Source organism: Camellia sinensis, chromosome 8 (assembly GCF_055761805.1).
Source record: "Camellia sinensis isolate YWXY chromosome 8, ASM5576180v1, whole genome shotgun sequence".
Classification (NCBI taxonomy): Eukaryota; Viridiplantae; Streptophyta; class Magnoliopsida; order Ericales; family Theaceae; genus Camellia; species Camellia sinensis.
Genome location: NC_138968.1, coordinates 120,486,698 through 120,630,876, shown reverse-complemented (window position 1 = coordinate 120,630,876; position 144,179 = coordinate 120,486,698). Strand labels below are relative to the sequence as shown.

The 144,179-nt window shown below is 37.0% G+C and overlaps 3 protein-coding genes, 3 long non-coding RNA genes and 1 pseudogene across 19 annotated transcripts; 6 read left to right on the top strand and 1 right to left on the bottom strand.

Annotated features, from left to right (window-relative positions):
• Positions 1-11,231: 11,231 nt before the first annotated feature.
• Positions 11,232-16,605, top strand: LOC114312548 (uncharacterized). Of its 3 annotated transcripts, XR_014338117.1 has the most exons (5): positions 11,232-11,435; positions 11,668-11,723; positions 15,589-15,682; positions 15,979-16,076; positions 16,173-16,605. It is a non-coding gene; the product is annotated as an uncharacterized LOC114312548 (long non-coding RNA). The 3 variants fall into 3 exon arrangements; XR_014338118.1 differs by lacking the exon at positions 11,668-11,723 and having other exon boundaries at positions 11,235-11,435; XR_003646873.2 differs by lacking the exon at positions 15,589-15,682 and having other exon boundaries at positions 11,240-11,435.
• A 29,564-nt stretch (positions 16,606-46,169) lies between these two features.
• On the top strand, positions 46,170-50,334 carry LOC114262250 (uncharacterized). 9 transcript variants are annotated; one of them, XM_082883258.1, is made up of 6 exons: positions 46,170-46,213; positions 46,371-46,424; positions 47,274-47,358; positions 47,521-47,877; positions 49,635-49,680; positions 50,164-50,334. In XM_082883258.1, the coding sequence occupies exons 4-6, from the start codon at positions 47,728-47,730 to the stop codon at positions 50,277-50,279; spliced, it is 312 nt and encodes a 103-aa protein (XP_082739384.1). In that variant the 5' UTR covers positions 46,170-46,213; positions 46,371-46,424; positions 47,274-47,358; positions 47,521-47,727; the 3' UTR covers positions 50,280-50,334. The 9 variants fall into 9 exon arrangements, 1 of the variants encoding a protein (XP_082739384.1); XR_014338113.1 differs by lacking the exons at positions 46,170-46,213; positions 46,371-46,424 and adding exons at positions 48,715-48,802; positions 49,935-50,022 and having other exon boundaries at positions 46,702-47,358; XR_014338115.1 differs by lacking the exons at positions 46,170-46,213; positions 46,371-46,424 and adding an exon at positions 48,715-48,784 and having other exon boundaries at positions 46,702-47,358.
• Positions 50,335-54,032: 3,698 nt separating this feature from the next.
• Positions 54,033-58,875, top strand: LOC145797070 (uncharacterized). 3 transcript variants are annotated; one of them, XM_082883238.1, is made up of 5 exons: positions 54,033-54,141; positions 54,395-54,444; positions 56,519-57,261; positions 57,921-58,055; positions 58,139-58,875. In XM_082883238.1, the coding sequence occupies exons 3-5, from the start codon at positions 57,196-57,198 to the stop codon at positions 58,502-58,504; spliced, it is 567 nt and encodes a 188-aa protein (XP_082739364.1). In that variant the 5' UTR covers positions 54,033-54,141; positions 54,395-54,444; positions 56,519-57,195; the 3' UTR covers positions 58,505-58,875. The 3 variants fall into 3 exon arrangements, with proteins under 3 accessions (XP_082739364.1, XP_082739363.1, XP_082739362.1); XM_082883237.1 differs by lacking the exon at positions 57,921-58,055 and adding an exon at positions 54,850-55,099 and having other exon boundaries at positions 58,139-58,275; XM_082883236.1 differs by lacking the exon at positions 58,139-58,875 and adding an exon at positions 54,850-55,099 and having other exon boundaries at positions 57,921-58,058.
• Positions 58,876-59,715: 840 nt separating this feature from the next.
• On the top strand, positions 59,716-60,526 carry LOC145797071 (uncharacterized). Of its 2 annotated transcripts, none has more exons than XR_014338108.1 (2): positions 59,716-59,853; positions 60,317-60,526. It is a non-coding gene; the product is annotated as an uncharacterized LOC145797071 (long non-coding RNA). The 2 variants fall into 2 exon arrangements; XR_014338107.1 differs by lacking the exon at positions 59,716-59,853 and adding an exon at positions 59,964-60,095.
• Positions 60,527-61,076: 550 nt separating this feature from the next.
• Positions 61,077-78,515, bottom strand: LOC145798013 (uncharacterized). The gene is made up of 3 exons (XM_082885455.1): positions 78,364-78,515; positions 78,109-78,218; positions 61,077-61,984 (listed from the first exon to the last, which is right to left on the bottom strand). The coding sequence occupies exons 1-3, from the start codon at positions 78,513-78,515 to the stop codon at positions 61,077-61,079; spliced, it is 1,170 nt and encodes a 389-aa protein (XP_082741581.1).
• Positions 78,516-83,702: 5,187 nt separating this feature from the next.
• On the top strand, positions 83,703-86,453 carry LOC114315292 (uncharacterized). The gene is made up of 5 exons (XR_014338106.1): positions 83,703-84,629; positions 84,764-84,854; positions 84,949-85,805; positions 85,910-86,037; positions 86,123-86,453. It is a non-coding gene; the product is annotated as an uncharacterized LOC114315292 (long non-coding RNA).
• Positions 86,454-93,543: 7,090 nt separating this feature from the next.
• On the top strand, positions 93,544-94,591 carry LOC145798012 (uncharacterized; annotated as a pseudogene).
• Positions 94,592-144,179: the final 49,588 nt, after the last annotated feature.

Genomic DNA, 144,179 nt, shown 5'->3' with positions numbered 1-144,179 from the left:
CTGTTTGAGGTCTGCAGCTGTGACTTGCTCCTTTATCTCACATTTAGGGCCATTTTTGCATGCTAGTTTTGCCCTATTTGTGTTTGCTTTTTGGCCTCGCTTAAAGCTGTAAACATGCTTTTTTTGTGGCTGCCTTGAATCTGTCTTCATACCTCATGTACAAATAATGCATGCTTGATATAGCTACAAGTCATTTTATGTGCTCAATCTTGCATTTCGGGACCATTTCATGCATCGGGTGCCATATTCCTATGATTCGGGGCTGTTTTGGGTCATGTTTTGCTGCTGAAATTTGCATGTTTGCATATCATATTTCATGCCTTGCCATGTCTTGTTAGAGTGGCATTTCGTGCCTTAGGCTCGGTCCTCAGTTTGCGTGCACGCGTGCACGCATTCCGAGCTGTCTCATTTTCATCTCATGGCCTCCTATGTGAGTGTGGCTGAGGTCCACTCATGTTGGTGTAAGCCCATATTGCATTGTGTATGCCATTTCATTTCATAGCATTGTGTATGCTAGGTTGTATGTTAGCGCATTCTGTATGCCATGTTACCTCGTGTATCGTGTATGCCATCTCATAGCATTGTGCATGCTAGGTTGTATATTAGTTGCATTCATGCATGTCATGCATATTGCATTGTGCTTGGGATAGGAGTTAGCCTGAGCACAGGAAACGAGGGACGTTTCGTACTTCGAGTGACAGAACGTGTCTCAATTCCCCAGTCACCGACACTCTAGATTATCCATGATGGAGTTAGGTCTTGTTGTGTTTATATGTGCATTCATTCTATATTGAGTTGCACAATTCGACCCTTCGGCCATCATGCATCGAGATGCGTGATTGGTGGCACGAGGATCGAGGCATGCATACATTTGTGAAAATACATTGCTATGCCCCTTTCCTGCTCTCTGTTGCAGCAAATCAAGAATCAGCAACCTCCCGGAGCTTGGCGCGCTTTCCAAGAGCAATTGTGAAATAGAGGCTAATTGGGGCATCCCAGTGGATTTTCGCGCAAGGCAGCCCAGACATGCATCATCCATCATCCGAAGAAGAGTCAAGGCAGTCCCTGGCTTGCATGCTAGTTTATCATTTTTCTTAGTTAATTTGTAAATTAATTAGGAATTTGTATATAGTTGGACTGTATTATTTGGACTGTACTATTTATTCGGACCCTCTGTGCGAGGGCATAATTGTAATAAGTGTGGGTGAGTGTGATGTATGTCTTCCAACCCCACGTCTTTCTTCCCTTTTATTTACCTGCTTATGATGGTTAGATTAGGGCGTGTTTCAATTAGCATACAATATGATAGCATGTTTGCATTCATTCATCTGTTTTGCATGCACCGGGTTCGACGCATCATACTAACTGCATTGTATTTTCAATTCCAAGTTGAATACATGTTAGCTGTAGCATTTCATATGCCATGTTTAGAATAGTCGAGCCTGCTATAGTTGCATTTTTGCATGTGTTGCATTAGGCATTTCTGTATAATTAGAGTCATGCATGGATTTCTAATTAGCTTTTGTTTTGGCTTGGAGTACTCGGTAAGTTTTATGTTTTAGCATCCTCGCATGCGTGTGAGTGACTGCCATGAATAGCATGCTTACCATGAGGCTATGTGCTTATGTGATATATCTGCCTGAATACCTGTGGGTGAAGGTTGGGTTATTTGGATTGGAACAAATCATCAACTGTGAGTTTTAAGCCCACTAGATAGTGGCAAAACCATCTTTTCTTAAGCCCACCTGAGGGTGGCAAAATCCGCATTTTAGCCTACTTGCGAGTAGCAAACCGTCTTTCACAAACAAACATGAAATGTTTTGTTCCAATTCAGGCGACCCAGTCTATACTTGTATGCTGTGCGCATCACATAGTAAATCTAGGCTAATAACCGAAATAAGAGCACACAATGTTTTCAAAACTTGATATCATGGTTAGTAGAGGCCGATCTTTGATCGGGCGAACGGGGGTGCTCACGAAGTGACCTTCCCCAATCGTACCCAAGTTCCCGAGCCGAGGCAACTTTGGTGATGACGGACACGTGGCCTTAGGAAAATGAGTCAGGGTTTCCTAAATTTCCCCAAAATAAAATATTTAGGTGGCGACTCTGTATCTAGCAAAGCAGTCCATGTTTGGCACTTCTTTTAAAAATCTGTTTTCTCAAAACAATTTGCCGGATTTGGACTCTTTGGTTCAGACTTAGAACCGTGACAATTTGAGAGTCCTGAGCTGTAGTGACCCCAAATGAACAGAACGGGGGGACTCGTTCCTCTCCCCGGGACGTTCGGGGACGTCTACAGTTAGTAAAGCGGCAGTACCAAATCAACGCCCATCGCCTGGAAGTCCTCCACAGCTTGTAATGCCTTGAGCCAACTGTGCCCAAGCCCATGACTTGCACATTGCCAAACTTCCCCTGATACCATTGATAATGTCAAGGAAAAAATCCAGGACAAGGAAAGATAAACTCAACGGTCGTTGTCCCTCCCTTCGGGGCGATCTGCTTCGACGACTTGAAGACTCATGCCATCTTTTGGATGCCCTACCTCCCATACGGGTGGGTTCTCTGCTGCGATCCGTTGCAACCCCAAGCTCGGCCGAAGTTCGAGCTTCTCTAACTAACACCCCCACTTATCTCACCCCACTTAACAAGTGATGAGGAATCAAGCGTGTTTATTTGCGCGAGGCGCCCACTCCTTTTATTTTCAATATTGGTAGCGGTCTTGAGGCCCCAATCCCGAGGTGATTTCATTAACGCTAAACTCTATGAGACGAATGTCGGTCGACATTCACCACTGCCTAGTTATCCAAACGACTTTTTGAAGCACATGCATTGGCTGGGCAAGGACAAAATTATCAATCCAACTGGCCAAACATCTAGGCCCCGAGCCGGGACGAATTTTCCACTGCCACTCCACTCACTGGTTTTCGGCTTCCTCAAGCCACAATGACCTAGTTATCTAGACGACGATCACAGATAAATGGCCTAGTTACAAATGGCCCAATTACAACGGCCTCATTCAAAACTAAACGGCTATCACGTATGGGTCAACCTTGCCTATAAACCAGCGTATCACTGGACATTTAACAGATACTCGGGCCGATCAATGCTTATGCATTCATTCAAACATTTATGCAATAAAACGAAACATGTATATGCCGAATATGAACCGCAATGAAATATTTATAAATAGAGCGTTTTTATTCAATTAAACAATAAATTACATAGTTTTGAACTTAATCTGCGTTTCAACCTTACAATGAGTATCCTTATACGGCGTCACCCTTATCCTCACTATTCTCGACTTCAAAAGCAGAAAACAAAAAATGTTTACTTTGGTAGAGTGGCAATGTCGAATCAATGCCCGACGCTCGAAGAACTTCCAGGGCCTGAGATGCCTTGATCTAACCATGCCTAAATCCACGATTTTCACATCGGCAAACCTCTTTGGCAAGCTTCTCCTTGGTCTTTTTGATTCCAACTTTTCGGCCTTCATGAAAACCTTTTTCATAAGCCCTCCCCTTTGCAGACTCCATTGCGAACATACTCGCCGTCTCACGATCGGCGAGCGCGGTACTGATGAGCCGCTGGGTAACCCTTTCTTCCACGATTGGGTTTTCCTACCCCGCGGGTTGTGCCTGAGCCGCCCTGGCCTTCCTTAACTCACGCTCAGCCGCCTCCGCACGAGCTTCCAAACTTCGAATACATTCCTCCCTCCTCTCCATTTCTCGGCAGGTAGCGCGTAATCGCATGCCAATTTCATAGGTAGTGTAAAGCCTCTTCACCACCTTGTGAATGCTTTCACAAAATACTTCATAGTCCTGTTGACCTACCATTGACTGCTGAACCTCAGGAGGAAAAATTTGTCGAGCAAACTTGACCGCTACGTTTGGGTCTCGAACGATCGAGTCCGCCTCTGTCATGGGTCTATTCCCCACAAATACCGCAAAGCTTAATAGGCACGGATTCTCGTCAGATCCCCTTTCGACTCGGGATTGCGAAGATCTGCCCTGCGACTGCTTGTCCCGCCTAGGCAACCTGCTTCGACGTCGAGGAGACTGATGCCTCTCTCGATCCCTAGAACTCCTACTTCCTATGCGCGAAGGTTCACCACCTCGATTCATATCTCCGCCCAGCTCAGCTAGCGTCCTCGCTTCCCCTCTGCTGTTAAAGAAGAGTTTGTTCGACATTCACACGATGAATCTTCCTCCAAGAGCTGGAGTCAGTTGTTCACTAAACTCATAAAAGTTGTACCTTTGTTCCTTTATCCTTTACGGAGGCAGCACCCTCGAGGCAATCTCATTAATTGTGAAAACCTCAATTGCCCGGCACCGACTGAGTCGACCCTCGTGGGGCAAGGACATAATCCATGCGCCCATCCGGCGTATTATGTCCATGAGCCAGCTACGGCAGGGGCATATTTATTAATATAATCGGCTTAAGGGCAGATTTATCAATATATTCGGCTTATGCGCCCCAGTCGGCCTATGAATAAATTCTTCAGAACCCTTAAGTTCGTCTCTTCCGGCGCCCGAATAATCATGAACCGCCTGGGGCAAGGGCAGATTCATCGAACTATTCGGCATATGAATGATAAGTCAATATGGCCATTCATCAAACTATTCGGCTTAAGTGCCCCAGCCAGCCCATGAATCGATTCACCAGCATAATACCCACGAACTATTCGGCATATGAATGATAAGTCAATATTGCCAAGATATTCAATCTTAGAAATCTCAACAGAATAATCATTTTATCTAAAGTAGCGAAAGGCAAAAATTCTTCACCAGCATAACATCACAAACTGCGCATAAGTAGTAGTGAAATGACAAGGTAATTTTCATTAATAAATTGAGCGCAGATAGTAACCAATTTATACATGAAAACTACTCGGAACAAACAAAAGTCCTTAAAACAAAAACATACATCAAAAGTGAAAGCATTTCATAAAATTCGAATGCCTTCCAGATCAATCCTCGGGGTCAGACTCAAGTGGCTCAACGTCCACCTGCTCATATGGAATTGACAAGTCCAATGTACCCCAGCGGCATCAGGGGCCTTGAGCCACCCATGTTTGAATCCCCGATTCTCAAACTCGGGGACTTCATCTATGTATTCCTCGAAGGCGGCGCCCTTTCTTGCTTCAAATACGGTAGAAGCCTCAGATTCGACCTTTTCCTTGGCCGCCTTCAACTCTGCTAACTCAGTCTACACCTTGTTAAGCGCCTCCTTGGCTAGCCTAAGCGATTCTTCGCTCGCGTTCACCCTATCTTCAGCATCAGAACGGAGCCGATCGACAGACCGAGCCCTTTCTAATTCGGCTTTGGCTCGCGCAATCTCCATTGCGGCTCTCATAACCTCAAACTCAGCCCTGCTCTTTTGACCGTCCACTTGTGACTGCAAACGGTCAATCCTCTCAAGGGCATCATGTAGGCGGCGACCCAAGTCGGTGATCCTGCCGACCGTCTGCAAAACGAGTTGGGATCGTTAGATACCATAGGCAAGCAAAATCAAAACAAGTTAAGGTCACCTACCAAAAGGGCCGACTGTACAGATAGGGCTACGGCCACCAAATCCGGCACGGCATGAAAGGATGCCTTATTAGCCGGTAGGGAGACTGAAGCCGCCAAGCTCAACGCTACCGCTGGGTCGGTAATGATGGATGCGTCAGAGGAAATCGGCGTGTCTCTCATCTTGGGCTGAACAATGAAAGGAATAACCACGTCCAAATTTTCTAAGCGAGGCCTTTTGTTAGCAGGACTATCTTCTGAACCGACCTCTCCCTCGGCGCTACACTTCTTGCCCCGCTCTTCCGGAATCAACCATTCTTCAATGACCGGTTGTTCAACTTCTTTAGCCGTTTCGACCGCAACAATCTGAACCGACTCTTCAATAATGGGTTTGAAAGACTCAATCAAGACGGGTTCAGAATGGGCGGCCTCGACCTTTGTCCGGGCGGCCATTCGCTCGGCATTTTTCTTTCGAGCCATCTGCATGAGGTTTTCCCTAGCTATACTTTCAAAAAAATCGCCGGGTAGGTCTCCCAAACTTGCAAAAATATCTCCAGAAGAAAACTCTGCTCGACCCAAAGTGGACAGTGAGGCAGGCTGATTAGGTCCGGCTACATCAAACGTCGAGTTTAGGTCCTCGTCGACCTCATCAGCCTCCTTAGCGAACTTTCTGGCTGGTTCAGCGACTACCTCTACCACCGGCGCCACGTCTTGCCCCAAATTAGAAGTTTCGAGACCAACTTGCCTAAGGCTCTTGAAGCTAGGGAAGATAAGAGCCGCAAGGTGTTGATCGCCGGTTGGAATTGGAATGTTGTCCGCGGCCGAAAAAGTAGTATAAGTAGGCTCGTATCGAAGAAGTATGTGGGCCGCTCTCCCTTGCTTCTGTATGTTTGGACGGCCAAAGTACCCGAGTGCAGTCGCAATCTGCGCAAGGATTACGTCGTCAGTAGAAGTCAGAATCTTCTTCAATTTACTGCCTGCAAAGACAAAGGGTTAGACTTGAAGATAAGGCCAGTAAAAGAAAACTTCAATAAACGCAAGGAGATACACGGCCACCTAGTTCACCCTTCCGTCTGGGAATAGGGTCTAGGCGGTCCTCGCCTTCTCCAAATTCCCAGTTCCCTCGGACATTGACCATTACGTCATCCACTCGCTTGCCAGAACTGGCAAGCATAGATACCAAATGATGGTCAGTATCCTTGGCCCTAAGAAAGTACCGCCCGAGCTGACCGGAAGATTTGGCTAAGGCATAGCAATGCCGAATAGCCGGAATGCCAAGATCGATCCTGAGGCGCCGGTTCAACTCTATGATCCCCATTACGATTCGAAAAAAATTCGCATTGGGCTGAGAAGGAATCAGACCCCAATGGCAGAGGACGACCCTAAGGAATAGATGTAGGGAAAAACGGACTCCGTCCTCCGCAATAGATAGGAGAGGCAAGACGATTGTGTTGCGATCTTCTCTCTCCATATCCTGAGTATTGTCCGTCACTAGAGATAGATGAACATCATCAGGAATGGAAAAATGTCGTCGAAATCTTGAGATACGACCTTCGGAAAGGAGGTCTTTCAGGTGCTTAGCCATTTTAGCAAAGATCCGAGGGTATACCAAAGCTAAAATAAGCACGGAAAATAGGATCGCAAAGAAAGAAAAAAAACTTACGAGAGGTGAAGAAGACAAGGATAGACGGACGAAAGTTGCAGAGAAAAGCGTCAGAAGAGCGATACCGGCTGGGAATCTAGGAAGCCCAAGTATTCGAGAAAAGCAAGCATTCGAAAGGACTGAAGTTTTAAATTGTATTAAATGCAAAAGGTGCACGAATGAGGCGGGAAAGCATAATGATGACCAAAAAGACGTGTGCGCTCTGACACATTGGGATAGGCAGAGCCGCCTAACTTATGTCTTGGCTTTTCAGAATCAAAACCAAACACGCCAGTTAACTACTGTCAATGGCGAGTTTGGGGGGCAATTGTGGGAGCCGAATTATTGGCAATGCCAGGAAGAGCGTACTCTGCAGAACAGACACTATTCGGCGTTATCTGGCACGCTCATGAGGCCGAATACAATAGATAGGATGAATAAGCGTAAATCCGTGGAACCGAATATGAGAGAGGACAATGAGTAACGAGTAAGCCCTGGCCCCGAGGCCCAGGAAACGAGTATAAATATAGGAACTACAGATAAAGAAGAGGCAGAAAAAAGAAGGGTAAGAATTTCCTTATTTAACTTAGAATACAAATAACCTAGAGCTTGAGACTGGCTTGTCCGTAGGAGTGCTAATTCCGGTACGACCGATCGGAGTGTTTATTTCCTTTTAGGTGACTATCTGAGGACTTCTAGCGTCTCCCAGGATCCGAAGAGTATTTCCAAACCACTTCCACACAATGTGATATATAAGTTTGAATTTTGGAAGAATTTAAAATGGATGTTGATTATGAATATGAGGAAATTCCATGTGCCACATGGATTTGAACCTTACTATGATTTTGAGAATTATTGAACCATGAAAGCTTTACTCGAACAAATGTGAAAATTATGGAGATATTGTACAAAGAAAAAGTTTATATGTGATCATTTCTCGTTTCATTCATTTGCATTATCTTGAACATTATTCACTTACGGTCTTGACTCGAAAATTAATTCATTGTTTTGAGAAAACAACTATTGTTATTGAAATGTTTTGGGGTAAATACATTTGGTAAGTCCGATTAGGAGGTGTAATTGGTGTTATTTAAGTTGGCCTGAGTGTCTAAGGTGAAAGACTGAAAACACGTGCGGAGAAGATACCATGTGCCTTCCAGTTAGGAGCCGGTAAAGTGAAAGAATTGGTAGTGCTTGTTATGCCTACTTACAGGCACCAGCCTAGGGATTGCCTTAATCGTATTTACCACCCCATGGTCTAACTTTTGGCTTTTATGAAAAAAATGAACTTGAATAACATATTGCTTGAACTTCAAAGGAAATGGAGAATTTTGACATTTGAACATAGCATGGCATTGCATTCATATAAATGAGATTGCTTAAAACATATATACTTTGTTAAGATATCTCTACTGAGCTTTATGATCACCTCTAATGGATGTGTGCAGGAAATGATGCAGTGATCCCGCCTAGTTGAAGGTATGGAATGTATTAAGGATAAGAGGCTCTTGCTTTTGTATGGTTTTTGTTGTAGGCCAAGGGCTTAATATGTTTGGATTTGACAACCTTTTTTGTGTAACCAGACTTAAGTTTTGGAACTTTTAGCCTCAAGACATCTACTTTGTTGTTCATCCCTTCACTTTTATATAGTTACACATGCTACGGATTCATCTCTTTAGGAGGGTGAACATGTATTACATGTGAACACTTTTGTATACTCTTCTGAAATGAAATACTAATTGAGAAAGTTGATTGATCAAGTTAGGATTGTGTGTTGCATATATATATTTATCTTATCTAATTTATTGTTTAAAATATTGGGGGCATTACAGTAATATTCGTTAAATAGATTATTTATAGACAAAACTAAATTAATTAGATATCTATAATATTAAATCAGTTCACATTTATTAAAAAATAATTTATTCTCAAAAATATATTTATCATTTATTTTTAAAACAAATGTTATATGATTGTATAATTACATATCAATATTTAATTAACTTAACTTTTTTACGTGAGTAGTCTAATCAATGAATCTTAAAATTCAAATGGTTGGATCTGCACAAATGGCAAAAAGTCTAGCCTTGAGGGAAATGTTGATAGACAGAACCCATTTCTCTCAATGGAATTCGAGAAAAGTCCAATGCTAAGAAAATGAGGCATTATTGATGGGGAGTTAAAAAAATAAAAATAAAAATAAAAATAAATTAAAAATGCACTTCTAAGATTTAATTAAAATCCTAACTATCTCTTGTAATTTTAAAAATCATCACACCCCTTAAAATAGCATAACAAATAACTTCATTTAAGAATCAATTATTAAGTCAATTAACAACTTTAATGATATCAATGACATATTTCAAATAATATTTCTGAAAATTTTATTGTTTGATAGGATGGTATTTAAGAATTTTATTTCTTTAGTCAATGCTGTTAAATGACAAATTATGATAAGGGGTATTTATAAGAATTTTTTATTTAATATAATTAATAGAAAAAATAAAAATTTTAATTCTTTTCCTATACAATGATAGAATTATTTGAATTGTTAATTGAAACATATTTTTGACATCATTAAAATATGTTTTTACGTTTAATTGAGAAAAAATAAAAAGATTTAGACTTTTAGATTCAGCTCGATGAGTAGAACCAAAAATTTAAAAAAAATTCAAAAAAAAGAGATCAGAATAAGCACAAAAAAAAATAATAGTTTTTTTTTTGACATTCAATTATTGAAATTCTTTTTACGTTTAGATTCATTTGCATTAGACGGATAAAAAAAAAATTGAAATAATTTTGAAAAATTTTTTACTAAAAATAAAAAATAAAAATAAGTGAATTCCTTTATGGTAAATGTTACATATTTTTTTGGTAAGAATTACGATAATTTATGGTTGAGAAACAAAGTTATACATTTTGTGATTAGAAAATGTTACTATTATCAAATTGTCTATTTAGTTCCTAAACTATCGATTGGGTCTACTCAGTCCGTAAAGTATATAAATCAAAATTTATTTAATCCCTAAACTATCTATTGAATATGTTAAATTCCTAAATTATTTAATTCAAATCTATTTAGTTCTTAAAAAATATTTCAAAAATAAAATATAAGCTGATAAGTATTATAAATTAGTAAAAAAGACCCTATCTAATTAATATTTTATTTCAAAAAAATCTTAAATTTTTATTCTATATTTGAAAAATGGGCGTCAATTCTTATGATGAATTTTTTTATAAGGGTAAGAATAATTATGTATAATACTTTCTTATTATCTTCTACAATGGCTATATGATTGCCTTTATCTAGTATTATATATTAAATTTCGTTTATAATTTTTAATTAATTGTTTATAATTTTTTCACTAATTAGTACTCATATACTTTTATTAGTAAGACTGTCAAAGCATATTCAAATACTAATTTAAACATGAGAAAATAAAATATTTTTTAAAGACAAAAATAAAAATTTAAGATTTTTATATAATAAAATCTTAATTAGGTAAAATCTTTTAACTTATTTATAATTACAATACTTAACATATATTTTATTTTTATAATTATTTTAAAAGTTAAATCTTTTTAAATTCAATTCAATTGGTAATTTAAGAATTAAATAAATTTTGATTTATATATTTAGGCATTGAATAGAAAGTTTAATACACCCCGATTTATAATACCAAAACGGACAAAGTAGTTAATTGATTAGGGTTTGGATTAGCTTCCTTTTAGTGTGTGATCAGATTGGAGTGTGTTGCTAGACTTGTAGAGGTTCACCATAGATCTCATTTTGATAATCTGATCGATTAACCTGTAGAACTCGTCGAGTATTTTATGTTTGTAAAATATCATATTAATCAGATATCAATAACTATGTAATCAAATTAGTTTTGTATTAAAAAAATATATGGTAAAAAAATAAACGATTGATAAAAATTTGATCCGATAAAATAGTTATTGATATCTGATCAATATAATATTTTACAAACATATAATACTCAATAACTTTTATATATTAAATAATTTCAAATTATAGAAATAAGACCAATAGTAAACCTCGACGACTCAATAGCACCCTCAAGTCCGATAACGGAGTGGAGGGCAGCCCATCCCAATTGATTAATAGGCTTGGTGCAACTCTGAATTACTGTATATTTAACACACAAATAGAATATAACACCCAAATAGATCACAACATTCATTCTCTCCAATTCACTTTGTTATTTGAAAGAGTTAGGGTTGGTTCTCTCTCTACTCTGGCGAGAAATGCTGCCTCAATTTTCAGGTAATGTTCTCACTTGATTTTCACTGCTTTGATCTGTATATCATTTTATTTTTCTTCGCTTCATCTTGATCTAGATCCTCAGGTTCAATATTTCCATTATTGTTTTGTTTATCACTTATAAACACTATTTTAATTAGCATATTTCCAGAGACCAGAGTAAATGTTTTCATATTTTTTTCTCCCTAAATCCAAAGTAAATCATTTTGTATTTCTTTCATTTGTAATAAAATAGGTTTATTTGGAAGTATTGGTGATGGCACGAGTGGTGTCGGAAAAAAATAAAATTCGGTATTCTTTACTTCCCTTCCTGCATATGTTATTTATTATTTAATTAGATACAATTTTTTTAAATATATGGTTTACTGTTTAGTTTCCATTTTAATTGTTCGGTAAATAGCTACTCTATCTCATGACGATGACGATCCATATTTAGCTTGTATGAAACATTGTTATTTGGGAAAATTTAAATTTTTTTTGATTTATTTGGTGATGTGTATTTTAGTTATTGTCTTTTTTATTATGTAATGTAGTGTGTGGTTCAATTTTTATTGTTCAATCAAATAGCTACCCTACGCATCTAGTAATGTTGCATACTTAGTAAGAAACATAATTTGGACATCTCGAAGATTGTGAGATTAGGCCAACCCATATGATTGGGTGATGATCACTGAGTTTCGGTTTGAAGATTGTCAGATCATTGTAGAGAGTTGTACTTTGGAGCAAGCCAAGAAGGTAATTTGTATTGCGGCTGCTGACGTATTTGAGAGAAGAATCTCTTTTCATAGAAATCGCACAAGCCAGAGGCAACCAAATTCTTGTTAGTGATTATGTATAATTAAAAATAAAAAAAATGAGATTCTGAAAAAGACTTTACATGTTTATATTCTTTTTCTGCAAGATGCCAGGAATTCCTTGAACCGCACACATTCCCGGTCATAGTATGTATAAAAATAAAAAATAATATATAAGTAGGGAGTTCCACCACTAGGAATTCGTGGTCATAGTATGGGTAAAAATAAAAAATAAAAAATAATATATAAGTAGGGAGTTCCACCACTTAGCATTTCTTTTTCAAGTTTTTTGAGGTAGGATTCACCATCTCTAGTCTTCCTTAATGTGTACATACTTGATTTATAGGTTTTAGATTAGTTCATCTATTAATAATATGAAGATAGTGGGCAGAAGTTAAAGAACCCATTGCATGTTCATCCTCTTGGCTTGAATGAGACTTGCATGGCATCTTTGAGCTCTATCTCTTCTTGCATGCATCCATATGATGGTTATAGCTTCTGATTGGCTTTATTACAAGTTTTATTTCATCCATATGATGCTATATATCTTTGAATAATCTTGTATGTGAGCGGAAATGAGTTTTGATGGTCTTCCTTACTAAAAGATTGGATTTTCAGCATTGTTTAGATTTTTGCTAACTTGTAAAGGCTTGAATAAATTCTATGAAACCCATTTTTAAGATTTGAAGGTATTGGAGCTTTGTTATCATGTATTTTATATGTATTTTTTTATAAAATCATCGGATGACATTTTATACCCGAAATAAATATTTTCCTCAGTTGTCTGCAACACAGCAGCGACAACCACTTTAAATGAATGTCATTTTCTCCACAAAATGTAATTTTGAACAGGGCCTCTTGGAATAGTTAGGTATATGTGTTAGCTTTCATTTGCCACAGTTTTTGCTCAAAACCAGTAAGTATTGAAGGAGATATGGCTGTTTTACTAAACGTCTACAGATCTGGTCCTATTAACTTAGAAACAATTATTTCTCATAATTATTGAGTTTTATAGCCTTTGAGTTCATCTAGAAAAGTCTTCCTAACTCACTACAAGAAACTACACTTTCAGTGACAAATTTTGGCAACAATCTTAAAAATTGGTTGTTGAAAGGTAACATTTTGCAACAAATATCTTTAAATCGCCAAAAGTAGTAAAAAAAAAAAAGGGGGGGGGGGGGGGGAATTACTTCCCAGTGGGGACATAATTTGTTTGTTACATATCAGTGGGAAAAGAATGGGAATTATAACATAGTGGATGGTAGAAAGTATATTACCAACTCATGGGTTTTGATGTTAAATGACCCTTTTACCCTTGCACCCCAAAATAACATTGTTTTGTCCCTCTTTTCCCCCTTCCCAGCCTCTCTTACTCTCCTTGCTTTCGCGCACATTTCTCCCTCCCTCCCTCCCTCCCTCTACTCTCTCCCTCCATTCACGCCTCGTCTTCACTTATCTTTTCCCTTCTCTATTTCCATGCCCTAACCCACACCAATTGCCTCTCTCCTCACTCTATATGTGTCGTTATCGTTCCAATCCGACTCATCACAAAACCAAATTGAAGGCAACTCTCTCAAATTTCAAGGTAATGCATCACACTCTCTCTCTCTCTCTCTCACCATAATTAATTGATCAAACCCAATTTCTTTACATTGATAATTTTTGTGTTATTAGTATCATTTTTATAGGCTAATTAGTTGTTTGATTGATGAAATGCCGGAACGAATTAGTTGTTTGATGAAATGCTAATTAGTTGTTTTATATGCTAATTTCTCTACGGATCTGGTCCTATTGACTTAGAAACAATTATTTCTTATAATTACAGAGCTCTCATAATTTTTTCGCTCGATTTCTTTCAATCAATGTTTGTTGTTTTTTTTTAAATTTTGTGTTCAGTCATTAAATTGATGTTGTGTTTCAGGTATAGTTGACTATGCAGAAAATAGTACAACAAGAAAAGCTAAAAAACCAAGACCAACTAAAACGACAGAAATAATACTACATCATCTATTGAAACGATAGCAACAACTAATCCAAAAAGGTTTTATCGTTTTACTCATAAATACCTTATTTTGGTTTTTGATTTTTGTTTTTACCTTAAATCGATATGTTGATTGAGATTTTTGCAAGGAACTGATCAAAATCTCTTTCGATTTGTTTATTTGTTATTGATTTGTCGATTATCTGGATATTATTTTTAGGTTTTTATTTTTGATATTATTTTGAAGTTTGTGTCTCAACCATTCATAAGAATTGATAGGTATTTTCTGGATATGATTTGTTTTTTTCATGAATTTCGATGCTCCAAGGGGAGACCACCATTTTAGCTTTTCCTTATTTTGAAGTTGTCCCTTAAATTTAACTTGATCAAGAAAGAAACCTCAAGTTATAGCTTATTTATTTTTATGGAATCTAGTCATTATTTGATAATATTGTAGTTATAGCACATGCCCACCATTTTATTTTTTTTATTTTTTTTCACCAAAGAACCATGACTAACTAAATACACTACAATGTTATTTGGTAATTAATTTGTCATTATTTGGTAATTGTTATTAGTTTTGCATTGCAAGCATTCTAGTAGTGATTGATAAATAAATGTTAATAAATCTTGCTGAAACTGGTGATTATAGACTTTTTTTTTGAACTACATTGATTTTCCACTTCCACTTTTTACTTTGCAAGGTTAAATGGCACTGAAGTGTTGCCGCTGCCTTGGACGTGCACTTGCATGTGTTGGGCATGTGCTGGGCACCTTGGTCAATTTTGCCTTGCTGCCTAGCATTCTAGGCTTGGCTGCCATGCCTTTGGGGCACGAAGTGCTGACCTTGGCTGCCATGTGCCATGCCTTAGTGATGGTTTTTATTTTATTTGTCAAAATAGAGCAACAATGCGATTAAGCAATGCCTCCTTTGGACCCAATTTAATCAAATACATAGCAAAATTATATTCATGTTTGCTCACACTCTGGCTTGACAATGTGTGAAACTTAAAAGAGCAAAAGAACAGTAACTATCACAAAAAACACAAGGAAAAAAAAAAAGAAAAAAAAAAAGAACAGATTGACAACATGGTCAATAATTTATTACCCATATTTCTCCATCTTTTCCTTTTTTCATAAATAGATTTTTTTACAAGTAGTATTCAAGTTTTTTCCCCTATATATGCCATTGTTGCTCTTCTAACGTGGTTCAACAGGATAGTATTTGCTTCCTCATTGAAGTAATTAGATACATATGTATTGTATGTGAACTATTAAATGAATCTGTTTAAATCCAAATAGATAAATTTCAAACATGTAATTGAAATTCCCCATGGTGAAATTCAGACATGTAATTAGATATATGTTTTTAAGTAAACAGATTCAAAGGGGTGACAAATGCTGTGAGGTCTCATTGTGGGTGAAGAATGCTGCGGAGATGGATTAGATCAGAAGGGGATGAAGCCCTTGGTGAAGTCAGTTGTCCCCCTTTTTGGCTGTTCTTTTGTTTTGGTTTTTTTTGTGCTTGTTTTGTTGCTCTTTTTTTTTTCCTGTTCTTTTCCTTTTCTTTTTGCTGCCCTTCTCATTGTTTTAAATTTAGTTTCAAGTCCTATTGATGCTCCTTTCTTTACTATATATAAAATTTCTATTTTACTCCGGAACATTTGGTGGTTGTCTTATCCCCTATCCTATATGTTGGCTTCTAACAAAATTTTGTTATGCTTTAGTTATTTACCGCTAAGTTATTGCGTTTTATTATGTCATATTACAGATATGGTCCTAGGACGTCCTTCCAAACATCATCCATCAATGTCTAAATCAGGGTGCCTTTATCATCCGAAGGTACTTCTCATACAGAGTGAAATATAGGTTAGTTTCAATAATGAAGTATAAAATTTTATGTAGTCATCGTACGTCAATGTGTTTCATATGTTGCCTTCTAACAAAATTTTGTGGTCTTATCAGGTGATAATAGATGGGTTCGTAGTCAGACTCGAGGAAAGAATACATCGAAAATTATGATCAACAATGGTGGCGAAAAGCTACTTGTTAAGGTGCCTACAAATAAAGGATGTCCAGTAGTACGCAATTCCACTATGTTGGCAAATGAGCTTGGTGTAGAGATTCGATTGAGGGCACTGTTGCAGCAAGTGACATGTTGGGGCGAGATTCCTGAACCAATTTAGAGAGGCGATCATACCAATTTAGAGAGGCGATCATACAGCTCGCGTTTTTGCATATGATTCCTTCATATAAGTAGGTTAATAAATAGAGGTTGTCTTCTTTACAGCTGTCCCGTAATTCAGAAATTTATGGGCAGCCATTCACTATGTGCCACATAAGTCGTTGGTGAGTGGCTGTGTAACGAGTCGAGTCTAATTCGATGTGTATTTTCTTTCTCGGTGATGCTACAGAGCCCGAATGCGCGCGGCTCGAATGGCTCAAAAAAAAATTTTCTAATTTTTTTTTTTTTTTTTTCTTTTCAGCAGGGGAAAGGAGGAGGAAGACGAAGAAGGGAAGGAGGGGGAGGGGGAGGGGAGGGGGAGGATGGAATGGAGGGGGCCTAACAAATGGAGGAGGAGGGGCTGAGGCGAGGCAGACGCGATCGGCGGTGGCCGACGCGATCGGAGCAGGCGACGCGATCGGCGGAGGCGACGTGATCGGCGGAGGCGACGCGATCGGCGGCGATCGGCGCACGGCGCAGGCGACGCGACCTCTCTCTCTCTTTCTCTCCCTCTCCCTCTTCCTCTGCACCAGAGGTTGAAAATGGCGGAAAAAAGAAAAAAAAAAAAAAAAAAAACGGAATGCCCAAAACGACGTCGTTTTGGGCATTCGGGCCATTCGGGGCAAGCGGATTCGGGCCCCCAAACATTATCCTTTCTTTTTCGGTACCTGTTTGCGGGTTTGTGTCTTGGTTAGAGTTGGATTGGTATGAGTTTTCAAATTGTTTAATTGTGTAATTATTATTATAGTTGTAGGGTCGTTGTTCATTCTATTTAAATTGGTGAAATTACATTTTGATTTAGACTTTTTGGAATCTCCTTAGTAATTTTTTTGGTTTTAGTTATTAAATCTGTTTATGAATTGGAGTGGTGTTATATACACCAATTAGTGTATTAACTAGTGTATCAACACTAGTTATGATATTATTATTAACCTCATTCATTATACAAGTTATAAATATCAAAAATATCTTAAATTGTGTTACATTATCAATTAGTATATTAATTAATGTATTAATTGGTGCATATAATATTAGTCTATGAATTGAATCTTTGGGTTTTATATGATTAGTCCATGTGGCTCATCTATCTATCTATGAATTGAATCTTTGGATTTTATATGATTTTATATGAGTAGCTCACGTGGCTCATCTATCTATCTATCTATTTTTATATTATATAAGAAAGATGAAATTTTAGTGAGATGAGCTAAGAGAGCCATAAGGCTCAATCCAAATTTTTTCTTTTTTTAATTTAAAAAAATAATTAATAAATTACACGCTAATATTTTTTTTTTAAACCAATAATGTATTTTTTATTCCTAAAATCATTCTTTTTTTACCATCAAATAAGAAGTTTTTAATTAAAAAATTAATAAATATCACTCAAAAATATTTCATCGTAACATATTTTCTATTAAAAAATTTTAAATTCTTCACCATAAAGTATAAAATAATTTATATAATTAAAATTTCGTAACAAATGTTTTTTTTTTTCCATGATGACCATTACTACTCAACGTGTATATCAAATTTTATTATTTTCTTTTTTAAATAGTAAACGTTAATAGGGTTTCTTTAAGGTTCAAACTCTCAACTCAATTTTTTTTTAATTTTAATTTTTTAATAATTAAAATACGAAAATGTCATTATGTGTTGCATTTTAATTAGTTCGTAATTAAATTCATGAAGTTTTATAGTAAACCCTAAAATTATGCCACCATAATTACCATTTCAAATTACTTTCTTAATTTATGTTTACCATACAGATTGAATTTTCAAAATTACTTCCTAAGATTGCATTAATGCATGATTTTGATACATTCATACATATGCATTTGGGAAATAATTAATTCTTTTAACTCAAAATTTAAACATTATTGATTCTTTAACATGGTATGGACCTCACACTAGTCCTCCATCGGATTGGAGAGCTGTTGTTGAGCCTTGTGGGTTCACTTTTGAGCCCTATTTTGATAATATGAACCATTCATATTTTTAGTATTTATCGAGTACATCATCCTTGTAAATAATCAAGTCGATTAGATAACGGTAACCATGTGTTTGTATCAATTTTGTATGAAAAAAATGAATGGTGACAAAATAAACAATTTATACATAATTGATCAAACACGTGATTTCCATATCTAATAGACTTGATTTTTTGCGAGGATGATGTATTCAACAAACCCTAAATTGTGAACAGTTCAGATCATTAAAACGGGACTAAAAAATTGGCCTATTGAATGTTTAATTCAATATTAGAACCCCCAAACTAGCTCATACCGGTCACAAATCGATAAATTATGATATAATTTATACATAATGTTTAAATTCATTATTATCAAAATTTTTACTAAGATTAAAATTAAAATATGACATAATTTAGGGTGGCTCTATCTTAGATAAATTTTTAATATGTGAATATATGTAACTATTTATTTCAATGGTGTTAACATAAATATATAATTTTTTTACCTAAGTTCAAATTTTTTTAATAAATATGCATAAAATATGTTCATAGTTCTTATTTAAAAAATAATAATACTTATAAATATTTATTTACTAATTTAATAAATAAATAAATAGGTCAAATGATTCTTGGGCATAGATCAAGACAATTTTTAATGATTATATGATGGTCACGTTGGCAAAAATATACAAGTCATTTATGTGTTAACTCTGATAAAAATAAATAAAATTTAATTGATTATAAATCATTTTTACTACATATTTTAGACAAATTTTATATTATTATTTAATTTTAAAACTAAATTTTGATTATTTATTAATACTCGTACATAACACTACTAAGGCCACTTTGCCAGCTCTTAACACATAAAACTAAGATTTTAAAAAGAAAAGTGATGCTTGTTTTTTATTAAGTAGTTTCAGAATACAAAAGTTGATAAATTTTATAGGTTAATGACGCAAAACAAAATTAAAATGAAACTAACTTTGCTATTTTTTTTATTTAGTAGTTTCAGAATACAAAAGTTGTTGAAATTTATAAGTTAATGACACAAAAAATAAATAAATAAATAAAAAGGTGATCACTTAAATTTTTTTTTTTTTTTATTTTTTAATTAAGTAGCTTTAGAATACAAAAATTGTTAAAAACTATGTGTACTATGTTTGTATAATAAGATATCATAAATGTTTATTTATTAACCACACAAAATTTAAATTTTAAAACATTATAGTTGTCATTTAACTCTTATCTAATTTTTAACTTACTACAACTCAATTCTTATTTTTGAGGTTTTTTTAAAAATTTTTTTTTATACAAATTTTAAAAAATTATAGGTGACATTTCACTCTTATCCAATACTACCTTCTTCTATTCTTCTATTATTATATTCTTATAGTTCATCCTGAAATTTAAACTTAATTTTTTTATATTTATCTTATATTTACAAAATCCACTCTTGCTCTAGATTTTCAGTTGAGTTTATTATTTTTCAAAAATTTATCTAATTTTCTCTTTCTATATTCATCTTCAAATTTAAACTTAATTTTTTTAATTTTTATCTTATAATTATAGAATTTCAATCTTGCTCTTCCTTTTGAATTGACTTTATTCGATTGAGTGTATTTCAAAAAACTTAATTAGTCTTGCATATTTATATAAACATATATTATTTAAATACACATCTAAATTAATATCATAGTATTTAATTAATTTTTAATATGTTTAGTATTATTTATCACATTTTATTACTTGTCCGCGCATAGCACGGGTTTTACACTAATATTTAATTATGTAAATGGTGGAAACTACCTTGACTCCATTTTAAATTATTTCATACTCTGGTCTCACTTTCTGAATTATTTTAGATTATTAAATTTCATTCGTTTTGGATCTAATCGTTCGAATCACGACTCATTTGTACTTACTAGTTATTATTATTATTTATTTTATTACCATGAGAGAGTTATGAATATTTATGATGTGTACCGTTAAAGGAAATATATATCATTTTTGTCATTTATGTTACAAAATATTAAAGTGTTGTTAAAATATATTTTAAATTGATTTATATATAACTGTATGCATAAATAAATAAATATATATATATATATATATACATACATATATATATAATAAAATATATAACTTTTTTATAAAAGGAGAGGCATGCTCACCTGGGGCTGCCCTTTACCCCCGACTTCTCTTTTCTTTTATGGAAAATGTTTGGGACTCCCACAAAAGAGGACCCTCATGACCCCCATTGATATATTGACCATTGATGTGTTTGAATTTTTTTGGGAGTTGTGTCTAACAGTGACATGAATGGTTCAGATCATTTCAGGAATTGTGGGGATTGTGTTTTGTGGGGGTCTCTATCATTACTGTTCTTTTATTTCCTCTTCCTTAACAAAGAGCTTCTCTCTCTCTCTCTCTCTCTCACACACACATTTTTACTTTCATCACATAAAACCTTAGATCTAAGCTACTTAGAGTTAGATTTTGAGAAAAATAAGAGTATTAATGTTATAGAGCACGTTAAGAGCTTCATTTTCATCGGAGCTAATCGCCACTTGTAACATTTTGAAATTTCAAATTTCATTTTTCTCATCTTCTAGTTTGAGATAGGGATTTTATTATCTTTGTATATTTGTTTTACCATGATTATGTGGTATTTTGTTAGTTATGAATTTTGAAGAAATTAGAATTTTTGTATATGTATATTGTTAGGTCTCTTATGTTGTCAATTTCGCGAGCAAACACATTTGAGTTGTACTATTGGTTTGTTGGTTTTGTTAATATACACGGACGGCTCGAGCGAAGGTTCCTGCGCTCAAGCTAAGAAATTGGTCATTCAATAGCTTAGTCTTTGCTTTGAGATATTGGGAAGTTTCATTGACCGCTTGAGCGACAACTTTAGCGCTCGAGCGAAGTGATAGGTGTACTATTTGTTTCACCGCCTCTTAGACACACCGCTCGAGCGGTCTTTCCTTCGCTCGAGCGGTCTTTGCAACTTTGTTTTATTTAAAGCTGCCTAAGTTGCATATTTTAGGATTACGACTTCCAGATCTAAGTTTTGAGACTTGAGAACTTCTGCGTATTTTTCTGGAGACTTTGCTATTGTTTCCCTTGATGATTTTGTGAGTTTGTCCCCTTATATGGATTGAATTTCACACATCAAGGGGCTTGTTCTGATTCAAGTTTTCTAGAGCGTTCATCGGTGGATTCCGAAGGTTGAGCTTGAAGGCTTTGAAGGAGTTCAAAACGGCTCGTTGTCATGGATTTGACTTGGGTGTTCTGGATTCAACACTGGAGATGTAGATGGAGATGGAGATAGAGACGTTGATGGAAGAGGCACAAGGAGTGGAAATCTATTCTTGAGTGAGCGTTGGGTAATTGCTTGTACTCTTGTGTAATTTCATTATCTTCATAGTAGATTGTTTAGTGGCTTTTAGCCCGTGGTGTTTTTTTCTTTTTCTTTTTTAATCACAATTGGAGGTACTCCAATTGTGATTTTTTTTCTACGTTAAATCTTTTCTGTTGATTTGTCAATTGTGAAACAACGAGCTAAATCACTTTCATACGTGCTAGATGATTTCGATTGTTTGTTTTGAGTGTTTTTGGGATTTGTAGTAATTGAATCTGTTTCGAATCACAAATCACATAACTTAGGGTTTTTTCATATATTGTATAAAAATTAGGGTTTTGCTCAGATTTTATCAAATGTTCAAATTTGTCTTCTCAAAATGATTTATGGTATATAAATTTCAAAGTATTGTATTTAAATTGAGAGAGCCTTAGATTTTCTTGAAACCCTAGAAATTTTAGAAATGGAAAATGTGATAGGATTAAATTGTTGGAATAATGTAGAAATTGGTGATTTGTTATGGAAATTGTGAATTTCCTTGGAGATATTGGATATCTTGAATTTATTAAATTCATTGGCAATATTAGAGTTTATTAGAAGTTATGGAATTATTGGAATTATTGTTTAGTTATGCTCTTATATTGCCTTGATGGAATACTTTTGATAGAGATAACTGTCATTGGCAATCGGTAGAGGATTGCATTGTTGTGATTTGGAAATTAGAAAAATTAAAACCATTTGCAAATCATGCATTGCATTGACTTATTCATATTTGACATGGGATTTATTGTACGTTTTTGAAGAAAATGTGATTGGAAATACTTTTGAGATTTTGGAAATGATTTGAATTATTAAAGTAAATAATGTGGTAATATCCGCGATGTGTAGAAAATGTTTGCAAAGAAAATTAAATTGGCTTGAGGTCCATGGTGAAAGTCCGAAAACCCGCGCGGAGTACATACCAATTTCCTTCTTGTTAGTAGCCAGTAAAGTGGGGGTGATTTTGGTAGTTCTTTGATAGACTAGCAAACACATGCCTAGGGATTTCTAGTGTTTTATTTATGGCTTAATAATTGTTGAAATGAAATTTTTGGATGCTTGGAAACTTGAAAACTTGCATTTGTTTTGTCTCATGAAAGAAAACTATTTTGATATGAATTGGCATGCACATTACATTCATGATCATAATCATGTTAATCTCATATACATGATTAATATTATCCTTACTGGGCATTAGTGCTGATCTCTTTGTTAAAAACTATTTTTAGGTACTGGTGATATGTCTCCGTCTCATTGAAGGCTTGTGATGTGATGTTTGGAGCACAAATGCTCTTTTATTTTGTTTGCTTATTTTTGTAAAGCTATGGCTTATATGTTTGGAGTAGAGACCCATCATTTTTGTAATAGGGTTCCAACCATGGTAATTTGTAAGTCTTTAGGGCATTTAAATTTTGATATTAATGTAGTATTGTATCACATGCTATAGATTCATGCTTTGGAAGTTGTGAATGCGTAATCACACGTAATCTCTTTTGTAAATCTCAAACTATAATGAAATGAAATATAACAGCAAAAGAGAATTATTTTGTTTATGATTGTTGTTGAATCTTGATAAAATTATTGGCTTCTGAATGTTAATTCAATTCAATTTGGAAATAAATAACAAATGCGCGTTTGATTTATTTAATCGGTTTTGTGAAAATTGGAGTGTTACAGGCTGCTCGTAAACATCTTGGGTTACGGGACAGCCGTAAAAAAGCTAACCCCTAATAAATATATTATTGATTATTTATGAACTAATTACATTAATTTTGCTTGCAGGAGAAATTTCATATTGTAAGATATGAAGTGGATTCAAAAGTTCGGCGATCCATTCAAAGAAAGTGCAAAGATTGTACAAAAATTGGAAGAGCAAGATGAAAGCACATTATGATTCATTGCTTGAAAATGGTGTTGATCCCGACACCAAGCCATGCAGAGCGGTTAAGTATGAGGATTGGGTCTACATGATTGACTATGTTTGGATAGATACGGATTGGCAGGTAACATAGATCCCTTATAATCATATGATGGGATCAAGATCTTTTTCTGCTTTCGATGCCTGTTGAGGTGACGTTAAGATTTCTAAAATTTAAGTCACAAACATTTTATCGACAATGACGTGATACGGTATCTGTATTTTTTAATTTGTCACAAACTCAATCATTTGAAACTGATGTAAATAGGCAAGTGAGAAGGGTGGCAAGATGCCTCACATTGTAGACTTCTACAAGACATTACACGGGAGCAAGAGAAAGAGCGATTGGATAGATCCCAAACGTGGGACATTACACGTAAGTAGTTAACACATTTCATTGTTATTGACACACCGTACCTAGTTATTAACTTTTAAATGGATTTAATTGTTTAAATGAAAGTAAAATTTAAATAGATACGCGAAGAGGCATCACAGTCAGAAGGAGTGCAAATGACTGAGGAAGAGGTGTCCATTGAGGTTCTTGGTAAAAGACCAAGGTATCTTCGGTGGTTTGGGTTGGCCCAAAGCCACATCTACTTCTATGACACAAGCATATGCTAAGGAGGTTAAAGAGCTGAAAGAAGAAATAGAGTCACTAAGAGGATTGACCACAGACAAGATGAGAAAATGGAAGCGCAAAGCAAAAGGATCGAAGAGCTGGAACACTTCATGAGAAAACAAACAGAGTTTATGAAGTTCATGCTTGGGTTTTTGGGTGGCTCTCTAGTTCATCCTGTGGCAATTATTAATTCTTGGTGAGTACATTTTTTTTTACACATTGCCATTGGTCAGTGCATGAAGTGTTGTCTTTTTTTTTCTTTTTTTTTTTAGAGAGGATAAGCAAGTACACAGAAGAGGAGGCCTCAGACACCACCAACGCCATTAAAGAGGGAGGAACCTCCTCCATCCAAACACGTGGTGAATCAAAATCAAAAGCTAGCCTACTTAAACAATGAGCCACCGAATTGCCATCTCGACAAACATGCGAAACCGATGAAGAAAGAAAACGAAGAAGAAGCGCTTGAGCCACACCCACTAAATGACCATAGCAAGATAAATTATCCGCCTTGCCTTGGATAGCGGCCACTACATTTTGAGAATCACCTTCAAGATGAATATGCCCCAAGCCCAAATCACATAAAATGTTGCGTTGTTCTTCTTCTGTCATATTTTATGCATTTTATTCTCTGTTGTGCTACTGCAACTAGTACTGTTCACAAAGTCGTCATTCACAAAACATTAAATCAACCCTGAAACAGCCCTTAAACTTACGTTTATAGTCTTATGAAGAATAGAGTAAAATGAGTAACCCTTCCCCCAGATTTTGTATTTATTTGCATTTCAATTGTTCTTGTTAGTTGAATGCAGTTTTATTGTCCTCAAGTGTTTGCATTTGTGGCCCACATACACCATAGAGGATAGAAATTAGGAGGCCAAAGAAGACATTATCCTAAATGAAGAATTTACCTAGGTCTTTTGTGGTGATTGTTAGGTTGAATTAAATGGTTTCTTTATATAGGCTGTCGGACTTAGAGATATAGGATTGCCTAGTTTGATGTAATCACTTATGTAATTAATCTTTTATCTCTTTTCTTTCCTTTCTTTTTTTAAATATTTTTACACTACAAAATATGTAATTTCATTTTTGAGACACAACTCTATTAAAAAATTACGTATCATGTATTATAAAAATAGGACGAATTACATTAACAGTCTCTATAGTTTGGGACTGATGTCACTTTGGTCCATGACTTTTTAATTGTGACACATTTGACCCTGAATTTTTAATCTTGTTCCAAATAAGGACAATTGAAGATACCATTGATTAATTTCAAAAGCAAAGTCGTCAATTTAATAAAATATAAATTAATTTGACAAAAATAAATGTCAAAAAGATATTTTTAAATTTTTAAAAATTATTTCTACTCACCAAAGATAAAATTATGTAAAATTGATAAATCTTTTACACCTTAATTTATTTATTTATTTTACCAAATTAATTTTTATTATATGTTTAGATGATGATTATATAATGGATAGTTGTTTTTATTTTCGTTAAATTAGTTTTTATTTTTTTAAAAGTCAGGTATGGCGACAATTTCGATATCATTATTAAGTTAATCCATTAAGTCTTCGTTTGGCATTGGCTATTTTAGCTAACTTTTTTGTGTTGAGACTTTTTTAGCCTCGTTTGGTTTGATTTTTTTGACTTTTGTAAGAGAAAAAGTGTAATGATTATGATTTGGATGTGACATTTTGTCTTATTGGCTAATGTAGCCAATTTTATTTTTTTGTGTTTTTTAGCTAAAAATCTAAAAAAATCCAAAACTAAAAACATTTTATATATTAAATATATCGATTACACATTAAAACATAATAACCACCCATTACATACTTATCATCCAAACATATAATAAAAATTAATATGATAAAATTAATTAATTAATTTATTAACATGTAAAAGATTTATTAATTTTACATAATTTTATCTTTGGTTGGTAGAAATAATTTTTAAAAATTCAAAAATATGTTTTTGACATTTATTTTTGTCAAATTTGTTTATATTTTATCAAATTGATGATTTTGCCCTTGAAATTGGATAATGATATCTTTAATTGTCTTTATTTGAAACAAGATTCAAAATTTATGGTTAAATGTGCCACAATTGAAAAGTCAAGGATCAAAGTGACACAAACCGTAAACTATAGGGACCATTAATGTAATTTACCCATAAAAATATATAACATATATCAATAAATAGGGAAATACTATGCAAGTTGTTAATCATGTTGTTTAATTTTGATGATGTCTATAATATTAATTGAAAATTTGTAAATAATATACATATTTTATATTATTTGACACAAAATATCATCTGTTTAAAATATGTATTGTATGATACGTTTGTTAAATATTATTTAAATAAAAAATATTTTAAAAAACTTTATTATTCACTTTTTGAAAATTTAGGCTGATCACTATTCATCTTTTGACAAATTTGATATTAATTAGTTGTATTATTTTGATAAATTTGATATTAATGAGTTGTCTTCTTTTAACAAAAGTGATATATCCAGATGGAGTGGTAGGTTAAATTTATTTTAAAATCTGTACAACATATATAGAAATTTAAAAAATGGTATATATGTTCAGATTTATCATAAATATTACTTAAAAAGATTTTACTGTTTATACAAATATTTTATTAAAATATAATGCATATAATATAAATAAGATACATTACGTGAGCAATTAGATTTTTTACACTATATTGAGTATATCATACTATTACAATAAAACAAGAAAGAGATGAAGCAAATCATTTGCTTGTTTGAATTCAAAGTTGTAAATATTATATTATATTATTATAATAAAAGAAGAAGAAAAAGATGAAGCAAATCATTTGCATGTTTGAATTCAAAGTTATGAATATTGTATTATATTATTTTGGTCAAATTGCCTACAAGAAAAAAATGATGGCACCATTAGTTTTACTTTTATCATCTTTTTATATCATTATCTTGTGCTGTCTATTTGAAATCAAAGAGTATCAGGAGCATCGGTTGTGTCAAGAGGAGCGTCTCATCTCTCAACGGATAGATTTTTGGATATAAATAGAAGTGTTTTGTGTAGAGAAAAATCAAGAATTTGAAAAGAAAAAAATCTGTGTACTCCAAAAATTTTAAGTATATTGTGTTCTACTCTTTCACTTTCAGATCTAAGTATACATTTTGTTCTTACACTTTCATATCTATTCTTTGTGAGAGAATTATTATAAAAGATGATTTAAATACCTCTTATTTTTATTCATTATTTTTTGAGAAATTTTTGTAAAGGTAAGGTATTTACTGTTGAGTGAGGCTCAATAGATAAAAGTAAGACATGTGCAAAATCCATAAGCTTGGTAAAGACTTTGTGGTGTATTGATTTATTTTGATGGTAAAGAAACTCTCAAGGAGGTTCCTTGGAGAGTGGATGTAGGCCCGGCATGCTGAACCACTATAAATCTCGGTATTTGATTTTCTCTCCTTATCTCTCTCTTACTTTTATATTAATAATTATTATTCTGTTTTTTATTTGTTAAAATTTTGAATATTGTGTTTATTAATTTTAATATTGTAAATTTTTTTTAAACCCAATTCGCCCCCCTCTTAGGTTGCCTACCTGGATAACACAAGTTATGTCATTTGTGAGTTTGATCATCACAAATGACATAACTCAATACTATAAGAGTCATAATTAAAAAAAATTTAGCTATAATCAAATATCACATGAGATATAACTAAGCAATTCTTAAATTATAATCAAAATAACATCATAACTAATAGGAAAAATTACACTAACGGTCCTTATCGTTTGAGACTTGTATCATTTTAGTTCTTGACTTTTTAATTATGACACATTTGACCTTTAATTTTGAATTTTGTTCTGAATAAGGACAATTGAAGATATCATTGCTTAATTTTAAAGGAAAAATCCTCAATTTGATAAAATATAAACTAATTTGACAAAAATAATTGTCAAAAAATATTCTTGAATTTTTAAAAATTAGTTCTACACACTAAAGATAAAATTATGTAAAATTGATATATCTTTTAGACATTTATTTATTTGTTTGTTTATTTTGTCAAATTAATTTTTATTATGTGTTTGGATAATGATCATGTAATGGGTGGTTGTTTTTTATTTTCATTAAATTAGTTTTTATTTTTCCAAAAGTCAAGTATGGTGACAACTTTTATATCATTATTAAATTAATCCATTAAATCAAAAAATCTAAAACTAAAAATATTTCATATATGAAATATATCAATTACACATTAACATTCTAACAACCACCCATTACATAATCGTTATCCAAACACATAATAAAAATTAATTTGGTAAACAAATAAAATAAATAAATAGTTAAAAGGTTTATCAATTTTACATAATTTTATCTTTTGTGAGTAGACATAATTTTTAAAATTTTTAAAATATTTTTTTGACATTTATTTTTATTAAATTAGTTTATATTTTATTAAATTGACGATTTTACTCTTAAAATTAAGCAATAATATTTTCAATTGTCTTTATTTAAAACAAGATTCAAAATTTAAAATTAAATATATCACAATTAAAAAATTAATAATTAAAGTGACACAATACACAAACTATAAAAACCATTAATATAAGTCGTCCTAACTAATAATACAATAAATTATAATAAAAAACACAATGGTGCATATTCCCAAATAAATTATACATAAAAAGTAAATACTGTACCCATTGCACGTAGAAGAATATTTTTATGGATATATTTCATTCTTGCTTTTATGGCGCAACAAGTCTGGTTTTTAGTTGCTCACCCGAGTTTGACTTTCATAAATGGAAAAGTTTATTTTGTAATACTTGTTGAATAGATAATTTAATTAATAATTAAATTGAATGAATATTTGTAATGTTATATAATTATATCATATTTATTCTTTTTTAAAAAGTAAGTTCTTCTCAAAAATATATTAGAAAATTTACTCATAAATTTCATATGCGGGAATGCTAATCCATTAATTTTAAGAGTTTTCTTATAAACCAATTAGTCCTTTTTATTTTGGAAAGTTATATTTATTTGGTTTGGTACCATATAAGTTTAAGTGAATGTCCTTCTGTAATTTATTTTTTTAATTTTTTGATTCGTTTTAGAGATGAGAATGGGTATGTCAGGCGTGGAAGATTCTTTTTTGGGAGAATTGGTGGCTGAAGTGTTGGTTGTCGAGTATGGAAAAAGTACATTTCTATTACTGTGATTTTTTTGTGTTACATTGGAATATTACATGAGTGCAATGTTTGAAAAAAATACACTAAATAGTTTTTGTATGTTACTGTAGACGTCCCCGAACGCCCCGGGAGGGTGAGCTCCCGTTCTGTTCATTTGGGGTCACTACAGCTCAAGACTCTTAAATTGTCACGGTTCTAAGTCAGAACCAAAGAATCCAAATCGGGCAAATCGTTTTGAGAAAAAAACAGATTTTTAAGAAAGAAGTGCCAAACATGGACTGCTTTGCCAGATACAGAGTCGCCACCTAAATATTTTATTTTGGGAAAATTTAGGAAACCCTGACTCGTTTGCCTAAGGCCACGTGTCCGTCATCACCAAAGTTGCCTCGGCTCGGGAACTTGGGTACGATTGGGGAAGGTCACTTCGTGAGCACCCCCGCTCGCCCGATCAAAGATCAGCCTCTACTAACCATGATATCAAATTTTGAAAGCATTGTGTGTTCTTATTCCGGTTATTAGCCTAGATTACTATATGATGCGCTCAGCATACAAGTATAGACTGGGTCGCCTGAATTGGAACGAAACATTTCATGTTTGTTTTTTGAAAGATGGTTTGCTACTCGCAAGTAGGCTTAAAGATGCAGATTTTGCCACCCTCAGGTGGCCTTAGGAAAAGATGGTTTTGCCACTATCTAGTGGGCTTAAAACACACATTTGATGAATTGTTCCAATCCAAATAACCCAACCTTCACCCACAGGCATTCAGGCAGTTATATCACATAAGCAAATAGCCTCATGGTAAGCATGCTATTCATGGCAGTCACTCGCACGCATGCAAGGATGCTAAAGCATAAAACTTACCGAATACTCCAAGCCAAAACAGAAACTTATTAGAAATCCATGCATGATCCTAATTATGCAGAAATGCCTAATGCAACACATGCAAAATGCAACTATAGCAGGCTCGGCTATTCTAAACATGGCATATGAGATGCAATAGCTAACAAGTATTCAACTTTGAAATTGAAATACAATGCAGTTAGTATGATGCGCCGAGCCCGGTGCATGCAAAACAGATGAATGAATGCAAACATGCTATCATACTGTATGCTAATTGAAATATGCCCTAATCTAACCATCATAAGCGGATAAATAAAAGGGAGAAAGACGTGGGGTTGGAAGACATACAACACACACACGCACACTTATTACAGTTGTGCCCTCGCGCAGAGAGTCCGAATAAATAGTACAGTCCAAATAATACAGTCCAAATAGTATAGTCCAAATATATACAAATTCCTAATTAATTTACAAATTAACTAAGAAAAATAATAAACTGGCATGCAAGCCAGGGACTGCCTTGACTCTTCTTCAGATGATGGATGATGCATGTCTGGGCTGCCTTGCGCGGAAATCCACTGGGATGCCCCGATTAGCCTCTGTTTTACAATTATTCTCGGAAAGCGCGCCAAGCTTCGGAAGGTTGCTAGTTCTTGATTTACTGCAACAGAGAGCAGGAAAGAGGCATAGCAATGTATTTTCACAAATGTATGCATGCCTCGATCCTCGTGCCACTAATCACGCATATCGATGCATGATGGCCGAAGAGTCGAATTGTGCAACTCAATATAGAATGAATCCACATATAAACACAACAAGACCTAACTCCATCATAGATAATCCGGAGTGTCGGTGACTGGGGAATTGAGACACGTTCCGTCACTCGGAGTACGAAACGTACCTCGTTTCTCGTGCCCGGGCTAACTCCTATCCCAAGCACAATGCAACATGCATGATATGCATGAATGCAACTAATATACAACCTAGCATGCACAATGCTATGAAATGGCATACACGATGCACGAGATAACATGGCATACACAATGTGCTAACATACAACCTAGCATACGCAATGCTATGAAACAAAATGGCATACACAATGCACAATGGACTTACACTAACATGAGTGGACCTCAGCCACACTCACATAAGAGGCCATTAGATGAAAATGAGACAACTCGAGATGCGTGCACGCATGCACGCAAACCGAGGACCGACCCTAAGGCACAAAATGCCACTCTAACAAGACATGGCAAGGCATGGAAAATGGCATATAAACATGCAAGTTCCAGCAGCAAACACATGACCCAAAACAGCCCCGAATCAAGACAATATAACACCCGATGCATGAAATGGTCCCGAAATGCAAGATTAAGCACATGAAATGACTTGTAGCTACATCAAGCATGCATTATTTGCTCATGACATGTGAAGACAGATTCAAGGCAGCCCCAAAACAAGCATGTTTTCAGTTCTAACCAAGGCCAAACAACAAACACAAATAGGGAAAAACTAGCATGCAAAAATGGCCCTAAATGTGAGATAAATAAGTGAGTCACAGCTGCAGACCTCAAACAGATTAGGGCCCTTCAACAACATTGAAGAGGGGCCTGAAATATGACCTTTTACAGTTTATGATCGGGCCAAAAACAGTACGCAAGAATGCTCAAAATGACATGCAAAATAAGGCCAAAAAGAGAGATATAAAGGCAAGTAGAAGATAGAAGCCTCAAACAGCAATGAGCCCTTCAACAATGTTGAATAAGGGCTCGAAATAAGCTACTTTTAAGTTCATGACAGAGCTCAAAACAGTTTATACATAGGCCAAAAATACTACACAAGTAAATGGCATACAAGAGGAGTAATGAAGCAAGTGCAACAAGGAGGCCTCAAACAGGTAAACACCCTTAAACAAACATGAAAAATAGCTCAAAATAAGCCTAGTTCCAGTTAGGGTCGGAGCCCAAAACAGCAAGCAAAAATGACTTAGAAAGCATGCAAAATATGGACAAAAAAGAGGGGAATGGAGCTTACCCTTGTAGACCAATTCTTTGACAACTCTTGGCTTGAGTTTTGTAGTTCCTTGGCTCTGGAAATCAGCTTTTGGCTGCTGGAATGGAAGATGGGGATGTGGTGCTATGAGGTGTAGTGCAAAGTGGTGTAGGGTTTGAAGGATTGGAGCTTGGAAGAGAAGGAGAGGAAGGTGTATGTATGCCAAGCTCTTAGGTAATTTTTTTCAACCCCTAAAACCAGAGCTGGAGGCTGGTTATATAGGCAAAAAGAGGGGGAAAAAATGGAGGGAAAACAATCAAGTTTCCCCCCAAAAAGGCACCCCCCCGGATATACAATCTGGGGGGAGAACAGATACACAGCTGTAAGGAACAGGGTGCCAGGAGCATGGCCGGCACACTATCTCAGTTGCAGGTGGTCGGCCGGCTACTTCCCATGGCCGGCCGACCAAGGGTCAAAAGGTTCAAGTATAATTAGTGGCCGGCCACCACAAAAACAGAGCCTCTGATGTGTGCACAACACAACCCTGTGGTTAAACACTGGAAAAAGTGAACCAGGAGAGAGAACAACCCACTTTTAGGAGGGGTTCAAAAAGGTCAGAAAGGATTAATGGCCGGCCACCAAATATTGGTGGCCTCCCAGATGTGTACATCACAAATATGGGGTTTTGGGTGCAAGAAAATGGCCCAAGGGTGTTCAACATTGGCTATGAAGTGAAGAAAATCGGGCGACGGTGGGCGATGAAGGGATAAAGTTGGCTGACAGAACAATTACTGGCCTCCCACCCTTCTACGGCCTTCTTACCAATGAAACAGAGGTCCCTGCCAAAAATGAACCAAAACCGATGCAGAATAAAGGTTCGGGGGCCGAAACGCGCAGCTCGGGGCCCCAAAAATGGGCTGTTAAGCACCGGGAGTGGTGTTCGACCACGAAGTCGGCTTCTCAGACCACAGTGTCCCTCAAAAGGGAGCAAATGAGACGTACGCCAAAAACCGGAGCAAACGGAGGTGGTTAAGCGGTCCCGAACCGAGGCACACGGCCAACGGCTCCGAAAAACCGGAAACTGGACTCCAAACGGGCAAAATGGCCTACGACCACAAAACGTAGCCTACGGCCACTGAGAGATGATCTACGAGACCTCTCCCTCCCTTCGCGCAGAGAAAACAGAGAAAACAGAGCCTGATTCACAAACCGAGGCAAAGCACAAAAGAGTCCGGAAGTCCGGAGGCAAGGCTCGCAGCCGAGACTCTGAAACTTCTGAGCAAGCACAATATGCAATATCACCGAGTGCTCAACTGGTGACATCTGAGTCTCAAGGTCGGTCAGAAATGGGGTGTCTTCAGTTGCATTAATTGGAATGTTACGTTTAAGAAAAAATACACTACGGAGTTTTTTTGAAATTTTATGTTATTACATTTGAAAAAAGTATACTAAAGAGTTTTTTAGTATGTTATATCAGAGTGTTACATTTGAGAAAAAATACACTAATAAACTTTTTAGTGTTACATTGATTAGAGTGTTACGTTTGGAAAAAGTACACTAGAAATGTTACGTTATTACTAGGGGTGAGCAGCGGATATACCGATCCGCCAAAACCGACCAAACTGAATCAATCCAACGCATTTTGGATGGATGCGTGATGGCGAGCGGACGGATGCGGATTGATTTTCTCCAATCCACCAATCTAGCGGACGGATGGTGGATTTGAGATTCCTTTGGCTACAACCGAACCGCCAAACCGCGAGCATCTCCTTAGTAATTTATAAGACTTTGTATTTTCAGTTTGTTTAAATATTTTGTTTGTGTTTTCAATTAAAAAAAGAGTTTAAATATTCTGCTGAAAAAAAGTTTTCAACTTGAATATCTTTTTTGAATTGAAAAAAATAAACGTACTATTTATCTATATTTTTTTGTTTTTAAATCTATCTCTAAAAATAATAAATGGAAAATATGATATATGCTGGTTGGTTTTTGTTTTCAAAAACAGATATAGATGTAACAATACAGAGACATACAATCTCTACTATTGCTCTGTTCATGGTTTTAGTGGTTTGAATTGTTTTTATATTTTAAGAACTATAGATTGTAATACTTTATATGGATGAGGCATACTATGATTGTAGTATGTGGATGAGGCATGCAGTGATTGTGATATTATAAAGCTTCAAACTTTTTTGCTTTAAATGAGGTATGCAGTAATTGTAATATTTTTTTAAGTCATTAACTATAATATTTTCTTTTTCTTTTTTTGAGAATGTACACAAGTTGAATTATGTTGAAAATTTTTAAAATTTTAAACCAGAAAACTGATTCACATCCATCCGCCAAACCGCCAATCTGCTCAATCCACATCCGCCGAATTGGCGGACGGATGGCGGATTGGAGGTTCCGTGGCCGCAACCGACCCGCGCCCACCCCTAGTTATTACGTTTGAGAAAAGTTAGAGTTTTTTAGGTGCCGTTTGGTAACACTTACATTTTCAGTTTTCTGTTTATATTTACAAAAATTAAAAAAACTCAAATAAAAACTTGTTTGGTAAAATTTTTTATTTATAAATCAGTGGTCTCAGTTTATAAATTTGGCCAAAAAATGAAAACACAAAAAATGTGTTTCCGTTCTGAGTTTTGAGTTTTTTTTTTTTCCACCCAACACTAGCCACCACCCGCCACCATTTTCCACCATTGTCTTCAGCCCCCACCACCCACCCCCCACCACCACTCATCACCCACCTACCACCACCCTCCACCACCAGCCACCACCCACTCTCCACCATCACCCACCCCTCGCTGCCACCACCACCGTCGCCGCCGCCACCACCACCACCACCCACCAGCCATCCACCCGCCACCACCCACCAGCCATCCACCCGCCACCACCCACCACTCGCCACTACCATCCATCGCCCGCCACCTACTTGTTGCCACCACTCACCACCCACCTGCCACCACCATCCACCACCAGCCACCCACCACCACCAGCCACCTGCCACCCACCCGCCACCACCACCACCACCACCACCATCACCCACTACCCACCCGCGCTGCCACCTGCCACCATCACCCACCACCCACCACCACCCACTCGCTACCACCTACCACCTGCCACCGTCACCCACCACCCACCACCCACCACCCACCACCCGTCATCCGCCACCCACCTGCCACCACCACCCACCACCCGCCGCCGCCGCCGCCACCACCACCAACTCGCTACCACCCACCACCCGCCATACGCCACCCACTCCCCACCACCACCACCACCACCCACTCCCCGCCACCACCACCCACTCGCTACCACCCACCACCCGCCACTGTCACCCACCCACCCACCACCACCACCCACCCGCCACCACCAGCTACCCACCACCCACCGTCACCACTTTTCACCACCGTCTTCCTCCGCCACTTGCCACCACTCGCTATTTCTCACTTTTTTTTATATTTTTAAATTTTTTTAAACACTTTGTCAATTACCAAACGCGTTTGTAGTTTATGTTTTTCTAAAAATAAACAAAAACCAGTTTATAAAATTTTTGTAAATATAAACTGAAAACGTAAATGTTACCAAACACACCCTTAGTGTGTGTTACATTAGAGTGTTATGCTTGGGAAAGTACACTAAGAAATTTTTATGTGTTACATTGATTGGAGTGTTACATTTAAAAAGTACACCAATGAGGTTTTTTTAGAATGTTACATTAGCCTATTTTGGCAATTCGGTTAAAAGTCAAAAAGCTAATTTTTTAGTTTTTTTAGGTCACATCACCTCTCTACTTTTTTATACATTTTTCAAAAAAAAATATCGAAAAGTTGGCTAATAACATACTAAGGAATTTTCTAGTATATTACATTTATTGAAATGTTACGTTTAGAAAAAATACACTAAAGAATTTTTTTTAGAATGTTACATTGTTACGTTTGAAAAAAATATATTAAGGAATTTTTTTATGTATTACATTGATTGGAGTATTACGTTTGAAAAAAGTACACGAAAGAATTTTTAGTGTGTACATTGATTAGAATGCTACGTTTGATAAAAATACAATAAGGAGTTTTTGTTAAATGTTATGTTGTTACATGGGAAAAGTACACTAACGTTATGTTTGGTTGAGGAATTTGAGAAGGGATTTAGAAAGGGAAACAGAAAAGATAAGTGAAATGAAAATAAAATATACCTACATTTCACCTAGTTTCACATACCTTTTCCTTTTCCATTTCCAAATCCTTCTCCAAATCTTCCCAACCAAATACAACATAAAGAATTTTTTAGGGTATTACATTAGAGTCTTATGTTTTTGAAATGTTACATTGTAATTTTACGTTTAAGAAAAATACATTAAATTATTATTATTATTTTTTTGGAAGTGTTACGTTTAGTAATTTCAACATTTTGAGAAAATTCACATTTGTTCCTTAACAAATAACACACGTGTTTATACTTGGTTCGTCGTATAATTCACACTAGAATGGAATTTTTAGATTCATAAAAAAAAAAAAAAAAGAACAGAGAATGAAACTGTTCATAAGATCACTATTTAAGATTTATTGGTGTTTCATCCAAATATATTTATCTTTTATTTTCTTAGAACAAATAATATGATTATATAATTACATATTAATATTCAATAAACTGGACTTTTTATATAAGTGTATGAGAGAGGGTTCAGGAATATTGTCTAAAAATTCGAAGATCTTTAAAGAAAACTCGAATTCTGTAGAAATAATGAAAGACTTAGATTCTTCAACGGTCACAACTAGAAACACAATAGCATAGAGATAATGGAAATAAGAGATTGGGTAAAGAAGAAAGCAAAATAATTAGAGAGAGAATCATGGCAAGGCTCTCCTATAACCTCCCATTTTCACTCTTAAGGTAGATAATGGAGAAGAGAAATTAGTTCTTCCCAAAAAATGTCTCTCCAAAATCCAACCCTTGTGAAGCTATGGGTGGGTGCTATTTATAGGCACCTCATGATGTAAGATGGAACCCATGTGCAAGGCACATGGGGAATATTCCCCCTAACTATCTTGTTCGAGGAGGTAACCTCTCCAAGGATAAGGAAAATCCCGAAGAGGAGATCAACCTCTCAGTGAATCCTTCTTCTTAGCCACACCTAATCAATGATCCCAAACATCCCAAAGGGTCAAGGATAGTCCTAGAGGACACCCTGCCACAGAAGGGTCAGGGGTAGTTCAAGAGAACGTCTTGCCACAAATATTGTCGAGTCTCAGGGACCCCCTAGTTCATGTCACCTCGACCCAGGTATAGGCTAGTTTAACTAAAGAGTGAATTTATCTCCACTCACCGTCCTCGAGATTGAGTCCTTTGTTCGAACTCCACTACGCCCATGGTTCTGGTGCGTAGATCCCAGAAAGCTCTAAGCCCGCAAGTTTTCTAAGACTCATAAACGGAATGACTTCTAAATTGCGTCTGAATCCGTTCGAAGCCAAGTGCTTTGGATCTCTAGGTTCGTAGATCCGAACCCTTTCAAGTCCAAGCTCAAATAGGTCTCTAGGTTCATGGTTCTGAACCTTTTCAAGACCAAGCAAATACCTCAGAAAATGGATATCCTCTAAGGGTTTCATCTCTTCTGAAAGCAATGGTTAACCTCCTCGGACACCCGTATGATCTGGACTTCCTCAAATGGGCTTGTTGGGCTTTCTTTAGAGATATATATTTAAAATGTATCCTCCTCGGCCCAATTTGTTGACTTTCTTATGGGTCCGTTTAATAGAATTCACTTGGCCCATTTGGTAATAATTTTTCCAAGCTCACCAATTTTTAGACATTTCGATTGGACTTCGATTGAACCCAATTAATTAGTGGGTTCAAGTTAATCCCTCTTACAATAGGTAATCTAACCAATGGATCTTAAAATTGAAATGGTTGGATTTGCACAAATGGTAAAAAGTATAGTTGTAAATCAAAGTATAAAACATGCAGCGGATAAAATGTTTAGATCATACCTTTTTGATGATAGAACCTCGTGGATAAATCACGTGCTTCCAGAGTCTGATAAACCAACCCAGCAGTGAAGTGATATCACAGATTGAATATCACCCACACAAATCACAGTGCAAATGACTTGATCGTTGTTTTTAGGAGAGAGTCAGTATATGGGTAGAAACAGATCATACGTTGTTTCTTTCTTAATCACCCATAACCCATATTCCAGATATATAATATGTTATTATTATCTATCCATATCAGTTAATGGAGATAATATCTGTATCCTGAGTGGTTATCCTAAATAGGTTTGAATTCAATTTCAAAACCTATTTGGATAAGGTTCAAATTCAAATTCAAATGGTCATGCCACATGGGCGCCCATTACTAACATCTCCCACTCGCACATGAGTTGGCATGACGCTGCCACATCTCTATCTCAATCTTCCAAAAAATGAACAATCTCATACTAGCCAATGCACCGTGCGACCGCTGAGAACACCTGCATGTGGGAGCTCTATACTAGAAACTCAATATGAGTCAGCATAGAGACATCAACCCAAAAAGAACAGAAATAGTGTCTCATGTACCCAGACCCATCTAGCTACATCAGCCCAAAAACATCTCTAATCCCTCAAAGAGCATGTTTGACTCTCCTAGGTCCCACATTATATTCACACCCAATCAGCATCCTATAAAGAGCGATGTGAGTTGTCGACAGTGAATATAGAGCAGAGATGTAGAACTAGATGATCTTCCCTTCACCCTCATATCATTCAATTTAAAATTGACCGCTTTCCTAGTAATGTCCCTTAAAGCCGAATCATACATGACCGCAGGCAACATACCAAAGTAGCTGAACATCAACTCCTCATCTTATGACATAGTCAAAGGTCACAAAAGGCACAAAGTGAAGTCATTTAGGGAAAAATGACTTTTAGGACTCACACGGTGAAGAAGCAGGGATCCATTCTTTCACCTCGCTAACGGGTCGATAAGCACATGCAGTATGAATGCATGTTATAGTGGAGTTACCTTTCCAAAGAGTGATGTTAAACTCACACACCATACAGATCTTAGTCTAGTCGCTCTTAAGCGCACAAGTCGTTTCCTAGCGCCTAACTCGAATTCTCTATTTGCCCGTCTCTCAGGCATCAAATGAGATCTCGCATCTGGCTATCCATAACAGACATATCATGGAAAAGTGGGTACTCTCATATCCATGGTCGGTCTCTAACAAGACCTCATCTTGGCTCCAACCAAGGCGACATAGCTAGTGGATAATTTTAGCTTCTAGTCTTATCCTTACTCGCTACCTAGCGCTAAGGGCGATTACTCGTGTGAGTGAGCCAATCTTGCCTGCTAACATCAATTTAATTATTTTGTGTATACTAATTCACAGACCATTACTAAAAGTAGTAAACATAAATGTGTAATAGAAACAAGTATGAATACTAATGGCATAAATATCCCCAAAAAATGAGTTCAACTGAATACACATAAAAAATATCACCACCTACGTAGTCCTAAAACCCTAACATGAGTAAGATAAACATCTCTAGCAATGGGCTTAATCAAAGGGTCCGCAACCATGCGACTCGTAGGGATTTGCTCCAGGATCACTTCTTTCTACGCCAAAATGTCTCTGATAAAGTTGAACCTCACATCAATGTGTTTGGTTCTGCCATGGTATTTAGGATCCTTAGCGTAAGCGAGTGCAGCCATGCTGTCACAAGGGATAGTCACGGGGTCTGAAGTGTGTGTGACAACATCCAAATGCTAAAGGAATCTCCTCAACCACACGGCTTCCTGAACGGCAGATGAACAAGCCACAAACTCAGCCTCCATAGTCGATAAGGCGATACAGGATTGCTTCTTACTGCTCCAAGAAATAGCACCATCGCTAAGCATGAAAGCATATCCTGAAGTAGACTTACGCTCATCTAGGTCTCCTCCCCAGTCAGCATCACAATAGCCAACTAGATGTAGATCTGAACTCTGGTAGCAAAGTGTGTAATCTGCAGTCCCTTTAAGATATTGTAATATCCTCTTAATTGCTTTCCTATGAGCTGGTCCTGGGTTGGATTGGTAACGACTCACCAATCCAACTGCATAACAAATGTCAGGACGTGTACACATCATAGCATACATCAAGCTTCCAACAGCATTTACATAGGGAACACGGGCCATCTTTTCATTTTCTTCTTGAGTCTTAGGACCCATATCAAGGCTTAGGCTCTCGCCTTTTGCAACAGGAGTGTCAATGGGTTTGCAGCTCTGCATCTGGAACCGCTCTAGAATAGTCTTAATGTAAGTCTCTTGAGACAAACCAAGAAGTCTCCTAGAGCAATCCCTAAGGATCTTAACACCAAGCACATAGCTCGCCTCACCCATGTCCTTTATTTCAAATGTAGAGAACAACCACATTTTAGTGGCGACAATCATCTCCTTGTCATTTCTAGCTAATAATATGTCATCTACATATAATGACAATATCAGAAAAATGTCCTTGGACCGCTTAACGTACACATAGTGGTCTTCATCAATCATCGTAAACCCATTCGAAACAATGGCTTGATAAAATCTCAGATTCCACTGTCTAGATGATTGCTTTAAGCCATAAATAGATCGTTGAAGCTTGCAAACTTTGTGCTCCTGACCTACTGCCACAAAGCCTTCTGGTTGATCCATATAGATCTCTTCATCCAATTCTCCATTGAGAAATGCAGTTTTAACGTCCATCTGATATAGCTCTAAGTCCAACTGAGCTACTATGGCCAGGATTAGGCGAATAGAGGCAAACCTTACAACTGGTGAAAAAGTTTCCTCATAGTCCACACCCTCTCGTTGGGTGTAACCTTTCGCCACTAGGCGAGCCTTATACCTTTCTATGGAACCATCCGCCTTGCGCTTGATTTTGAGAACCCATTTGTTCCCAATAGTCTTGCGCCCTTGCGGCAAATCAACCAAGTCCTAGACATGATTTTTCTTCATAGACTCTATTTCTTCATCCATTGCAGTACTCCATTCTTTACTAGCAGGGGATGAGAGAGCCTCTTTGAGATTCTTAGGCTTCATCTCATCACTCGGAGCAATCATGAATGCTTCCCCTTCAATCTCAAAACGACGACGGGGTATAGCTCCACGTTTGCTTCTACGTAGTTGAGAATCCTGAGAATCCTCATCCATTGGATCTAATCCATGGGTAGGTAGATCGCTCCCACTGTCCCTAGGAGCTTGAGGAATTATTTCCTCATTCTCTACTAAGCTACTAGGTGCGCCTTCAAGTAGATCCTCCATCTCGTAGAATTCTACTTCTCTAGTTACCTCACCTCTGCTAGGGAAATCCTCCTCTAGGAAATCCACATCTCGCGACTCAATTTCAGTCACACTTCCATCCGGATGCTCCCCAACAAACACATAGCCCTTAGAATGCTCACTATAGCGAATGAAGATACACTTCTTTCCTCTAGGGCCCAACTTCCCAAACTTATGAGAAGCGTTGTGTATGTAAGCTGCCGAACCCCAAGGCCGCAAATTGCCCAAATCAGGCTTTTTTCCAGTCCACATCTCATATGTGGTGGAAGGAACTGATTTGGAGGGCACACGGTTAAGGACGTAGGCAACAGTCAACAAAGCATCTCCCCAATAAGAAATTGGAAGATTAGCTTGCGCCATCATTGATCTAACCATGTCAAGCAATGTGCGATTCTTTCTCTCCGCTACACCATTTTGTTGCAGAGTCCTAGGAATTGTCAATTTCCTAATAACTCCTTTTTCCTCACAGAGCACTTTAAATTGCTCAAATAGATACTCACGTCCTCGGTCAGTCCTTAGAGCTTTAATGCTCTTGTCTAATTGATTCTCAACCTCATTAACATACCGTCTAAAGCAATCCAATGCTTCTGACTTGTGAGAAATCAGATAGACATGACCAAAACGCGTGCAATCATCTATAAATGTAATGAAATAAGGGGCTCCATGCCTTGCCCTCACATTCATTGGTCCACATATATCAGAATGAATAAGTTGCAATGGGATAGATGCCCTTATGGCTTTCCCAAATGGTTTCCTTGTTGCCTTTCCATCAAGACAGTGCTCACAAGTAGGCAAAGTGACTCTAGCGAGTGGGCCTAAAAGACCTTCTCTAGCCAATCTAGTCATCCTGTCTTGCCCTATGTGGCCTAATCTAGCATGCCATCTCATAGAATCATTATCACAAAAAGATGCAATATTAGAGATAGAGCCATTGGCATTTTTATTAAGACTAGAATCATCCACATCCAAAACTAAAAAAACCATCTGAAAGATTACCAAAACCATAAAAAATTGTTCCCAAATAAATGCTAACACCATTATTCTCAAAACAAAAACTAAAACCAAGGCTCATTATGCTAATAACTGAAACTAAGTTTCGCCGAATATCCGGAGCATAAAGAACATCATGAAGATACAAGGTGCGCCCTCGTCGCATTTCCAGCTTGAATGTGCTAATGCCAAGCACCTCCACACTGGACTCGTTCCCCATGTAAACTTTTCTACTCCCAGCAGGTACTCGGCGATACTCAACGAACCCTACTCTGTCCCTCGCGATGTGGTCTGTTGCTCCGGAGTCTACAACCCAAAAATGAGGAGAATGAGCAATTAATGCTTGACTAGACACAAAGCATTGAATGCGAGAAATTAAGTAAGAGAGTACCTTCTTCTGCTCAGGGCAATCCCGAGCAAAGTGTCCTTCTTTGTTACAGTTAAAGCATGTCAATTTAGCCTTTGCCTTCTTACCACCTCTCTTGCCCCTACGCTTGAAATTTCTAGCGCCATTGGGCTTAAGCGCAGCCGCTGCTTGCTTCTTAGGGGCACCTTTTGCTTTTCCACGTTTGAACTGAGAAATCCTACGTGAGCTTGACTCAATCACCATAGCAGAACCATCAGACTTAGCCGACTCAACGCGCTCAGCCTCTAGCTCCAAATAACGCGATATGTCTTCGAATGTTTTCACACTCTCATTATGCATCATGTTCTGCTTCATCTGCTCCCAAGAATTTGGCAGAGAGTGTATCACAACCTGTACTTGCTGCTGTTGAGTCAAATTATGCCCAGCAGCCGCAAGCTCACGTATCATGGCTGACATGACTCTCAAATGCTGCTTCATCGAGTGATGCGCCCTTTTCTGATATGAGTCAAACTTCATAGTCAGCCCACGTAGCTTTGCCAAAGAGGTAATACCAAACTTTTACTTGAGAGCTTCCTACATCTCAAATGCAGTCGGGCAATGCTCAAATTCACTAATCAAGTCGTTGTGCATGCTGCTCAACATAGTAAAGCGCGCACACCGATCTCTGTTACGCCAAGTCTGAAAGGCTTCAAGATCACGACGATGTTGCGCTGTATTGCCCTGCTCTGGCTCAACCATCACTTGTTCAAGTGTGGTCAACACTTCTTGCTCATTGAGGAGGTATTGGATCTTATGGCGCCATATATCATAATTGTCGCCATCCAATTTCTCTCCCTTAGTTAAGTCTGCCACCACTGTCTTAGCAGCCATTTCTACATACAGAGTAAATAAATGCGCAGGGGATATTAATGATAACAATACAAAACAAAATATTTTGCAGCAAAAAGAATCTAAATTAAATAATGATAATTTTACACATGTCTCAAGATCGAAAATTTGCTATGCTCGTAATCATCTCTTGCGCCTCTAGTGATAATTATCAAAATTTAATTTCATTCCATGCTCAAAAAACAATCAAACAATCTCCCACTACTTATGGCATATACAAAGCATGATAAATTCTATACAATAGCATCTCAATGTAAATTTACAAACAACGCATGCTATATTTATTTAATGATGGAATTCAAATAAATAAATAAATAAATAATCATGCTTCTTTAATTGCAACATATTAAAAACCCAAAAAATATGTTGTATTCAACATTCAGATTATGCCATAATTAAAGTGTACATCATTTTTGAAATTTTCTAGAATTTTCTGAAATTTTCTGGAATTTTAAATAACTAATAAACACACATAAAATTAGAAATAAAAAATCCAGAAACTGATAAACAGAAACAATATTCAGATTATGCCATAATTAAAATGTACATCATTCTGAAATATTCTGAAATTTTTCTGAAATATTCTAGAATTTTAAATGACTAATAAATACACATAAAATTAGAAATAAAAAATCCAGAAACTGATAAAATGAGACAATATTACCAGTAAATAATAAAACCTTTCAGAAGTCTACAATAAATATTTCAACCCCAGAAAATTATTTATGCAATACCAGAAGCATTTTAAAGCATAAAACATGAATTATTAACACAGAAAAAATATTTTATATTTTCTGAAAATTTTCAAAATTTTACAGAATGTAGAAAAATTAATTCTGAGTCTAACAGTATAAGCCACGCATAAAACAAATATATAATGAATTAATTATGACCATTTAACGCGATTCAGAATTAAAAACAAAACAAACAGTGCCTAATACATCAGTAGCCAAGCCAGCCGAGCCGGCGGAGGAAAACGGCGCGGCACAGCACGCGGCTCGGCGCGCGGCTCAGATCGCGGCTCGGCGCGCGGCTCAGAGCGCGGCTCAGCCCGCGGCTCAGAGCACGGCGCGCGTGCGTGGCGCGGAGGGCGCGCGCGTGGACAGCGCCGCTGACGCGCGCGTGAGGGCGCGTGCAGGCGCGTCGATAGAGCATCTGGCGTGTGGGAGCGCGTGGCTGCGCGTGGAAGCGCGTGGAAACGGCTCACGGCGTCAGGTAGCGCGTGCAAACCACGCGCCGCCTTCCAGGGTGTTTTCTGGTCCGATTTTTGTACTGTCGGACTCCTTTTTTCAAAATAAAACTATTTATGGTATGAAAAAAGACATTAACACTACTAGAAAAGTGACTTTTTGCGTCTAATTTTTTGCGACTGACTATTTAACGGTCGCAAAAAATCAATATTTGCAACCACAAAAAAAATAAATGAATTAAAATATATTTATTTCAAAACAACATGATTTTCCTTCCTCATTTTATTATTCCTATTTCTTTTATTTATTTTATATGCCAATGCCCTAGCCCCTTTCACTCTCACGACATTCACAAACTCTCTCTCCCTTGCTCTCTTGCTCACCATTGTCGCAGCTTCCGTGGTTTGAATCTCTGTCTCTCGGTCTCTCACTTTCTTCATCATGCTTTGTTTCTCTGATCTTCAATTTCATTTTCCGACTCGAAATTCTATTTTCCAAGTTGAATTTTCTCGAAGAAAGTTGCAGCCTCTGCAAGATTTGATCGACGATGAAGCAGAAAATTGTTGAATGAAATTAGGTTAATTTTTTGATCGAGCAAAGAGGGAAAAAAAAAAACAGAGATGAGAAGCGTGAACAACAACGCTCTAGATACGATAAGCGTTGCTGCGACTGCGATTGCTTCAGCTAGGACACAAGCTTCGGTTCAGGTAAACAATTTGATTCGAATTTTGACTATAATTTACGTTGCTTGTTGTGGTTGATGATTTGATTATCTCAATTAGATACATGAATCTCTCGAGTTTTGATTTCTAATTCTAAGCTCTGTATTATCTCAACATTTAGGTTCAAGATCTGTTGATTATCTATGTTACGTTGATCATTTCAGTTTGTTTGATGTAGTTTTTGGAAATTATATTTGTTTAATGCTTTTTAATTTTTTTAATTTTTATTTTTATTTTTTATTTTTTATTTTTTTTGCAAGTCATCCTGATCATCTTTAAATTGAGAAGGCAAAGAAGATGCTGAGGGTAAAAACCTAAGATGTATCCTACCATATATATATATATATATATATCACTTTGTTAAGGTCAATCTTGAAGTAGGCAGCGTCATACACATTTCCCAGGTTATAATCAATGCATCTACTATCGTTGAAATTGATTAACTTTCTTCCATTTTTTTTTTGTTCTATAAATTTATAGGATCACTAAAATGTCTACCATTTTTATTTTTGTCTATTTATTTTTGGTTTGAGAAATGTTGGGATGTTGCTATTTTTTTAGGCAGCACTGGGTGAAGGAAAGAAGGGAAAAGGAAATGACATTGTCCCTCTTCAGGTGAATATTAATGGCAAGAAATTAGTTCTAGGATCACTTTCTGCAGGGAAGTTCCCTCAAGTTTCATTTGATTTGGTGTTTGAGAAAGAATTTGAGCTGTCACATGACTGGAAAGATGGGAGTGTCTACTTTTGTGGATATTCGGCAGATAATCAGTTTGAATATCCTTTACATTTGTTCCTAGTTTCCTGTGCTGTTGATTTCTCTTTTGCTGTTATCAATGTCTTTATATCAATCTTTAGTGAGATATGCCGACCTGAGCTTCAAGATGAGTCTTAATTTGAATTTGTGATTTGTTTTCTTTAGAGTCTCACACATTACTGTACACTTTCATGTTGGTCCTTGAATTTGAAGTATGAAGTGTCCTAGGGCTTTGCTTGCTGCATTAACGATATACTGGAAATTCGTTTTACAAACCAATTCATGTTAAACTTCTTGTCTTCCCTTTCCATTATTTTCCACTGGCTTGCAAGTTAAATTTAAATGCAAATGTTTGCTTTTCCATCTGGCTGTTCCTTGTTTTATCATTAATATGTAGTGTGTAAATCTTATTGATAGATTGTGTTATTTCAATATCGATTCTTTGTTTTTGAATTTTTGTTTTGATTTTGACCTGGAGGAGATTGAAAACTGGTTAGATTTCAATTTTATTTTTTGTTTCCTTGACGGTTGTTTTTTCTCTTCACCGAAGATGTTGCTTAGATGATGGTCCTGCTTAAGTGTTTTTTCTCTTCACCAATAATATGTGTTTGGTTCCTATATGTGTTTGGTTCCTATATGTGTTTGCGGATGTTGGTCATTTCTCTGTTAGTTCAATACAAATAAGTATGTGCGCTGTGACTTATCCAGCACTCGTACTAGCTAACACCGGACAAGCCTCTTTCCTTAGGAAGCACAATTAGTACGACTACTGCCAAGATCGGACATGCATACGGTAACTAATATACATATTAACTAATATTTCTGTTCTATCATCCCTTTTTTCAATTGGGATGATTTTTATTTATTTATTTATTTTTTATACATATGAACATTTCTCTGGATTGTTTGCTAAATTTCGTGTAGTTTTTGACCATGGCTGTGTTTGCAAATATAGGAGGATGGATTGCTGACACACTTGTGAGCAAAGGTCTTTCCGTAACAACAGTTTGTAAGGCAAGAACAATGTACAATACTGCTCTCTTTTGTGAACATACATGTAATGTGAAAATATTTTCTAAATGGAGAAATCATCTGCATCTTTTTCTAAAATAAAAGTTTATAAACAGCAAAGTAACCTTCATGTTCGACTGTTTCAAGGTCAATGGGAAGTATTGGTAGTAATTCTTCTCTAAACCTTTTAACACTGCAGATAATGCAATCAATTGGATTTTTGGGGCCTGCCTTCTTCCTTACACACCTGAGCCATGTCAAGACACCTGCTTTAGCAGTGCTATGCATGGCATGCAGTCAGGTTTGTTCAATGGATTTCAATTCAATCTCTCAAACGTTAGGAATAGTTGACCTTTCAGCATTTGTATTACAGAGATCTTACATATAGTCAACTTAATGATGTCATCAAAACTAATATGTGTTAAATTTGATTCTGAGCCACACAGATTTGGTTAAAAAAAATCTCTGGAGAGGCTTATCCATCACCTAAATTTTCCAGTCAGTCTAATCAAATTGCATCAGAGAGTTTGAAATTGAGGCACACATACAAGTAGATAACAGTAGATAGATAGTAGATTTATGGTTAGGCAGGACTTGCTTTTCTTGCTTACCTGCCAGCTAAGGTGAGGTGTTATGGAACCATCTTGGTTGGAACAAGGCAGCAGTTATGAATTGCCTGATTTCTTGCTCCTAATTTGAGAAATGTTAGAAATATTAACAAACGTATCAATAAAAATTTTAATTAGACAAGGTAGGTTTGGGTGAGAAAAGGTCTCCTATTATTATTAAGTTTAATGTTAGATGGATTTCACGCAAAGCAATGAAATTAATGTGCAAATTGTCACGGTAGTTTATATTTGTTAGTATTCTTAGCACAATTACTCTGGCTAGACTTAAAATCCTTGACAAAATTAAAACTTGTAAACATTTGTTCAAAAAATCATCACCCTAAATATGTCACTGCCAAATTTGAGGGTTAAAATTTGATACAGCTCTTCCTTCTGTACCGCTCTTATGATTGGACTATTGCACTTTGATAATGTAAAATTATTTTATTTTATACACTGACAGAATGTGAATAATAAATTTACTTAATAAATGGTAGTAGAGCATGGATGATATAATAGATGTTTTCCAGGCTTGGAGTAACCAGCAAAGTTTAGGAGGATGATGTCAAAAGAATTCTACAGAACATCAACAGATTCAAGGTTGTAATTAATTATCAGGTGCATGATTTAGTTTATTTTCCAATTCTGTTTTCTTTATCAACTCTGTATTCTCATTGTCCGACAGATTCAATGAGCAAGCATATTTGGACAGGGTATTGCTTAGCTATGTTGAGGGGCTTTGTGTTAGTTTCAATTGATGCAAGAGCATGTGCCAAGATTCTTGCTGATTGCATTCATGTAGCTAGTGGTATCATTCAAAATTTTACAGCAGGAAAATTGGCAAAACTTTGTGAGCTGTTGTGTGCAATCACTTCACCAAAAGTCCTCAACATGCATTTTCTCTGTTAGTCCGTTACTTTCTACACATAATTTTTTGGTCTGTACTACTTCCTGTTTTGCTAGCAAGCGTTTTGATTTGCATCTTTAAAATAAAGACTAAATGGTTCGTGCTTGGTCCAGTAGCGCTAAGACAGCTGCCTAACAATCAGGTAGGTGGCTAAGCCTTTAACTTTCTGGTTTTATGGTTAAAAGTTAAGATTGAGGTTCAATAGTGGATTTGAAATTGAGGAGGTTTGAGGTTTGAAGCTGGTTTTAGTATAATAAACGTAATAGGGCTTTCTGTATAATAAAAGTTTTTTTTTCCAGAGTTAGCTATTGGCTTTGAGGATCCTCGTGTGCAACTACATATTGCTGATGGTATGTGGAAAAGATGTTCTAATTATTTTTTACATGTAGTTTAGTGAACATTTGCATCTGAAATCTTATTACCCATTTTATATGGATCCATTAATCTAGGTTATTAATAATTTTACGTAATTAATGCCTCTAATTGTACTACTGATTATATAACTAGACTTTCCTGTTGATCTTCTTTTCATTATTGTGGCAGCTGTTGAATTATGATGCAATTATTGTTGATTCATCAGACCCTGTTGGTATGTTTATAATTCGAACTTTCTACTTGTTTTCCTTTTTCCTATTTATTTGCCTGTGTTACAGTGCTTTTCAAAATGTTACTTAACAAATGCTTCATGATCTCAAACTATGCAAAAAAATAAAATAAAATTGATTGACAGTTGTCTTTGTTTTTCTTTTATATTTCTAGTCCTTGAAATTTAGGACCCTATGTATTCACAATATGGAAGGTTATTTTAGTTTTCTCTTGATTTTTCTGCTATTTGGAATATAGGCACAGATTATGCATATGGGTAGAAGTTATATAATTCTGAATGCCATGATTAAGTGATCCCATAGTTAAGCCTAAAGTTGCTTTCAAGGTAATTGAAACTCTAGTTGCAAATCACTGATCTGCCATAAAGAGAAGCCACTGACATAGTTTTATTTTGATTATTTCAAGCTAAACTAACACATTGAAGTGCATTAAATTATCAAGTCGAGTTTGATATATGTTTTTGCAGATTTTGTTGAGGGAATGGTTGATATAATCGAGCGGTTGATGTTGGGAGCCAAAGATTATGTTGCTCTTTTTTTTTTTTTTTTCGAGGACTTGAATTTTTTAGTGCAGTGTATTTAAGGATGGTTAATGAATAATGTCTATTATAAATTTAATTAATTTGTTAATTTTGTTATTTTTCATTTACAAAAAATTGTTTGGTGCTTGTAATTGATTTTTTGTTGTAGCAAACCCATATATGATTTTTTTTTTAATAAATAATTATTTGCGACAGTAAAACAATGGTCGCTAAAAGTGTTTTTTATTTTTTTATTTTTTTTGCGACGGCAAAATAGCTGTCGCAAAAAGTAGTTTAGGCGGTCGCAAATAATTTGCGACCGTTGCTTTGCCGTCGCAAAAAGTATTTGCCACCCCCACATTTGCGTCCCCCATGTGCGGTCGCATAGGCCGTCGCAAAAAGTCTTTTGCGACTGTATTTTTATTATTTGCGACGGCATGTGGCGGTCGCAAAAAGTGTTTTTTTTAGTAGTGTAATGAACATAAAAAATATATTTATGCTCCTAATCTGATAAAAGTAAATTTTTTTCTCCTCTACAAATATTCATGTGTATAATGTATACATATACATATAAAAGTATACACATGATTAAAGGAAACACGAAAATATCCATTAACTACGCTCTGATACTAATGTAAATCAAAGTATAAAACATGCAGCGGATAAAATGTTTAGATCGTACCTTTTTGATGATAGAACCTCGTGGATAAATCACGTGCTTCCAGAGTCTAATAAACCAACCCAGCAATGAAGTGATATCACAGATTGAATATCACCCACACAAATCACAGTGCAAATGACTTGATCGTTGTTTTTGGGAGAGAGTCAGTATATGGGTAGAAACAGATCATACGTTGTTTCTCTCTTAATCACCTATAACCCATATTCCAGATATATAATATGTTATTATTATCTATCCATATCAGTTAATGGAGATAATATCTGTATCCTGAGTGGTTATCCTAAATAGGTTTGAATTCAATTTCAAAACCTATTTGGATAAGGTTCAAATTCAAATTCAAATGGTCATGCCACATGGACGCCCATTACTAACAATAGCCTTTGAGGGAGTGGTGATAGACAGAACCGATTTCTCTCTCACTTACCTTTATTCTAAACAATTTCTTTAGCATAAGATGAAATCAAATGTCAAAATCTCAATTGTATTATGATTTTGATCTAATCATTTTTTTATTATTTAATTTTTAAATATGTGTATTTATATAAACAATTTGACTACTCACTCCTCAAATGTCTCATCTAATTTATGTTAGGTTAGAAGATACAGTATTTTAAAAATTTTAATTTTCTTTAATGATTTTAAAAATATTTAACATACATAATTATTAACGATAATTTTTTTATTTATTTTAGATTGAAAGTAGAATTTTATGATTCTTGATTTAATCCACAAGTCTTTCCAACACTCCTACATAAGATTCCAATTTTAACAAATCAATTTCAATTTTTAATGTGATGACCAATTTTGTAGTTGCCTTGATGGTTTACAATCTCAAATAAAAAAATTATTACAGGGATTTTTTTAGCAAGTGCCCTAAATCATCTTAACCAACCCCACTATCATATAAAATTGGAAGGTTATAAATATTATATTTTTACAGACCAAATTATCCTCTCTCTTTTTTAATTCTTTCTATTTTAATATTTTTTTATATATACTTTTCGTAATGGAATATTTTTTAATTTTGTTTTATTATAAAAGTGAATGCCCTTTATTTTTAAATGTCATTTTTTGAATTTTTAATATTATATTTTTTTTGTAATTTTTAAATTCATTTTCCTTACACCATATAATCTAATTATGATTGAAATTTACAAAAAAAAATTTAAAAAAAAGTCACGAAATGTCATTAACAAAAATAAAAGACATTCACTTATATGATTAAAAAATGTTTAAAATAAAATTCATTATGAAAAGTACATAAAATATTAAAATAGAGAGAATTAAAGAAAATTGTAGTTTGATCTCTAACAACATAATTTTTTCAACTTTCTATAATAGTAGGTTTGTTAAAATGATTTAATACATTCTTAACAAATACCCTAATAAAATCCATTAATAAATAATGTCGACATACCATATGATATTTTCAGGGGTGCAACTCCGTCCTCTCTTTGTGGTGCAAATTGTTTTTTGGGAGTCATAGTTGTATTAAAAAGAATTCACATGTATTATAATTATTTTAGAACTTCTATTTCTCATCATGAGTTCCATTTTAGTGAATCAAAGATTTCACAAATATCCTTATTGCATTACTATCAAATTTGGTTTTATACCAACTAATAAATGCATTACATATTTCCATATTAAAAATATATTTTATAAATATTAAATAATATTTCATAAATATATACTTTTTTGGTAATATTTTATTTTTTAATATAATTTTTTTTGGTATAAATATTATACACTTATATTAAGAATGGCGGAGTAAAAAATGATTATTGAATCAATCTTCTTTTTTTTTTTTTCCTATAGACGATATACACGAAAGCTTTTACAAAATAAGTGGTTTAGATTATCGAAATAAGATTCAGGATGAATCCCATGAGCCCCTCAAATTCTCTCAAATGAATTTGATTGAATCACAACCCTAACTAAAAAAAGATTTTATTGATAGAGCGTTAAGAAAGGAAAAAAAAAAAATTATAAATGATTTATAATAGCATACAAATAACTGTTTTTATGAATCAATTATTAAATAAATTAATAGTTTTTAATGATATCAGTAATATATTTTAATTAATATTTATGAGATAAAAATTATTGTATAGAAAGATATTTAATTTTTTTTATCAAATATATTAAATGACAAGATATTTATAATTTTTATAATTCTTCATTTTTAGGAAGTAAGTTAAAAGCTGGCTTCTAACCCATTTTGAATTATATCATCTCTTATATTTTTTACATTTTTTCAAAAAAAAGTTAAGAAAAATAAAGATAAATAATTTTTAACCATCATTCTAAAACACCACAATTTAAGCAATAAACCAATCCACTGTCAAGTGGCGTATTGATTGCCATTTTTTTAAATTTAAATTATTAATTATTTTAATTGATTTTTTGTGAATTTTTAATAAAAAGATGTGTATAAAGGTTTATTTTGGTAATTAAAAAAAATTCAATTTATTTACTTATTAGTTTATTTGGGTTATATCACCTTTATATTTTTTGTGAAAAAAAATCAAAAAAAGTTAACAAACTAACATTTTTTCTTAATTCCCAAAACAAGCCAAACTAGAGAGCAGTGCGACAATTTACCATAATTTTTTACTTTTTGACTACAAACTTAACAAAAAAATGTTTAAGACCCTTAATAAAAATCTCTACAATTTTATTTCCAATAATTTAAAATGATATGTATCAGTTTTTAATTGGTCACATAATCAATTATGTAAGGCTCTAATTCTTTGTCATATTATAGTAATTGCACTAAATTGTTTGAGATGATCTAAATAAGTGCACTTTTTGAATTTTTACGAAATGATATGCAGAAAAGTATAGAAGTGATGTGACCCAAAAAATATAAAAAGATAAAAAGTGTGCTTATATAACACACCCCAAAAATGAATGAAAAACTCTATATATATAAATTCATATAATTATTTTTTAAATAATATATTAATATTATTTTTGTAAATAAATTCATATTTAATCAAATTTAAAGTCATGTTTAATAAAATTTTATTTTTAAATGAAAATTTTACGTTATTATATATAAAAATGACGTATGCTTTATTTTTTATTTTTTATTTTTAAATAGCATTAATCTTGCTGTATATATAACACATACATACCTAGACCACAATAATTGATTCTCTACAATTCACTTTATAATTTTAAAGAGTTAGGGTTTGTTCTCTCTCTACTCCGGCGAGAAATGCCGCCTCAATCTTCAGGTAATGTTCTTACTTGATTTTCACTGCTTTGATCTGTATTGCATTTTATTTTCCTTCACTTCATCTTGATCTAGATCCTCAGGTTCAATATTTCCATTATCGTTTTGTTTGTTAGTTATAAACATTATTTTAATTAGTATATATTAATTAATCCCTCGATCTAGACCAGAGACCAGAGTAAATTCTTTCATATTTTTTTCCTCCCTAATCCAAAGTAAATATTTTTGTATTTCTTTCATTGGTAATAAAATAGGTTTATTTGGAAGTATTGCTTATGGCTTGAGTGAAGTCGGAAAAATTAAAGTAAGGTATTCTTTACTTCCCTTGCTGAATATGTTATTTATCATCCAATTAGATACATTTTTTTAAATGTGTAGTTTACTGTTTAATTTCCATTTAATTGTTCGGTAAATAGCTACTCTATCTCATGATGATGCATATTTAGCTTGTATGAAACTTTGTTCTTTTGGGAAAATTTAAAAGTTCTTTGATTTATTTGGTAATGTGTATTTTATTTATGGTTTTTTTTTGATAAATCCTATTTGTAATTGTTTTATTCCATAAAACCCAAACCATTTTTTAATATTCCATTAGGTCCATTAATTGTAAAAGGACGAAATAACCCTCCCCCATTTCTCCCACGTCTAATCGATTCTAAAAACAAACCCATTCTGATTCCTTCTATTCAATCTACAAAATTTTCCAAAGAAAATCTCATCGTCGACCCCAGATTCACATCGCCTCACCGCAACCCTAGATTCACATCGCCTCACCATCATCATCGTCCACCATCCACTGTCGTTGGCCACTGTTATTCCTCTTCATCTCACCACTGCGAAGGTTTACATCGGAAGGAGGGTGGTTCGTTGTTCCAAAGTTCTCGTCGGTCGACGGAGTGTATTCCATCGACAGAGTGTGGTCCATAAATTTCCGTACCCACCCACCATGAGGAACAAAAGTAAGCAATTTCATTCTACCTTCTGTTTTTCAATCATAATGTGATCACCGATGTATATATTTACATTGTCATATTACTGTTGTTGTTTTTGGATTTGATTTTGTAAATATTAGTAATGTGGACATTCACATTCATGCTCATTAATAAACAAAATCACAGTAGTAGACACTGGTGTGAACATTTACATCAGTATATAATAATGTGAATGTTCACATTACTGTCATTGTTCATATTGTTGATTGTTGATGTCCATAGAACTCCCAATCTTCACCCAAAAATGTGATGGAATGTGATGTAAATATTTATATTGTGACATCAATGTCTGGCTTGTTGGTGTTGTTGGTTCCACCCTCTGTTTTTCAGCCAATTATAACATAATGTGATCACCAATGTATATATTTACATTGTCGTATTACTGTTGTTGTTTTTAGAATTGATTTTGTAAACATCAATGATGTGAACATTCACAATATTGTTTATTAATGGATAAACTCACATTAGTAGACACCAGTGTGAACATTCACATCAGTATATAATAATGTGAATGTTTACATTACTGTCATTGTTAATATTGTTTATTGTTGATGTCCATAGAACCCCCAATCTTCAATAAAAAATGTGATGGAATATGATGTAAATATTCACATTGTGACATCAATGTCAGACTTGTTGGTGATCTTGGGTGTTGTTGGTTCCACCTTCTGTTTTTCAGCCAATTATAATATAATGTGATCACCAATGTATATATTTACATTGCCGTATTACTGTTGTTGTTTTTGGAATTGATTTTATAAACATCGATGATGTGAATATTCACATTACTGTTCATTACTGGATAAACTGACATTAGTAGACACTAATGTGAACATTCACATCAGTGTATAATAATGTGAATGTTCACATTACTGTTAATTTCTCAATCAGTCATATTATGTTGTTGTTCACATTACATTATGAACATAATGTTAATATTCACATTATAACATTCTAAACATAATTTTAATATTTACGTTCTGAACATAATGTTATTATTCACATTGTAACATTCTAAACATAATTTTAATATTTACGTTCTGAACATAATGTTAATATTCACATTTTCACATTCATATTGAATATTCATACCATATATTTGGCTGTGAACATTCACATTCAAACATATAAGTGTAATGATGTAAAGATTAACATCGTGTATACATCATGTTAGTTAAATAGTTGTAATGTGTGACTGTTGTCACCTCTTCATGTGAATTTTGGTTTGTCATGTTGTATCACCTCTTCATCTGAATATTTGCACCAGCTATTCACATATTATTTCACCATCACAATCCCATTATTCATATGGCATACTATTTACACTTATTATCACTATTCATTTGTGAACAGTAATATTACATATGTTCTTATTTGAACAAACAGGTCTTCCCCGTAGATTTGATGGCAAAAGAAAGAGAGAGGAATCGCGTACCAAAGGCAAACCCGATCAAACAGCTAGTTCCGAACAAGTGAACATGAAAAAGGTCAACTACCGGTCAAATATCACTGGATTGGTGAAACTATTGAAGGCTACAAAATTTACAAATGGTCAATCGAAATGCCTTAGAAAAACATCATTTTGGCCCTTATTTGATTGCTTGATCAATAATGAAGTCGACCTCAACCATTGCATGAAATTCGATGATGTCATTGTACGTATAGTGCAGACATTCAAGCCATCCAGTGGGAGGTTTTACATCGAGGACAAGAGCATTCAGATTATTAGAAGTGATGTATCACTTATTTTTGGAGTGGACTGCGGCACCAAGCCAATGGACCTCTCTTATAGTGCAAAACCAACGACCGGCATCATACACCGAATGTGCAAGGATGTTAGTCGGTTAAGCGCCGGAAAAATATGTGAAATTCTAAACGAAGCATTAAAGGGCACAAAGAAACAAGACAATAAAGAGGTTGCAAGATTAGTTTGCATGTATGCATGCGTCAAACTGTTCTTTTCCACGTCTGGAGAAACAATTGGATGGGCATTCTACTCATACATAGACCCATTAAACAACATGATCGAGTATGACTAGGCTGAGAGCATTCGGGCAACCCTGATGGGGTCAGTGGGCCAAAACTGGGGAAAACTAGGACGAGTCATCGGATGTGCTATGTTGTTAATGGTAAATCTCATAAATCTTATTCTATATCTAATATGAACATTTACGGAGTCTATCCACTCATATTGTCAGCAAAACAAATGTGACATACACATCAGTACACACTGGTGGCAAGGTTGGCATAAGTACACACTAATGTGAATGTTCACGATAGTGTGGAATGTTAGGAACATTTGCATCAATGTGCATTCATATAAACACTGACACCAGTGTTCTGCTCATGTTAGCACCTAAACAAATGTGGAACATACATTACTAGGAAATAGTGTGGAAGTCCACATCAGTGATGTGAACATTCACATTACTGTTCAGTAATGGATAAACACACATTAGTAGACACTGGTGTAAACATTCACATCAGTGTTTATTGATGTGAATGGTCACATTATTGTTAATTTCTCTATCAGTCATATTATGTTGTTGTTCACATCAATGTGTATTGATGTAAACATTGACACTAGTGTTTTCCTCATGTTACCACCAAAACAAATGTGGAACACACATTACTAGGCAATGGTGTGAAAGTTGACATCAATGATGTGAATATTCACATTACTATTCAGTAATAGATAAACACACATTACTAGCCACTACTGTAAACATTCACATCAGTGTTAATTGATGTGAACATTCACATTACTAATGTTTGTTATTTGTTTCAGTACTGGTTGTGTGAGCATACAACAATCTTACAACCCCGCAACCCTAATGCCATTTCGTGGTGTGTGAAGTGGGACGTCACAGCCTTACATACCAACATGAAGTCCATATCTTTGGCGAAGCTTGGTTTAAATGAGGTAGAAGTACAACAAAAAATGTTGTGCCCATTCACATAGTAAGGCAATGAACTATGTAACTAACATAATGTCTCTAACTGCAGGTATATGGCGACGAGTTGATGGCATCCCTAACTGAAGCAAAGATGTACCATCATACCAAATTGAATGTGGAGCCCAAACTTGAGGTTTTGTCGAGTGCACTAGCAAAGCAAGATGAAAGCAATGACGATGAAAGCAAAGACAATCAAGGCAATGACGACAGCAATGGAATTTCTGGCGATGCAATGGACCTAAATGATGTTGAACATGACATCAACACCAGCTTTAGCGACCCCAATGCTGAGAAAGGTATCATTGTAGCACAACCAAGTGAGCGGGACATTGTGGATGTACTTATAAAAGAAAACCAAAAAGCTTGGGGTCTCGTACGACAATGGGAAACAAAATACAAACAATTGAAAGAATAGTGGGAGTTAAGGGCAAGGGTGATTGCTGCCCTTGAAGCCAAATTATTTGATCAATCAGGCCCATCCAATATGGACATGGACATCAAGAATTGCATGGAGTGGAAAGACACAGAAATTTAGCGTTGACAAAATTGGTCATCAATTTGGAATGTGAAAAAACAATTCTTGAAGACCTTTATAATAATCAGTCTGTCCACATTATCACTCAAGTCGAAGCACCAAAGGCTCGTAACAGCCTTAAGAAGCATCCCATTGTAGCATTGGAACACATTCTCAACCCACCATCTAGGGTAAAGCGCATCAAGCAGAAGGTAACGAAAGAGCACTGGTTGAATGAGTTTCAATACCCCAGCTTGCCTGGTCAAAAGAAAGGAAAAGAGGGAGCTGAAGAGCAATCACATGCAGTCCAAATTGTACAAGATTTAGACAAACATCCACAAAAAAAAAAAACACCCAACAAAGTACAAGAAGTTAACCTTGAACAACAAACTGAAGGTTTGGACCAACATGAGCAAACTCAACAAGCAGAAGGTCTAAAATTTGCACAAGAACGGCGGTGATGAGTAAGTGATCATACATATTCAGACTGAATTTATTTTTATGCTGATGTTAAGCTTCACATATGTACTTAATAGATTAGATCATTTCATAAATGTGCAATGTTGACATTAATGTTTTTTGTAATCACAATGCAGACTAGATGAGAGGAAGGGAGAAGAGAGCCATCTTGTTCAAAGCTTAGCAAGTAAGCCACAACACAACCTTCTCTTCATTTTCCTTTTCAATACATGTTCTTCAGGGTTCTAAATAATGTTTTTCAGATCTGTTATTTATGAGTTACTTGTGTTAAAAATGCTAAGAGTTGAGTATTGATTCTATCTCTCTTGTATTTTTCCCATTTCAGTACAAAACCATTTTTTTCCATATCAATCTCTCAACTTTCCAAGGGCACACCTTCAAGCAAAATTTCTGAGTTAGACATATGTTGGGCAAAAACTACGGCCGCTAATTCCAAGTCATGTGTTGGGTAGTTACGCTCATGAGGTTTAAACTGCCTGGATCCATACGCGACTACCTTTCCATTTTGCATGAGCACGCACCCTAACCCTTCTTTAGACGCATTGCAATACACAGTATACCCCACTTCTCGTTCTGGGATGGTCAAAATTGGCACACTAGTTAACCTCTTTAAAGTTAGATTAAGAATGTTTGAAGTGAGAGTAAGCATTTTCATAAAGGATGAGAGTTGTAGATTTTGTGAAACCTTGCGTACCTTATGGCTTAGAATTTGGAGATTCATGGCGAAGGATCGAGATTCGAGTGTTGGAGACGGATGAGATTGATTTAAGGTAATTTGGGTGGTATACAATATGCTTCCTCTAAATCTCTTTACAAAGAGTTTATGTTAATTACTTTCAATTTGTAATCCTCTTGATTATTGTGATCATTTGATAAATTCTATGAAGTTGTTTTGTGTAGTTAATGTTGATTTGTCTGGCTAAATGACATGGAAATGCTTCGTACATGGATCGAGTAGCCCTTGCCAATAGCTTGGACTAATAGCCCAGATAAGCGTTTGTGCTTGGGTAAGGTGCGTGAGGTTGGTCATTGGTCATGTACAGAGTAGGACCGGGTATTTGGTTCTGGATAAATTATCATATGTTGAGTCGACTTGTTTGTGCCATTTGGTAAATTGTTTGATTATCGAATCTAATCGGTTGTGTAATTGCTGGATCTCTGCTAATTTATTTTTTGTCTGAGCCTTGTTATTCCTATTGTGTTGTATACTTCTCGAATTAATTTATTTTTCAGGCGTGGAGCAAATTTAGTGGCGGTTGAAGTTGAAGCATCTAAAAAGATTGTTTGAGTTGGAGATTCTTTTAGTCCACAACTATATATTATTTTTGGAGATTTGTATAATTTATGTTTCAGAGACATTTGAGTTAACTATTTGTGGAGATAATTTGTATATTTGGGATTATGAGTTATCTGCGATTATAAATTTGAGGTTGATTTGATTTATTAACGAGGTTGATTTGATATATTAATGACCCGGAAGTCGGGGCGTTACAAATATATTGTGACTGTGCATTGGACTGGGAAAAAGGGACGGGGTGTGTGTGTGTTTACTAGGCATTCAAAGCTCACGGCGTGTTATGCCAGGTGCCGAAGAGGAACATATAGCTGGAGACGATGAGCCTGAAACTTTCGAAGACCTTTGACTATCTTAGAAAAGTTAAAAAGTTTTTTTAAATATTTTTGTAGGACTCGTACAAAGATTTAAATTTCCTTTTTGGGATGTAATGTAATGTTGTCGAATCAAGTTGACCTTCTTAGTAGTTTCTAGAACAAGTTCGGGTCCTATCAGATTTGCATCACCCACTTCCGCCCAACAAATCGGCGATCTACAAGGTCGTCCTTATAATGCTTCAAAGGGCGCCATACCGATGCTAGCTTGGAAACTATTGTTATAGGCGAACTCAATTAGGGGTAGGTGTCATTCCCAACTTCCTTGAAAATCCGTTGTGCAAGCTCTCAGCATATCCTCGAGTGTCTGGATGGTGCGTTCAGATTATCCATCCATTTGCGGGTGAAAGGCGGTGCCAAAACATAACTCAGTAGCAAGAGCTTCCTGCAGGCTTCCCCAAAATCGAGAGGTGAACCGAAGATCACGATCCGACACAATAGATACCGGAATTCCATGTAGTCGAATGATCTCTCCAATGTAGAGCCTGCACATGGATTCTAAAGTGTCGGTCATCCTATAGGGTAAGAAATGTGCTGACTTGGTGAGGCGATCTACTATTACCCATATAGCATTGCACCCTCTAAACGACTTAGGCAACCCTGTCACAAAGTCCATTGTCACGTACTCCCACTTCCATTCGGCTATTAGTAGAGGTTGCAACATTTCCCCTGGTTTTTGATGTTCCGCCTTCACTTGTTGGCATGTTAGACATTTTGCCACGAATTTAGCCACCTCCTTCTTAATTCCATTCCACCAATACTGCCTCTTTAAATCTTGGTACATTTTAGTCCCTCCTGGATGTACCGCAAATGCAGAATGCAGACATTCCTTAAGTACCTTTTCTCTAAGCAGCTTCTCACTTGGTACAAACAATCTACCTTGGTATCTTAAACTCCCATTGGGGTGAATTTCCCAGTTGAACATGGGTTCTCCTGATTCCAGATGTCCCTTGATATAGGCTACCTCATGATCATGCTTCTGGGCCTCCATGACCTCATTTATCAACTTAGGCATCACCTTCTGTGCACTAACATATGCATTTGTATCTTGAGATTCCATTTGGATCCTGAATTCATTGAGTGTCTTAACCATATCCCATTCTTTGATGGAGATCCTAGCCATCATCCCTATGCTCTTATGACTGAGAGCATCTGCTACTACATTGACTTTAGGACCCAACCTTGTTCTAGAAACTACTGAGAAGGTCAACTTGATCCGACAACGGTTAAAGACTGCTCAAGACCGTCAGAAGAATTTTGCAGATAGGAGGAGAAGGCCGTTGATGTTTGAAGTAGGCAGCCACGTGTTCCTAAAGGTGCAACCTAGGCGTGGAGTCGTACATTTCGAAAAAAAAAGAAAACTGTCACCACGATATATTAGGCCTTTTGAGGTATTGGAAAGAGTGGGCGAAGTAGCATATAGACTAGCTCTACCTACGTAGTTAGCAGGGATACACCACGTTTTCCATGTATCTATGTTAAGAAAATACATCACCGACTCACCACACGTCCTCAAATGGGAAGAAATCGGTCTTGACAAAGATGCTACATTTAAAGAAGGATCGGTAGCAATACAGGATAGCCGAGAGAAGAACCTTAGAGGCAAAACGGTTCACTTGGTAAAAGTGCTATGGCGTCATCGGGGGATTGAGGAATCTACTTGGGAACGCCAGGATTGGGTGAACGCAAACTACCTCGAACTTTTCGAAGGCAGTATGTAGTTGAATTTCGGGGACGAAATTGTTTTAAGGGGGATAGGTTGTAAAGCCCCTGAAAAATGTTTTCTCTGAAAAAAATAATAAACAAAAAAAAAAATGTTTAAATTATTTGCTTAAAGCCCCTCAGTTACTAGACTTATTTCGAACTAGTGTATATAATGTTTAAATTATTGTCCAACTAGTGTTCATTTAATCCAACTAGTGTCCATTTAATGCCAACTAGTGTCTTTTCATAATCTAACAAGTGTTTATTAGTGGGCTTTAATGAACCAATAAATTCTAACTTGCCCTTTCAATTCCTTGTTACACCAGGTTGCCTATAAATATCACCAAGCAACACTCTTACACACCCACATTCGACTAAAGGAAAGGAAGGAGAACAAGAGAGAAATTTTGAGAGGAAGAGGAAGGGAGAAGAGAGCCATCTTGTTCAAAGCTTAGCAAGTAAGCCACAACACAACTTTCTCTTCGTTTTCATTTTCAATACATGTTCTTCAGGGTTCTAAATAATGTTTTTTCAGATCTGTTATTTATGAGTTACTTGTGTTAAAAATGCTAAGAGTTGAGTATTGATTCTATCTCTCTTGTATTTTTCCCCATTTCGGTACAAAACCATTTTTTTTTCCATATCAATCTCTCAACTTTCCAAGGGCACACCTTCAAGCAAACTTTCTGAGTTAGATATATGTTGGTTAGCATGTTTTCTTCACAAAAGAAACGAAAACTTACCCTTGGTGGAACCCTTTTTCTCATAAATCTTCTTGTTTTGGACATTCTACCTTAGAATCTGTTTATGCAGGCCACTTTCGAAAATTCCAAAAAAATGTATAAAATTATTCTGGACCTCTATTTTAGGTCAAAATTCCTTAAGGAGTTATCTTTCAACTAAAATTGGTTTCATTGAAAAAAGTTTGGTGGTTTGCAAGAAAATCAAATTTTCGTAACGATCGACGGGCCTGGACAGAATCTGGACAGCGCTGGAATGTTTTCTAAATAACTTTAAATCTGGAAAAGTAAACCCATTTCCGAAAAATGTTTTAGAAACTAGATCAAATTCTCTACGAACCATAGGAAGACCGAGTCCGGTGAAGGATCTAAAATAGTCCTTTCATTTTAATCTTTAGGTGATGTTAAATCTGGAAATTTTGTTATGTATAGATGTTTTATGCCCTTGTATTCATGGAAATGTTTAATAGCTTATGATCATATCTTGGCATAATATTGTATGTGTTATGTTATGTTATTTATCTTTCTCATCTTAAGGATACGTGCTTATGTGGTTATTATTATCTTGTAAGTTGGACTAACCTTGATTAAAACTTTTAACTCAATGGGGAACCTAATTGGGAGGGTATAGCACTTGAGAAATGAAAAATGAGAATTTGTGATATATGGTTTGTTGGGATGCGTTCTCTATTCGGAAGTTAAAGTCTTCCGCAACTGGTTTTCGGAACCCTTGAACGGAGCGGTTGTATTCGGACCCTAAGTGGTTTGGTGTGAGGAGGGTTTTGGGCAAGGCCCTATTTGACCGTCTCTTTTGAGGCCCTGCGGTTGGCGCTACGCGGTATATAACCGATTTAACTTTTCTAAGATAGCCAAAGGTCTTCGAAAGTTTCAGGCTCGTCGTCTCCAGCTATATGTTCCTCTTCGGCACCTGGCATAACACGCCATGAGTTTTGAATGCCCAGTAAACACACACACCCTGTCCTTTTTTCCCAGTCCAATACACAATCACAATATATAACAACAAGTAGTAAAGCATGATACTCAAAATAGATAAACAAAGGGTTACAGGTTAGATGTTAGTAAACTAGAAATCCCCCAAAGAGATTTCGTCCTCCCAACCACAAGAATCGGATTCGGTTTATTCGGTATGCCCCCTCTTTTGCTACTTTGTTGCAGAACTAACCTCGGATGCCTACCATCGGTTATATACCGCGTAGCATCAACCGCAGGGCCTCAAAAGAGACAATGAAATAGGGCCTTGCCCAAAATCCTCCTCACACCAAACCACCTAGGGTCCGAATACAACCGCTCCGTTCAAGGGTTCCGAAAACCACTTGCGCAAGACTTTAACTTTCGAATAGGGAATGCATCCCAACAAACCATATATCACAAATTCTCATATTTTCAATACTCAAGTGCTCAAAACCCAATACCCTCCCAATTAGGTTTCCCGTTGAGTTAAATGTTTTAATTAAGGTTAGTCCAACTTACAAGATAATAATAACCACATAAGCACGCATCCTTAAGATGAGAAAGATAAATAACATAACATAACACATACAATATCATGCCAAGATATGATCATAAGCTATTAAACATTTCCATGAATACAAGGGGCATAAAACATCCATACATAACAAAATTTCCAGATTTAACATCACCTAAAGATTAAAATGAAAGGACTATTTTAGATCCTTCACCGGACTCGGTCTTCCTATGGTTCGTAGAGAATTTGATCTAGTTTCTAGAACATTTTTCGGAAATGGGTTTGCTTTTCCATATTTTAAGTTATTTAGAAAACATTCCAGCACTGTCCAGATTCTGTCCAAACCCGTCGATCGTTACAAAAATTTGATTTTCTTGCAAACTACTAAACGTTTTTCGATGAAACCAATTTTAGTTGAAAGATAACTCCTTAAGGAAGATTTGGAGCTGAGATAGAGGTCTAGAATAATTTTATACATTTTTCTGGAATTTTTGAAAGTGGCCTGCATAAACAAATTTTAAGGTAGAATGTCCAAAACAAGAAGATTTATGAGAAAAGGGTTCTACCAAGGGAAAGTTTTCGTTTCTTTTGTAAAGAAAACATGCTAACCAACATATATCTAACTCAGAAAGTTTGCTTGAAGGTGTGCCCTTGGAAAGTTGAGAGATTGATATGGAAAAAAAATGGTTTGTACCGAAATGGGGAAAATACAAGAGAGATAGAATCAATACTCAACTCTTACCATTTTTAACACAAGTAACTCATACATAACGGATCTGAAAAACATTATTTAGAACCCTGAAGAACATTTATTGAAAAGGAAAATGAAGAGAAGGTTGTGTTGTGGCTTACTTGTTAAGCTTTGAACAAGATGGCTCTCTTCTCCCTTCCTCTTCCTCTCAAAATTTCTCTCTTGTTCTCCTTCCTCTCCTTTAGTCGAATGTGGGTGTGTGAGAGTGTTGCTTAGGGATATTTATAGGCAACTTGGTGTAAAAGTAATTGAAAGGGCAAGTTAGGATTTATTGGTTCATCAAAGCCCACTAATAAACACTTAGTTGGATTATGAAAAGACACCAGTTGGATTATTTAAAGACACTAGTTGGCATTAAATGGACACTAGTTGGATTAAATGAACACAAGTTGGACAATAATTTAAACATTATATACACTAGTTCGAAATAAGTCTAGTAACTGAGGGACTTTAAGCAAACATTTTACACATTTTTTTTAAAAATTTTTTAGAGAAAACATTTTTCAGGGGCTTCACAACCTATCCCCCTTAAAACAATTTCATCCCCGAAATTCAACTACATACAGCCTTCGAAAAGTTCGGGGTAGTTTGCCTTCACCCAATCCTGGCGTTCCCAAGTAGCTTCCTCAATTCCCCGATGACGCCATAACACTTTTATCAAATGAACCGTTTTGCCTCTAAGGTTCTTCTCTCGCCTATCTTGTATTGCTACCGGTCCTTCTTTAAATGTAGCAGCTTTGTCAAGACTAATTTCTTTCCATTTGAGGACGTGTGATGGGTCGGCGATGTATTTTCTCAACATAGATACATGGAAGACGTCGTGTATCCCTTCGAACTGCGGATGTAGAGCTAGTCTATATGCTATTTCGCCTACTCTTTCCAATACCTCAAAAGGCCCAACATATCGTGGTGACAGTTTCCCTTTTTTTCCAAAATGTACGACTCCACGCCTAGGTTGCACCTTTAGGAACACGTGGCTACCTACTTCAAACATCAACGGCCTTCTCCTCCTATCTGCATAGTTCTTCTGACGGTCTTGAGCAGTCATTAACCGTTGTCAGATCAAGTTGACCTTTTCAGTAGTTTCTAGAACAAGTTCGGGTCCTATCAGATTTGCATCACTCACTTCCGCCCAACAAATCGGCGATCTACAAGGTCGTCCTTATAATGCTTCAAAGGGTGCCATACTGATGCTAGCTTGGAAACTATTGTTATAGGCGAACTCAATTAGGGGTAAGTGTCATTCCCAACTTCCTTGAAAATCCATTGCACAAGCTCTCAACATATCTTCGAGTGTCTGGATGGTGCGTTTAGATTGTCCATCTGTTTGCGGGTGAAAGGCGGTGCTAAAACATAACTCAGTACCAAGAGCTTCCTGCAGGCTTCCCCAGAATCGAGAGGTGAACCGAGGATCATGATCTGACACAATAGATACCGGAATTCCATGTAGTCGAATGATCTCTCCAATGTAGAGCCTGCACATGGACTCTAAAGTGTCGGTCATCCTATAGGGTAAGAAATGTGCTAACTTGTTGAGGCAATTATAGACACCCATTTTTGACCGACTTTAAGACTCAGACGTCATCGATTGAGCACTCGATGATAGTGCATGTTGTGCTTGTTCTGAGGTTTCGGAGTTTCGGCTGAGAGCCTTACCCCCGGACCTCGGGACCCTTTTGTACTTTGCTTTGGTTTGCGAACCAGGTCTTGTTTTCGCTTCCCGAAGGGAGGGAGAGGTCTCCTAGACCATCTCTCAGTGGCCGTAGGCTACTTTTCGCGGTCATAGGTCACTGTTCCTGTTTGGAGACCAATTTTCGATTTTCGGAGCTAATGGTTGCGCGCTTCGGTTCGGGACCGCTTAACATTCTCCGTTTGGCACGGTTTTTGGCACACACCTTGTTTCCTCTGTCTAGAGGGACATTGTGGCCCGGGAGACCACCTTTGTGGTCGCACGCCACTTTCGATGCTTAACAGCCTGTTTTCGGGGCACCCGGCTGCGCGTTTTGACCCCCGAACCCTCGTTTTACATCCGTCTTGTTTCATTTTTGGCATGGACCTTGTTTTCATTGTTTGGAAAGTGGTACAAGGGTGGGAGACCACCTTTTCTTCATGGAGATCACTTTTCTCCCGCCAGCCGATTTTCTTGTCAGAAAGCTGGTCTCCTTGGTTTTTGAGCCACATTTGCTGGTCTCCCACCATACCACTAGCTTGCATTCAGTTGGGAGACTATCAAATGGGTTGGCCGACCCCCTTTTTTTGAGTTGAACCTTTTGAACTGTTCGGCCGACTAGGGGAAGTGGTCAGCCGACCACCTGAACCAGTCGGCCTGCCTCTCCCAGTCTTGTCTCTATGAATGTGTGCCAACTGTGCCAGCTGGAAAGCACAGACTGTATCCTCCATATATGAAGGATTTTGAGTCTTGGTTTTTAGCTTCTTGAGGAAGCTTTGGCCTTGTATCTCTATAAGAAAGAGCCTTCCTCTCCTTATACCAGGTTCAGAAATTGGTTTAAGTCCCCAATACATATCTCTCTCTTTATCTCTATATTTTGGGTTCAAAAGGGTCTTGTTCTTGACCTATTACACCACACCTCATAGCCACACACCTCCACCATCATTCTAAGGTTATTGGAAGGTCTTGAGAGGTTTCAAAGAGTTGGTTTTGGGCTGGAGAAGTTGCTGGTTTTGCTGAGCTACAAGGGTAACACTTTTTCCCTCTTTTGAGCTTTATTTGGATCCATCTCTTAGCCTTATTTGCATGCATATTTGAGCTTTGTTGTCAACTGAAAAAAGTCTTTTTTTTGAGGTCCTTTTGATATTTGTTTAAGGTCATTTTGTTGTTGGAGGTCATCTACCCCCTTGCATGCTTCATTTTGCCCTATTTTGAGCCATGCCCTAAGGCCTTTGTGTTGATCTTTGCTTGTCCTTCCTACCACTGAAATCCAATGGATTTTTAGTGGTGAGAATGTGGTTTTGAGGGCCAAAATCAGAGAGGGGTGACTCTCTCTCTTGTTGTCTTGTTTACTAACATATTTGGCCTATCAAAGGAGCCTTCATTTGCACAGCTCCAAGCCTTGTTTCAGGCCCTTTTCAGTGAATTTTAGGGCCTGCCTAGGCTCTGTCCAAAGTTGGTTTTGTCACCTTGGGTGTGTCTCTTGCATGTGTAGAATAACACCTCTTATAGCCTATCAAAGGAGCATGACATTCTTGCATGCATTGATCATGTTTCAGTGAGTTTTTGGGCTTTATTTGGCATGTCATGTCTCTGACTTTTGCTGGTTTAGTGGCCTCTCGAATGCTTCATAGGCTTGTAGTGTAATCCATGCTCACTAGCTCACATGCTCACATTGCATGTTGTTTTGGCCCTTGATTCTAGCACATTTTGGCCATGTTCTAAACTGATTTTATTCATGATTTGGGCTTCCTTAGCTCTTTTTTGAGGTCCCATGGTCGAATGATGCTTGCCATGCATGCTTGTAGTGTAATACCCTTGCCTAGCTTCGAGTTTTGAAGCCTCTTGCATGCTTAACTTGAGTTGTTTTCATGTCTTGGCATCATTAAGCATGATATTTCAGAGCATATAAGGTTTTCATATTCCCATGTTTATCACTCTTTAAATGCGTTTGAGAGTTGTGCTTGTATGCCTCATTTTTGGGCTATTGCATGAGCTTCATTTTTGTGCATTGCTAGCCATCATTTTAGTCCAGTTTGCCACTATTTTGGGTCTGCATAGGGACTGTTTGGGGTTAGTTTGGTCATTTGGGTATCGCTTTGCATACCTCTAGTGTAATGCACTTCACTAGTTTCGATAATTGAGTCATTCAACATGCATTGGGTGAGTTGTTTGCATGATTCGGGACCATCTAGTATGTCATTTCAGAGCTGGAACATGTGTCATTGTATGCCATATTTCGTCCTTGTCATGCTTTGGTAGAGTTGCACTTTGTTCCTTAGGTTTGGTCCCTTGCATTTGTGCATGTTTGCATATACCTTGTTGCCTCATTTTCATCATATTGACCACGGATTTAGGTGTGGCCGAGGTCCATCCATCTTGGTTTAAGTCCATCTTGCATTGTGCATACTATATAATCCATGTTATCGCATGTTTGATCATTGCATTGCGTATGCCTCGTTCATAACATTGCGTATGTTAGTGCATTGTGTATGCATGCCATATAATCCATGTGCATTGAGTATGCCATTGATTAGTTCATAGCATTGTGTATGCCATTTTCATGCTTGCATGACATTCTGTGCATCTTCGCATCATTTAGTTGCATTGCATTTAGATCGCATGCTAGAGTTGCATTTGTCCATACATCGTTTGTTGCATTGTGTTTGGAATAGGAGTTAGTTCAAACACGGGAAACGAAGAACGTTTCATACTCCAGGTGATGAAATGTGCCTCGATTCCCGGTCACCGACACTCTTGACCATCCATGATGGAGTTGTTAGTTTTAGTTGCTTATATGTGCATTCATGTCCCACTGAATCGTGCAATTCGACTCCTCGGCCATCATGCATCGGGATGCGTGATTGGTGGCTCAAGGATCGAGGACTACACTCTCTAGAGCTTATGCAATGATGAGGAGAATGGTTGGGCACACATATGTTGAAAAATACCTTGCCTTCTCTCTCTCTTGCCTTTGTTGCAGAAAAACTAGAAACCAGGGGCAGAAACTGATCGGCCGACCAATTTTTATGGCAGGCCGACCACCCTTTTGGGTTTCTCTCACAAAAGGTGGTCGGTAGGTGGTCTCCAAAACATAGTTTGCATGCTAATTTAGTTAATTTGGTAATTAGCTAGCATTGTGTAATAATTAGTTAATTCGATTCTGTATTATTTATTTGGACCCTCCAAGGGAGGGCAATGTTGTAATAAGTGTGCGTGTGTGTGATGTATGTCTTCCAACCCCACGTCTTTCTCCCTTTTATTTACCAGCTTATGATGGTTAGTTTTAGGGCACGTTTCAATTAGCATCCTTATGCTCGTATGATTGCATCCATTTATCTGTTTTGCATGCACCGAGCTCAGCGCATCATACTAACTGCATCGTATTTCAATTTCAAGTTGAATACATGTTAGCTGTAGCATCTCATATGCCATCTTAAAATAGCCGGGCCTATCTTAATTGCATTCTTGCATGTGTTGCATTAGGCATCTCAGCATAGTTAGGATCCATGCATGTTTTCTAATTGGCTTCTTTCTTTGGCTCGGAGTACTCGGTAAGTGTTTGTACTTTAGCATCCTTGCATGCGTGTGAGTGACTGCCATGATAGCATGCTTACCATGAGGCTATGTGCTTACGTGATATAACTGCCTGAATGCCTGTGGGTGAAGGTTGGAGTATTTAAATTGGAACAATTCATCGATTGCGAGTTTTAAGCCCACTTGAGTGTGGCAAATCACCATGTTTTCTAAGCCCACTTGAGGGTGGCAAAATCCGCATTTTAGCTTACTTGCGAGTAGCAAACCGCTTTCAAAAACAAACATGAGATATTTTGTTCCAACTTAGACGATCCAGTCTATACTTGTATGTTGTGTGCATCACGTAGCAATTCTAGACTAATAAACCGAAATAAGAGCACATATGTTTTCAAAAACAAGATATCATGTTTAGTAGTGGCCGATCTTTGATCGGGCGAGCGGGGGTGCTCATTGCATGACCTTCCCCAATTATACCCAAGTTCTCGAGCCGAGGCAACTTTGGTGGTGACGGATACGAGGTCTTAGGCACGAGTCAGGATTTCCTAAATTCCCCCAAAATAAAATATTCAGGTGGCGATTCTGTATCTGGTAAAGCAGTCCATGTTTGACACTTCTTTCTAAAAATCAGTTTTTCAAAACAATTTGCCAAATTTGGACTCTTTAGCGATTTATCAATCTCGTATTGCATTTTGCGATATCAGATTAAGAACCATGACATTTGAGTCCGAACTGTAGTGAGCCCAATGGACAAAACGAGATTTTTTCCCGGGACGTTCGGGGATGTCTACAGTGATCTACTATTACCCATATAGCATTGCGCCCTCTAGGCGACTTAGGCAACCCTGTCACAAAGTCCATTGTCACGTACGCCCACTTCCATTCGGCTATTGGTAGAGGTTGCAACATTCTCCCTGGTTTTTCATGTTCCGCCTTCACTTGTTGGCATGTTAGACATTTTGCCACGAATTTAGCCACCTCCTTCTTAATTCCATTCCACCAATATTGCCTCTTTAAATCTTGGTACATTTTAGTCCGTCCTGGATGTACCGCAAATGCAGAATGTGACATTCCTTAAGTACCTTTTCTCTAAGCAGCTCGTCACTTGGTACAAACTATCTATCTTGGTATCTTAAACTCCCATCGGGGTGAATTTCCCAGTTGAGCATGGGTTCTCCTTGATTCCAGACGTCCCTTGATATAGACTACCTCTTGATCATGCTTCTAGGCCTCCATGACCTCATTCATCAACTTAGGCATCACCTTCCGTGCACTAAGATATGCGTTTGTATCTTGAGATTCCATTTGGATCCTGAATTCATTGAGTGTCATAACCATATCTCGTTCTTTGATGGAGATCCTAGCCATCATCCCTCTGCTCTTACGACTGAGAGCATCTGCTACTACATTGGCTTTGCCGGAATGATATGAGAGAGTGAACTGGAAATCCTCAAGATACTCTATCCACCGTCTCTATCTCAAGTTGAGGTCCTTCTGTGTAAACAGATACTTCAAACTCTTCCTAAAAAATGTTTTCTCTAAAAAAATAAAAATAAAAATGTGTAAAGTATTTGCTTAAAGCCCCTCAGTTACTAGACTTATTTCGAATTAGTATATATAATGTTTAAATTATTGTCCAACTAGTGTTCATTTAATCTAACTAGTGTCCATTTAATGCCAACTAGTGTCTTTTCATAATCCAACTAGTGTTTATTAGTGAGCTTTAATGAACCAATAAATCCTAACTTGCCCTTTCAATTCCTTGTTACACCAAGTTGCCTATAAATATCACCAAGTAACACTCTCACACACCCACATTCGACTAGAGGAGAGGAAGGGAGAAGAGAGCCATCTTGTTCAAAGCTTAGCAAGTAAGCCACAACACAACCTTCTCTTCATTTTCCTTTTCAATACATGTTCTTCAGGGTTCTAAATAATGTTTTTCAGATCTGTTATTTATGAGTTACTTGTGTTGAAAATGTTAAGAGTTGAGTATTGATTCTATCTCTCTTGTATTTTCCCCATTTCGGTACAAACCATTTTTTTTCCATATCAATCTCTCAACTTTCCGAGGGCACACCTTCAAGCAAACTTTCTGAGTTAGATATATGTTGGTTATCATGTTTTCTTCACAAAAGAAACGAAAACTTTCCCTTGATGGAACCCTTTTCTCATAAATCTTCTTATTTTGGACATTCTACCATAGAATCTGTTTATGCAGGCCACTTTCAAAAATTTCAAAAAAATGTATAAAATTATTCTGGACAGTCTTAGGTCAAAATCTTCATTAAGGAGTTACGTTTCAACTAAAATTGGTTTCATTGAAAAACGTTTAGTAGTTTGCAAGAAAAACAAATTTTTGTAACGATCGACGGGTCTGGACAGAATCTGGACAGCGCTGGAATGTTTTCTAAATAAATTAAAATCTGGAAAAGCAAACCCATTTTCGAAAAATGTTCTAGAAACTAGATCAAATTCTCTACGAACCATAGGAAGACCGAGTCCGGTGAAGGATCTAAAATAGTCCTTTCATTTTAATCTTTAGGTGATGTTAAATCTGGAAATTTTGTTATGTATGGATGTTTTATGCCCTTGTATTCATGGAAATGTTTAATAGCTTATGATCATATCTTGGCATGATATTGTATGTGTTATGTTATGTTATTTATCTTTCTCATCTTAAGGATGCGTGCTTATGTGGTTATTATTATCTTGTAAGTTGGACTAACCTTGATTAAAACATTTAACTCAATGGGATACCTAATTGGGAGGGTATTGGGTTTCGAGCACTTCAGTAATGAAAAGATGAGAATTTGTGATATATGGTTTGTTGGGATGCGTTCCCTATTCGGAAGTTAAAGTCTTGCGCAAGTGGTTTTCGGAACCCTTGAACGAAACGGTTGTATTCGGACCCTAGGTGGTTTGGTGTGAGAATGGTTTTGGGCAAGGCGCTATTTCACCGTCTCTTTTGAGGCCCTGCGGTTGGCGCTACGCAGTATATAACCGATGGTAGGCATCCGAGGTTAGTTCTGCAACAAAGCAGCAAAAGAGGGGCCATACCGAATAAACCAAATCCGATTCTTGTGGATGGGAGGACGAAATCTCTTTGGGATTTCTAGTTTACTAACATCTAACATCTAACATCTAACCTGTAACCCTTTGTTTATCTATTTTGAGTATCATGCTTTACTACTTGTTGTTATATATTGTGACTGTATATTGGACTGGGAAAAAGGGACGGGGTGTGTGCGTGTTTACTGGGCATTCAAAGGTCACGGCGTGTTATGCCAGGTGACGAAGAGGAACATATTGTTACACCAAGTTGCCTATAAATATCACCAAGCAACACTCTCACACACCCACATTCGACTAAAGGAGAGGAAGGAGAACAAGAGAGAAATTTTGAGAGGAAGAGGAAGGGAGAAGAGAGCCATCTTGTTCAAAGCTTAGCAAGTAAGCCACAACACAACCTTCTCTTCATTTTCCTTTTCAATACATGTTCTTCAGGGTTCTAAATAATGTTTTTTCTGATATGTTATTTATGAGTTACTTGTGTTAAAAATGCTAAGAATTGAGTATTGATTCTATCTCTCTTGTATTTTTCCCCATTTCGGTACAAAACCATTTTTTTTCCATATCAATCTCTCAACTTCCCAAGGGCACACCTTCAAGCAAACTTTCTGAGTTAGATATATGTTGGTTAGCATGTTTTTTTTCACGAAATAAATGAAAACTTTCCCTTGGTGGAACCCTTTTCTCATAAATCTTCTTGTTTTGGACATTCTACCTTAGAATCTGTTTATGTAGCCCACTTTCAAAAATTCTATAAAAATGTATAAAATTATTCTGGACCTTTATTTTAGGTCAAAATATTTCTTAAGGAGTTATCTTTCAACTAAAATTGGTTTCATCGAAAAACGTTAAGCGGTTTGCAAGAAAATCAAATTTTCGTAACGATCGACGGGTCTGGACAGAATCTGGACAGCGCTGGAATGTTTTCTAAATAATTTAAAATCTGGAAAAGCAAACCCATTTCTGAAAAATGTTCTAGAAACTAGATCAAATTCTCTACGAACCATAGGAAGACCGAGTCCCGTGAAGGATCTAAAATAGTCATTTCATTTTAATCTTTAGGTGATGTTAAATCTGAAAATTTTGTTATGTATGGATGTTTTATGCTCTTGTATTCATGAAAATGTTAATAGCTTGTGATCATACATTGGCATGATATTGTATGTGTTATGTTATTTATCTTTCTCATCTTAAGGATGCGTGCTTACATGGTTATTATTATCTTGTAAGTTGGACTAACCTTGATTAAAATATTTAACTCAATGGGAAACCTAATTGGGAGGGTATTGGGTTTCGAGCACTTGAGTAATGAAAAGATGAGAATTTGTGATATATGGTTTGCTGGGATGCGTTCCCTATTCAGAAGTTAAAGTCTTACGCAAGTGGTTTTCGGAACTCTTGAACGGAGCGGTTGTATTCGGACCCAAGGTAGTTTGGTGTGAGGAGGGTTTTGGGCAAGGCCCTATTTCACCGTCTCTTTTGAGGCCCTGCGGTTGGCGCTACGCGGTATATAACCGATGGTAGGAATCCGAGGTTAGTTCTGCAACAAAGCAGCAAAAGAGGGAGCATACCGAATAAACCGAATCTGATTCTTGTAGTTAGGAGGACGAAATGTCTTTGGGGGATTTCTAGGTTACTAACATTTAACTTGTAACCATTTATTTATTTATTCGTGTATCATGCTTTACTACTTGATGTTATATTGTGATTGTGTATTGGACCCCAAAAAAAAGTGGGGTGTGTGTGTGTGTTTCCTGGGCATTCAAAGCTCACGACGTGTTATACCAAGTGAGGAAGAGGAACATATAGCTAGAGACGATGAGCCTGAAACTTTTGAAGACCTTTGGCTATCTTAGAAAAGTTAAAAAGTTCTCTTTAAATATTTTTGTAGGACTCGTACAAAGATTTAAATTTCCTTTTTGGGATGTAATGTAATGGAACAAGCTTTTGCAATTAAGGTTATTTGTGGTTGTTATGTATTTATATTCAATATAATCAGAGGTATACACTTTATCGATGCTTATGAGACCTTGTGTCAATACTTGTTAGAATCTGTCAAAATTGACCATAGGATTCAGCAGTAACTCTCCCTTGCCTACAATCAATAGTGTAGAATCGGGGCGTTACAAAATATTATTTAGAACCCTTAAGAACATGTATTTGAAAAGGGGAAAATGAAAGAGAAGGTTGTGTTGTGGCTTACATGCTAAGCTTTGAACAAGATGGCTCTCTTCTCCCTTCCTCGTCCTCTCAAGATTTCTCTCTTGTTCTCCTTCCTCTCCTTTAGTCGAATGTGGATGTGTGAGAGTGTTGCTTGGTGATATTTATAGGCAACTTGGTGTAACAAGGAATTGAAAGGGCAAGTTAGGATTTATTGGTTCATTAAAGCCCACTAATAACAACTAGTTGGATTATGAAAAGACACTAGTTAACATAACACATACAACCTCATGCCAGGATATGATCATAAGCTATTAAACATTTCCATGAATACAAGGGCATAAAACATCTATACATAACAAAATTTCCAGATTTAACATCACCGAAAGATTAAAATGAAAGGACTATTTTAGATCCTTCACCGGACTCGGTCTTCCTATGGTTCATAGAGAATTTGATCTAGTTTCTAGAACATTTTTCGGAAATGGGTTTGCTTTTCCAGATTTTAAGTTATTTAGAAAACATTCCAGCGCTGTCCAGATTCTGTCCAGACCCGTCAATCGTTACAAAAATTTGATTTTCTTGCAAACCACTGAACGTTTTTCGATGAAACCAATTTTAGTTGAAGGATAACTCCTTAAGGAAGATTTTGACCTAAGATAGAGGTCCAGAATAATTTTATACATTTTTCTGGAATTTTTGAAAGTGGCCTGCATAAACAAATTTTAAGGTAGAATGTCCAAAACAAGAAGATTTATGAGAAAAGGGTTCCACCAAGGGAAAGTTTTCGTTTCTTTTGTGAAGAAAACATGCTAACCAACATATATCTAACTCAGAAAGTTTGCTTGAAGGTGTGCCCTTGGAAAGTTGAGAGATTGATATGGAAAAAAAAATGGTTTGTACCGAAATGGGGAAAATACAAGAGAGATAGAATCAATACTCAACTCTTACCATTTTTAACACAAGTAACTCATACATAACGGATCTGAAAAACATTATTTAGAACCCTGAAGAACATTTATTGAAAAGGAAAATGAAGAGAAGGTTGTGTTGTGGCTTACTTGTTAAGCTTTGAACAAGATGGCTCTCTTCTCCCTTACTCTGCTCTAGTCGAATGTGGGTGTGTGAGAGTGTTATATTTATAGGCAACTTGGTGTAACAAGGAATTGAAAGGGCAAGTTAGGATTTATTGGTTCATTAAAGCCTACTAATAAACACTAGTTGGATTATGAAAAGACACTAGTTGGCATTATATAAACACTAGTTGGACAATAATTTAAACATTATATACACTAGTTCGAAATAAGTCTAGTAACTGAGGGGCTTTAAGCAAATACTTTACACATTTTTTTTTAAATTTTTTTAGAGAAAACATTTTCCAGGGGCTTCACAACCTATCCCCCTTAAAACAATTTCGTCCCCGAAATTCAACTACATACTGCCTTTGAAAAGTTCGGGGTAGTTTGCCTTCACCCAATCCTGGCGTTCCCAAGTAGATTCCTCAATTCCCCGATGACGCCATAGCACTTTTACCAAGTAAACCATTTTGCCTCTAAGGTTCTTCTCTCAGCTATCCTGTATTGCTACCGGTCCTTCTTTAAATGTAGCATCTTTGTCAAGACCGATTTCTTCCCATTTGAGGACGTGTGATGAGTTGGCGATGTATTTTCTTAACATAGATACATGGAAGACGTCGTGTATCCCTGCTAACTACAGAGGTAGAGCTAGTCTATATGCTACTTCGCCCACTCTTTCCAACACCTCAAAAGGCCCAATATATCGTGGTGACAGTTTCCCTTTTTTTTCCGAAACGTACGACTCCACGCCTAGGTTGCACCTTTAGGAACACGTGGCTGCCTACTTCAAACATCAATGGCCTTCTCCTCCTATCTGTATAATTCTTCTGACGGTCTTGAGCTGTCTTTAACCGTTGTCAGATCAAGTTGACCTTCTCAATAGTTTCTAGAACAAGTTCGGGTCCTATCTGATTTGCATCACCCACTTCCGCCCAACAAATCGGCGATCTACAATGTCGTCCATATAATGCTTCAAATGGTGCAGTACCGATGCTAGCTTGGAATCTATTGTTATAGGCGAACTCAATTAGGGGTAGGTGTCGTTCCCAACTTCCTTGAAAATCCATTGTGCAAGCTCTCAACATATCTTCGAGTGTCTAGATGGTGCGTTCAGATTGTCAATCCGTTTGCGGGTGAAAGGCGGTGCTAAAACATAACTCAGTACCAAGACCTTCCTGTAGGCTTCCCCAGAATCGAGAGGTGAACCGAGGATCACGATCTGACACAATAGATACCGGAATTCCATGTAGTCGAATGATCTCTCCAATGTAGAGCCTGTACATGGATTATAAAGTGTCGGTCATCCTATAGGGTAAGAAATGTGCTGACTTGGTGAGGCGATCTACTATTACCCATCTAGCATTGCGCCCTCTAGGCGACTTAGGCAACCCTGTCACAAAGTCCATTGTCACGTGCTCACTTCCATTCGGCTATTGGTAGAGGTTGCAACATTCCCTCTGGTTTTTGATGTTCCGCCTTCACTTGTTGGCATGTGAGACATTTTGCCACGAATTTAGCCACCTTCTTCTTAATTCCATTCCACCAGTACTGCCTCTTTAAATCTTGGTACATTTTAGTCCCTCTTGGATGTACTGCGAATGCAGAATGATGACATTCCTTAAGTACCTTTTCTCGAAGTAACTCGTCGCTTGGTACAAACAATCTACGTCAGTATCTTAAACTCCCATCGGGGTGAATTTCCCAGTTGAGCATGGGTTTTCTCAATGAATTCAGGATCCAAATGGAATCTCAAGATACGAACGCATATCTTAGTACACAGAAGGTGATGCCTAAGTTGATGAATGAGGTCATGGAGGCCCAGAAGCATGATCAAGAGGTAGCCTATATCAAGGGACGTCTGGAATCAGGAGAACCTATGCTCAACTGGGAAATTCACCCCGATGGGAGTTTAAGATACCAAGGTAGATTGTTTGTACCAAGTGACGAGCTGCTTAGAGAAAAGGTACTTAAGGAATGTCATCATTCTACATTTGTGGTACATCCAGGAGGGACTAAAATGTACCAAGATTTAAAGAGGCGACTGAGTGTATTCCATCGACTGAGTGTGGTCCATAGATTTCCGTACCTACCCACCATGAGGAACAAAAGTAAGCAATATCATTCCACCTTCTGTTTTTCAATCATAATGTGATCACCGATGTATATATTTACATTGCCGTATTACTGTTATTGTTTTTGGATTTGATTTTGTAAACATCAGTGATGTGGACATTCACATTAATGCTCATTAATGAATAAAATCACAGTAGTAGACACTGGTGTGAACATTCACATCAGTATATAATAATGTATATAATAATGTGAATGTTCACATTACTGTCATTGTTCATATTGTTGATTGTTAATGTCCATAGAACCCCCAATCTTCACCAAAAAATGTGATGGAATATGATGTAAATATTCACATTGTGACATCAATGTCACACTTGTTGGTGTTGTTGGGTATTGTTTGTTCCACCCTCTGTTTTTCAGCCAATTATAACATAATGTGATCACCAATGTATATATTTACATTGTCGTATTACTGTTGTTGTTTTTAGAATTGATTTTGTAAACATCGATGATGTGAACATTCATAATATTGTTTATTAATGGATAAACTCACATTAGTAGACATTGGTGTGAACATTCACATCAGTATATAATAATGCGAATGTTCACATTACTTTCATTGTTGATATTGTTGATTGTTGATGTCCACAGAACCCCCAATCTTCACTCAAAAATGTGATGGAATATGATGTAAATATTCACATTGTGACATCAATGTCAGACTTGTTGGTGATCTTGGGTGTTGTTGGGTGTTATTGGTTCCACCCTCTTCTTTTCAGCCAATTATAACATAATGTGATCACCAATGTATATATTTACATTGCCGTATTACTGTTGTTATTTTTGGAATTGATTTTGTAAACATCGATGATGTGAATATTCACATTACTATTCATTACTGGATAAACTGACATTATTAGACACTAATGTGAACATTCACATCAGTGTATAATAATGTGAATGTTCACATTACTGTTAATTTCTCAATCAGTCATATTATGTTGTTGTTCACATTACATTATGAACATAATGTTAATATTCACATTGTAACATTCTAAACATAATTTTAATATTTACATTCTGAACATAATGTTAATATTCACATTGTAACATTCTAAACATAATTTTAATATTTACGTTCTGAACATAATGTTAATATTCACATTTTCACATTCATATTGAATATTCATACCATATATTTGGCTGTGAACATTCACATTCAAACATATAAGTGTAATGATGCGAAGATTAACATCGTGTATACATCGTGTTAGTTTAATAGTTGTAATGGGTGACTGTTGTCACCTCTTCATGTGAATTTTGGTTTGTCATGTGGTATCACCTCTTCCTCTGAATATTTGCACCAGCTATTCACATATTATTTCACCATCACAATCCCATTAATCACATGGCACACTATTTACACTTATTATCACTATTCATTTGTGAACAGTAATATTACATATGTTCTTATTTGAACAAACAGGTCTTCCCCATAGATTTGATGGCAAAAGAAAGAGAGAGGAATCGCGTACCAAAGGCAAACCCGATCAAACAGCTAGTCCTGAACAAGTGAACATGAAAAAGGTCAACTGCCGGTCAAATATCACTGGATTGGTGAAACTATTGAAGGCTACAAAATTTACAAATGGTCAATTGAAATGCCTTAGGAAAACACCATTTTAGCCCTTATTTGATTGTTTGATCAGTAATGAAGTCGACCTTAACCATTGCATGAAATACGATGATGTTATTGTACGTATAGTGCAGACATTCAAGCCATCCAGTGGGAGGTTTTACATCAGGGACAAGAGCATTCAGATTATTAGAAGTGATGTATCACTTATTTTTTGGGTGGACTGCGGCACCAAGCCAATGGACCTCTCTTATGGTGCAAAACCAACGACTGGCATCATACACGGAATGTGCAAGGATGTTAGTCGGTTAAGCACCGGAAAAATACATGAAATTCTAAACGAAGCATTAAAGGGCACAAAGAAACAAGACAATAAAGAGGTTGCAAGATTAGTTTGCATGTATGCATGCGTCAAACTGTTCTTTTCCACATCCGGAGAAACAATTGGATGGGCATTTTACTCATACATGGACCCATTAAGCAGCATGATCAAGTATGACTGGGGTGAGAGCATTCGGGCAGCCCTGATGGGGTCAGTGGGCCAAAACTGGAGAAAACTAGGACGAGTCATCGGATGTGTTATGTTGTTAATGGTAAATCTCATAAATCTTATTTTATATCTAATATGAACATTTACGGGGTCTGTCCACTCATATTGTCAGCAAAACAAATGTGACATACACATCAGTACGCACTGGTGGCAAGGTTGGCATAAGTGCACACCAATGTGAATGTTCACAACAGTGTGGAATGTTAGGAACATTCGCATCAATGTGTATTCATATAAACATTGACACTAGTGTTTTGCTCATGTTTGCACCAAAACAAATGTGGAACATACATAACTAGGCAATAGTGTGGAAGTTCACATCAGTGATGTGAACATTCACATTATTGTTCAATAATGGATAAACACATATTAGTAGACACTGGTGTAAACATTCACATCGGTGTTTATTGATATGAATGTTCACATTACTGTTAATTTCTCAATCAGTCATATTATGTTGTTGTTCACATTACATTATGAACATAATGTTAATATTCACGTTGTAACATTCTAAACATAATTTTAATATTTACGTTCTGAACATAATGTTAATATTCACATTTTCACATTCATATTAAATATTCATACCATATATTTGGCTGTGAACATTCATATTCAAATATATAAGTGTAATGATGTGAAGATTAACATTGTGTATACATCGTGTTAGTTTAATAGTTGTAATGTCTGACTGTTGTCACCTCTTCATGTGAATTTTGGTTTGTCATGTGGTATCACCTCTTTATCTGAATATTTGCACCAGCTATTCACATATTATTTCACCATCACAATCCCATTATTCACATGGCATACTATTTACACTTATTATCACTATTCATTTGTGAACAGTAATATTACATATGTTCTTATTTGAACAAACAAGTCCTCTCTGTAGATTTGATGGCAAAAGAAAGAGAGAGGAATCGCGTACCAAAGGCAAACCTGATCAAACAGCCAGTCCCGAACAAGTGAACATGAAAAAGGTCAACTACCGGTCAAATATCACTGGATTGGTGAAACTATTGAAGGCTACAAAATTTACAAATAGTCAATTGAAATGCCTTAGGAAAACACACCATTTTGGCCCTTATTTGATTGTTTGATTAGTAATGAAGTCGACCTCAACCATTGCATGAAATACGATGATGTCATTGTACATATAGTGCAGACATTCAAGCCATCCAGTGAGAGGTTTTACATCGAGGACAAGAGCATTCAGATTATTAGAAGTGATGTATCACTTATTTTTGGGGTGGACTGCGGCACCAAGCCAATGGACCTCTCTTATGGTGCAAAACCAACGACCGGCATCATACACCGAATGTGCAAGGATGTTAGTCGGTTAAGCGCCGAAAAAATAAGTGAAATTCTAAACGAAGCATTAAAGGGCACAAAGAAACAAGACAATGAAGAGGTTGCAAGATTAGTTTGCATGTATGCATGCGTCAAATTGTTCTTTTCCACGTCCGGAGAAACAATTGGATGGGTATTCTACTCATACATGGACCCATTAAACAACATGATCGAGTATGACTAGGCTGAGAGCATTCGGGCAATCCTGATGGGGTCAGTGGGCCAAAACTGGGGAAAACTATGACGAGTCATCGGATGTGTTATGTTGTTAATGGTAAATCTCATAAATCTTATTCTATATCTAATATGAACATTTACGCGGTCTGTCCACTCATATTGTCAGCAAAACAAATGTGACATACACATCAGTACGCACTGGTGGCAAGGTTGGCATAAGTACACACTAATGTGAATGTTCACGACAGTGTGGAATGTTAGCAACATTCACATCAATGTGTATTCATATAAACATTAACACCAGTGTTTTGCTCATGTTAGCACCAAAACAAATGTGGAACATACATTACTAGGCAATGGTGTGGAAGTTCACATCAGTGATGTGAACATTCACATTACTGTTCAGTAATGGATAAACACACATTAGTAGACACTGGTGTAAACATTCACATCAATGTTTATTGGTATGAATGTTCACATTACTGTTAATTTCTTAATCAGTCATATTATGTTGTTCACATCAATGTGTATTGATGTAAACATTGACACTAGTGTTTTCCTCATGTAAGCACCAAAACAAATGTGGAACACACATTACTAGGCAATGGTGTGGAAGTTGACATCAATGATGTGAACATTCACATTACTGTTCAGTAATGGATAAACACACATTACTAGTCACTGCTGTAAACATTCACATCAGTGTTAATTGATGTGAACATTCACATTACTGATATTTGTATTTGTTTCAGTACTGGTTGTGTGAGCATACAACAATCTTGCAACCCCGCAACCCTAATGCCATTTCGCGGTATGTGAAGTGGGACCTCACAGCCTTACATACCAACATGAAGTCCATATCTTGGGCGAAGCTTGGTTTAAATGAGGTAGAAGTACAACAAAAAATGTTGTGCCCATTCACATATTAAGACAATGAACTATGTAACTAACATAATGTCTCAAACTGCAGGTATATAGTGGCGAGCTGATGGCATCCCTAACTGAAGCAAAGATGTACCATTATACCAAATTGAATGTGGAGCCCAAACCTGAGGTTTTGTCGAGTGCACCAGCAAAGCAAGATGAAAGCAATGACGATGAAAGCAAAGACAATCAAGGCAGTGACGACGGCGATGGAATTTCTGGTGATGCAATGGACCTAAATGATGTTGAACATGACATCAACACCAGCTTTAGCGACCCCAATGCTGAGAGAGGTATCATTATAGCACAACCAAGTGAGCCGGACATTGTGGATGTACTTATAAAAAAAAAACCAAAAAGCTTGGGGTCTCGTACGACAATGGGAAACAAAATACAAATAGTTGGAAGAATCGTGAGAGTTAAGGGCAAGGGTGATTGCTGCCCTTGAAGCCAAATTATTTGATCAATCGGGCCCATCCAATATGGACATGGACATCAAGAATTGCATGGAGTGGAAAGATACAGAAATTTAGCGGTTGACAAAATTGATCATCAACTTGGAATGTGAAAAAACAATTCTTGAAGACCTTTATGATGATTAGTCCGTCCACATTATCACTCAAGTCGAAGCACAAAAGGCTCATAATAGCCTTAAGAAGCATCCCATTGCAGCATTGGAACACATTCTCAACCCACCATCTAGAGTAAAGTGCATCAAGCAGAAGGTAAGGAAATAGCACTGGTTGAATGAGTTTCAATACCCCAACTTGCCTGGTCAAAAGAAAGGAAAAGAGGGAGCTGAAGAGCAATCACATGTAGTCTAAATTGTACAAGATTTAGACAAACATCCACAAAAAAAGCACCCAACAAAGTACAATAAGTTAACCTTGAACAACAAACTGAAGGTTTGGACCAACATGAGCAAACTTAATAAGCAGAAGGTCCAAAATTTGCACAAGAACGGCGGTGATGAGTAAGTGATCATACATATTCAGACTGAATTTATTTTTATGCTGATGTTAAGCTTCACATATGTACTTAATAGATTAGATCATTTCATAAATGTGCAATGTTGACATTAACGTTTTTTGTAATCACAATGCACAGGTTGCTTGTGTGGCGAGGGGACTCAAAGACTAGAGATGTGTATTTTGATGACATCATACACATCATCAAGGAAGAATCAATACACAACTACGTATGGTAATCGTAAATGTGTACAAAACGCGCGCGCACACACACACGCGCATACACACTACAAATAATGTACTGCCACCCCTCTGTTTGTGCAGGTGATAGATGCATATGGTGAAATTCTACTCGAACTACAAGGGCTAGTCAACCCAAGTTTGGAGGATTCGGCATTCATCTTTACAAGCACATGTTTGGTAACCACTACACTTTTGGTTTATTTATGTTTGATGTTGATGAGAATGTTTACATGAATAGTATTGATTTGTATGTTCAATAAATGTGAATGTTCATCTCAACATTATATGCTTATATTGTTAACTTAAATGATAGACACTTATGAATGTTAACAACAACATAATATGACAAGTCTGAACATTCACATTGACAGATGTGAACATTCATATCATTTACAGTGAACATCTTATGCTTATATTGTTAACTTAAATGATAGACAGATGTGAATGTTAACAACAACATAATATGACAAGTCTGAACATTCACATTGACATATGTGAACATTAACATCATTCGCAGTGAACATTATGTGCTTATTATATTATTAATTAAATGATAGACAGATGTGAATGTTAACAACATAATATAACAAGTGTGAACATTCACATCTGTAATACATTGCATGACTGTTTGACAAATTAACAAATGTGAACATTCACATCATTCACATTGAACATTGTTATAAATACTTGGTACATCATTGTATGCCCTTTGTGTGTAGAAAGCATGCAAGAGTACCCCCTTCCACAAGAGAAATAAACTGATTGATATACATATCAAGGACTATCAAGGCTAGAGATACTTCATCTTCCCAATACACGACAATTTCCACTGGACGATTGTTGTGTACGATGTGAAAGACAATCTATGGAGGCATTATAACTCGCTACGACCAAGACCCAACATACATGACCCATATATTGACAAAGCACAAATAGTGGTAAGTGGCTGACACATATAATACTTGTCATGATGTGTAATATTTGAACTTGGACGTATGCACTATGTTGCTTGGTGCCTAATATGAAATTTCATTATTGGCAGAGGGACTACATCGAGGCTTTGGTGCGCAACATCGGACCATCATCACCATTATGGACCAAATTATCAGGCCAAAATACTTCGCAACCAATCATATTAGTAGACAACTGTCCTCAGCAAGCATCAGATTCGTAAGCCTAAAATCAATTTGTACACATCTTCCACAACCATTACATACCTAAATTTCAAAATCTAATATGAAGTTTGCATTTTCAGGATAGATTGCGGGCCTACAGTTTGTTACATCATGTGGGCGCATGTATACCGTGAAGAAATTGTTAACAACCTAAATCGCTTTGAATGGTGTCAAATAAAAGACTCATTACTACACCTTTTTCTGAATCACAGAAAGACAGTGCAATGTGAAAACCCATAGATTGGGGGTGTCCACCTATCACTGTTATCCAAAACTGTTATCCATATTTAAGACAATTTAGTGTCAATAGATTTGACATATTGGAGCAGACTAGCTTAATTGTAAATCAATTCTATATCACTACTTGTACTGCTATTTTTCAGTCAATATATGTATATTCATTTTGAGGCCTATTTTGTGTTGGGCATGCACATTGAGATTGTATTTTTTTTTTTTTTTTGACACACGACATGATGTGAATTTCCATATCACAGAATGATCATATACATTCTTATGTTTTAAAGCCCTACTTCATGGATGCGAATATTGCTTAAAGTGTTATTGTAACACAATATGACAGGTGTGAGTATGATATTTCTTAACACATAAGTCAATAGTTATAGCTAATAATTTAATGATGTGAATATTCACATCATAACTTTTGATGATGTGAATGGCAGTAACAATATCAATATTCACACAACACCCATGCATGCATCATAATATACACAATAACATCTAATTTTTGCTAGTAACAAACACTGACAATTACATTTCGTAATACATATATGAATATTCACATCTTTTGAGTTGATGATGTGAATGGTTACATTGATGTAAACGTTCATGTCATCTACTTTGATGCTGTCAACGGTAATAAGAATGTGAATTTTCACACCACAGTAATGTCTAAAGTTTAACCCATGTGCAATTATTCACAAAATGTGATTATCTTACACAAGTGTGAATGTTAACATCATGTATTCATCCTTAACACAACAACAAAAATGTCAGATTGGTACCTTAAAAAATTAAAAATAAAACACAAATCAAATACTAATGCATTATTATGTTTGCTAACGCAACGTAATCTTATTGCAACACGATGTTTGCTAACATAACACAATCTTATTTCAAAAATCAATATAAGAATCTCATGTAAAACACAACGTTGAAATGAAAAAATGTACACCCTATATCGGCTCCTTGCATGATTTTCGATTGTAGTTTCCCAACTTATCACATCTCCCACACCTTATTTGTTTCCGTTTCTCACCCCTTGATGGGATTCTATTCTTTTTCGGCCTTCCGGGTGGTCTTTTCATAGTTGGTGGGTATATAGTGAAGTCTGTGGGATCGAAGGCGGCTTTTCCACCGATGGTATAGGGAATATAGTACCCGAATAGGCTGCACGATATGTCTATACATGAAAGTAATGTTCCATACAATCATTGAGATTGTAGTGGCTCTTCTAAATAGCAATAACAGCATGGTCACATGGGAATCCATTGAATTGCCATTTGAAACAAGAACATGTACGCCTTGCAATATCAACTGTAACAGATGGTATCGAATGAACTTCAAACACATTCTCATTGGCTTTGCTAACTTGCCAAGACCTACTGTCATTGAACGAATCCATAAGTATTGTTTCGAATGTATGACAAATAAACTCATTCCATTTGTTTGCTTGGTCACGCTGTGCAGACATTTGCCGCATCAACTGAGTACGAATTGTGTCTACTATTTGAGTGATATGAAGATTACGTGCTTCTTTAATTCAATTATTAAATGGCTCCGCCACATTGGATGTCATCTCCCCATAACACATGCCCCTGTACAACATCACAAACATTGTACAATACGGAATTTAATTTCTTCGAAACTCAATATGAAATTTCACATTGTCACAAAACATAATTGAAAATTCACATCACTACCATTCTAAACTTGACAAATGGAATACTTTAAGAAACTACTATTACCTGAAGTATGAATTTGCCCAGTGCTCAGGTGCCAAGTCCTTGAAAAAATTATGTGCTCGTTGCTTACCCTTCTCTTTTAATTTTACAAGCTTTTCATGAAACCCTACCACAGTTGGCTCGTAAGCACAATCACCCAAACTACTTACTAGGTGATCGCTAAATCTATCATCAATTCCTTCCATTTGGTCTCTTAAATTGCTCTTCAAGTGTTGTAAGCAATAACCGTGGTGAGCCGATGGGAATACCTTTGGCATAACTTCTAACAGACTAAGATTACGATCCGAAATAAAAGTAATCTGGTGCTTACCATCAACAACCTTCCCAAGTTCATGCAAGAACCACGACCAATTAGCCGTGGTCTCTGAATCAACAATCGCAAATGCAACAAGAAATAGACCTACAACACAACACCATTACACAATTATTCACAATATTCCAAAGTGAATAGAAAACAACATAAAGGAAACATGTCATGTGAATGTTTATATCTACATTGCCCTATTACTATTGTTATTTTTGGATTTGGGTTCGTAAACATCAATGATGTGAACATTCACATTAACGTCCAGTAATGGATAAACTCACATTAGCAGACACAGGTGTGAACATTCACATTACTAATAATTTCTCAATCAGTCATATTTTGTTGTTGTTCACATCAATGTGTATTGATATAAACATTGACACCAGTGTAAATGTGGAACACACTGTGTAATCGTCTATCATATGTCCAGACTATGTTGCTCAAGGTGAATATTTATATGAATAGACAGCTAAAAAAAATACTAACCATTCTTTCCATCTTTCGTCGTTGCCGCAAGTAGCTGACCTTTGTACTTTCCTTTGAAAAATGTTACATCCAGGAATAATAAAGGCCGACAAGAATTGAAACCAGAAATATGCGTAGCGAATGACACAAAGAAACGACAAAACTGCTGACTACTCGCATCATAGTCAATATTGACATAACTCCCGGATTGTAATGCATCACAGCATCCGAATACCACCGCAACTGGTCAAATGATAATGACTGATCTCCATGAATAACAGCCTTTACTTTCTTTACGCCCAACCATACCACGTGGTAACTCACATCTAACCCATAATCCCTCTTCAAAATAGTCACCACCTCACACGGCCAAGTCAAGGGCTTGTCCCTCACAATTTCAGATATGGTACTCGACACCAAATCCGAACTAACTCGCGAATTCTTCAATGTTCAGACATCCATACCACAACTATGCACATCACTAAACCTCTTGATCTAGAAAAAACCATTTGCTTGTTAGGCTCTACAATGTATAGCCCACAAGTAGCCTCTCTCCTCACGCATCGCACACACAGCGGTAACTCTTGTTGTCTTGTTCTTGACATACGTAAACTGAAACCCACATTGGATGGCATACTTACATAAAACATCACAAAATTCTTGTGCACCTCTAACAAACCGTTGTCCCATATGCGTAATACCATTTGCCCAAGGGGCTGACAACAACACCTTCTCCTTATGGTGGAAAAATCTCCGTAGTGCATCAATTTCTTCCTCAACCCCCACACGCAGCAACCCAGATCTACTTGACTGACCAATATCACTTTTCAACTCAACAACAACTTTTACATGTTGTACCCCCATTGATTTAGCAAGCAATAACATGTTCTGAAATTCTTCCTCATTGTCCAAATCACACCTATTAATCCCAGGTAGCCAACAAAATAATCAAATAGAACCAGCAGACAACTCACCTCATTTTTCACCCAAACACTCCACCAAACGCGAATAACACAATACGCGGGCAACATTTATTACAGTTGTATTGCAACCATATGTACACACCAACATCATAAAGGTATCCATCTCCTGTAAAAACACAACAATACAACAATCAACAATAATCCAAAATGATATGAAAATTCACATTGTACAAAAATTAGATGACTATGTGTACAGTTCAAGTGTTAAATCCATAATTCACATAACAAGATGTGAACATTCACATTAATACATATACTTTGAATTATATCACCCACACAGAGCCTCATTAAGCAAACAACAAAGTAAAATGAGAACATCCACATTCTTCACATAATCTGAATGACCTCCCCTCCACAAGACTACATAAAATGCATATAATTGAACAAACAGAGCATCCGATCCATATCAATCCAAAAATAAAGCATTTGATCCATCATACAAATAAAAACATAAACTAAACATGTATTCATAACCAAAATGATACTAACCTTAATCATGCAATCCTACAATCATCCTGTAACTCGAAAACAACTGATTTGAACTAGTTATACTCTAGAAAATGTGACAACCGAACACCGTCCAATTCGTCGTCTTCACTCGAAAATCACCGAACCATACTACAACAGCAACAACGAAACCCTAGCACATCATAACCTTGGAACGAGCATGCAAAATACAAACGTATCCCTCTGAATTAGAATGATGATGAAAAGCGTAAAGATAGAAACTACCAAAACTAAATCAACGAAAAAAAGGCAACGCGTTATGTGTATTAACACAATATATATATATATATATATATATATAAGGGCATAATAGTCCAGGTAAAAATATAAAATTAGTAAAATGGACCTTATGGAATAAAAAGAAAAGTATTTAGGACTAATCAGGTTATAATATTCCTTTATGGACTTGATGGGTTATAACAACTCTAAAATGGATTTATCAATAAAAATTCCTTTATTTATTGTCTTTTTTATTATGTAATTTAGTGTGTAGTTCAATTTTAATTGTTTAATCAAATAGCTACTCGACTGTTGTAGTGATGTTGCATAGTTATTTCTGTGATTATTGATACTTTCCATACAATGGTTTTGTTTTCTTTCATATTCAAGGTATGCGATGAGTCATACTACGAGGGACGAGTCGTTTTGCTACCCTAGTTTAGAGCGAACGACTTGTACTACTTGAGATGGTTCATGCCTAACATTGAACATGATAACTCTCTTGATAAATGCTTCGAACTTGTAGATGTGAAGTATTATTTAGTTCGAACCATAGCATAATTGATTTCAAATTGAAACATTATTTACGTAACTAGGGGTGAACTCATTGCCCTAGGTTTTTCTCTAAATCAGTAAATTCATCTTTATTTATAATTGCTAATTTATTTGCTTTGTTTAATTTAATTATTATTAGGTTATGAACAATCAATCTTTTTATCAAAATTAATTTAGGAATTTAACAGTTGAATTTGTTTAATTTCCCGTTTGTCCCTGTGAATTGATACCTGGACTTGCTATTATTCTAAAAGAATTTGGTATATTTTTTAGTGTTTATTTTTGGTGTGTGAAACAACCCATCAAATTTTGGCACTGTTGCTGGGGACTTTTGGCAAAATTGAGTAATTTAAAGTTACATTCCTATTTTAATTTTTAGCTTAGGATTTTATATTTTAGTATTGCTAAGTATGCAGAGTGTTTGCAATTGGAGCCATCAATGAAGTGCAAGCGAAGCGCAGCCAAGTTTTAAACAAAAATTGCAGCACCAAAGTACTTCAAAATAAATAAAAAAAAATAAAACAGAAGCAAATATTCGCAAATAGAGCACCAAAGTGCTAAAAAGATAGATGTAGCTTAAGTGGATTGGAGACAACAGTCTACACGTCAAGCACCCGCAAGATAAGTAAAGTGTTAGCGTTTAACCGCTATGAGTATTTTCTCCTTTGGTATTCTGTTTTCATAACTTAGTGTACAGAGTCGAAACTTAATATGTGTGTGTGTGTGTGTGTGTAGTGTATGCACGGGCACCGTTCTTGTCGCCTTGAATTATGGAATTTGGACCTTGAACTAGAAAGGACTCTTAGGAAGCTTAAATCCTCTTCCCGTGTTCCTAGGCTTGAATATCCATACCCATATCTTGAACCAATTGAGATGGCGAACCCGAATGGCCTAAATGGACCCAACCGGACCCTTAAGGATTACTTCACACCCACTACATATACATCACCATCATGCATCTAGTTACTCGACACCACCGCTGCTCATTATGAGATTAAGTCCAGCACCTTACAAATGCTCCCATCATTCCATGGACTAGCTCATGATGACCCTTACAAACGTCTGCATGAATTTTTGAAAATTTGCTCTACAATGAGGATCTAGAATTTCACCAACGAGACCCTAATGTTGCGATTATTCCCCTTTTCACTGAAGGAAAAAGCCAAACACTGGCTGAACTCCTTACCTGTTAATTCTATCACAACTTGGGACCAATTGCAACTGAAGTTTTTGGAGAAGTAGTTTCCCATTGGTAAGACAAACCAACTCAGGCGAGCCATCACCAATTTTGCTCAAATTGATGGCGAGCAATTTCATGAGACATAGGAAAGACTTCGTGACCTTCTCCAACAGTGTCCCCACCACCAAGTGCCTGATTGGCAACTTGTTCAAACCTTTTACTATGGCTTAATTGAGCCTCACCGCCAAATGGTAGATTCTTCTTGTGATGGGACATTCATGTCAAAAAATGACGCCGAGGCATGGCAACTATTTGAGAACTTAAAGTGATAATTCCCTTCACCATGCCTTTGCAACCAGGGAAGTCTGGTAGCCAGTAGTTGGAGTCCCGAAAAGATGGGGCATTTATGAGGTAGGGCAAAACCTAGAGTTAGCCCAACAAGTAGAGGCATTGTCCTACAAAATGGACCAATTATTAGCTACGGGACATGCCCCTACAGAGCAAGATCAACCTCAATTTCATGAGGCATGTGCTATTTGTGCGAGCCCTGCTCATGACTTGAGTGAGTGCCCTTCAGCATCACAATTTTCAGAATTAGTCCAAGAGCATGTGAATGCGGCTCAAGGATTCTCCAACCCGGGTAATAACCCATATTTCAATACATATAATCTGAGATAGAGAAATCACCATTATTTTTCATGGAGACCTCCTTCACAAGGCACTTCTTACAATTCTCCACCACCAAGGCAGAATTTTAATAATTTTGCCAACCAATCTTCTTACCCACCACCACAACCTTACCGACAACCGTAACCCTCACCTATTTCTCAAGGCAAATTGGCCTTTGAAGCTCAGGTGTTAGAAGTTCTCTCAGAACTTAAGGGGCTAGCACCAGTAGTTCACTCCCATACTCACTCCATTGCCAAGTTAGAGGCCAAATTGGGTCAAATGGCTAATAACATGGATAAAAGAGAGAGAAGGGAAAATTACCGAGTCAGACTGTGGCCAACCCTAATGGTCAATATACGACAGAGGGTTCAGGTGGGAATGGAAAGCACCATTAGCAGGTGCAAGCGGTGATTACCTTGAGAAGTGGGAGGCAGTTAGAGCCTCGACCAGTTGCGTCTGATGCAACTAAGGCTAGGAAAGGTGATCACGGTGGTCAACCCAAAGAGAGCAAGGGTGAGGGAGAGACACCTTAGTCCTTAGCACTTCACACGAGCCTAAGGCATCATATGTGCCTAAGGCACCCTTTTCCCAATGCCTTGATTCACCATCCCCTTTTAATAAAAAGGCAGCATCCATGGAAACAATGATGGAGGTGTTTAAACAAGTTAAAATCAACCTCCCCCTGTTGGAGGCGATTAAGCAAGTACCTTCTTATGCTAAATTACTGAAGGACCCTTGTACGCAAAAGCTCAAATCTAGGACACACGTGTCCCAAAATGTCGAACTCACGGAACAAGTAAGTTACATTTTATTGAGTGACACACCCCCTAAGCTTAAAGACTCGGGTGCCCAATCATTGCATGCATTATAGGAGATCATTTCATTGATAGAGCCTTGTTAGATTTAGAGGCTAGTGTCAATTTGTTGACGTAATTTGTGTATGAGGAATTCGGGCTTGGCGAGTTGAAGCCCACTACTATTACTCTCTAGTTGGTTGACTGGTCCCTCAAAGTGCCACGTGACATGATTGAGGATGTGCTAGTAAAGGTCGATAGGTTTTATTTTCCTGTTTACTTTTTGGTTTTAGATATAGAACCGGTAGCCAGCTCTAGGAAACAAATCCCGATGATCTTAGGTCAACCTTTCTTGGCTACGGCCAATGCATGTATTAATTGTCGTACCGGAGTTATGGAAGTTTCATTTGGGAATATGCAAATAAACTCAATGTTTTCCAAGCATCCCAACAACCCCATGATAGAGAGAAGTGCTTATTTGTGGTAGGTATGGATGGGATTGTGAAGGAGGTTTTACCCTCTATTCTTGTAGAGGACCCTCTAGAGGCTTGTCTAGTTCATTTTGGGTTCAAGGATTTTGATATTGACGGATCGGTTGAGGAGGTGAATGCCTTACTTAATTCTTCTTCTACACCAGATTTTCCTCCATGGAAAGCCCGGTTTGAATCCCTTCATCCTCTGTCTAGAGAGCCTGTCATACCATCCCTAGTCATAACACCTACACTTGAGTTGAAGCCACTCCCGGCTACCCTCAAGTATGCATTTTTAGGGCCTCAGGATACTTTACCAATCATAATTGCATCTGACTTGACTACAGAACAGGAGAGTCAATTAATGAGTGTTCTTGTGACACATCGGAGTGCTATAGGGTGGTCGGTGGTTGATTAGAGAGGGATAGATGCCTCCGTGTGCATGCATTATATACATCTAGAGGACACCAAACCTTCTCATAAAATGTAACGGACGCTTAATCCCAATATGAAAGAGGTGGTGAAAAATTAGGTGTTGAAATTGTTAGATGTGGGTATTATATACCCCATTTCGAATAGCAAATAGGTGAGTCCCACACAAGTGGTGCCCAAGAATCGAGCATCATTATTGTTGAGAATGAGCAAGGAGAGTTGGTCCCCACACAAATAACTACTGGGTGGTGAGTGTGCATTGATTATAGGAGATTAAATTCCATGACTAGAAAAGACCATTTTCCATTGCCATTTATTGATCAAATTCTTGAAAGGTTGGCAGGGCAGGGTTTTTATTGTTTTCTTGATGGATACTCGGGGTATAATCAAGTCCCAGAGTACCCCACTGACCAAGAAAAGACCACCTTCACATATCCTTTTGGCACTTTTGCTTATAGGAGCATGCCTTTGGGGTTATGTAATGCATCGGCGACTTTTCAACGGTATATGGTGGAGAAATTTTTAGAGGTTTTCATGGATGACTTCTCCATGTTTGGACCGTCTTTTGAGGAATGCCTAGGAAAGTTGACTAGAGTGTTGGCACGATGTACTGAGGCAAACTTGATTTTGAGTTGGGAGAAGAGCCATTTTATGGTACCAAATTCTATGCGTCAAGTTAGGTCTTTCCTAGGGCACGCAGGTTTTTACCGTCGTGTAGACACCCCATTTTTGACCGTTCTCAAAACTTGGACGTCACCTTTTGAACACTCGGTAATCATCCATGTTTGTGTTCGTCTTAAGTTCCCGGAGGTCTCGGCCACGCGCATTGCCTCAGGATCTCTCGACTCGACTGTTTTGTGTTTGGTTTTGCACCAAACATTAGTTTTTTTGCTTTGGAGGGCAGGGAATGGCTTATTGGCCATCCCCACACCTCACCGGCCATGGCTTGAGGCCACTGGCCACTGTTTTGTTACCATCAGCCAAATGTTTGGCCGGTCGGCACTATTGATGGTCGGCCGACCATTGTTTTGGCCAATTTGGCATCTTTGGCTGGCCGACCACTGTGCATCTGCTTTTGACAGATATTTTGTGCCAGCTGTGATAGCTGGCACCCACTTTGTATGGAGGGATTTCACTCTTGCTTAGCTTGTTTTGTAAGCTTTGCAAGAGTGATCCTCTATAAAGGGAGGCCTTCTTCTCCCTTCTCAAGGGTTAGAAGGTTGAGTTCCAAAGGTCTGGATTATGGTTAGGGTTTGTGTATCACCTATCTCTATATATCTCTCTCTTTTTGCCTTTGTGTGTGTATAAGTGTGTTTGTGTCTTACTTTTGTGCATAAACACCTAGTGCTACACCTTACCTTGGTTTCTAAGGTGCCAAAGGTTTGTTTCCAAAGTTTTGAGCTGGTTTCGAGCTAAGGAAGGCTACTGGAGCTCCATCCTTGAAGGGGTCTACAAGGATAAGATTCTTGCTCTTTATTCTCCATTTTTGCATAGTCTTTTAACCTACCTTGCATCTGTTTTTAGACTTTGTGTATAACTAATAAAAGTCTTTTTTTTGAGTGCTCTAAATAATTGTTTAAGGTCACTTTGTTGTTTGGGGTTGTTTGACCCCTCTTAAGCCTTGTTTGGTCCCCATTTTGTGCATTTTTGGTGAGCTCTGGGACCACCTTGTTTGGGCCTCCTCACCACTGAAATCCAGAGGGATTTTAGTGGTGGGGATGGTGCTTTAAGGTCCTAAGAAGGAGAGGGCCATCCCTTCTCCTTGTTGCCTTCAATGTTTGCCATTTTAGCCTCATGTGTGAGCATCTTGTTTAAGTGCATGTTGGCCATGTCTTAAGTGTTATTTGTGCTTATTTTGCCATGATATAGCGCTGTTTTTAATTGGTTTAGACACACCATGCATACTTAGCATACTTGTCTTGTAATGCCATGAATTGCCTTAATATGTGCCTAGCATTTAGACCACTATGCTTACTTGTTTTGACCTAGCTTTGTGAAGCTTTTATGCATGTTTTAGTGTGCCCAAGGTCTCGAGCCATCCATGCTTTGCTTTGTATAGCTATCATGTAATCCCCCTTGTGAGCCTTGAGTGTTGACCCCTCTAGCATGCTTTACTTGCTTGTTTTAGTGGTTTGGCATCACTTATAGCATCATTTCAGTCCTTGTGGTATGCTTGTATGCTTACATTTGATGCCCCTTTAATGCTTTAAAAGGCTTGTGTCTTATGCTCCATGTTTGGACCTTTATGTATGCTTCCATGTTTAGACCATTTAGATGCCATCTAGGTGCGTCTTTGGTCTTGTTTAGACCTGCATTGGACCTATTTTAGGTCCTCCTGGCCCTTTGGGGCTTGCTTCATATAGCTTTGGTTTAAGTCCCCTTGAGTCTTGGACATTGTTGCATGCTTGGCTTGTCTTGTTTACTTGGTTTGGCACCTTTATAACATGATTTTCAGAGCTTAGTATGCATGCCATATGTCCATGTTTGTCCCTTTTAAGTGTGCTTAAAAGTTGCTCTTTGATGCTTAAGTTTTGAACCATGTGTTCATGCATGTTTGTGTGTATTTTGGCTTTCATTTCCTTAGCATTCAGCCACTGTTTTGGGCTTATTTGAGAGCTACCCAAACTAGTCTAAGACCTTCATTCACGTGTTATTGCATGCTAGCCTTGCATGTTGTTACATACTTGGCCTATCGCATGTGTTGCATGTTTGAATCACATTGCATTTGGCGTGCATTTCCTCTTGTTTTGATTGCTTAACATGTTATATGTCTTGCATGTTTGCATGTTCACATTGCATCTTTGCATACTTGTTAACTTGCATACTTGTTACATATTTGCATCTTAGCATGCTTGTTTGCATCCTCATGTTGCATGTTTAGCTGCATGCCTAGGTTGCATTTCACTAAGCATGCATGCCTTGCCTCTTGAATTGATTATGATAGAGGTTGGGCCTCCATTGTTTGTTTATGTGCATTTCATTCCACACCAAAATGCACAACTTGGTTTCTTGGGCCATCACGCATTGAAATGCACGATTGGTGGTTCGAGAATCGAGTACCATACCCCTTTGAGTCATAAACATGATAAGGGGTGTGGTGGTACAAACATTGCTTTGAAATGCATTGCCATGCCTTGTTTTGCCCTCTGCTGTTGTCAAAACAGGTTCCTGCAGGAAGATATGGCCGGTCGACCATCTCCAGTGTCGGCCGGCTATCCATTTTTGGCCAATGGCTTCATAGATGGTCGATGACCACTTACCTTTGGCCGATGACCATTCCTCATGGTCGGTGGCATTTCCCAGTGTTCAGAGGGTGTACCTTAGGACTTGTGCAGTCTTCAGAGGAGGAAAATAGTGAAAATAGAGGCAACTTGTGCATGGCGGTGGGTTTTTGAGCGGAGCCGAGCATACGTGCATTGGGCCCTCTTCCCAAAGCGGTTTTATCGCTTTATTAGCTTAGTTAATTTGCTTAACTAGTTAATTGGTCTGTAATTAATTAATTAGCTTGTAGGTTAATTAATTTGTATTATTCTTTCAAATCCTCCGAGCGAGGGCAATTGTGTAATAAGCGTGTGCGAGTGTGTGTATGTCATCCAACCCCACATCTTTCTCCCTTTTATTTACCAGCTTTTGATGGTTAGCATTAAGGCATATTCAATTTAGCATACCTTATGCTATGTATGCGTGCATCATTCATCAGTATTGCATGCACCGGGCTCGGCGCATCATTCTAATTGCATAGTATTTCAAATCTAACTTGAATATATGCTATCTGTCGCATTTCACATGCCATCTATAGATTAGTCGAGCCTATTCTAGTAACATTTTGTATGCGATGCATTAGCCACTTTAACATGAACTAGGATCATGCATGATTACTAACTAGTTTCTTGTTTTGGCTTAGAGTACACTGTAAGTGTTTTTATGCTTTAGCATCTCGCATGAGTGTGAAAGTTAAACATGACAGCATGCTTACCATGTGGCTATATGCTTATGTGATATAAGCTGCCTGAATGCCTGTGGGTGAAGGTTGGATTGTTTGAGCTGGAACAACTCATTGAAATCCGTGTTTTAGCCTACTTGCGAGTAGCAAATTTCAAATTGCTTTTTAACCAAACGGATATGCGATGCTTTGTTCCAAATTAGGCGATCTAGTCTATACTTTTGTGTTGTGCGCATCACATAGTAAGATTAGGCTAATAACCGGATTAAGAACACATAACGTTTTCAAAACTAGATATCATAGTTAGTGGAGGCCGATCTTCGGATCGGGCGAGCGGGGGTGCTCATAGCTGACCTTCCCCAATCGTACCCAGGTTCCCGAGCTGAGGCAACTTTGGTAATGACAAACACATGGTCTTAGGCAACGAGTCAGGGTTTCCTAAATTCCCCCAAAATAAAATATTTAGGTGGTGACTCTGTATCTGGCAAAGCAGTCAATGTTTGGCACTTCTTTCAAAAAAAAATTTGTTTTTCAAAGCGATTTGTCGAATTTGGACTCTTTGGTGATTTATCAATCTTACATTGCACATTGTGAGATCAGATTAAGAACCAACACATAATCAAGTCCGAACTGTAGCGTGGGGCCCAAGGGCGCGTCTACACGTCGATTCATCAAAGATTTTAGTAAAATATCCCATCCTTTGTGTACTTTACTTGCTAAGAACGCACCTTTTTTTTTTTATGAGGCATGTCTTAAAGCCTTTGAAACACTATGAGCGGCCCTTACTACCGCCTTAATCATGAAATCACCAGATCGGTCGCTCATATTTGAGATCATGTGCGATGCATCTGATTATGCCATCGGCGCCGTCTTCGGCCAAAGGGTGAATAAAGTGCCCCATGTTATATCCTATGCTAGCTGTACTCTTTTTGATGTTCAATTAAACTACACTACCACTGACAAAGAGTTACTAGCTGTCGTCTTTGCACTTGATAAGTTCCAGTCCTACCTCCTAAAGTGCCCCATGTTATATCCTATGCTGGTCATACTCTTTTTGATGTTCAATTAAACTACACTACCACTGATAAAGAGTTACTAGTTGTTGTCTTTGCACTTGATAAGTTCCAGTCCTACCTCCTAGGGTCTAAAGTCATTGGGTTCACGGACCATGCTGCTTTGCGGTACTTATTGTCCAAAAAAGAGACTAAACCTAGGTTAATTAGGTGGATTCTACTCCTTCAGAAGTTTGACCTAGAAATCTAGGACAAGAAGGGATCCGAGAATGTTGTTGCGGATCATCTATCTCGCATCTTTATTGAGCACACGAGCGATCCCTTAGCCTTGCACAACTCGTTTCCAGGTGAGCAACTTCTTACGGTTTCACACGTGACCCTCCTGTGGTTTGCTCATATAGTGAATTACTTGGCAGTTGGTCAAATTTCTCAAACTTGGTTTAAGCAAGACAAAGACCGATTTTTCTCACCAGTCAAGCATTATTTTTGAAAAGACCCGAAATTGTTCAAGTATTGTCCGGATCAAGTGATTCGGCATTGTGTGCCTGAGAGTGAAACCCATAGCATTCTCACCTTTTGTCACTCATGCATGTGGCGGCCAGTTCAGTGGGCAGAAAACAACTGCCAAGGTTTTACAATGTGGGTTTTACTGGCCCTCTATCTTCAAAGATGCCCATAACTTCTGTAAAGCTTATGAGCATCGTCAACGCATAGGCCCTATGTCACGGCGAGATATGATGTCGATGACCCCCATTCTAATTGTTGATATTTTTGATGTTTGGGGCATCGACTTTATGGGTCCATTTCCACCATCTTTTGGATTTGAATACACTTTGGTGGCTGTGGACTATGTCTCCAAGTGGGTGGAGGCAATGGCCACCAAAACGAATGATCACAAAGTTGTGGTTAAATTCCTCCATGAGACCATTTTTTGTTATTTTGGGTTCCCACGTGCCATAATTACTGATGGTGGCAAACATTTTTACAATCGAATCTTCGAGGCATTGGTGCACAAATGCATGATCACTCACAAAGTTGGCACTTCCTACCATCCCCAGACTAGTGGTCAGGTAGAGGTTTCTAATAAGGAGGTTAAACACATCCTCGAGAAAACTGTGAGGCCCGATAGGAAAAATTGGTCCAATAGGAAAAATTAGTCCAATAGGTTGGTTGATGCACTTTGGGCCTATCGCACTGCATCTAAGACACCCATCGAGATGTCTCCATATAGGATTGTGTTTGGAAAACTGTGTCATCTTCCTGTTGAGTTAGAACACCGGGCTTTGTGGGCCATTAGGAAGTTCAATTTTAATATGGCCAAAGCCGGTGACCACCGGAAACTCCAACTTAATGATTTAGAGGAGCTCCGCAATAATGCATATGAGAGCTCCAAAATTTACAAGGTTAGGACTAAGGCATTTCATGATAAACGCATTTCTCGTAAGTCCTTCGAGCCTCACCAAAAAGTGTGACTGTTCAATGCTAAATTGTGTTTGTTCCCGGGTAAACTCCGGTCTCGATGGGATGGCCCATATGAGGTTATTAAAGTCTTTCTGCATGGGGCGGTTGACATTAAAAATCCACAAAATTGTACAACCTTCAAGTTCAATGGCCAACGATTGAAACATTATGTGGATGGTATTGAGAAAGGGGAGATGATTGAGATTGCCCACTTGACAGACCCAATATATCTTCTATAGTGATTATTTAGAGTCTAGGAGACTTTAATTCCTCTAAAGGTGTAATTCCTTTGGTGTTAACCGTGCCCCAATGGCGTCTGACGGTCTGGTATAGCCACCTAACTATGTTTGCAGTGAGTTCCTAGGAGACCAACTGAGACGGTGAAAACTAGAGTTCGAATAGCAAAGCGTAGAACGGAAAGGTTTGGAATTTTCGAGACTATAGTCTGATTTAAATACCCAAAGGTGTGGAGTTTGCTTCAAAACCCACCCAGCTTGAACCCTGTATGGCAGTCCTATAGGTCGAGTTAGCTTTATGCGCCTCAATTCTGGATACCGAATCAACCTAGTCTGTCACCCTGTTAAAGAATAGGGAAAGTTATAAATATTGTTAGGGAGAAAAGTAATACCTGTGGTTTTTGCGTAAAGATTATACCTTTGTTGAACATTTAATTATTTTTGAAATTCTATATTTATTTCAGATGTAAAATAATAGTAGAAATGGTTTGCAATGTTTTGGGTGGTTCTCGGTTAAGAAATGGTTTAATCTCTAAAACACGAAAAAAAGAAGAAAAAAAATAATAATCATCTGCACGTGTGGCAAAATCCCCCGCATTTGTAGCAAAAGTTTCATTCTGCAAGTTGGTGACTACTTTAAAATCAAGTACGCGGGAGTGGTGCGACACAATCTCCGCACGTGCAGGAAATTTTTTGAAACTTTTTCGCTGCCTGCTTTATATGCAGGTGTGTGATTTGGTGCGGGGGCACATCCGCCCGTGCGGCGTGAATTAACGCACATGCGACACGACGTTAAAAAAAAATGCTACTATTTTATTTTATTAATTTATTTCTTTTTATTTGTTTATTTATTTTTAATGTTTTTATTTTTATTTTTATTTTCGTCTTTCTTAAAAATAAAATAAAATAAATTTGATTTCATCAAAAACCTTGCCCACTCCCATCACTCTCACAGATACACTCTCTCTACCTCTCATTCTCTTTCTCTCTCTCTCTCTCTCTCTCTCTCTCTCTCTACCTTATCATCTTCTTCCTCCCTTTCTCTTTCACTCAAACCCTACCACCACTACCAACTTTCTTCATTTTTCTTCCCATCATCACCAACCTTAACCCAGCCTCTTCTCACCATCACTCTACCACCGAAGCCTCACCGCCGACGCCCTATTTCCTCTCTGTCCGTCGAATCTCTGGCGACCACCATTTTTTTCGGCGAATCTCTCTTCTCTCTCCCTTTCTTCACTATTTAAAGGTAAATCCTTCCTTTTTGTTTAAACTTTATATTTCTTCTTTCAATCTTCCCTTGTAATGAGGTTTAGGAATAGTTTAATAGAGATCTATTGTTTATCCTTAAAAAAAATAAAAATAGATAAACAAATAATCTGGGCAGCTAAGAAGATGACCACTGCACGTGCGGCCATCTCCGACGCACGTGTGTCAAACCCAAAAAAAAAGCAAAAAAAAAACAAAAAAAAATGCTAATGTGTTGTTTATTTATTTTCTAATTCATTTTATTTCCTAGGTTGTCTATTTATTTATTTAGTTGTTTAGTTTATTTTTTTATTATCTCACTATTCTTTATTAGTTTAGTTCATTACTTGTTAGTGTAGTTCATTTTTATTTGTTTAATCATTCAATATTTACATAAAATGTTAATGTGTCTATATAATTTTATTTTAGGTTTCATTTATTACACACACACAACATATATATATATATATATTATTTATTCAGTTGTTTATTATTATTATTATTATTTTATTATTATTATTATTTATTTTATTATCCCATTATTACTTGTTAGTTTAATTCATTACTTGCTAGTGTAGTTCGTTTTTATTTGTTTAGTCATTAGTTTTTAAATAATATGTTAATGTGTCTAGTTTATTTTATTTAATTTTATTTTAAGTTTCATTTATTACAAAATAAATAAATAAAATAAAATAAAATAAGAAAAAGAAAAATTATGAGAATTGCATGTGGTACATCAGTTGGTGGACTTGTACTTTAATATCTTACTTTATTCTCATGCTAGTTCCATGGGTATATGTGTATGTTTTTGATGTGTACAAAACATGAGTTGACAGATATCCACTCGGGCCTTCAAAAATGCCAAAGGTTCGTCCTCCTCAGCACCACCATCCTCGCTACTACCACCAATTGAGTTGCCACGACTAGAGTGAGCTTCCCGGCCGCTTCACAAGCTTACACAGTTCAAACTCAACTATTTTCACAATGATTCAGTCACCTCTTGGGCCGTTGAGCAGCTCCGCCTCCGGCAACAGTCAGGCCTTTGCACTGTTACGGCGCCCACTTACCCTTGTCTAGTATGACTCTTCTACCAGAACATGTACGAGTCACTCATTGAGGTAGAACTGCTATCCACTATTGATGGTCACCTTGTCAGCATCACAGAATCCATGATTGCACAAGTGTTAGGGTTCTTTTCCAGGGCGGACCACTAGCCCTTCCTGAAAGTTGAGGGCCGACAACCCATACACAGCCTCATCCAAGAGTGCTTCCCGAGGGCCCACGGTGATGCAAGTTACACGTGCTTGCGCCGGAGCAAGCTGCCAGGCCGTTTGTTATTCATTGACTTAGTGATACATAAGAATGCCCTTCCACTTAGGCATAAAGTTGAGCGCTGCATAGAGTTTGTTCAGGTCCTACATGGTTATCAACATGGCTATCAGGTCCCGCTTGCGTACGTAATCTGGATGCATATGTAAAAATTTCTACAGGAGGTCGTTCAGCCTCAACCTATGCAGAACCTGACTTGGCCCCTACCATGTCAACTTGCACACACTTATCTTCAAGCTGAATGGCCTCCCAATTGATCCGACTGAGGAGATTGACACTGCTTATCCGACTTTCGGCAGTAGGAATGGCAACTAGCTTATCCCGCCTCCCGCAACAAGTTGGTGCCCCGGTTAATGAGTCTTATGACCCCATGCCCGACCAACCACCTCCATCTGCCTCATCTGTGCCACCCCAAGGGGACCCATTATACATGACTCGCGAGGAGTATTTACAGCTTTAGCACTCTATGGATCGGGTCCATGGTACTCTTCACGATCACCACCAGATCCTCATGAGGTTGCTCACGGATTTTTAGGCACATCAGGACTATGCTCAGGCGACTTTTGACCAGCTTAACGCCCGCCAACTCGACATTCAACAATCAGTTGCACCACTACAAACTGACTTTTATACATATCGAGAGTCCAGCCAATAGCGTTTTGATCAGCTCGACGCTCAGGTTCAAGACAAAACATTCGAAACGCTGTCATTGATGAACACCTTGTTTGCACAACATTTCCCCCCATCGCTACCACCGGATTCTCCATTGTACCAAACTATCTTTCTCTTTGTCTCTTTTATTTCTGTATTTTTCTTTTAGTTGTTTCTCTTTCAAAAAACAAAAAAAGTATGTGTGTTACTATTTGCCTACCTGGATGTACACCTACAATCTCTAGTAATATTCTTCCTTGCCTATTTACTTTGCATTTGCTTCCATTGAAGACAATGTCATATTCAAGTTGGGGGATGTGCATTTCTATTTGGCTCATAATTCATGCTTATACCTACTTCACTTGATTGCACTACTTCACTTGATGTTGACTTGTTGCTAATAGGGTGATGATATTTGCATATGTTAATTGGAGAGAATAGTAGACTTATATGAAAAGGGTTTATTAGGTAAACACTTGCATGTGATGTTTGCACTAGGATAGTTGTTTGTGGTTGTGGTATTAGTACACATATCATAAGTATGCCTTGATTCACATGAACATACTATCATAGTAGTGACCTCTCTATTATAATCCCTGGTGTATATTATTGATAATTGATAATTGCTAATGTTACAAAAAAGAATAAATGACTAGTCTTGATTCTCAAAAACAAAAAATTAAAAAAAAAAAAAAAACTTAACTTGTTTGTATTCGCAGCCTCTTTAAGTCGAGTTATTAAGCTCGTAGGGGTGTCTTCACACCTAGTGCCCTAAAACCATCTAGTTTGGGAGTCATTGGCCCAATACTTAATACATGGGTTAATTAGAAAGTTTAAGAGGCCTAGACGTTGCACAGTCAAGGAAAAATAAGGAAAATGACTTATTCGAATTCGTAGCCTTTTAAGCTCGAGTTATTAAGCCCGTAGGGATATCTTCATACTTAGTGCCCTAAAACCATTTGGTTTGGGAATCATTGGCCCAATGCTTGTTACATGGGTTGATTAGAAAGCTTAATGGATCAGGACATTGCACAGTCTTAAAAAAATAAAAAAAAATAATTGAGAATCCTAGTTACAAAAGTTTAATCTTGTTTGTATATGTTGAGGGTTATTAGGAGTTACACTGGGCTATTATAGTGGTGTAGACACCCCATTTTTGACCGACCTTAAGACTCAGACGTCACTGATTGAGCGCTCGGTGATATTACATATTGTGCTCGTTCAGAAGTTTCAGAGTCCCGGCTGCAAGCCTTGCCTCCGGACTTCCGAACTCTTTCGTGCCTTGCCTCGATTTGCGAACCAGGCTCTGTTTTCTCTGTTTTCTCTTCCCGAAGGGAGGGAGAGGTCTCGTAGATCATCTCTCAGTGGCCGTAGGCTACGTTTCGTGGTAGTAGGCCATTTTTTCCGTTTGGAGCCCGGTTTCTGATTTTTCAGAGTCGACGGTCGTGTGCCTCAGTTCGGGACCGCCTAACCACCTCCGTTTGCTCCGGTTTTCGGCACACATCTTATTTACTCCCTTTTGGGGGACACTGTGGCTCGAGAGACCAACTTCGTGGTCAAATGCCACCTCCGGTGTTTAACAGCCCATTTTCAGGGCCCCAGGCCGCGCGTTTTGGTCCCCAAACCCCCGTTTTGCATCCATTTTGGTTCATTTTTGGTGGAGACCTTATTTTCATTGTTAGAAAGCTTGTAGGAGGGTGGGAGGCCAGTAATTTTTCTGAAAAGCCAGTTTTATTTTTTCATCGCTCTCCGTCGCCCGTTTTCCTCACTAGAAAGCTAATGTTGACCACTCCCAGGCCACTTTCTTTAGCCCTAAACCCCATATTTGTGTTGTACACACCTGGGAGGCCACCAATATGAATAGGTCGGCTAGTAATTGTCTCTGACCCTTTTGAACCCCTCTAAAAAATTGGCTTTTCTTTCTCCTGGTTTACATTTTCTGAGTTTTGACCACATATTTGTGTTGTGCACACATGGGAGGCCACCTTTTTGGGGTGGCCAGCCAGCAATTCTAATTGACCCTTTTGACCCCTAGCCGGCCGGCCAGAGGGGGTGGCCGGCCGGCCACCTGAACCTTTTGAACCTGGCCGGCCAGAATCCTCTCTCCAAGTGCCTTCCAGCTGTACCCTCTGTTTTTCCTCAGATTTTGTATCCGGGGGGCTGCCTTTTGGGGGGGGGGGAAATTTGAATTTGATTTCCCCCCCCCCATTCGTCCACTCTCCTCCTCTATATAACCAGCACCCCTCCTTCATGTTTGAGGGTTACAAAAAATTGTTTAGGGCCATTGCATACAATCCTCCCTCTCCCTCTCTTCCAAGCCTCAAAACACCCTTGGTTCTTGGTCATTTACACACCAACCCATAGCACAAGGCCTCCATCCTCCATTCCAGAATTTTGGGACTATTTTGAAGAGGTTGAGAGCTCAGAAATTTGGTCCAAAAGCTACTGAAGTTTGGTCTTCAAGGGTAAGTCTTCTTCTCCTCTTTTCTTGCCTTAGTTTGCTCTATATCTAAGCCATATTTGATAGCATTTTTGGGCTCCAACCCAAACTGGAAATGGTATTATTTTGAGCTTATCTTCATGTTTGATCAAGGGCTTTTCTCTGTTTGAAGCCACCTGCTACCCCTTTCCCTTTATCCCTCTTTTATTGCTATTTCTTGCATGATATGTTAGCCCTATTTGTAAGCATTTCTGGGCTTCAAGCCAAACTGTAAAGTGATTCATTTTGAGCCCCTCTTCAACTTTGTTAAAGGGCTCTTCACTGTTTGAGGCCAGCTACTGCCTCTTGCTTTCTATCTTTCTTTTAGGGCCTTTTTTTACATCATATTGTAGCCCTACTTGTGAGCTGTTTTGGACTTGGTCATAAACTTTAAAGTGCCTTGTTTTGAGCCCCTCTTCAACTTTGTTGAAGGGCTCTTCACTGTTTGAGGCCAGATTCTGTCCCTTGTCTCTATTCTCTCTTTTAGGGCCATCTTTGCATGATAGTTTAGCCTTATTTGTGTTTATTTTCGAGATTTGTTATAAACTGGAAAAAGTTTTTTTTCTGAGGCCCTCTTGATGTTTGATTAAGGGAATTTTCTTGTTTGAGGTCATCTCCTTCCTTGCATGCCTTATTTCTTCATGTTTTGAGCCATACATGTGAGCATTTGCATTGGCCTTGAAAATCCACTAGATTTCAGTGGCTAAGACACTGTTTTGAGAGCCAAAATTAGAGGGGGGTGACCCCCTCTCTCCTTCTCTTGTTTGGTGGCCTTTTTGGCCTTCCAAAGAGACCCTACCTTGCATGCTTCGAAGTCACTTTCCAGGGTCAATTTGGTGAGTTTTAGGACTACCATATTTGATTTTCATAGTTTTTTATGCCATGCTAAATGTCTACCTTGCATGTGCTTAATAACTCCTTGCATGGCCCTCCAAAGTAACTCATTATTTTTGCATACCATGGTTGCATATCAGTGGTTATTTGGGCCTATTTTCACATGATTTATTCACTGATTTTTTCTGGTTTGGTGAGATTACATTTGCTTCATATACTTGCCATGTAAACCATGATTGCTAGTCAAGATTGCATGTTATTTTGTCCACCATGCTAGCATCTTTTGGCCATGCTTTGAACTAGAAATGTTCATGTTTTGGGACTGCCTTGGCTCTGTCTTCATGCTTCATGATCAAATAATGCATGCTTTGTATAGCTATAAGTCATTCCATGTGCCGAGTTTCGAGTTTCGGGTTTCATCTCATGCATCGGGTGCCATTTTTCCATGTTTCGGGGCTGTTTAGCATCATATTTCAGTGCTGGAATTTGTGAGTTTGCATGTCATCTTGCATCCCTTGCCATGCCTTGTTAGAGTTACATGTTATGCCTTAGGTTCGGTCCTCGGTTTGCGTGCATGCGTGCACGCATTTTGAGAGTCTCACTTTCACCTAATGGCTACTGATGTGAGTGTGGCTGAGGTCCACTCATGTTGGTATAAGTCCATCGTGCATTGTGTATGCCATTTCATTTCGCAGCATTGTGTATGCTAGGTTGTATGTTAGAGCATTGTGTATGCCTCGTTACATCGTGCATTGTGTATGCCATTTCATAGCATTGTGTATGCTAGGATGCATGTTAGGATCGCATTCATGCATGTCATGCATATTGCATAGTGCTTAGGATAGGAGTTAGCCCAAGTACGGGAAACGAGGGACGTTTCGTACTCCAAGTGACGGAACGTGTCTCAATTCCCTGTCGCCGACATTCCGGATTACCCATGATGGAGTTTGGGCCTTGTTGTGTCCATATGTGCATTCATTTCATATTGAGTCATGCAATTCGACTTCTCGGCCATCATGCATCGAGATGCGTGATTGGTGGCACGAGGATCAAGAACTACACTCCCTGAAGAGTAGTCATGCATACATATGTGAAAATACTTTGCCATGCCCCTTTGTTGCTCTCTGTTGCAGCAAATCAGAAATCAGCAACCTTCCGGAGCCTGGCACGCATCCCAAGAATAATTGCAAACAGAGGCAAACTGGGGCATCGCAAGGGATTCTCCGCACAAGGCAACCCGAGCATGCATCATTCATCATTTGGAACAGAGCTAAGGCAGTCCATGAATTTACATGCCAATTTACTGCTTTCCTAGATTAATTTGTTAATTAATTAGGATTCTGTATTTATTCGGGACTGTATTATTTATTCATTTGGGACTGTATTATTTATTCAGACCCTCCGAGTGAGGGCACAACTGTAATAAGTGTGCGTGTGTGTGATGTATGTCTTCCAACCCCACGTCTTTCTCCCTTTTATTTACCCGCTTATGATGGTTAGATTAGGGCATGTTTCAATTAACATATAGTATGATAGCATGTTTGCATTCATTCATCTGTTTTGCATGCACCAGGCGCGGCGCATCATACTAACTACATTGCATTTTAATTCCGAGTTGAATACTTGTTAGTTGTAGCATTTCGCATGCCATCTTTAGAATAGCTGAACCTATCTTAGTTGCATCTTGCATGTGTTGCATTAGGCATTTCTGTATAGTTAGGATCATGTATGGATTTCTAATTAGCTTCTGTTTTGGCTTGGAGTACTCAGTAAGTTTTATGCTTTAGCATCCTTGCATGTGTGTGAGTGACTGCCATGGTAGCATGCTTACCATGAGGCTATATGCTTATGTGATATAACTGCCTGAATGCCTGTGGGTGAAGGTTGGATTATTTGAATTGGAATAAATGCATTGACTGTGAGTTTTAAGCCCACTAGATAAGTGGTAAAATCATGTTTTTCTAAGCCCACCCGGGGGTGGCAAATCCACGTCTTAGCCTACTTGCGAGTAGCACCTTCAAACCGTTTTTCAAAATGAACATGAGATGTTTTGTTCCAATTCAGGCGACCCAATCTATACTTGTATGCTGTGCACATCACATAGTAATTCTATGCTAATAACCGAAACAAGAGCACATAATGTTTCCAAAAATAGATATCATGGTTAGTAGAGGCCGATCTTTGATCGGGCGAGCGGGGGTGCTCAAGAAGTGACCTTCCCCAATTGTACCCAAGTTCTCGAGCCGAGGCAACTTTGGTGATGATGGACACGTGGCCTTAGGCAAATGAGTTAGGGTTTCCTAAATTTTCCCAAAATAAAACATTTAGGTGGCGACATTGTATCTGGCAAAGCAATCCATGTTTGGCACTTCTTTCAAAATCTGTTTTCTCAAAACGATTTCCCGGATTTGGACTCTTTGGTTCAGATTTAGAACCGTGACAATTTGAGAGTCCGAACTTGTAGTGAGCCCAAATGAATAGAACGGGACTCATCCTCCCGGGGCGTTCGGGGACGTCTACAAGTGGTCAGTTAACTAATATGGAGATCGTACGTTACGCCGAGGTTATTGATGATGTGTTCTACTAGCATTCACAAGTACATAGAACTTGATTTGTGTAATACTGAATTACGGTTTCTACTCAATAGATTCCTTCATGCTTGTCTACTGTGCCTTCAATGACTCATTATGTCTTAATATTGCACTGTAATGGCACATAAGTTAATTCTTGAGTGGTGTAATGTGATTGATTGTTGAATATGTTAATGTTTGTGGGTATCATTTCTAAAAAACCCTCATGAGACTTTACTCATCCACTTGGGGTAAATTTGTGATTTAAAGGCTTGTTGTATATGCTAAATGCAGCCGTTCTTCCCATGAAAAAAAAAAAAGATAGTTAGATTTTGTTTAAATTTTTTTTTTCTTTTTTTTGGGTCTTGCTTGAAGACTAGCAAGTTGTAAGTTGGGGAATGTGATTAAGGCCGAAATGTGGAACACTAAGGTTCTTAATTAGGATCTCGTAACTTTACTTGCTTGACAAACTACACATTTTATGCTTGTTTAATGTCAATCAGGTTTGTACACAGTGGGAGCATAAAATGAGCAAAAAATTGCTTCTCGCACATGCGGAGGCCTATTCCCACACGTGCGGCCTTTACCTCGTAGCCAAACAGAGCCTTAGCTTCCCGCACGTGCGGAGGGTTTTTCCCGCACGTGCGGTGGCCACTCCCACACGTGCAGCCATGCCTCAGAAATTATGCTATTATTTTAAACCTATTTGGAAGACAGCAGAGGTATAAAAAGACACAAAATAGGCTGGAATAGGATTTTGAGAAATTCCAAGAGAGAGAGGAGGCTAGGGTTTGGAAAAAGGTGATTCTCAATCTTCAAAGCTAATTCCCATGGAGGGTTCCATCTCTTCTACCTCTTCCCACTCCTCCATGAATGGCTAGGCTCTTCTTTTCTGGGGTTTTGATGAAACCCTAGCTGTATAATTAGGTTTTCTTTTTTGTTTTTGATTATGTAAAGGTTTGCACAATTGTATGGTGTTTTAGAAGTTAAAAATATTTATTTTTCACTATTTCTTTGAGTATTCAGCTTTCTGTGATTGTTGAATGCTTTCCATACAATGGTTTTCTTTTCTTTCATATTCAAGGTATGCGACGAGCTATACTACGAGGGACGAGTGATTTTGCTGCCCTAGTTTAGAGCGAACGACTCGTACTACTTAAGATGGTTCGTGCCTATACATTGAACGTAATAACTCTCTTGATAAATGCTTTGAACCTGTAGTTGCGAAGCATTATTTAGTTTGAACCATAGCATAATTGATTTCAAATTGAAACCTTATTTACGTAACTAGTGGTGAATTCATTGCCCTAGGTTTTTCCCCAAATCAGTAAATTCATCTTTATTTATAATTGCTAATTTATTCGTTTTGTTTAATTTATTTATTATTAGGTTATGAACAATCAATCTTTTTATCAAAATTAATTTAGGAATTTAACAATTAAATTAGTTTAATTTTCCGTTTGTCCCTGTGGATCAATACCTGCGCTTATTATTATTCTAAAAAATTTGGTATAGTTTAGTGTTTATTTTTGGTGTGTGAAAGGACCCATCAACGGACATACACTTTTGACTTCTTGTTTGGGTGTTTTAGCTCGAGATGGGAACCTTACGCCCCTTACCTATAGAACTTGAAGCCATGTACGGAAGGAAAATAAAGAGAGAATTTGGAGAGACGTAAAGGTAAAAGAATACTTTTTGCTGTTGTTTTGTGAGAAGTGGGTTATGCTTCCTATTAACTATAATGCATATTTGATTGTTCTTTCTCAAATGTATTTAGCCTTTTTTTGTTTCTCCGTAGTTTGAGTTGGTTCTAAAAATTTATTATTTGATGGTTTATGGGTATTTCATTTGAATTAATTTTGGATGGAAACCAATTGAGAGAATATGCTCTTAATTCCAGATTTCTTTAATTGGTGATATCAGAGATTCAGTCTGCTAAGTGTTTGAAAAAGAGACACAGATAGCTAATTTGATATGTTTTAACTATGTTTTGGATCAACAATTTGAGGTGTGATTTGTGTATGGAAAGGAGAAAAGAAGGGGAAAATGAATGAAATGGAAGTGCTCTTAAGTTTAGATTTTATGATGATTGAGAGTTAGAGTTAGCTAAGTACAAGAGATTCAGTTTGCCAAGTGTTTGAGAGAGAGAGAGAGAGAGAGAGAGCGCGCTTATTTGACAAGAGATAAATTTAGTATACTGTATTTGTTTTGGCATCTATTGCAGGTTAATACAAATGCTGACGAATCGATAAAGAAACTTGTTCTGACATTTGTCGGAAAAAAATGGTGAGAGTGGAAGGCTAGATTTAAAAAATGGGGTATATGCTATTCGACAGTGAGTGATGCTGATAGGTTAACTCATCGACCCAAAAGAGTACATGAGCATCAATGGAGGAACTTATCCTATTATTGGGGCACTCGGAAGGCACAGGTATCTTTTAATGTTGCTAGTTTAATTGCTGGCTGCTGCTATTAGAGATACTTTTACATGGGTTTGTTGAACTCTATTGTAATCTCATAAGATGAGTTTGTTAATTAATAACTTATCTTGTGTTTGTGTTCATATTTAATAGAAAAAAAGTACAAAAAACAAAGAAATTCGGAAAAAGAAGACATTAAATCACATAACCAGTAGAAAACCATTCTCGATTGTTCGAGCAGAGGTATATAGTTTCTTTATATTTCAAATTGAAATTGTATATTTTGATTTTGTTAATTAATTTTAATTGTAATTATAGGAAACAAATAAGAAGAATGGAGTTCCTGCAACTTGTTTAGAGGTGTGGATGGCTAGGTACTAAAAGGATAACAAACCAAGTACTGATAAAGTTGTTGAGGTCATGGTATGTAGCTTGGTTGCTTCTCTCTCTCTCTCTCTCTCTCTCTCTCTCTCTCTCTCTCACAGTTATGGCTCATCATCATATACTTTGCAGCACCATTATTATATACTTTGCAGCTATGATTGTTTTCATGATACTCTTATCAATTTTGTTAATATAAATTTTATTGGTTGCTAATTAACTAATTAACAATTGCAAACACAAATGAAGGTGCTTGGGGCACAATCCAATACTACAAATAAAGATATTATCACACAAGTTCTAGGGCCTGAGTGACCTGGTCGTGTTCGAACATATGGATTGGGTCCTAAAAATGGGGTATATGCTATTCGACAGTGAATGATGCTGATAGGTTAACTCATCGACCCGAAAGAGTACATGAGCATCAATGGAGGAGCTTAGTCTATTATTGGGGCACTCGGAAGGCACAGGTATCTTTTAATGTTGCTAGTTTAATTGGTGGTTGTTGCTGTTAGAAATACTTTTACATGGGTTTATTGAACTCTATTGTAATCTCATAAGATGAGTTTGTTAATTAATAAATTATCTTGTGTTTGTGTTCATATTTAATAGAAAAAAAAAAGTACAAAAAATAAAGAAATTCGGAAGAAGAAGACATTAAATCACATAACCAGCAGAAAACTATTCTCGGTTGTTCGTGTAGAGGTATATAGTTTCTTTATATTTCAAATTGAAATTGTATATTTTGATTTTTTTAATTAATTTTAATTGTAATTATAGGAAACAAATAAGAAGAATGGAGTTCCTACAACTCGTTTAGAGGTGTGGATGGCTGGGTACTAAAAGGATAACAAACCAAGTACTAATAAAGTTGTTGTGGTCATAGTATGTAGCTTGGTTGCTTCTCTCTCTCTCTCTCTCTCTCTCTCTCTCTCTCTCTCTCTCTCACAGTTACGGCTTATCATCATATACTTTGCAGCACCATTATTATATACTTTGCAGCTATGATTGTTTTCATGATACTCTTATCAATTCTGTTAATATAAATTTTATTGGTTGCTAATTAACTAATTAACAATTGTAGACACAAATAAAGGAGTTTGGGGCACAATCCAATGCTACAAATAAAGATATTATCACACAAGTTCTAGGGCCTGAGCAACCTAGTCGTGTTTGAACATATGGATTGGGTCCTTCTCCGAGAGCTGTCTTTGGAGGTGGATATAGGCAATCACAAGAACAAACTCATATCATCCAAACATAAGTCCAAGAGCAACTTGACCATTATAAAGCACAAATGGAGATGCAAATAAAGGAGACGATGGATGCTATGCTTACTCAACAGAAAGTACAAATGGAGATGCAAATCCAAGCTCAACAAGCACGAATAGTGCAATTGGAGTCTCAACATGCCATGGGTGGGCCTGTTGCACCAGTTGCTACACATGTGCATTCACAACAACAATCCCATGCATACACCTCAGCGTTTAATTCCCATCATTCGTCCGAGGAAGTGAGTAAATAGTTAATTATGAAATTTTCAATATAACATTTTATTCATGTGATTGTTCTTATCAAATGCAGGTTCACATATCAAAGAAAGGAAATAATAAGAAGTAGATATGACAAATTCAATGAAAGAAGGCCGCTGGAGTCTATTGAATTCAAGGTTAGAACTCTCGTGGATTAAATTTATTTTACTTGGATTTTTATGTTAAAACAGATCTGAAATAATAAGAAAATGTGTTTGAGACTTTTCATTATTGCAAAAATGAAGGTAATGTCCCATGTGCAGAGCTGAATTCGTACACCCAATTAAGAGGTTGATTTAGGCAGAGGCTAATTAGAATGTACCCTTATTCAAGTATATTCCATCCAGCTTACTTTTTGATCCCACTCTGTATTTGATAAATTTTGCATTTTGGTTTAATATAGTTCGTGACTTGAATTTGCCTGAATTACAAGTTTAGCTTTAATGAGTGCTTAAAAAGTACGTTCAAATGGGTAGAATGAATATAAGTTGCCAAAAGGCTTAGGTTGCTTTTGGTAGAGTTTTGTAAATATGATTTGATAATAGAGTTGTATTTTAAGTTTGTGAGTTTTGGAATTATGATTTGAGTGTAGAAAATTTGTTTGGTGAATAAATTTTGAAAAGAGTTTTGAATTGAGTAGGAAATTTTTGATGTGATATATGATATTTGATATAAAAATTTACGACTCATAAATAGACACACAACTCAAAATTCTATTAAAGCTCATAAATTTTTTTTTTAAATTCGGAAAATATTTTTTATTGAATATATAAAAAATTAAAATGTGTCAATTGCAAAAAATAAAATAAAATAAAATTTGCACTGTTCCAGTCAACCGGCTGGACATCCGGTGGGACGACCGATTAGGCAAAACTTTCCCGCCTTCGACCGCGTTTTCAAAAGTGATTGTGGAATTAGTTTTTGAAAATCATAAACAAACGCTAAGTTCAAATCATGCTCTAGAACTAACGTTCTAGAGCTCCACCAAACAGAAAATGTTCTTGCACAAAAGTGCAAGGCGTATGATTTATTATATATGTTTTTAAATTATATATTTTATTATTTTTTTTACATTGATCTATACAAGGGCTTACTACATTCTGTGATTTACAACTTGCATGAAATCGCCTATGTTAGTTGACGTTTCCACTTTGGAACCTATTTTTCATGGTCTCTCAGATTAGATCAAGGCAAATTTATGTTTCTCAAGAACTTGAATTTTTTGTATACAAAAATAGTTTTATCTGTTGGAAAAGGGACAACAGAAAGAAACATTACGAGAGATAAAATTACCTTGAAATTCTTGAAATGGAAATAGTTATAGCTTGCTGCAGTTCTAGAAAATGAAATATAGAAGGAAGATCTACATTCCTTGTACTGTAGTTTCCTAATCCCTTTGTATTACTCTTTAATATTTTAGAATAATACATTAAAATTTAGGCAGAGGCTATTTTTTGTTGTCTTCACATTTCAGGGACAGGCTGGTGCAGAAAGCTATCCTCAGTATGGGTCTGGACCTGGTTCTTAGGGTGCTTATGACATGCAGCGAGCTCAGAGTATTATGGTTATCATGCTATGCTGTGGACTGTTATTTTGCTTTTCTATGCTGCTACTTAGGTCGGCACTTGGTAGATGCTTAATTTTGGTTATGAAATTTTGTCTTATGATAGACATTGTGGAAGATATGCTCACTTAGTCTAGTGGAGGATTTGTTCACTGAATTGTGAATTTATTTGTTGATGGAATCTCTTAAGTAATCAAAAGTAGTTTAGAATCTTTAGATCCATACTTTTCAAATATTATTGTGTGAATTTGTGCCATTTGTATTCGTAATTAAATTTTCAAGTTGCCTTCTTTAGTTAAATTCTTTGGCTTGTGCTATATTTCAGAATCTTGGCAAACGAGGCCTTGTAACTATGTTGAATCTTTCGGTGCATATCTTCTGAAATGCTATGCTTTTGACAAAATATTAATTGTAATTCTTCTCATATTTCAAAATCAGGAAGGGGGGAAAGGGGAGAGAGAGAGAGAGAAACAAAACAAAAAACAAAAGTGGAGTTTTCAAAAAAAATGTCACTAAATGATGTCATGATGATGTCATATGTTAGTTTGTGTTAGAAATAGTAGCGGACGTCTAAGGTTTTGTGGCGTTTTAAAAAACGCTGTCTAATAGTTTAAGCGACGGTTTTCAAACGTTATAAAGTTGCGGTAGCCGTATCAATGATGAAAATTTTAAATGTCATTGTAATGTTATACGATGTTTTTCAAGCTTTTAGCGGCGTTTTTAAATGTTTTTCAGGCTTTTAGCGGCGTTTTAAAAACGCCGCTAAAACTCGAAATTCCTGTAGTGATTAATGCATGTGATGTCATCTTTGTGCTATATTAAAGGAGTTAATGAAAAAGAGAATGTTATGGTAATATTGTCTTTAATAAATGATTGAATCTTATGAGTATCCGTATATCTGTTGAATATTACAAGGGTATCTGTTGAAGGTTGTGAGAATATATATTGTTATAATTTGGGGGCGTTACAAGATTAGCTTTGATGTATAGCAGAAAATAAACTAATAGAGACACAAATCATGGGTAATTTTATTTCCACACACTAATTTCACTTCACACACTTAATAAAAATTTTCATTAATACAATTTTGTTCTAGAATAAAAATATCATAATACCCTCACTTTCTTCTACTCAAGCCCTCTTTCTAAAATACCATAAAATTAGATTCTGTTTGGTATAGTTTTAGAATATATTTTCAAAAATAAAGTAAAAAAACTTCTTATTTCAATATGGTTTCATCTTTTTATGGGCAAAAAAATTTAAAAATTAAAATAAAATAAAAAAATTGATATTTATTTTTGTCAAATTAATTTATATTTTTCTCATAAAAATTTCAAAAAAGTGATTCAAAAATCGAAACCAAACGGGTTTAAAATTGAAAATGTGGGTAATATTGAAATATAGAGACGTGCACCAAGAATTTATATTTTTATAATGTGTGTACTGAAAAAGTATTTGTTAAATATGTGTACTGAAAAGAATTAGTGTGTGAAAATAGAATTATCCACAAATCATTTCATAAAAAATTCGTCATTCATTCATTCACAATATTAAGGGTGGTGGCACAACATTTTGGAAGTGGTGTTCTTACTGTGAAACTAGATTAAAAACCCTAATAAGACGAGCAATATGATCATCTTGAAACCAAGCCAATTTTGGAGCAACTTTCAAAGCTACATTTGTTTTGGTCGATTCTTCCATCTTCAGGATAAGCTCTTCATTTATTTTATTTGGTTCCATGTTCTTCCTCCCAATCATTTTTCTGAATTATTTCCCTCTCGGACACGTTGAGGGATCCAACCAAAGTAAAAAATCACATGAATTTTCTGTCTGCAACAATCATATGAATCACATGAATTCCTTGTGATTAACTAAAATAAAATCATTAAAATCAATAATTCTTCTCTTTCTTTTTATTTTAAAATCAATATTTCTTCTCTCTCTTTTTTACTTATTTTTATCAGTCAAATACCTTATAATTTAAACAACCAACCTCTTCCTACGTTGCTCTCGGTTTCGGAGGTCCTAAGCGTAGCTCTCACACCACAATGGCAAAACACAATTATACATTTTTTTAATAATGTTACGCATTTTTGTTTTTAAACATTTTTAAACCACAAAATATGTAATTTTATTTTTGAGCCACAACTCTATTAGAAAATTACATAACATCTACTATAAAAATATATAACATAGATCAATAAATAGGGAAATACAAATGGCATAACTTAATACTATGAGAGTTATAACTAAAAAAAAAAAATTGAGTTATAATCAAATATCACATGAGATATAATTAAACAACTTTTAAATCATAATCAAAATAATAACTAAGAACACAATGGTGTGCATATTCCCAAATAAATTATACATAAAAAGTAAGCACTATACCCATTGCACACGGAAGAGTTTTTCTGTGGATATATTTCATTCTTGCTTTTATGGACCATTGGGTTCTATAAACATTTATGACGATAAGCTCGTTTGGGAATTTATTTTTTTAATAATTTTTAATTTTTTATGAAAAGATATATAGAGAATAGAAAGAATCGATTCACTTATTATGATAATTTTGTAATTTTTTTGGATAAAATCTCATTTTCCCAAAAGAGGCCTTGTGATAAAATGACCTACTAGGCACAACAAGTCTGGTCTTTAATGGCTCACCTGAGTTTGAGTTTCATGAATGGTAATGTTTATTTTGTAATATTTGTTGAATAGATAATTTAATTACATAATTAAATTGATTAGATATTTGTAATATTATATAATTAGATCATATTTATTCTTTTTTAAAAAGTAAGTTATTCTCAAAAATATATTGAAAAATTTACTCATAAATTTCATGTGTGGGAATGTTAATCCATTTAATTCTAAGAGTTTTCTTATAAATCAATTAGTCCTTTTTATTTTGGAAAGTTGTATTTATTTGATTTGGTACCATTTAAGTTTAAGTGAATATCTTTTTATGATTCATTTTTTTTAATTTTCTGATTCGTTTTAGGGATGAAAATGGAAAGGTGAGGTGTGGAAGATTCTTTTTTGAGAGGATTGGTGGCTGAAGTGTTGATTGTCGAGCGTGAAAAAAGAACATTTATGTTAATGTGATTTTTTTGTGTTACATATGAGTGTTACGTTTAAAAAAAATACATTGAAGAGTTTTTGTGTGTTACATTGATTGGAGTGTTAGTACTAAGGAGTTTTTTTTAAATGTTACGTTGTTACATTTAAAAAAAATACACTAAAGAGTTTTTTAGTATGTTATATCGAAGTGTTATATTTGAGAAAAATACAATAATGAATTTTTTAGTATTATATTGATTGAAGTATTACGTTTAGGAAACGTACACTAGAAATGTTATGTTGTTACGTTTGAGTAAAGTTAGAGTTTTTAAGTGTGTTACATTAGAGTGTTACGTTTGGAAAAAATACACTAAAATTTTTTTATGTGTTACATTGATTGGAGTGTTACATTTGGAAAAAAGTACACTAAGAAGATTTTTTTAGAATGTTACATTGGCCTATTTTGGCAATTGGGTTAAAAGTCAAAAAATTAGTTTTTTTGTTTTTTTAGGTCACATCATTTCTCTATTTCTTTACACGTTTTTTAAAATAAAAAAAAAAACAAACAAACAAACAAGTTGGCTTTTAACATACTATAAGTGCTCGTTTGGGATACCCCATTGGGGTTAAAATAGTCATATAAGACAAAATAGATTATTTTAGTTAAATATGACAAAATATCGCATCCAACCCATAATCATTTCATTTTTTCTTTAACAAAAGTAAAAAAAGCCAAAAAAAATATCTCAAACAAGATTTTTTAGTCACAGGTTAAAAAAGTTAAAAAGTCAACTCACATTCCAAATAAGCTCTAAGGAATTTTTTAGTGTGTCACATTTATTGGAGTGTTACGTTAGGAAAAAGTACACTAAAAAGTTTTTTTTTAATATTATATTGTTACGTTTCAAAAAAGTATATTAAGGAATTTTTTAGTGTATTACATTGATTGGAGTATTACGTTTGAGAAAAATATACTAAAAAGTTTTTTAGTATTACATTGATTGGAATGTCATATTTAAGAAAAATACACTAAGGAGTTTTTGAAAAATGTGATGTTGTTACGTTTGACAAAAATACATTAAGGAGTTTTTTAGTGTATTACATTGGAGTGTTACATTTTCAAAATGTTACATTGTAATGTTACGTTTTTTGAAGTGTTATGTTTAATAATTTTAAAATTCTAAGAAAATTCACATTTGACCATCAACAGATAATACACGCGTGTTTATACTTGGTCTTTCATATAATTCACACTAGCATGAGACATTTGGATCTATAAGAAAAATGGGAGGACGAAACAGTTCATAAAATTACTATTTGAGATTTATTAGTGTTTCATCCCAATATATTTATCTTTTAATTTTTTAGGACAAATAATAAGATTATATAATTACATATTAATATTCAATCAACTGACTTTTTATATAGGTGATCTAATCAACGGATCTTAAAATTGAAATGGTTGGATTTGCACAAATGGTAAAAAGTATAGCCTTTGAGGGAGTGGTGATAGACAAAACCGATTTGTCTATCTCACTCACCTTTATTCTAAACTATTTCTTTAACATAAGATGAAAACCAAATGTTAAAATCTCAATTGTATTATGATTTTGATCTAATCAATTTTTTATTATTTAATTTTTAAATATGTGTATATATATAAACAATTTGACTACTCACCCTTCAAATGTTTCATCTAATTTATGTTAGGTTAGAAGATACATTATTTTAAAAATTTTAATTTTCTTTAATGATTCTTAAAATATTTAACATACATAATTATTAATGATAATTTTTTTATTTATTGGGGGATTTGGTGATAGACCCCTCAGTATCTAATTTGTCCTTCAAAAAGATAAGAATTATATGGATCCTTTCAAAACTCTCTAATATTTTAAAATTGGTTTCTTTTACTATAATACCGTTATATATGTGTGTGTGTGTGTGTATGTGTGTGTCTGTGTCTGTGTCTGTGTATCAACTTGTAATCACTCTCTTTCATCTCAATCTCTCTTCTCTCTGTCTCGCACTTATCACTATTCTCTTCATCGGTGCCATCGCTGCTCTTCATCGACACCATCGTCCTCACCTTGGAACTCTTTCTTTACTGTCTTCATCACCACCATCATTTGTTGGATCCACAACTTCAAACCTGAGATCATTCACAATTCTCGTCACCAGAAAATGATGATTTGTGACGGTTCACAAACCTCAAATCTGAGATCCTTCGCTCTCTCTCTCTCTCTCTCTCTCTCTCTCTCTCTCTCTCTCTCTCTTTGGTTTTAATGGTTCGTGCTCTCTCTCTCTCTTCTTCTTCTTCTTATTCTTATTCTTCTTCTTCTTCTTCTCTTGATCCCCTGTTTTCGAACTCTGTCTCTCTTGCTCTCTTTCTTCTTCTCATGATGCTATGTTCTTTAAACAGTAAAATTTTACTCTGGTTCATGACACAAAATTCTTCTGTAAAGACATCATCGCAGCTTGTTTCAGAGTAAAATTTTACTCTGTAATTAAAAAAAAAAAGAAAAGAGAGAGAGTAAAATTTTACTCAGAATCAGAGTAAAATTTACTATGATTCAAAGTAAAATTTTACTGTCATTAAGTAGATCAGCATATTGTTAACCAGAGTAAGGTTTTACTGTTACGAAAACAGAATACATATTAAATGAACAAACCATAGTTAAATTTTACTTTTAGATCTATGAACAAACAAACAAAAAACTCTTAATTTTTCATTGCAGTATCTCGATTTCTCATTTTTTTTGTCAAATCTAAGTTTTTTTTTTATCTCTGATTTGAAGTTATTGATCTCAAATATGAGTTCGTAGGTATCAAATCTAAGATGGTGGTGGTTTAACGGTAAAAATGGTGGTTGCCGGTCGACGGTGTGGATAAGCGACGCTGATAGACAATGAAGATGGTGGAGACGATGAACAACTATCGAGTTGGTGAAGAGAGAGAGAGTGCTGTAAAAGAAATGGAAGAAAGAGAGGGTATAATGGTCAAATAAAATATTCAAATAATAAAATTTGTCTTTTATACAGAATTTTATAATTATAAGGGAATTTTGAAAGTACTAAATTTTTTTCTGTCATTTTAACGAGAAAATGAAACTAAAAGGGATTTATGGTTAAATTTCCCTTATTTATTTTGCATTAAAACTAGAATCTTACGATTCTTGATCTAATCCACAAGTCCTTCCAACAATCCTACATAAGATTTCAATTTTAACAAATCAATTTCAATTTTTAATGAGATGATCAATTTTGTAGTTGCATTGATGGTTTACAATCCCAACAAGAAAAATTATTATAGGGTTTTTTTTAACAAGTGCCCTAAATCATCTTAACCAACCCCATTATCATATAAAATTGAAAGGTTATACATGTTATATTGTTTCGGACCAAATTACCTCTCTTTTTTTAATTCTTTCAATTTTAATATTTTTTATATATACTTTTCGTAATGGAATATTTTTTAATTATAAAAGTGAATGCCCTTTATTTTTAAATGACAATCTTTTGAATTTTTAATATTACATTTTTTTTTTGTTGTAATTTTTAGATTCATTTTCCTTACACCGTATAATCTAATTATGATTGAAATTTAAAAAAAAAAATTAAAAAAAAAATACACGAAATGTCATTCACAAAAATAAAAAATGTTTGATCTCTAACAAAATTCATTATGATCTCTAACAAAATTCATTCACAAAAATAATCTAATTATGATTGAAATTTTTGTTTGATCTCTAACAAAAATGTTTAAAATAAAATTCATTATGAAAAGTATACAAAAATATAAAAATAGAGAGAATTAAAGAAAATTGTTGTTTGATCTCTAACAATATAACATTTTCAATTTTCTATAATAATAGGATTTGTTAAAATGATTTAATACATCCTTAACAAATGTCCCTAATAAAATCCATTAATAAATAATTTCGACATACATATGATATTTTCAAGGGTGCAACTCCCTCCTCTCTTTTTGGTGCAAATTGTTTTTTGGGAGTCATAGTTGTATTAAAAAGATTTCACATGTATTATAATTATTTTAGAACTTTTGGGTTTCATTATGAATTTCATTTCAATGAATCAAATTGTTTATTTTGTACGATATCATTCATAAAAAAATTAGATCAATTCAATAATCGTAACATTTTCATTTATTGCTTTTGTCTTCAAAAAAAATGAACAAGAATATTTTTTTGAAAATAGACTATCAATTTTTCAGAGAAAAACGCAATAAAATAAAAAGATTATGGGCCCGTTTGTTTTTAGATGTAGGTTGGAGGATTGTTGGCGAGTGGATTATTAGTGAGAAGACTGTTAGTGAGAGTACTATTAGACAGTGAGGGGACTACTAGTGAGGGAACTAAGAAAAATTGTGTTTGTTTGATAACCAGTGGACTAGCCATATTTCTTATTTGTTTTGAGATATAAGAGTGAGAGTAACTATGTAAAATTTCACAAATACCCTTGCTACATTACTATCAAATTTGGCCTTATGCCAACTAATAAAGGCATTACATATTTTAATATTAAAAATTATATTTCATAAATATATATTTTTTTGGTACTATTTTATTTTTTTAATATAGTTTTTTTTTGTATCAATATTATACTATTATATTTTCATATTAAAAAAAATATTTTTATATTAAATTATTTTGATATAAAGAATGGTCGAGTAAAAAATATTATCGAATCAATCTCTTTTTTTTTTCCCCATAGATAATATGCATGGAAACTTTTACAAAATAAGTAGTTTAAACTATCGGAATGAGATCATCCCAGGAGCCCCTCAAATTCTCTCAATTGAATTTGATTGAATCCCAATCCTAATTAAAAAAAGGTTTTATTGATAGAGAGTTAAGAAGAAAAAAAAAAAAAAAGATAAATTACAAATGATTTATAATAGCATACAAATAACTCTTTTTATGAATCAATTATTAAATAAATTAATAGTTTTTAACGATATCAGTAATATATTTTAATTAATATTTATGAGATAAAAATTATCGTATAGAAAGATATTTAATTTTTTTATCAAATATATTAAATGACAAATTACAACAAAGATATTTATAATTTTTATCATTCTTCCTTTATATCATTACTATTTCAGCAATAAAGCCAATCCACTGTCAAGTGGCGTATGATTGCTATTTTTTAAATTTAGATTATTGATTATTTTATTTTTATTTTTATTTTACTTTTTTATAAGACGATGTATCTAAAATTTTATTTTGATAATTAAAAAAAAATCAATTTATTGGCTTATTGGTTTATTTGATTTACATCACTTTTTTACTTTTTTGTAGATTTTTTTAAAAAAAGTCAAAAACAACCGATAAACTAACTTTTTTTTTAATTCTCAAAACAAGCCAAAGTAGAGAGTGGTGTGATAATTTATAATAATATTTTACTTTTTGACTACAAACTTAACAAAAAGTGTTTTAAGACTAATAAATCTCACAATTTTATTGCCGATAATGTGGAATCATAGGTGTTAGTTTTAATTTGTCGTATAATCAATTATGTGAGGTTCTAATTCTTTACCACATCATTATGGGTGTATTTATAAATTTCAAATATGAATCTCTAACAACATTCTAAACATAACTGCCCAAACAAGACCCAAATAGATGGGACTGAGATGGGTGTACCACTAAATTAATGAATGAAAAACTCTATATATATATATATAAATTCATATAATTATTTTTTAAAAATAATTTATTAATATCATTATGGTAAATAAATTCATATTTAATAAAAATTTATTTTCAAATGAAATATTACGTTATTATATATAAAAATGATGTATGATTTTTTTTTTTTTATATGGCATTAATCTTCCTGTATATATTACACATACATACCTAGACCACAGCAATTGATTCTCTACAATTCACTTTATAATTTCAAAGAGTTAGGGTTTGTTCTCTCTCTACTCCGGCGAGAAATGCCGCCTCAATCTTCAGGTAATGTTCTTACTTGATTTTCACTGTTTTGATCTGCATTACATTTTATTTTCCCTCACTTCGTCTTGATCTAGATCCTCAGGTTCAATATTTCCATTATTTTTGTTTATTGCTTATAAACATTATTTTAATTAGTATATATTAATTAATCTCTGGATCTAGACAAGAGACCAGAGTAAATTCTTGGGAAATTTTTTTTCAGGTCCCTCGTATTAAGACTTTACAGCATAAAGGACACTCAATATTTTCATAATGTCTAAGGTCCCTCAAGCTGATCCAGAGAAAATTCCTCAATATTTTCATAATTTCTTCACCTGTTTGAATTTGCAGCGTTACCACCATGGGTTTGTTTACATGGTCCAGAGAAATTCTTTGGTTTAGACTGAATTTTCTTTGGTCTGAACTGAATTTTCTCTGGACTTTCTCTGGGTTGGTCCAGAGAATTTCTCTGGTTTGGTTGGTCTGAATTTTCTCTGGGTTGTTGGATTGAAATTTGAGAAGCTGATGCATACTTACCTTGATTGAATTACCCATGAGATTTGTGATGATTTTCCGAAATCTACCTGGATCTCCATAATACTGAAATTCTTGAATCTGGAAAATTCAGTTTAAAAACCAAAGAATTTCTCTGGACAACCCAGAGAAAATTCAGTTTAAAAACCAGAGAATTTCTCTGGTTTCAATCCAGAGAAAATTCAGTTCAGGTGAATGGCCATGGCCATGGGAGTTTCCCTGTCTTGAAGCTGTAGCAGTGTTGATGGAATGTGAAAATCCAGTGAATTCTCCACTGTACATGAACACCAATAGTAGTGCTTATACTAGTTGTATTAATAAAACAACCAAGTCTTCTTCACAAACCCATTATTAACACCAATAATAGTGAGGCAACAAAGGATGCTGGTGTAATTGTTGGTGTCAATGTGATGCGTATCATCAATGAACCCACTGCCGCTGCCATTGCTTATGGTCTTGACAAAAAGGTAACCAGTGTTGGCGAGAAGAATGTTTAGAAACTCTAGAGCGGTGCATTGGTGGATTACACACAAAATAATAATAATAAATAAATAATTAGAATTAAAATCGAACACCTGTTAGCTCACTCGGTAATTCTGGTTTCAAGATTAGACCCAATCAAATATCTCTTTGAGAAACTAGCACTTATCGGTAGGCTAGCTCATTGGTTGCTTTTGTTTTTCGAATTTGACCTTAAGTATGTCACTTGCCAATCTGTCAAAAGAAAGGTCGTAGCAGAATTTTTGGCTGATCAGCCAATTGAAGAAAGAAAAGATATGGAGTACTCATTTCCAGATTAAGAGCTCATGCAGATGGAAGAAGACACTTGGAAGTTGTACTTTGATGGAGCGTCCAATCAGTTTAGCTATGGGATTGGCGTGTTGCTCATAACGCCTGATGATCCCCATATCGCCTTAGCTTTCAAACTCCGATTCAGGGTATCTAACAACCAAGTAGAGTATGAGGCATGCATTGCCGAATTTGAAGTAGCCTTGGAATTAGGGGCAATAAGGTTGGATGTGATCGAGGACTCGAACTTGGTCGTCTCTCAAACCAACGGGGATTGGAAAGTTAAAGAGGAAAAAATGAAAGTTTACCATCAGACCTTGGACATGTTGATTCCGAGGTTCGAAAAACTAACTTTTACACACCTGGTAAGAGAGAACAACCGATTTGCTGATGCATTGGCAACCCTGGCATCAATGATAGATATATCGATCGGGGTCAAGATGCGCCCGATCCTTATAGAACAAAGGTACACCCTCGCGTATGAAATAATAGCCGCAACGGAAGAAGTTCAACCTTTGGTACTTTGATATTTGGAATTTTCTGGGAAGTGGTTCATGCCCACAAGGGGTAAACACCAAAGACAAAATGGGGATACGACGTCTGGCCACTCAATTCGTCATTTGTGGAGATAAGTTATACAAAAGAGGGCATCTGGGAATGCACAAGCTGTGTATAGAGGAAAAAGAGGCAAAACATATCATGGAAGCCATCCATGGAGGAGAGTGTGGAGCCCATATGAACGGTATAATGCTAGCCAAAAAAATCCTTAGACAAGGATACTACTGGTTAACCATGGAGAGTGATTGTATCAACTTTGTTAGGCGATGCCACAAATGTCAAATCCACGCCAATCATATGAACATCCCGCTGTCAAAACTCTATAGCATGACTTCGCCTTGGCTTTTCTCAATCTGGGGCATAGATATCATCAGGGCAGTCACACTGTAAGGTTCAAATGGGCATCAATTCATCTTGGTTGCCATTGACTATTTTACCAAGTGGGTTGAAGCAAAGTAGTATTTAGTGTTGAAAGCATCACACGTGGCCAAATTTATCAAGAACAACATTATCTGCAAATATGGGGTGCCAAACGAATTAATTTCACACAATGGCTCACATTTCAAAGGAGAAGTGGCAGTTCTACTTGAGAAATATAACGTGACTTTTCATAAATCATAAATTACAGGCCACAAACCAACGGAGCCGTTGAAGCTGCAAATAAGAACATCAAGACCATTCTGTGTAAGACAATGAAAACTTATAGAGATTGGCCAAATAAGTTGCTTTTTGCACTTTGGGGATACAGGATATCAATCAGAATGTCTACAGGGGCAACCCCTTACTCTTTGGTATATGGAATGGAGGTTGTTTTGCCGATTGAGTTGGAAGTGCCTTCATTGAGGATTATGGCTGAATGTCAGATAATAGAAGTTGATTGGCAGCAGAACTGATTTGAGGAATTGATGCTGTTTGATGATCGAAGATTGAAGGCATTATACCACATTCAGGGGTATCAACGCAGGATTGCCAGAGCATTCAACAAAAATGTTAGATCTAGGAATTTGAAGGAAGGGGACTTAGTGTTGAAAGACAACCAAGCTCCTATTCACGACCCTAGGGGCAAGTTTAGACCCAATTGGACGGGTCCTTACATCATTAAATCAATGTGGTCAAGAGAAGCAGTCATTCTCATGGATTTGGATGGTTTGGAGTTCTCACAACCAATCAACATGGACAAGCTGAAGAAGTACTACCCTTGAGAGGCTCATTGGGCCGAAAACCCAAAAAGGCGACCCAGGTAAAAGTTAAAGCAAAAAAATAGGAAACAAAATAGAAAAAAAAAAATTTTAAATGAAAAAAAGAAAAAAATGAAAAGCTCGCAAGGTTGAAAACCCAAAATGGCGGCTTTGGCAAAAGTTAGAGCATAAAAAGAGATGGTCAATACTGGAGTGAACCTTAACTGGAACTACGTATGGCGTGATTCCTATCTTTGGGATACTTAGGCAGCTTCATCTTGAAGTTCAACCTTAATCATTTTTCAACTCACTCATCTCGTCTATGTTTGATTGGTGTATCTTTATTCGACTCGGCTATCCACATTTGATTGGCTCGTCCCCATTTGATTCAGTTGTCCTATTTCTCCTTCACGACGGGTTTAGTCGCAAGACAAATTCAATTGTACATCTCAAGGGTTGATTTCATGTTGATCGAATAGTGGTCATTTGCGAAAATAGATTTTGAGGACTTTTAATGAAGTTGATTGATTTTCTCAAAAATTATTTCATTTTTCCAAAACTCAGACCATTCTTTGGACCAAAAAAAGAAAATTTTCAGTGCTCATAATTTGGCTCATATGATTTCAAGATAGAAAATGGAACAAGTGTGCTAATTTACCTCTCATGTTGATCAAAATTGCTTTAGCAGAATAGAAAAACAAAAAAGGGCAAAGTAATGAACTAGGGGCACAGTTGAATTAGGTTTTCTGTCTTTTACCCACACTATCAAGTTCTCGTCACATTAATCAAGCAATCGCCGGAAAATGCACAGTAGTTGTCGCTGGCGATGCTTTTCCGTCGGACGGTCGACCGATGTTGCTCTGTTTTGCGTTCATTTTGCTCCGACAAGCACAAAGGGGTGTGTTTTGGGATGGTTTTTGCTTCATTTTCATTTCATTACGTTGTGTTTTGTGTTTTGTGTTTTGGTCAATGATAGGCCTAATATTCAGTTCAGAATTCATTAAAATGTAGTCATTTTCAAGTTCAAAATTCAAAACAAAATGATTTTTATGTTTAGTGTTGTGCCATTCATGTCATCTAGATTTGCAAAACAAACTCGTTTTATTAAAATGCCAGGGATCAACCCCGATCAAAGTTATACAAAAAGGAGTTGAAGCTATAGGTGCCCACTCCAAAAAAAAGAAAACAAACAAAAAACTAAACAAACAAAAAATAAAATAAGAGAGAGAGTAGCCATTTCTCAATTTTTTGGCAGCAACTCAGCAGCGAAGATTACAACTAGCTTTATTTGCACATAGCTTCGTTTCCTGACTTTACCATCAGCTGCCTCGCTCATCTTTACTCCTTTGAAGCTCTTAAAGACTCTGCATCGGCCATGACAGAGCTTTCGAAAGAGATTATTCTTCGCCGGCCATCAAATTGGTTATGTAAAGGAACTCCGAATCGGGCCGCGGAGGTGGCCTGCCGTTTCAGTTCTTTGTTCTGCTTTTTTAGTGCACTAATTTCCACTCGAGTCCTTGTACATACGTTAGAGCAGGGAGAGTTGTGCAGTTAATTGATGTACATCAAACGTCAACTGAAGTACATCAAACGTCCTTTTTTGTAGTCAACAGGACAAGTTGGAGACCGTAGTCACGGTCTCCACACATGACCTCGGCATATACGAGTTTGCTTCAATGTTAGGCTGTGCCGCCATTATTTGCTCAACTGACATTGTCAGAAAGCTGAAAATAAGAGAAGGAGGAGGAGCCCGCGGTTAAGGTTCAGGGGAGTCGGAATCGATCATCTCTATCGTGGACTCGTTCAGGTCTGGAAAAAGAGTGAGAAAACCATGTTAAGAGGCCATGCAGAGGAGAGTAATACAAAAGAAAGAGGTTGTAGAGTGGTGGCAGAGAAAGTTTGCAAGCTTTTGCTCTGCCTCTTTCGTAGGCCTTAACTTCAGAAAAAAGTGAAGAAAAAGAAGAAGAAAAAGACAAAGAGAAGAAACATTGGGATAAGGTGTTGAAAAATTGGGGCAGCCTGTCGGTCAGGCGCTACGATTGTTGAAATCTTGTGCCAGATACGACACTCGAAGAAAATGAAAAAAGAGAGATATGTATGTGTACGTGTGTATGTATGTATTATATTATGTACGTATATGTATGTGTACGTGTGTATGTATGTATTATATTATGTACGTATATGTCTGTGTACATGTAACTATGTATATATTTTCTCCGTATATGTATATGTATATCTGTATACGTGTATAATTTGCCTGTGTGTATATGTATAGGTATGTAATACGTATTTTGTATATCGTTCGTGTGTATATGTAACCTTCCCCCTTTCCATATGAGATACGGTTAAGTACGTCTATTGGTTACACCACCTTTATTCCTTTCACGTGAAACGTGTTAGGATTTAATGTTTACCTGGTTAAAACCTTCACCCTTTCTGTATGAGATACGGTTAGGTACGTCTGTTGATTACACCACCTTTGTTCCTTTCATGTGAAATGTGTTAGGATTTGATGTTTAGCTGGTTAAAACCTTCTCCCTTTCCGTATGAGATATGGTTAGGTACGTCTATTTGTTACACCACCTATGCACCTTTCACGTAAAACGTGTTAGGATTTGATGTTTACCTGGTTAAAACTTTCCATCTTTCCGTATGAGATACGGTTAGGTACGTCTGTTGGTTACACCACATTTGTTCCTTTCACGTGAAATATGTTAGGATTTGATGTTTACTTGGTTAAAACCTTCTCCCTTTCCGTATGAGATACGGTTAGGTACGTTTGTTGGCTACACCACATTTGTTCTTTTCACGTGAAACGTATTAGGATTTGATGTTTACCTAGTTAAAGCATTCCCCTTTCCATATGAGATACGGTTAGGTACGTCTGTTGGTTATACCACCTTTGTTCCTTTCACGTGAAACGTGTTAGGATTTGATGTTTACCCGATTAAAACCTTTTCCCTCTCCGTATGAGATACGGTTAGGTACGTTGTTGGTGTCACCACCTTTGTTCCTTTCACATGAAATGTGTTAGGATTTGATGTTTACCTTCCTCCTCTCCGAACATCTGTTGGTTACACCACTATACTTCATCTCGCGTGAAACGCGTTTGGATTCCGAGTTCATTATTTTCTCTTCTCGCGTAAGACACGTTTGGATTTCGAGTTCACTTATCATTTGTGTTGTGGCACATTTAATGCGATGCACCCTCTGTTATGTTTTATATCATTTGCATGAAGCTTACCTCTCATGTTGCCACCTTCATATCTTTATCATCACTCCATGACATTGCATTGCATTGCATAATCATGAATTTTCAAACAACTGGCTTCGTGAAGCGTGTAAGTCCAACTTTTAAACTACATTTTGAGCATGTCATTTGCATTCTACCCTTGAACTACGCTGGTTTTATTCCTTGCAAAGGGATACATAGGCAACCTTCAGGTTCAACCAATTGCATCTGCATCTTGTTTGTTTGCCCAAGTCTTATGGCCTTATCAAAAGGGTCGTCTTCGGGCTTTGACATTCACTCACGTCTAAAAATGACTTTGAGCTCTGTCAAAAAGGGGCAACTGTAGACACTTTTTTTTTACTGGCTCTAAGACTTGGGCGCTTTCTTTTGATTACCCTATGATGACAAAACAAGAAGGTGTTTCTCACAAAATCCTCAAAAAAAAACTTAGAATTTGAGCCCTATTTCCAACCCTAAACAGCCACAAATTACCTTTCCAAGGGCATATTCTGACCTCACGGTTGCGTTCAGAATGGTTCGTTTAGCTAGGATCAACCTTCGTTACACTTCCGAGGGCCTCACTGAAAAATTGTCCCGGGATTTGGGTTACAGCATAATTATTTGAAACTTCTGAGCCAAATTGTAAACTCAGGGAATATTCTGTTATGTGAATGAATATTCTATTAAGTCAAGGAATATTCTGTTATGTGAATGAATATTCTGTTAAGTCAGAGAATATTCTGTCCATATGCAAAATATTCCGTCAATGCTGATTGGGACGTTGACGTGGCGGTTTTGCTGACGTGGCATGACTGGATTGGTCCTTACTGATGACGGGGCGTTGACTTGTCTTTACCCAAAAAAATGAATTTAAGGAATGCTAGTGAAGGGGTTTGAACTCCCAACCTAAGACTCCACACCCAACACTTTAACCACTCTGCCAAAGCTTTGCCTTGTGTTATATTTCCCCTCAAATAATATTTGACCATTTCAAACCAACAGGCAAAGAAGGTATATTTTTTGCATTTTTTTTCTTGTGTGTAAGACACTCTCCTACCCCATTGGCCGACCCATATATCACCAAATACATACCTAATCAACCACCATTGTCAAAAAGAGGTTTTGTTTGCATCCATAAAGGACTAACCCATGCAACCACCTTGAAAATTTGCCCTCCTATCACATTTTTGTTTCCCACTTTCTTTTTGACCTTCACTCTCCCTCATTGCCTATATAGAATGATCATATTGTAAGAGAGAGAGAGGACCATGAAATGGAAGAGAAAAGAGTGAGAAAATGGTGAAAAAAGAGAGAAAATTTAAGTTTTTGAGCCAAAAATACTCCTATCTTCCATATATACCTCATACCTTCTATACAAACTAAAGTTTCATCTTTCCTACACCCAAAACTCCTTCAAAATTTCTAAAATAGCTAAATTTCAGTAGTGATTAATCAAATGAAAGAATGAGTGTTGTTGAAAGTGAGAAAAAAATAAGAGAGTCAGTCACTTTTCCACCATACATTCCTAGAGTTCCATTCTAATTTCAAATTGAGGATTGAGAACACACTTCCTAAACTTGAGGGTGATCAAGAGGAATTTTGAAAATCAAAAGGTTCAATCTTTCTTTGAAAGGTGAATTTCTAGTCTTTCATTTTCTTATATTTTCTATCTCATATTTATTTTCTTGCTTCTTATTTTATAGTGTTTTGTTATAATCCAAGTGGTGTGTTTATCTCATATTTATTTTCTTACTTTATATTTCATAGTGTGTTGTTGCAATCTAAGTGGTTTGTTTAACTCATAATTATTTTTTTATTTTTAGTCACTTGCTTTAATTTTATATTAGTTTTATTGTAATCTTGCATGTTCTACATCATATTTGTTTTTTTTTTTATTTTAGGTTCATGTTAGTTTTGTTGTAATCTTGCATGTTCTATCTTATATTTGTTTTCTTGTTTTAGTTTCATAGTAATTATGTTGTAATTTTGCATTTCCTAACTTATATTTTTCTTGTATTAGTCTCATATTATTTTTATTGTATTCTCGAATGTTCTACCTTATATTTGTTTTCTTGTTTTAGATTCATGTTAGTTTTGTGTAAGTTTGCACTTTTTTTATTTTATATTTGTTTTCTTGTTTTTAATGTAACTGGTAGTGGTTAGTTGAGTCGCCTATATATTTCTTGTTTGTTCATTTTCTTGGTTTCGCAATAGAATAGGTTTTGTTAGGCCTAATTAGCCGGCCGACCTATTTGGCCTGCCGGTTAGCTTCTTTTGGACAAGACGGCGTTATCTTCCAATATTAACTAATTTCCAATGGTTTCCAAGTCACATGAAACTTTTTTTTAAAATGAGTGTATTGTGAGGTTTTTATTTTGTTGTAATATTCTTCTCACCCCCCTTTTAATTTGGTTTGTAATAATTTATTCAAAGTGTTGTAATGATTTCCTGCCCCACGTCTTTCTATCTCGTTCTTTTACTTACTTTCCTTATTTGTGAATATGCATCATGTTTATTTTATTTTATTTTTTGTCATTATATCTATGCTTTGCATCTATGTTTCATGCATCTTGATTCGGCTAAGTTTGCATTTGTGGATTTAATCAATTCCTATGTAATTATGTGCGCTACCTCATATTCTTGAGATGATTCACATGTTATATTTTAGAAGTCGAATCTTTAGTTACATCTCATAACTGAATCGCATTAGGATTTTGTATATAAGATCATGCATGTTTTACTAACTTTGTTTTGTAGCTGTTTGAGGGATATCGGTGAATATATAAGTTTTTATGCTTTAGCATCTCGTTTGGTGCGTTTTTTTTATTATGTTTAAGCATCCTACCATGTGGTGTAACAAGCCCGCGGGGGGGGACCTCGCTACAGCTCGGACTCGACTCTTCGTAGTCACGGTTCTAAGTCTGAACCAAAGAGTCCAAATCCGGCAAATCGTTTTGAGAAAACAAATTTTTGAAAGAAGTGCCAAACATGGACTGCTTTGCCAGATACAGAGTCGCCACCTAAATATTTTATTTTGGGAAATTTAGGAAACCCTGACTCGGTGCCGAAAGGCCACGTGTCCGTCATCACCAAAGTTGCCTCGGCTCGGGAACTTGGGTACGATTGGGGAAGGTCACTTCGTGAGCACCCCCGCTCGCCCGGTCATAGACCGGCCTCTACTAACCATGATATCATTTTTTGAAAACATTGCGAGTTCTTATTCCGGTTATTAGCCTAGGTTACTATGTGATGCTCACAGCATATAAGTATAGATCGGGTCGTCCGAATTGGAACAAAATATCTCATGTTTGTTTTTTGAAAATGATTTGCTACCCGCAGGTAGGCTTGAAACATTTGATGATTTACTCCAATTCAGATAACCCAACCTTCACCCACAGGCATTCAGGCAGTTATATCAGGTAAGCACGTAGCCTCATGGTAAGCATGCTATCATGGCATTCACTTACACGCATGCAAGGATGCTAAAGCATAAAAACTTACCGAGTACTCCAAGCCAAAATAGGAATTCATTAGAAATTATGCATGATCCTAAGTATACAGAAATGCCTAATGCAACACATGCAAAATGCAACTATAGCAGGCTCGGCTATTCTAAGATGGCATATGAAATGCTACAACTAACACGTATCCAACTTTGAAATTGAAATACAATGCAGTTAGTATGGTGCGCCGAGCCCGGTGCATGCAAAACAGACGAATGATGCAAACATGCTGTCATACTGTATGCTAATTTAAATATGCCCTAATCTAACCATCATAAGCGGATAAATAAAAGGGAGAAAGACGTGGGGTTGGAAGACATACATCACACTCACACACACTTATTACAGTTGTGCCCTCACTCAGAGGGTCCGAATAAATGTACAGTCCAAATATTACAGTCCCGAATAAAAGAATATTACAGTCCGAAATATTACAAAGTCCTAATTAATTAATGAATTAATTAAGAAAGCAAATAAAACTGGCGTGCAAGCCAGGGGCTGTCTTGCTTCTGACGGATGATGCATGTCCGAGTTGTCTTGCGCGGAAATCCACCGGAATGCCCCAATTAGCCTCTGTTTACACTTGTTCTTAAAATGCGTGCCAAGTCCCAAAAAGTTGCTGATTCCTGATTTTGCTGCAACAGAGAGCAGGAAAGGGGCATAGCAATGTATTTACACAAATATATACATGTCTCGATCCTCGTGCAACCAATCACGCATACCGAGGCATGATGGCCGAGGAGTCGAAATGCACAACTCAATATAGGATGAATGCACATGAAACTACAGCTAAAACCTAACTCCATCATGGATAATCCGGAGTGTCGGTGACTGGGGAATTGAGACACATTCCGTCACTCGGAGTACGAAATGTACCTCGTTTCCCGTGCCCGGGCTAACTCCTATTCCGGACGCGATGCAATATGCATGATGTGCATGAAATGCAACTAAGATACAATCCTAACATACACAGAATGCTATGAAAATGAGATGCCTCGAAATGCGTGCACACGGGCACGCAAACCGAGGCGATGATATGTGTCTCGAAATACGTGCACGCGGGCACGCAAACCGAGGCGATGATATGTGTCCCGAAATACGTGCACACGGGCACGCAAACCGAGGTGATGATATGTGTCTCGAAATACGTGCACGCGGGCGCGCAAACCGAGGCGATGATATGTGTCTCGAAATACGTGTACGCGGGCACGCAAACCGAGGCGATGATATGTGTCTCAAAATAGGTGCACGCGGGCACGCGAACCGAAGCGATGATATGTGTCTCGAAATACGTGCACGCGGGCACGCAAACTGAGGCGATGATATGTGTCTCGAAATACGTGCACGCGGGCACGCAAACTGAGGCGATGATATGTGATGAAATGACATGGAAATGATGAATGGGCTTATACCAACATGAGTGAGCCTCAGCCACACTCACATCGGATGCCGGCAGATAAAAACGGAGTGCCCCGAAATGCGTGCACACGGGCACGCAAACCGAGGCAATGACGGAATGCGATGAAATGACATGGAAATGACAAATGGGCTTATACCAACATGAGTGAGCCTCAGCCACACTCACATCGGATGCCGGCAGATAAAAAAGAAATGCCTCGAAATGCGTGCACACGGGCACGCAAACCGAGACAATGACGGAATGCGATGAAATGACATGGAAATGACAAATGGGCTTATACCAACATGAGTGAGCCTCAGCCACACTCACATCGGATGCCGGCAGATAAAAATGAAATGCCTCGAAATGCGTGCACACGGGCACGCAAACCGAGGCAATGACAGAATGCGATGAAATGACATGGAAATGACAAATGGGCTTATACCAACATGAGTGAGCCTCAGCCACACTCACATCGGATGCCGGCAGATAAAAATGAAATGCCTCGAAATGCGTGCACACGGGCACGCAAACCGAGGCAATGACGGAATGCGATGAAATGACATGGAAATGACAAATGGGCTTATACCAACATGAGTGAGCCTCAGCCACACTCACATCGGATGCCGGCAGATAAAAATGAAATGCCTCGAAATGCGTGCACACGGGCACGCAAACCGAGGCAATGACGGAATGCGATGAAACAAGGCAAAAATGATATGCAAGCATGCCAATGGAATTTTAGCAACAAAATATGGGGAAAACAGTCCCGAAATGAAGCGAAATGGCATGAAATGCAAGGAAATGTCCCGAAATGCGAATTTAGGCGCCCGAAATGGCCTATAGCCATGCCAAACATGCACAATATGGACATGCAATGCAAAGACAGAAGCTAGACAGTTCCAAAAGATGCACTTTCACAGTTCTAAACAAGGCCAAACAGCAAGCATAGGTAAAGGAAAAGTAGCATGCAAGAATAGGGGCCAAAAGAGGGGTAATGAAGCAAGTGGTATAAGCTAAATCCAAACTGAAAAAATTTCTTCTACAATACTGAAGATGGACCAAAAATATGAACATTTACAGTATATGGAAGCCTCAAAATCAGTAGACAAACATGCTAAAAATGTGATGCAAAATGAGGCTCAAAAGGTGCTAAAACATGAAGTATACAAAATAATCACCAAACAGAAAAAAAGTGTGAATGAAACATGAATTATAGGACAAAATAAGGCCACTTTCAATTCGGACCAAGGTCCAAAAACAAAAGCAAAGAGGGCTATCAATTTATACAAAAATGGGGCCAAATAAGGGATTGAACTACAAGTGCCACATGGAGACACCAAACAATGTTGAGCCCTTCTCCAATGTTGAAGAGGGGCTCAAAATAAGCCTTATATCAGTTTACAACATGCTCGAAAATAAATTGCTCATGGGTCAAAAATAGCATGCAAAACTATGACATACAAGATGGTCAATGAAGCAAGTGTATTATGGAGGGCTCAAACAGGGTTGAGCCCTTAATGAGAAGTGAAGATGAGCTCAAAATATGGCCCTTTTCAGTTAGGGCCGGAGCTTGAAACCGAAAAGAAGTGGGGCTTAGAAATAGATCAAGAAAAAGGGTCAAAAGGGTAAAAGTGTTACTTACCCTTGAAGATTCGAGCTTTTGTTGCTTCTTGGATGGATTTGCAGCTTCTTTAACCTTCAAGAATCCTTCCTTGTTGCTGGAAATGAGATGGTGGTGGTAGAGCTTGGTGGTGTAGAAGGAATGATGGTTAGGGAGTTAGGGTTTTTTGAAGAATTGAGAAGGAAGAAGATGGAGTTGGCTATGGAGCTTTGAAGAGTAAATTTTCTAACCCTTAGAAGTGAGGCCACCAGCTGGTTAAAAGGATCAAAAAGGGGGTGTAAAGGTGGGGGAGAAGGAGAGCAAAACTCCCCCACAAAATATCCCCCGGATACAGAAAATATCTGGGGGGTATTGCCCCACAGCTGTAAAGGGCACAGTGCGAGGAACACGGCCGGCCTCTCACTTTTGCTGGAGGTGGCCGGCCGGCCACACCCCCTAGCCGGCTGGCTAGGGGTCAAAAGGGTCAATGAGCTTTTCTGGCCGGCCAGCTATTGGGGAGGTACCCCTATATGTGTACAACACAACCATGTGGTTAAAACTCCAAGAAAGTGGGGCTAAGGGGTTCAACATTGGCTCGGAAAGAGGGGTTCAAAAGGGTCAATTTGAATTACTGGCCGGCCATGAACTTTTAGTGGCCTCCCAGATGTGTAGATCACAGATATGTGGTTCAAAGTTCGAGAAAAAAGGTCCAAGGGGTTCAACATTAGCCCGGAAGAAAGGGGTCAAAAGGGTCAGGTGACCTTAATGGCCGGCCACCAACTTTTAGTGGCCTCCCAGATGTGTAGATCACAGATATGTGGTTGAAAGTTGACAACATTAGCTCCAAGGTATTCAACATTAGCCCGGAAGTTGGAAAAACGGGCGCCGGGAGGCCCCGGAGGAGAGATAACTGGTTGCTGCAACAATTGCTGGCCTCCCACCCTTCAGTGACCTTCCTTGTGATAAAACAGAGGTACCTGCCAAAAATGAACGAAAACCGTTGCAAAACGAACGTTCCGGGGCCAAAACACGCAGTTCGGGGTCCCGAAAATGGGCTGTTAAGCATCGAAAATGGTATTCGACCTCGAAGTGGGTTTCTCAGCCCCCAGTGTCCCTCAAAAGGGATGAAATAAGATGTATGCCAAAAAATCAGAGCAATAGGAGATGGTTAAGCGGTCTCGAACCGAGGCACACGGCCTGACGGCTCCGAAAACCGAGAACCGGACTCCGAAATGGGCAAAATGACCTACGGCCACCAAATGTAGCCTACGGACATTGAGAGATGGTCTACGGGACCTCTCCCTCCCCTCAGGAAAAGAAACAGAGAAAACCGAGTCTGGTTCGCAAACCGAGACAAGGCACAGAAAAGGGTTCGGAAGTCTGGAGGCAGGGCTCACGGCCGCAACTCTACAACTTCTGAACGAGCACATTATGCAACATCACCAAGCACTCAATCAGTGACGTCTGAGTCTTAAGGTCGGTCAAAAATGGGGTGTCTACAGTTGCCCCTCTTTGACAGAACTCGAAAGTCATAAGTGACGGGAGTGAATGTCAAAGCCCAGAGACGACCCATTTTTGACAAGGCCGAAGACTTAGACAAACATACGGAATAGACAGAAATGCGCCCGCAGGCATGTCCGCAGGCAGGGGAAAAATGCAAATGATATGCAAGAAGCCGAAGGTAACCCAATGATCATGCAAGTGCAGCAAGCTGTAATGAAGCAAATATTCGCAAATAGATGCAATAGTTTTAAGCAAGAATGCAAAGCAACAACTACATTTCATGCAGTTAAGAATGCGGAGGATTATTCAATCCCCGCCACGTCTCACACGGAGAAGATACAATACCTGCGCGATTCGTCTGGCCGCACCAGCCTCGATTGAACCGTACATACAATATCGTGCCTGCAAAAGAGAGGGACTCAACGAGCACAATATGCTAACAATATGTATTTAATGTGATTTTGAAAGTTCGACACGCGCAGTGCCGGTGGGTGAATGCATCGCAATGCAAGAACGGAATATGCGTGACAACGCATGCTCAAACACAGAGGTATACAAATATCAAGAAACGTGCATGTTAATGCAGGTATGTTCATAAAAATGCAAGATAATGTAACACGAGCAAGAATCAGGGCACCCGTTTGTCATGAATCAACGAGTACGGAAATGCGCGTTTCGGCGAAGGCAACTCAATCGCGGCCCCCGATCTGCTTCTTTGAAATGTTACGACTCATTTAAAAAGGATACACTTTGATTTCGATGAATGATGATGAGACACATGTCAGAACTTGAAACCGAAGTCCCGACGGAGCAATTTCGCGACCGGAAGTGTACTTTTCTTGAACTTTTTCAGGTCCCGGGAACTCCGATCTTCCTCAAAATTTGCAGAGAGCTAGGTGAGCATGTGGGGATGATGGCCGGCCGTTTATCTTCCCAAGGGGAGGTGGCCAACCGTTTTCCACAAAAGCTAATGGCTGGCCAGCCATTTCTGCAAAAAGCAGATGGCTGGCCAGCTAGAAAAAGAGGCCGGCCGGCCATGCCCTTTTCCCGGGGGCATTTTGGTCTTTTTCCCTCCTTTTTGCATGCCTTTTCATCCAAGGCTTGAGGCCTATAAATGGCAGCCGAACCTCACTTCATTTCTTGCCTCTTTCAACACTTTTCTCTCCAGTTTTGAGTTTCACGCGCGTTTTCCAACGCCTCGCGCAAATTGTTTTCGCAAAAACACTCAGTTTTAAGCACTTTGGAGCGATTAAATTCCGGCTTCGGAGCTTCTTTTTGCATTTTCACCACTTGAGGTAAGTTCATCTTAATATTTGGAATATTTCTCGGGAGTTGACTTTTGTTGACTTTTTCCAATTTTTGCTCATTTCGCTCATTTTTGCTCCCCTTTTGCAGATTCTAGAAAATGGCGGGCAATTCTCCTCATGGTGGAGGTTTTTCAGGTGCCGGGGATGATTTCGATCCCATGACTCTACCTCCGAGGACCCGACCTTTCATGCCCGAGAGGTACCGTCTGGCAGCGCACGTCCTCCCTTGTGCCGTTTTCCGTCATTTTACCAGTTTTGACAAGAGAGCACCCGTGGATCTGCTTCTCAGAGAGCCGGAGCAGCATCTCTCTCACGATGCCCGAGAGGTATTTACCTCATCTTCTGTATTTTACATTTCGCACCTTTGCCTTGCTTAAACATGCTGTTTAGCTTATGACATAGTACTTTGCTTACATCTTGAACATGTAGCTTCAACACTTGAATTTTTGAATATTCAGCTCATCAAATAATTGCGAACACACAGCCCACATTAGAACACACGGTTCAAACACTGATTTGTCGAACACACAGCCCGAATTTGAAAGTGAACACACAGCCCACACTTTACATTTTCTGAACACATAGCCCACACTGGTTGAAATTTGAACACGCAGCCCAAACTTCAAATTTTCTGAACACGCAGCCCAGGTAGATAGTGAACACGCAGCCCACAATTTAACTGAAAATTGAACACGCAGCCCAAATTTCAAATTTTCTGAACACGCAGCCCAGGTAGATAGTGAACACGCAGCCCACAATTTAACTGAAAATTGAACACGCAGCCCAAATTTCAAATTTTCTGAACACGCAGCCCAGGTAGATAGTGAACACGCAGCCCACAATTTAACTGAAAATTGAACACGCAGCCCAAATTTCAAATTTTCTGAACACGCAGCCCAGGTAGATAGTGAACACGCAGCCCACAATTTAACTGAAAATTGAACACGCAGCCCAAATTTCAAATTTTCTGAACACGCAGCCCAGGTAGATAGTGAACACGCAGCCCACAATTTTTACTGAAAATTGAACACGCAGCCCAAATTTCAAATTTTCTGAACACGCAGCCCAGGTAGATAGTGAACACGCAGCCCACAATTTTACTGAAAATTGAACACGCAGCCCAAATTTCAAATTTTCTGAACACGCAGCCCAGGTAGATAGTGAACACGCAGCCCACAATTTTACTGAAAGTTGAACACGCAGCCCAAATTTCAAATTTTCTGAACACGCAGCCCAGGTAGATAGTGAACACGCAGCCCACAATTTTTCTGAAAGTTGAACACGCAGCCCAAATTTCAAATTTTCTGAACACGCAGCCCAGGTAGATAGTGAACACGCAGCCCACAAGTTAACTGAAAGTTGAACACGCAGCCCAAATTTCAAATTTTCTGAACACGCAGCCCAGGTAGATAGTGAACACGCAGCCCACAATTTTACTGAAAATTGAACACGCAGCCCAAATTTCAAATTTTCTGAACACGCAGCCCAGGTAGATAGTGAACACGCAGTCCACAATTTAACTGAAAATTGAACACGCAGCCCAAATTTCAAATTTTCTGAACACGCAACCCAGGTAGATAGTGAACACGCAGCCCACAATTTAACTGAAAATTGAACACGCAGCCCAAATTTCAAATTTTCTGAACACGCAGCCCAGGTAGATAGTGAACACGCAGCCCACAATTTAACTGAAAATTGAACACGCAGCCCAAATTTCAAATTTTCTGAACACGCAGCCCAGGTATGATAGTGAACACGCAGCCCACAATTTAACTAAAAATTGAACACGCAGCCCAAATTTCAAATTTTCTGAACACGCAGCCCAGGTATGATAGTGAACACGCAGCCCACAATTTAACTGAAAATTGAACACGCAGCCCAAATTTCAAATTTTCTGAACACGCAGCCCAGGTAGATAGTGAACACGCAGCCCACAATTTAACTGAAAATTGAACACGCAGCCCAAATTTCAAATTTACTGAACACGCAGCCCAGGTATGATAGAATTTGCATGTAGCTTATTTTACTTCATTGGCATACAGCCCATCTCGTTTTATTGGCACACAGCCCATTCATTTCATCGGCACACAGCCCATTCATCTCATTGGCACACAGCCCATTCATTTCATTGGCACACAGCCCATTCATCTCATTGGCACACAGCCCATTCATTTCATTTGTTGACACATGTATTCATTCTGAATGCAGGCTTGTTCCCGCAGTGTGCGAGGATATGGTTCTACCATGGCGCGGGATTGGTATGCTGAGCTCCCGGAGGGCATCAGAGGCTTAGTAGACTTGGCGGGGTTTGGCCCCTTCTGCGTCGGGTTGTCACGTTGTCCTGCCAGGAGGACACTGATGGCAGCCCTGGTAGAGAGATGGTGGGACACCACCAATTCCTTCCATTTCTCTGCTACCGGGGACATGACTATGACCCCTTTTGATTTTGCTGTATTGACCGGCCTAGACGTCGGAGGTTGGTCCATTCCCTACGACGAGGATATGGGCGAGTGGGAGGCCGCCTGGATGTATTTGTTGGGGGCTCGCCCGCCCGTTGATAGGGTTTCAGGGAGAGTCAGATACACTTGGTTCTCCTCCCATTTCCGGCGGGCGGAGATGGTGCCCGAGACTCCCGAGGAGACGGAGCAGTACGCCCGTGGTTTCCTGATGTTCCTCTTCGGGACTACCCTGTTCGCCGACAGAGGGAACACCATTGGGCTATACCTGCTGAGCGCTCTAGTCGACCTATCACAGGTCCATAGATATGATTGGGGCGGCGCCGGCCTGGCTACCCTTTATTTTTATATGAGCGCGACCTCCCGCGGGCGGGGCGATTTGCTTGGCGGCTATTGGAGAGCTTGGGAGGTACTTTCTGTCTCCTTGATTTACATTTCTGTTCTCATCACTTGTACATTGCATACACGGCACACTTTTACAGTCTGTATTTTGCTCTCAGCATTTCGTACTTACATTCTGCACTGCTTTTCTCAGCTATGGGCTTATGTATACTTCCCATCATTAGCCCCAGAGCTGGAGGTGGTAGGGATTCCCGTGACCCCATATTCATTGATATTCGAGGGCCCGCACCGGCCGAGACCTCGAGAGACCCTCGTTCGCCTGCGACAGTACTTCGACACTGTGCGACACTCAAAGGTACCTCAGAACTTTCAGTTCTTTTCATTTTCATCTTTGATTTGCTCTGTATATTCTCGATTTCTGATTGGTTTATGCATTTATCATCCGCAGATCACATGGCAGCCTTGGGCGCCTCTGGGTGAT

What these genes read in the sequence shown, in the direction of transcription:
- LOC145798013 (XM_082885455.1), bottom strand. Translation starts at nt 78,515, where the DNA reads ATGTACCAAGATTTAAAGAGGCAGTACTGGTGGAATGGAATTAAGAAG. An exon ending in CTACCAATAGCCGAATGGAA is followed by an intron (nt 78,219 to 78,363) that starts GTGAGCACGTGA and finishes ATCCATGTACAG; the next exon opens with GCTCTACATTGGAGAGATCA. An exon ending in AAGCCTACAGGAAGGTCTTG is followed by an intron (nt 61,985 to 78,108) that starts GTACTGAGTTAT and finishes GGTCTTGAGCAG; the next exon opens with TCTTTAACCGTTGTCGGATC.
- LOC145797070 (XM_082883237.1), top strand. An exon ending in GTGAAGTCGGAAAAATTAAA is followed by an intron (nt 54,445 to 54,849) that starts GTAAGGTATTCT and finishes AATTTTCCAAAG; the next exon opens with AAAATCTCATCGTCGACCCC. An exon ending in ACCCACCATGAGGAACAAAA is followed by an intron (nt 55,100 to 56,518) that starts GTAAGCAATTTC and finishes TTGAACAAACAG; the next exon opens with GTCTTCCCCGTAGATTTGAT.
- LOC114262250 (XM_082883258.1), top strand. Translation starts at nt 47,728, where the DNA reads ATGGGAAGTATTGGTAGTAATTCTTCTCTAAACCTTTTAACACTGCAG. An exon ending in TATGCATGGCATGCAGTCAG is followed by an intron (nt 47,878 to 49,634) that starts GTTTGTTCAATG and finishes TTATTGTGGCAG; the next exon opens with CTGTTGAATTATGATGCAAT. An exon ending in TGATTCATCAGACCCTGTTG is followed by an intron (nt 49,681 to 50,163) that starts GTATGTTTATAA and finishes ATGTTTTTGCAG; the next exon opens with ATTTTGTTGAGGGAATGGTT.